We start from the raw sequence: 143,153 nt of genomic DNA, 5'->3' as shown, positions 1-143,153 counted from the left end.
GGAGCAGTGAAGGTGACCCGGGGTGATGGAGCGCTGTGGTGGAGGAGGATGAGGAGGGTGTGCTAAATGATGCTGCCTCAGTGTATCCGCTGTATTGTTTTTTACGAGCCTGTAAAAAGGTGGCTGGCACATCTGGAAACAGCCGGGCTTTAAGAGGGCAGAGGAGGAGGTGATGCTGACAGGTACTAATTTTTTTACAGGGCGAGGAGCGATGAAAGAAAAACTCCCCCCCCCCACTACTGCTCCTTTTCCCTTTTAACCATCGGACAGTGCAATTTTAAAAACCGTTTTTAAAGGGAAGGATGAGACTCAGGCAGAGCCTTGTCCCTTTGTAAGTATGCTATCATGTCAAGAGCGAAGTGGAAACAGGTGGTGGAGGAGCAACCTGCCACGCGGTTGATATATGAACATCACCCGGCTCCGTTAGAGCACCAGATGATGACGTATTGTACATGAAGTGCGTTTGAATTACAACCACTCGTAGCAAGGACAGCGATGAGTGGGTCCATGTCCATGAACTGGTGAATGGCAGAGAAACCCTCAGCGCCGCAACTAATCCCTAGCCTTGACAAACGAGACCTTGAGATGTAGCTTGTGACGCTACAAAATGTATTCGTAGAGGGCTTCAAAGACGCAGGGTAACGGTGAGGTTCGAGGGGCAGATGGAGGAAGCGAATACGGACCATAACACGAATTAGGATACGCGTAAATGTTGAGAGAATAATTCTGTGGATGAAGAGACAGAAAAGTATGAGGGTGCGCATATTTGAAAGACAAATGCTATCTGCTAAAACCAGTTGTGGAGAGTAACCAAGTCTGCTCCGCCACTTTTCCATACTAATGTCTGGCAATGCTCTTGTACTTTTACTGAAATAAGATTCTGGATGGTGTGAAATTACCGTGTGTTGGTGTTTTCCAAATTCACAGTCACGCTCCTTTTTTCTACTTTTTTTTTTTTTTTTTTCTTTACGGGGTTGTGTGTATCCAGAAAAATGATGCGGTTCACTCATGAAGCTCATCACTCAGTCCCTACAAAAACACAGTACCTCATCATTAGGGGATTTTATCAAGTTTCGGCCACGCTGTCTTGAAGGAAAAGCTCTGACTTATGACCATTTGAATGTGAAAATGACTGCAGTGTCATGTGATATCATGAAAAAAGTAACAGCTGACATTTTTCATCAATGCATCTCTGTAATAATCAGGGCTTGGATGAGTCACACTTGGCCGAAGCACAGATTTATTCTCCATAAATTCGGTATAATGATGAGGAAAACCTGAGCAGACGCTTTTCTCTTTTACGTTCATTCGGGAAGTGAGAAATGTTAGCGACCACTTGGTTTTTCGCTTTTCCTTTTTAGTTTAACCGTCAGTCATGATTATGAGTGGTGGGAAAGTAACTAAGTAGTTCTACTCAAGTGCTGTACATAAGTACAAATTTGAGATACTTGAACTTTAGTATTTCCATTTCATGCCATTTCATACCTCTATTCCACTACATTTTCTGAGAGAAGTATTATGACTGAAAAATCCTTTACATGATGCGAAGAAAAATGTAAAACCATCCTCTGGTTCCGGCTTCACCAGTATGAAATTTCACTGTTCATATCTGTTTTTATGTGATTTTAAACCAAATATTTATGGGTTTGGACTCTCTGATGGGCATCTTAGAGTATTTTCTGTCATTTTATAGACTAGATGCTTAGTCACTTAATTGAAAAAAAATGGTTGCAGCCCTACATTAAACTCTCCAACTGTGTATAAAATACTTAAAATTAGCTTTAAATTTCAGTGATATTACTTACATGCCCCTAATTGAGAAGCATTTTCAACACAAGATCTTTACTTGTATTAAAGTATATTTACAGTGGCGCAGCTACTTTGATTTCAGTGAAGGATCTGAATACTTCTTTCACTGCTGGCGACTACATACGTTTCAGTTTAGACATTTTTAGTTACCATGACAGCCATGTATAAGCAGTAGATATCGAAGTATCCGTCTAGACGGATATTTGGCCTACTGCCCTTAGTTCTGTGATACGGTATGTAATGTCGGATCCCCACTGTGTACTCACCAGGCAGCAGCATCACAGCCAGCGCAGCGGTGATGAACACACCGGAGAAACCGGTTCTCCTTCCTCCAGCCATGACTTCTCACACCTCCTCCCGTCCTGCTAACACCAAAGGCACAAGATGGTGCTTTACTCCCAAAAATACTTCCCCATCAGTCGCTTGTGTGCATAAAAATCTTAGCTACAAATACCTGTTGTATAGTTGTTTTTTTAAAGTGAATATCATCCAAATCGCCAGTGTATTATCCGAAGAAAATTAGCACAGTTTCGACTATACGTACACACCTTCTTTGATATTGTTGCCAGGGTAGCAAGCTGACATTTTTATCCACCTATTTGACTGATTTTCTCCTTTTAAAGCTGCATTTTTAGAGCTGGATCTCAGAACAGGAGCTCAAAAAGACATCTGATTACCTGCAAGAGCTGTCAGTAGCGCAGCCAAACCTAAAGAACCTTATGAATCACCGTTGGAAGGTGTTAATTTTCCATATCCAATCCCAACCTGGGACCCCAGACCTGTGCTAGTTTTCACGTGGCGAGCCGCTGAAGAGCCTCCGGCAGCTTGGAAGTGAACTCTAAATTTGGAGGCTCTGAATAAGCGTGTTGCGGCGCAGCTCCTTTGCCGTTGTGAAACAGAACCAGGTGTTGTTCAGCAACCCAAACCTGACTTCAACCTGAACTTGAATCCCTGGGTAAGTACCTAACAAATAAAATCGACCAAAGCGAACACAGAAGTACAGAACTGTTTGTGTTTTGGTGTCTCACCTCCGGTTATCTTAGCGACGTGTCTGTAGGCAGATCCAGATGTGGACTCCAAAGAAGCGAACAGGCCAGATGATCCACCTGGGCTCAAACACAAAGTGTGTGTGTGTTTGTGTGGGTGTTATGGAGATTCCTGGTGCACCCTGTCCCCGTGGCCTTTCTGACTGACTGCCCCGACTAAGGGATCCCGCAAGGTTTTAAACCGAGCCCGTCATCTCTGACACACACAAACACACACGCAACAAGTATTCATTAACACTCGCACAGAAAAAAGCACGCAGGGACCACCTGAGGGGGTCAAGGGCTACCTCAACAAAACACCTGATTGGCTGCAACTTTCTGAGGTTTTGGACCAATCGCAGGCACCGTAATTAAGGGCAGGAAAGGAGAGAGGGTAGGAGGGCTTGAAGTAGAGACGGAGACGTGGAAAAATAGGGTACGAGAAGTTGCCTCAGGTGAAGTTGTTTTTAATTCATCAAACATGGTTTTAATTTGTAGTCACATTTAAGGTTAGAAATCAGACTCTGGATCTGGTTTGGGGATGCAGCAATGACTCTGGAGCAGGTAAGACAGAGATAGTGGGAGGCACGGAAGAAAGAAAACATGAGGAAATAATGAAGGGGGGCTGAGGTGCCACATAGGCACTTCTCAGGAGACCTCAGTCAGGGCCAAAACCGCAGCTTCTGTCTAAACCTGAAGGCACACACACACACACACACACACACACACACACATACAGGGACAGCTGGTCTACACGAGGAATTTGATAATCTACAGTTTGCTTCCCGCTTTAACTGTGTTCAGGCATGTCAGCCTTGTAAGACACACACGTACTCAGGGGCAGCGATTAGTATTTTTTATTTATTTTTTTTTTTAGTGCGTCTCTTAAAAGGCCATACAGCTGTGATGTGTGACGCAACATCAGTGCATCTGACTGGAAAACGCCTGTAAGTCAATTGTAACAATCGATGGTTCGATAAAGACTAAATCTCTTTATGTCCCTGTTTTATGTACACTGCAGCACATTTTTTTAAAAGTATAGTCAATGTACTTCTGTACTTTTGGGACTGTTTATTTTAGTTTGGGCTGTGTCCATTAGTTCTAACCAAAGGAAATTTGAAAACCCCTGAAAACACAGTTTCAATTGTTATGTCTCTCTATTTAAAAATTAAATGACTAAAGAAACTTATTTAGTCACGAATGCAAAATAACATTGCCAGGAAGTCACCGGAGACTCCAGGGAGTCGGGTTCTGCTACCCTGTTTACAGCCTTTATGCTAGGCTAACCTAAGCTAAGCAGCTACCGACCGTAGCTTGGTAGTTCCGCTACAGACATGAGTGGTAACGATTTTCTCATCTGTCGACAAAAAAAGCGTATTTTCTAAGTTTAACGATCAAAACCTCAGCTAATCTGCTTTAATCAGGACCATGCGGTTGTGGTTTGATCAGATTTGGCTGACAATGGCCTGACAGCAAACAACCCGCCAACTGTGATCGGTTACAGCCTGATTGGTGCACGGGAGGACATGACATCAATGTTCTCCCACTGAGCCCTGACCCCCTGGGGTGCACAGTATGAGGAGCACAGACAAAAACAGAAATTTCTCGTGAAAAAATCAACATTGTTGTAAACTGACACATTACTGTGTTCCTGCAGGACAGCACACAACAGTTTCTGACAACGGACTTCACACCCGCGCGGCAGCAGTTTGGGGAAGTCTTTTTCATGCTTCAACATGGTTGACGCCCCCGTGCACAAGGTGAGGTCCATGTAGAAATTGTGTTCAGTTTGATGAGTGTCTGGCCTTCGCAGAGCTCTGACCTCAAGCCCATCTATCTTTACACCTCTGGGATGAAACCAGAAGGGCCTTTTTATAGCTGCAAATTAAAGCACGTTTTGAATAAAATGTTCAACGAACACGTGGGTGTAATTTTCGGGTGCCCACATACTTTTGGACTGTTAACTTTTTTTTTTTTAAATCGTCCTGCTTTGTCTGTGTTAAATTCTGCAATGTGTACACAACTCTAATGTGCATCTGTGGTGTAAATACGTTACTGAAAATTTGTATCCAATCCAATCTGAGCTTTTCCATTATCCCTATCTCTGACTCCCTATTGATGCCCTATTACTGACCTTAGCATTTCAACATTTTTTTGCAGCCCCTTTCCTGTCCCATCGTGCCCCAGCCGAACATTTGGTGGTCATGTTAACACTGTACCTTGTATGTAATTACATTTGCTAACAGGTGTTTCGCGGAGCCCACAAACCTGCAATCCAGCCGGTGGCAGATGCAAACACGACGACGCCAAAACCATACTCATAATTTTCTTAAAAGCTGGAATGTAAGGGATTCTCAGAATTCAAAGACACCTGGTTCACCATGACAGCTTCTTTTTTATTATTTTATTTTTTTGTAAAAACAAAAAAGGCTTTATTTCACAGTGGTGGTGAGTGACATGTAGGAGGGGGGGCTGTACAAATAAGAGAGAACTTGTAGTCAGAATAAGCCCATTTTCACGATTCCTTCTTTTTTTTTCTTTATGTACACGATCACGCACAGGTGTTCAGGTTCAGTTGTTGTCGTCACTGCAGGTCATCGTCATCGAAAAGATCCTCAAAGTCTGTGGATAGAAAAGAGAGCGAGAATATGAGATGGAAAGAAAAGAGAGACAAAGAAAAGGAAGAGAACGGGGTCGGAATTAGTCCAGCTGTTTCCCCCAAACTCCTACATTCCAGGCTAATTATGCTATATACAATGACTTTTTTGACTCTAGCTGCTGAGTAGCTTTAGGGTGGGCACTTTTAAGCTGTCTTCTACTTTTGTTTGTTTGTACTTTACATTTGGCCGAACGCACGGGAGCTGCAGACATGCCGTCCACATTCGTCCTTGAGGACTCCACCTGAGAAAATGATGATGATAATGCTAATTAAAAACAAAAGATTAAAAAACAATAGATAGCCTGTAGGCTTTCTATTAAAATTTCAGATTTGCTTTTCTGCCCCTCTTCTCTGCATGTTCACTCACTACATCCTGAAGCTCCCGTGATTAGACCTGAAACGTTTAATCGGTTACTTAGTCAATTATCAGAAAATTCATCAAACTATTACTTATCAATTATGTATTGACTATCGAATGATCGTTCAAGTCATTTCTTTTGCATTCACTGTTAGCAGATTTCCAAATGGCTGGTTTTACTTGTTTTCTTTGATAGTTTTCTAATATCTTTGGGTTTTGGAATCTGTCAAATCAGTCTTGGTAAGGGGCACCGTTTTTACTTCATACTGACACTTTATTGGCCGAAGGACCGATCCATTAATCGAGAAAATAATGGACAGATGAATCGATAAGGAAAATAACTGGTTACCTGCAGCCCTACAGGTGATCACGTCTGGTATCTATTCAAGCCTGTGGGAACCACCAGTATGAACGGCCAGTTAAAACCTGACTTTCCCCTTCAGTCACTACAGATGTCAACAAAGCCAGCAATGGCTTTATTAGAAGACTTTGCGAGTCCTTGGCTCTTCCTGCCCTTTAATGTGCCTTGACACAAAAGCACGTCCTCTAAACGTCTCGAACGAGCCAGAGGGGGGCTGATTGGCCGCAGTGGGCCGATCAGCGTTCCCTCCCAATGGATCTCCTAAATGCCTCGTTTTAATTTCCCTTTTCTTTGAAATCTGCCACAACTTTGGAGGATCTGACCGGCTGGGACAGATCGCGGTTGCAAGGGCTAAAGTAGCATACAAGAGGTCTCTAGTCTGAATACCACTTTTGGCTCCCCACCACCAGGTGTTGTGATGATGGTCGCTTAAACAGGATGTTGGGAAGGAGAGGATGCGGTGTGATGTAGCTTTGTTGCAGATAACCACTATTGGCCAGTGGGAGGGAGTCACTGAAAACCTTGCAAGATAACATGGCTGCTGTCAATTTAATGTAGAATGTTTGTGTCTGGATGTCATCTTCCAAAACGTCCAGAGGAAAGATGACTGCTTAAACCCTAACCCTAACATTTACATAATGTATGTGGAAATGTGTTTGACATAACTAGAAAGAGTAGAGTCTAGACCTGCTCTATATGAAAAGTGCCCCGAGATAATCCTCTGTTATGATTTGGCGCCATTTAAATTAAAACTGGATTGAATTGAATATCAAATGCAAGCGAAAAATCTACGACTGGTCGGTCCGGACTGTTGCGGTGATGAGACCAGAATCATCTCGTTCATTTGCTTTTTTTGGTTTGACACTAATTGTGATGTCCTTTTCTTACCCTGAGTGACCTGTGGTTTGTGGTGACCAGGTAAGTAATCCATGCCTGACTGAACTCTAGACTCTCCCTTAAGTCATGGTATTTTAAGCATTGTCATCCTTGTATCAAATATTGCGGGTGTTGTAAAATGGAAACTGACCTTTTGAGCCGTCTGTGAGGGATATGTCTTGTGACAAATGCTTCCAAAAAACTTTCAGCAAAGTAATTGTTGTAAAATATGCCGGAAAATGCCGAAAGTTTCTTTTGCAGCCGTTTTCATAGGCTATATGGATGTTATTTATGTCGGCAATATTCATATAAATTACATAAAATTGAGAGAATGTCCAGAAAGGTAAACTGATGTTGCCACACAAGACTTGAAATTACCTACTCTCGTGTTTCTGCGGCTTCCTGGAACGGGACATTCCTACCTACATTTTGTCTAATAAACGGCAGCCTATGAGTCAAACAGCCCGCCCTTTGGCTACCCATAACCCTTCGCGACTCTTAACACAGTACACAAGCCACTCTAGCACCAGGGAATGGGAGTCTCCTTTTACATACCCTATTTTCTCAACATGGTTCAAAAATTTGCCCATGATTCCCACTGTTGAGCTGACCTTTTTAACATCACTTAACATTATACTGTCATATCCCTGTCAAGCTAAAATCTCTTTGAAATCAAATAATGGTTTTACATTATCACCCTAGTTCTATAAACGCAGACAGAACACTTTATCATCTAAGAGGCTGGTGAGTAGTCGTAAAGAGCAAAGCCATTTATAAGCTTTTGTAAGACAGAGCCCCATAAAGTTAAATGGCCTCATCCTGATTAGCAGGGCATGTACTGTACTGGACCAAATATAATTATAATTAGGTTTGAAAAAGTTGGGGTCATCTTGCATTCACGGACTAGACACTTACGTGCTCACGACGTCAGATATTCTTTCTGAATGGAGACAGTACCAGTGTGACAAGATACACAAAGGTAGATGTAAATGTTTACATATTACCCTCCTTCACGTTTCATTCACACAAGAGGGAAGGCTTCAATGAGGAGGGCTTTCTTTTCCTTAGATTAATGACACCGCAGGGAAACTTTCCCAACAGGGCTAGTGTACAAGTGTTTCAGCTGAATGTTTCAGATACACTGAATCAGCATTTCATGTTTTCTGCTGCTGGTCTCATTTTCAGGCTGTAGGTACAGTGTGAACATTAATAAAGCTGCCTTCTAAGGGCACTAAGCCAAAAAAAGGTGACTGGATGGGGGGTTTGTGTTTATTTTAGCCTGTAGCCACTTGCAAAACAATTGAAAGGTAAAACTTAATTAGATTGGATAAAGGATTCTGATTTGATAACTTGATTTGATACTTGGTATGAATTCAATCAAACGCTATTGTACCGCATCCCTAGATCCAAACAATTAACTTTTATCGTTTTGGGAACATACTGTATGTCTTTCTGATCATGTATACCAGCTGCATCTATTTCCAAACGAAGCGTGGCATTACTATACTTTGAGCGCCCACGTTGTTAGCATGAAGAGCCCTTTTGGGACTCAATTCCCGGTTGGGGCGCATATGAATCCACTGAAGGTCAGTTTTAGCAGTGTTAACAACCCAACTGATTTAAAGGAGTGTGTGTGTGTGTTTAAAGCAGCTGACTGGCGAGGTGTCCTGCTGAGTTTCAGTCTTACAGCAGCTATAAACTCATTTTACCATCCTCCTCTTCTCCACTCTTCCCCTCCCTCTTTTTTTCTCTCACTCCCCTCTTTTTAACAATCAGCTCTTTTCTTTCTAGGTCATGTACTGGTGAGCCAAAATTGTTTTTCCAGCAGCCGACGCTGCAAGACTGAAAACAGATTACCTTTGTGCCAGAACACGTAAAACACATACAGAGAGGATGCAGAGAAGAACTAACTGCTGTTTACAGGGGAATGACTTGATTTTCGAGGGTTCACTTCGGAAGACAATATGGTTCAAGGAAGAAACTGCATAATGTATTTGCGTTAACACTCCAGTTTCCATGCAGTTTGTCAGTAATTTGATTTCTCACCATTTAACCATTCATATTACTGGAACAATATGGGAATACCTTGGATGTATTTAAGTTAATATGTTCCATAAGAAACCTTAGTAGTGATGTGATGCTGCTGCTTTAAAAGATTTTTTTAATGTTGGAGTTTTTTCCTTACTTCATACATGTGTTTGAATTCTTCAGCTTTATATTTAAACATACAGCTCTGTTTAGTTTGACTTTAAGTTTAAGCTTTATAATCGGGTTTCTCTAACAGAAATCTATGCGTGTGCTAACCAGGTTTTGATTAAAGGTGTTAACTAAAGGGAAGCTCATTGGAAGGAACTTGGTTTTTCCAATTTACATGAGTTCACGTTCCTGCAAAAAAACAGGAATGTTAAGATACCGTAAAAGCATGTAAACACAACCAGTCATGTCTAAAATCCCTAGTGTGTTAGTTAGTAAGTGTGGGTAACAAAGCAAGTGGACAGATGGAAGCAAATCATAATGATTTGCTTGCTGTAGCTGGTTGCCCGCACTCGGGGGCATTTATTTCTTCACTTCATATTTCTCCATCAGATACGGTCAATATAAAGAAAAAGGAATATTTTGTTGCTTCTGTTGCTGTGTCAAGCCATGTGGCTTTGATCACATTAGTTTCAGTCATGAAACAAATCAAGGAATTCATGCTCGTTCGTGAGACTGGTTGTCACGCTGGATTATGATAAGATTATAACATGTATGTTTATGTACTTCTGCTGAACTCTGCAACCCTCGCTACACAAAGTTGTGTTTAAATAATTGAAGAACAGGCGACTGAAGTGCTAACTATATTCTATAAAAGTGTGTCCACATTAGAAGAAAAAACAGAGGGTGATTATGTGGAAAATGCCCTTTTGGGCAGGTACAGAAAAACGTTACCATTAAAGAAATCAGAGTGGACTGCTTTTTCATTGGCTGCCAGGTCCATTAGCAGGCCGCTGCTGCCTCCTGCCTGTTAACAAAGAGCAGTACAACCAGTTGTACAGCATGAGCCAAGCACATACGCACAATACATTACACTGAGTATAAGTAATAAGGGATAAATAATCTAGCGCTGCAACGATAAACTGATTAAAAGAAAATTAATCGACAACTATTCTGATAATCAATTAATCCCTGAGGTCATTTTTTGAGCAAAAACACCAAACTTCTGTTTACACTTTTTTTTGTCTTATAGGATAGTGAACTTTCTGAAGTGTGGGTTGGTCAAAACAAACACTTCGAAGATGTCACCCGGCTTCTGGGAAATTGTGAGGGGCTTTTTTCACAATTTTTTTTTTTTTTTTTAACATTTCCTAGACTAAACGATAGATTCATTGATCAAGAAAATAATCAGCCGATTAATCGATAATGTAAACAGTTATTAGTTGCAGCCCTAAAATAATCAATTACGGTACAGAATGCTAACATAAATGGGCAGTTATTTCTCATTTGAGCGATCAGAGTCAACATAATAACTCTGAAGTAAAGACTTTTTTTTTTTTTTTAAAGGTAGAAAGAATAGTACACAATGTAAAATTTTGAATTAAATAAGACAGGTCCTCTGTATTTGGCATTAAATGTAACCATATCGCTGTTAACTGTAACACTAAGAATTGTTTAAGTGCATAGTGGAGCTGTCAGTTAATGGTGCAGCTTTTTTATCTATTTAAGACTAATGTCATCAAACTGTCCTGGGGGACACAAATGCTCTGATAGGGTTGACATTAAAGCAGGTAGTTCGTGCGTTACGATAAAGCTAATTCTTCAAACGATCTTTCCTCATAGGGAAACACGAACATTTAATAACGTTTAACAATAATGTGAACCGTCTGGTAAACTCCTGCATCCACTTCATAGTAGCTGCACATCTGGTATATTAGAGAGTATTTTAACCGGTTTTTTGTTGTTTTTTGTTTTTGTTTTTTGTAGTTTAACCAAAATTCTCTGAATGTTAACGTTGCCGCGCTAGCTAGCATCAGCCAGTGTTTTTAATCGATTGTGTTGTTATTTCAACCCGACTAACCTCGTCCAAATCCACGTACGGACCAGCTCCTTCAGGAAACATCTCGTCCACCGCAGGTTTCATTTTGTTTCAGTGGCAATTCAGCAACAGTTAGTTCGACAATACGTTGCAGCTTTGAGTTTGTGTCTAGCTAGCACAGCTAGCTTCTCGGCGTTCGTAAACAAAACAAATGTGTGCAACACTGAATTGTGTCCGGCTGTCGCCACTAGCGTGTTGCGATTGGTCCGCTCTACGCATTCAGTAACACTGTACACAGTAGTAATGTTAACAAATAAGGAGATTACATTAATAATATCGACATTAACTATATCGTAATTTTACCTTATGAATTCTTCTTGTTGAAATACCCTCTATCAGTTGCACGGGATTTCTGTCATCTAATAAAGCTTGGTGTTGAGATGCAAACAATGGAATAATACTTCAACAATTAAAGTGATCACTATAATATTATAATATTTGTGGGGCTTCGGGTTACAGCATAGAGTTTAGCTAAGTTTAGATTTCTTTCAAGTAGTTACCAGTTCAGAAAGTCAAGAAAAAAAATAGGAAAAAAGTAGAAAAGGCCGAGGGAAAGAAAGAAAAGATGAAGATAATTGAGAAGTTTTTCAAAGAAATTTGAATAAACGAAAATTACATGATTTTATAGACATAATTAGATATTTGAAACATGTTTATTTGTGGCATATTACATGAAGATATTATTCAATCCTACAGAAGTTCTACTTCCTCTACCTCTGAATTCTACATATGGGCTATAATAACACACACAGTGTTATAATTAGACAAAAGAAAGTAAGTTTTGTGTATGCTACCCTTTTCCTTCACCTTATTTAAATTCCTGCGCATGTTTTTTTATCGTTTATTTTCCATCTCTCCTCATAATCTGTCCTTTCAGTCGAAGCAAGAAATGCATTCCTTTTATAATGACTTAGGATGTTCTAGTTCCCTCTCTACCCTTTCTCCCCCTCCTGGCTCCTTCGACCCCTCTCAGTGTTCGTGCCCCGCATTGGTCTCATATCCCAGGGTGTCTCCGAGGGGCTGGTGGGCAAAGAAGGCCCGGGCCATCTCGTTGATGTGGCTGTAGGCACCGATCGATTTGAAGTATTCGATGTAGTTCCAGAAGTCAGAGGTGGAGTAGGGCCAGTAGGGAACTGCTGGCGGTTCATCGTAGGGCACTAAAACACACACACACACACACACACAAATAACAGGTCAGGGAAGGACAGCAGACAAGTTAAGGGATAAATCCACACTCAGACACTAATACGCTCACTGTTATATAACCTATCGCATTCCACTAGTTATTTAATGATGATGTGTTGCTAGTGAGACAGGTCCCGGGTTCTCCAAAGCTGCCAAATGTTCAGGTTCAGTTGGTTCAGTCAGCCTGTTGTACTTTCCCCATGGCTGTGAACTTGTAGATTACAGAGCAGGTTTTTTCCTCCCAGGACGAAGAGAGCCACAATTCAAAAATATAAAACATGTTATGGCTGTGGCTTCTGTTGTTGGAGTATTTGTGATCGGTTTCACAATATTGTTCCAAATTCCAAATTGCTTAAAAAAACCCCAAACATTCTTGGGTCCCTCGGGTCCCGCATATACAGATAAAATACCTAACATCTACAACTGCTCTTTCAGATCAGTAAAAGTTTTTTTTTTTTTTTTTTTTTTTTCAGGTGTAGCTGCAGTAAAATCTTAATTTTGCCATTTAAACACAACAGTGTTTAAATGGCAATAGTGTAAAACCAATATAAAAACAAAGAGTCAGCAAAAATGAGCATAGAACAGGCGCCCTGGTATAATGGCTAAAAAAATAACCTTTTAAATCAGTTCTGGAAAAAGTTTTGACTTTGTACCATCATTTCAAAAAAGGGGCAAATGTTTCCTGAATTTCCAAAAAAAAAATGCAGACACTTGCAACTTTCATTTTGGTGGGTGCATTTTTTTATTTAGGTATTTATTGCTGATTGAGGTCATTGTCAAAATGTTTACTGTACGTACCCAGTAAATGTTGTGTGAGAACAAAAATAAAGGTTACTGCATCCAGTTTTTGAAGGTTTTTTTATTGGCTGGCTATTTTGCATAAAATTTAGACTGTTTGCATAATTTTATTTTTATTTTTTTAAATGAAAACAGTTTCCAAATAAACATTAGACTGAGTAAGCAAATGATTAAAATTATATAAAAGCAAAACTATTTGTGAAACATCTTTGGTTTTGTTGTACAAAATGATGTGTATAGAAAAATAAGTTATTTATATACGGTACCTCCTTCTGGGATGACTCTGGCCTCTGTGAAGAAGAGGAGAGAGAAAAAAAAGTAACATTCCCAAGCATTCCATGGCGTTCCATTCACAAAGAGAGGATTCAGGTCCGGAAAACTGAAAACTGAGCTTTCTCCCAGGGGACTGCAGGATACCTGCTCCCTCCTCAAATATTATTGCTGAGCACACACACACACATACTGAAGCCTGAGGAATTTAGCATCGGACAGAGTCCCCTTTGTACACACGTAGTCACCAAAAACAAATGCAGCACTGTCACATCTGGGAGAATCACACATGATTCACAGCTATTTTGATAAACATTAGTACATACGCATATCAAACTTGGTCATGTGTCTTAACCCCAACGCGTTTCCACTTAACGAATAAACTAAACTGCGGTTACGACCCTATCGAGACAGTACTTAAAACTAAAGTAAGATTAACAGACTTTAAAAAGAGGAACTCACCTATGAAGTGACAGGCAAAGAGGCAGAGGAGAATGCTGAGCCAGACCAACAGCTTCATCTTGCCCTCCTAAGTGAACAAAAATGCCCATCATGCTCTAGTTTATTAGTTTATACAGCCAAATAACAATCCCTATACATATCAAGGCCAACAGACTATAGCAGCCTTTGCTCTTGTAGGTTTTTTTATGTTATTCATTGTTATTTTTAGTTTTTTAGTTTTTCATAATCTCTGAGAATAAAATCAAATTCTGCAGATGTTTACCTGTAAATGGTTTGTGAAGCCGTGCAGAGAGGTGCTGCTGTTCATCTGCTGGTGCTGTGGTATGTGGGGTTCAGCAGAGGAAGAGCCAGAGGACCTCCACACACACACACACACACACACACACACACACACACACATGCACACACATATATGCAAACACTAACACACACACACACACACACTTGTACAAACACACACACAGCCAAGCCAAGCCTTGCCCTGATTGTATTGTATACATATAGAGAAGTCTTTCCTTGATTTTCCAGGTGATATAAAATCTGGATCGCGCTGTGTACATGTGAATATATATGCATGAGTGCATATATTGCACATCACTGTGTATTTTGTAAAGCTGCAACAATTAGTTGTTTAAAACATCTGAAGACATCATCTAGGGATGTGAGAAATTATAAAATTACAAAACGATTACTTGACTTATTGGGAAAATAATCTAAGCCATAACCAGAGTCATGCATTTTCATCTTTGATGCTGCCTAAGGAAAAACCTTTTAACATATCACCTGTGTAGACTGTATGATATGCATGTACATACATTTTTGTGCACTGTGCCTTTAAAGAATGTCCTATTTGTTTACTATGTCAGCAAATACAATTAACTGCCTTTGCTTTCTATTGGCTTTCAATCTACACTTTCTTGATTTTCATTTAGCCCTTTCTTCAGTTTAGTAAACAGGGAACCATGTCTTTGAAGTGAAAATACTGAAATTCTTTTCTATCTCTGTAGTGAGAGTCAGGACAATTTTCATCATATAAATGACTTAAAAAAATGAAGAACAACTGCTTAATGAAAACATCTGTAATACACAGTTTTTTTTGTAAAGAACATGCTCATTTCATTGTTTGATTCATTAAGGAATATATTATTGTAAATAATAAAAGAGGCACCACTAGAGTATGAAAGAACAATAAATTCATAGTTGCAATGTGTCAACATTGCTACATTTACTTAATAATGAGTAATAGGCACTGGTGTTGGTGTGAGTTTTACAAAATCAGTTTCCACATCTTTTTAAGTACTGAGCAGGTAATACAGAATTAAAATATAAAAATATATTTTAAAAAGAGAAACACTGCAGATGGAACTAGTTTTTGCGGATATACTCTTCTGTCAGAAATATGATGAGCAGTTACAACATGAAAAGGATATATGGATGTTGCTGGAAAAATTATAGAAATTAAAATAAATCATACTGAGAATTACAATACTGGTTGAATACAAATGAGTTGCAATAAACATGGATAACTTTTATTATTACATTTTATTTTTTCTTTCTATAATTTCTGTGTCAGTATCTCTCAAATGCAAAAAAATACAAAAAAATGGCTCTCCAACCAAAAACTGCACCCTTTTGTAACAGTATAATGAGCCAATATGCTCATAAGACACTGCACAGCCCTGATATTCAAGCCTCAAGCCCTGCCACGCCCACTATGCGTGGTTAAGGTGCAATGACTCGGAGTCTCCATCAGTCCCTAGTTATCCTTGCAGCCCGTCTGATCTGTGGCCTTCATCCTGAAGAGGTCGATTCCTTCGGTGGCCAGCAGGTTTTTGGCATACCGCACTGTCTCCGGAGGCAGGAAGCGTGACCGGCCGAGGATCCAGGCGTAGTCGACGTGGAACAGGCGGAGGATGTCCGTGCAGGAGTACACGACGGACAAACTAGTGTAGTCAGTGGTCAGAACCCAGTATGGGCTGTAGGGAGTAACTGGGAGCAAAGGTCACAGAGACAGGGAGAAAAAGAAAACGATGAGGATTAGAATCTTTAACTGTACATCACATTTCTAAAGCCGAGTTTATGAACTGATTTACAAAATAAATCGATGCAACACAATATAAAAGTACTAAGTACTAAGAAGCATCGGAGCAAAATTAAAATTAAATGTGGAACAAAAAATTGAAATAGAGAATTACAGAAGAAGTCTAGCCCGCAGTTAAAATCTGGAACACCTAGTTCGATCTTGATCCTTTTTATCTAAAGCAAAAAAATTCAAAATGCTCCTTGAATGCGTAATGATCACACTTGGATTTAAAAGAATTTACAGCAAATGTAACGAGGAGCAATGCCAATGTGTGATAAAAAAATAAGACTTTATTAATCAAGGTAAGAGTACACAAATTTGTATCAATCCAAATTCAACATTAAAATATGATTCCAGGTTTTTTATGTGGAGAGAAAAGCTTTAAGGCTTGAGAAGAAATCTTAAGATTTGACAACCGCAGTGAAAGAGAAAGAGATTTCCCTGTCAGGACAAAGCTAAAATAAATGCAAGTATCGTCTGCATACAGACGGAACACTGAGTCCTGATGGACAATCCATCATAGTTTTAAAATCCCAAAATCTACAGTCACAGAGAAACCTGAACCTTGCCACCTTAAGAGCTATGCCAGTGATGTCGGCTACGAAGGACACAAACATCTGCTGAGATCTACGAGGAACGGAATAAATACTGATGCAAGGCTTTCACAGACAGACTGGCCCATTGTCATTGACATTACAAATGCAGTGAGGCTGCTGTGTCATGTATCAGCCGATAATATTGTCATTCATGAGGTATGCGTCCTTTCTAACTCAATAATCTCAATGATGAGTGGAAAGGCTGCTGTGTGCAAAAAAAGAAGAAAAATCTTAAGCTACTTTTCTGTCTTATTGTTCAGTTTTGTAGGGAACTATGTAATAATCTTTGTACTATAATCATTGGAAACATTATTGGAAACTCTTCAAAGCAGTAAAAAAAAACAAGACAAGATTACAAAAGGTGTCAAAGCAGAACGAGAAGAAGCGACAGTCATTCGCAGAAGGCAACGGCAGTGATGACAAAAACAAAGAAGATGAAGGGGATAAGAGTGAAGAAGAGTACTTACAATACGAGAAGCCTACTCCGAGTCTGGCAGGTTCCCTCAGGTCATGAACCACTGCTGTGCCTTCTGCTACCCTCACCTTTTCCTTACTGAGACACACAAAGAAGGACAGAGGGAGAGAAATAACTGAACACTAATTTCAGTGAACTAATATACGGGATCAAAGCACATCCTACATTTTCAGGCGAGGAAACAAACAAGGTTTGTAAAACTGACAATAATAATTAAATCCACACAATCAGGAAGACAGAATCAATTATTTTCAACCTGAACAGAGGCCGAGGTCCTCCATTCTTTCCTCCTGGTGGTGTAACACCACCACTAGGGCCTTCAAGCATCTGCCCAGGGTCCACACAATCCACATCATGTACTCTGCTCTTTCTGGGCATGCAGGTGACCAGTTTAACCAGTTTAACCAGCCCCTTATACACAGTTAACGTGTAACAGCTCAAAAGAAACGTGTTTGGAAATGCAGCTGTTTGACGCCAGAAGGGCAAAGAGTTTTTGTCCAACTTGGCGCCAAACTTAGATGGTGGTCCTATAAGTCGTGTTTGGTTTTTCGTACTTGGAAATGGACTATACTCGTGTTGATGCACTGTGGAAACAGACTATTATTGTGCAACTACCGCAGTGTTGGAAATTTGTTTGGCCACTTTGGAGGTAACTGCCGGGAGCTGTTTGTTTTTATTCGGCCTGCTGGAGGACGCGTGCAGCCCCCCATCTGTGTGAAAGACGAAGGGGAGCCACGGTGCTGACGCCGGTATCTGTATCGCCCTACCACCGCCCCCGCGCCCGACGCACAGAGGTATGTGCTGGGCTACGCCACGTTCTTTAAATAAGAATAAGAATAACACTGTAAATTTGTGTGCGTACATAAGTGCAATGCTCCAGTTGCCGAAGAAAGCCGAATACAGACTTATGCTAAGCTAAGCTTTTGACTGTTTAGTTGCGGTGAACCACAGATTGATGTGGTGTCGCATGTTTTTGTATGACTACCGGTGTTCCGCTTTAACCGGTGGTCATGTTGTCTAGTGATTTTGGTTTGCAGTTTAGCCTGTCAGAACAAACTCTAGACGTTTAGAGTCGCAGATTCCTCACATCCATGAAAATTGGGGTAGCCAAAAATGACAACGCTAAAACATATAAACTTTTAAAACTTTAAAAACAATATATATTGTAGCAAAATTAAAATAGACAAAAAAACAAAAAACTAAACGGGATTGTAACCCCGCCCCCGGTTAAAACGACGAGGGCGCCTGTTCTATGCTACAAGCGCTGCGAGCTACGAAAGTTATTTTGCCACAGATATTTCCGGTGTTTAAAACACGTAAATGATCCCATTGCCATGACAACGATATGTAGCCCAAAGTGGATTAAGAGAATGTCATGTTAGAGCTCGAAATCCCGTCTAAACAAATGGAAATGGGCTGTGGTACTCACCAAATTATCAAATTAATTTGAGATTTCAAATTTCAATTGCACAATCACTGAATAAACACATCAAAGAATGGGCATGGTTTCACAGGGAATTTATTTATTTATTTTTCCTTCAAATGCTAAGCACATGCAGAAAAATAAAAGCCTCCGTCAACAACTCAGCTCCAGTGGAACCAGCTCCCTCAAAGCCTGCACTGAATCTGGCAGAAAAGAGAAATTTAAAAAAATGAAATGCATCGCAGTTTCATAATTAAGACATTAATCAATCTGCAAGTGCTCCAAACTTGCCTTTACCGACTGCACATGAGTGTCAAGTTGACCAAACACACACACACAACCGATGCAGTTAAGACAAATCATCAGATAGTCAAGGTATTTCCTGAAACGAATAGCACATTAGTGTCTGCTGTGAACAAATAATAAACCAACCCATTATTTCCATTCTCAGATGACTGATCCGGATCAAAATTTTTAACAAGAAAAACGAGCTGAGGATACACTGAAAGCTTTACAAATCCGGCAATGTGTTTTACTCTGAACTGATGGCAGATGAGAAGCGCGTTCGCTTACTTTACACACAATAACGCCGCATGAGGCTCCATTTTGTTGATGTGGGTGAGAGATGATGCTTTCACGTGACCAGCGGGGGAGCGGCTGAGGCCTCGCTGCCTCATGAAGGCGCTGTTTGGTAGGGAGCCCGTGATTTACTAAACAAAACCCCTCGCTCAAAATCAACGGACCCTCCCCTGCCTGGTCACAGCTCTGCATTTCTTCAATGCCTCGGTCTGAGCCCCGAACGGATCCAGATAGAGGGAGCGTTTCTCTTGTGGACAGACTAGCAACGCCATCATTAACATCAACGTTGAGGAAAAAGTCCATAATTACCAGTTTCCAAAGTGTCCGGTTGCACTGTAGCGCCCAGTAGTGTAGCTGAAGACGCGTTCGGCTCCACGTTGGAAAATGCAAACACTTCAGGTGCAGGTTTGTGTGGTGGAGATTCAGGGGTGGGCTGCGGAGAGGCGAGCAGGTGACTGAGGTCATCTTGGGAAAGTGAAATGGTGGACGGGGAGCCAGTTTGCTACTGAGCTTTACATCAGAGATCGAATCCTATCGGGGGGCTTGGTAAAAATTCAGCCTTGGTCACCGACTCTTAAATAGGACAGTTGTTTGCCTAAAAACTGTCACTCACATATGGTTTTAGTTACAAAGCGCTACCTTCCTTTGGGAACTGCAAGACCCCTTCTGAGGACCTTCGACCTATGGCCTCTGAGCCATACTTCTATTTTCACACATGGTTTATATTCTACACATATGACAATACACCTCAACAGCAATTCAGTTTTTTTTTTTTTTCCGGCAAGTCGTCAACATCCTGTCCCGCTTCACAGACACACGGGTAGGCCTACTATTCGTGAAAATGACGAATCCGCCTAGGACACCATCTGGAGCACTAGGGGTTGGAATATGTAAACAAACAACACCAGACAACATGACCACGGGCTAAACTGGAACACAAAAAAGTCAGTCCAAGGTTTAATGGAAAAGGATGAAAACCCACAGGTCCAAAAATGCCCTTGATTGATGTGTGCCATAAAGCAAAATGCGCGCATGGATCTCTGCTGGGTTTTCTTGCCATGTGATGAATGGGGATTTCATGCAATGAAGGTCATGCGCTTGAAAATGATTGTGGTGATGATGACGATGACTTCCATCCGAAATGACAGTGTTCCCATTGTTGGTAATAAATGCTCAAATCAAAGGAGTATTAATAGAAGAGAAAAATTTATACCACTTTAGCTACCAGTTAGCTTAGCTTAACACAAAGATTGGAAATCGGGGGGGGGGGGGTGCTAGCCTTTTTTTGTCGAAAGGTGAAAAAAAATCTTGCTAGCAGCACTTCTAAAGCTCACTTAATAAACACAACATATCTCATTTGCTTTTGCATGAACTAAACAAAAGGTTAAGATAGGCTAACCCCCTGCCTGGCCTTAGCCTCACAACTAACGGACAGGGTTGAGGGCGGTATCGATCTTCTCATCTAAATCTCTGCACGAAAACGAATAAGCCGACCAAAGGTAACAAAATCTGCCAACTGGCACCTTCTTGAAGCTCACTTATTAACACGCAGCCCCTCGTAAAATGGTGAATTGTAGTTTAACACTTCAGGCTTTGTACCAATTAAACAACCGAGATGAAATGTGGGATTTCTGTTCCCTTTTGGACTGAGCCAGGCTAGCTGTCCCCCCGTTTCTAGTCTTTATGCTAAGCTAAGCTAAGCTTAGCTGAGCGAAACTGGCTGTTGGCTGCAGCTGCATATTTACCATACAAACATGAGAGCTCGTATCAATCTTCTTGTCTGAATCTTGGCAAGAAAGTCTCTTAAGCATGCTTCTAAAAATGCCGGGCACTTTCCTTCATTAGACCACCGACAGGGAGAGGTAGAAACGCACAGGGCTCAAATGTACCTTCAAGTCAGAATCAATGCTAAAAATCTGTCAGTACTCACTAGAACTGAGAGTTCAGCACCTGGATGGTACCGTCTTTCCTTATGGCGTAGTTTGCCTCGATGCACTTTCCTCTTTCGAAGGAAGCCGGGAGCTTCTCGATCTCGTACCATCTACCCAGATACTGTCAGCACGGAGAAGTTATTAGTCCCGTGCACTTCAGGGCGTAGCACGTGCAGCACCTAGACTGTGTGTGTGTGTGTGTGTGTGTGTGTTACCTGTTGAAGGTTGAAGTTGGGCTGCACTTTCGGTGTGGGACAGGGACCCCAGTGATAGGTCTGCGCCGACACCAGAGGGAGCAGCGGGAGGAGGAGGTAGATGGCAAACATTGTTCCTGTCAGGAGCAGAAGGGCAGATTTATGAAATACATAAATAAAGTTTATTATCAAAAGGGACAGGCAAATAGCATGGACCGGTACCACATATGTACAGTAGTACCACAGCATAACGGAAGCTTAAATCTACATTTAAATATTGTAGCTGCAACCTGTGAGAACGTTTTGTAGCAGGATCCTTTTAAAAGGCTGAAATACTTTTATTTTAACCACTAATAACCACGTAAAACGTTTTACACCTGCTTACAACTACATTATACTGTGTTATAAACCATGTATTGACTGTTTACAGACTTATCTATGGCAATTTTCCAATTGAGGATGGCAAAATATTAACTGTAGATCCCAAACCAAGCGAAGTCAAAGAGCGACAATGATTTTAAGTCGCAGTGTCGTCGAGTCAGTTAAGGTGTACCTGTGTGTAAGCGGGCCCCGAATGTAGCGTGTGTGTGATGTCTCTGTGGGCAGGCGACCCATTCTAGTCGAACTTGTGTTGGGGTGTGACGTTTGCATACCTGAAATCCTTGACATTTTAGCTCCCATTGTTCCGCACAGAGATGTACGATGGCTGACCAGGAGTTCATTGTTTTGTAAAGGTAAGATCGCAGCGGAAAAACAAGCCACCCCCCCCCACCCACCCCACCCCACACAACATCGCGTGTCTCCGCACCTGTTCTTCTGGTTTCATGCAACACCTGTACCTTCATGCAGCCCCAGTCAGCTACCTGTTTTGCGGTACTGCGTAACAATACCGAGAAAAATCTCATAGGGATTCTTAGCCTTTAAACACAATACTACAACAATAACACCAAGTATAATAATAAAATACTCATTTAGGACCACGGAGGATAAAAAACCAAGTGGGGAAACAAGTTAAACTTGGTATGATGCAGAAAATAATCAGCGTTTAAAAGGACTATTCATTAAAAACTTTATCAAACTGTAAACAATCATTCACCTCCTCCTGTGCTCCAGTCGAGGGGTAGTTCCCACAAGCCATAAGTAAAACCCTCTTACCTCAGGTGTGTGTGTGTGTGTGTCTGTGGTTGGGGGGGGGCGCGTTTCCGAGGGGTCAGGTGGAGCTCTCCGCGGCCGCAGCTCGCCGTGTCTGGGGAGCTCGAGGCGGGCCGGCAGTTTTTACCGGCGGCCGGGGACTCGCGAACGCGGACTCGCGAGGGCGTCCGGCTCACGTCACCGCGAGGGCACGAGGCAGCCCATTAGGTGGTTGTCGTCACGCGCGCTCGCACGCTCACACACACACACACACACACACACACACACAATAGTGAGAATGCGGACAATTGTGTGAGGGGTCCAGTGTCTCGTTCATGCGGGTCCCACAGTATTACTACTGTGCTCCTTTCAGCGATGCACGCGCTCCCTCGTTAACTTCCTCGCCCGCACGGTATTGTAGTTCTCCAGGAAGTTACCGTAGCTCGTTGGGTTTTCTTTACAATGTCGGGTAACTGGGCAAGGGTTTTGTGAGCTGTATTTGCTATTTTAGCAAATTAGAGCGAATTAAAGCCGCGTTCAAAACGATATAATGATGAAAATATAATTATGTTTTATAAAAAAAAAAAAAAGTAATTCCTTGGTTTTACCATCAGGTGGCGCCCAAGTACAACAAAAAGAAAATCCATTTCTAATCATACAGTAGCGACAGCAGCTGTCTGCGGACTGTATAATGATGAGATGACATTTTAAAATATTTAGTAATCTACAGTTTTTTTATCAACCATAACTTCCCCCATGAAGACATTTTTATATAATTACAACCGTGTTTTACCATATTGTGATTTTATCTGTTTATACAGCAGGCTCTGCTTAGGTATAAACCAGTCCTCACATTTTTATACACTGTCTTTATGAACGATGAGTAGGGAGACTTAAAAGTATGGTGTAACCAGTTTTTTTTTGAACAAGCTGGAAAATCATGTAACCAAAGTTTAAAAAAAAAAAAATAAATAAAATCCTGTTCTTCAACCTTTTTGATCACAGTTATAACCCTGGTCTGCTTTGAAAGGTCGCGCTTTAAATGTCACAACCTAAAAGTCAGAACGCGTGTACAAGATACCGGATCAGTGTCGTTTCCGTGTCTGAAATCAGTCAAAGATGCAAATATTGAATCAAAAAAATAAAAGCCTCCTGTAGACTGTAAAGTCCTTCTCAGGTAAATCCCTGAAACCATACCAAGGACATGACCCCTAAGAGTCCCCAGCTCTGCTGACACGAAGGCTCAGTCATACCTTCGTCCACTCTTCTTCCGTAATCCAAGTCTTTTTTTTCCAATCCAAGTTGAACCAAAATCTACGTAATATTTTGAGGTGGATGCAAAATTCTGTCAACAGGCTCTTGAATAGCCCAGAGAAATAGGGTTATATTCCAACCATTGTAGCCTCACATGCTGATAAGAAACAGAGACTGAATCTCAAGTCTCCTGTGCTGTTTGTCAAAAATCATCTACGTGTGGCGAATGAATGACCTCAATTCATTTTGTTTAAAACTCACCTGCGGCTGCTATTAGATTATACTTGGTTACGTTTTTATATTACTTCTAATCATAATTATGCTATTTGCTGATATAGAGGCTATTCTGTAGACCGGTAATTTATTTTAAAGAAAGCAAAATCCCATTTATCAAGTCATTAATACTTTCACTAGTTCCAGCTCAGGTCAACTGAACATCTTCTTCAAACTAACTGGGGGACTTTTATTTTAAATGTCCCAAAACCTTAATAGTCGATATGAATTCTGTTCTTCTTCTTGGATCCATATCAGGTGTTTTCTGACCCATTTCCATTCAGTATGAAGGAAAAATTAACAATACTATAGCATAAAAATAGTTTAAGAAAAGGGCCTCTGCATTAGAGCTCATAACTGTTGTGTAAAATTGAGTTTAATCTGCATTTCCACATCATTATTTACATATTTATATTACTTTAGGAAACTGAGGAAAAATTACCTGTGTGTATTTCAGCAAAGATTATGAACAAAAAACAAGTCTGTTATGATTCCCAGATGTTGCTAGCGTATAAAATAATGAGACGAGACAGACATGAGTCTAATAAAGATTATTTATTTCCAGTGTTTGTTGAGGGAGGGCATTGCACCAATGTTCTGCTGTACACAGGCAGGATGTTCAGGAAAACATTGTCTCATGCAGTTTCAAAGATAAGTTGTTTTTTTTTTTTTTCTTTTTTCTTCTTTTTTTCTCCCAGGTTTTAAGCGCTCATGCATTTTACTGCATTTGAAAAAGACGGTGGAAAAAAAAAAAAAAAAAAGACGCAAAACTATAATGAAACAAACACTGACATAAATTTGAATTGAGTTTAACAGGAAAAAAAAAAAAAAAAAATCTATGGAATGCCTGTGAAATTATTTTCTCAAAACTCTCGTCTTGAGAACTGTTGGTAAAAACAGTAAAAAGAAAAAAAACAAACAAACGAATGAGGCACTTTTTCTTTGAGATTAAAAACGCATGTAAAAACGTACTTTTTGAACTATAACGGGACAAAGTTTGGAGATAAAACCACTGTACCAAGTATTACATACTGTAGGAACAGCATCTCATTACTGTTTTTCAGTTTTTTATTCGATAAAACTATAACAACCCTCCAGTCCCTTAAGCTAATATCTGGCTGTTGTGACTGTACTGTGAAAAAACAAACTTCCCACAGCACCCAGCTCAGAAAGCAGCCCTCGATTATGTCCACATACTTCAAGTACAGGCAAAAAAAAAAAACAAAACAAAAACAAAACACTATACATATTGTTTCGAAAATGACAATATTGTCACAAGCAACTACTGTTAGTCGAAAAAAAAAAAAAAAAAGGAGCGAGTAATACATTCTTCATACCGCTTATAAGGAAGAACTGAACCATGATTCCTTAATAAAAAGGTTTCCACCTGCATTCTTCAGTAATAGTCAAGTTGACCACTTTTACTCTTCATTAGTGCTGTGTAACATTCCTCGGAGTCCATATCTGTCCTATTAACATCACATATCAACAGCAAAGTCACATTCTTGCATTAGATGGGTTCAATCTTTGCAGGAGGAAGTCTGTGTTTTTTTTTTCTCTTTTCTCTTTTTCCCCCATGTCTGTTCCAGTATGGCCAACAAGTCAGTGGAATTACACACATAAACATCTCTTCAGCATTATTCCAGTAACAATCATGTCAGCCTATACACAGTATGTACAGTAGATACATAAAGTATACTTTGTAGAAAAAATATTGTGCAGTAACTTTAGCTAAAATACCCACATTCGTACATTGAAGCATTCATTCTGTTTTCGTTTTCCTTCCTCACAGACACACAAGACACGACCGCCCTTGCCCTTTCACAGATACTGGTAGAACCGCGAGCGGACAACTTGTGCTCCGGAGAGTTTGTGTGGGTGAGCGTCAGCGCCGAGGGAGGCTTTGTTTTTGCCCTGCAGCCCACTACCGTTGACGTGCTCCGCTGCCAGCGACTGCGCGCCCGGGGACGCGGGAGGCGGAGGTCTTTCGGGAGCAACATCCTGAGCTTCTGCCCGATCATCCTCAGGGACGGCCTTCGGTGCGACCTCCACGCTCAATTCGGGGCCTCTGCAGCGCTCTCTGGGGATCCAGTTCCGGATGGAGAAGTCCTCGGAGGAGCACCTGGGCTTGAGGCGGTCCAGAGCTGACAGTTCAGCCGCCTGGTCCACCCCACCCTGCTCCTTCCAGTCGTTGATGACCGCCAGCTCCGCGAAGTCTCGCTGCCCACCCATGGTGTGCCTCCGCCGGATGCCCTTCCTCTTCCCGCGGGCGTCTGGAGCTCGGTTCTTCTGGGCGAACATGTCATCAGCAGATGTTCGTAACCTGAACTTTAGCCGCTCAGTGATCTTAAGGTGCCAGGCGGGTTCGGGACGCTCCGATTCGCTGCGTGAGGACGAGCTGAGGCTGCTTGTGGATCGCCCTTTCTTCATCACCTCCAGGACTCGGGACAACCGCGTGGAAGACTCCGCCCTGCCTTCGCTGTGCTCCCCGCTCCCAGCTACACCCTCCACCGATGATTCGCTGTCTGTTTTCTGTCTTAGGGACCACCTTCTGGAGAGGGTGTCGCACTCAATCATCCTGTGTGACGGAAAAAGGCGCCGCGCTTCCAGTTTCGGTGTGGTGCTCCCCTCCCTTGTTGCAGCACCAACTTTTGCCTCGGCCTTTTCCTGACTCTGCTCGGGGCAGGGGGTGGACTGGCTGCTGCCACCGCCCGGGGCAAAAACCGGGAAGTCACTTTCACTGTCCGTCTCCATGGGTCGTCCCTCGCTGATGAGCTCGCTGCGTTCGTCATCTGCTTCCTCCCCACCCTGCAGCTCCGGACTGAGCGCACTGGACTCTGCTCCGGTCAAGAACGTGATGGAGGAGGTGGTGGAGTAGTCCGAGGTGATGGAGCTCACTTCTGCGCCGGCGGACGCCCCTGCACCCGCTCCCAGTCCGGTGCATGTTCCCGCAGGCAGGTCGGGGGACGCTCCTGCAGTCCACTTTCTCGGTCTTGACTGTGGCACCGATGCTCCGGAGCTCATGGTCCCGAGGTCTGAGGTGTTTTCATCCAGCTGAGATTGCGGATCCGACAGGGAGGACTTCCCTTGAGGAGCTTTTTGGTAGCTGATGTGCGGAGAGCCAGAGACATTAGGCGATGGGGAGGGGGAAGGTGAGAAGTGCCTGGGTGGAGTCTTCTCCTTCAGGAATAAGGAGTTTCTATGCTCTCTCTTGGCTTTAGGGGTCAGCTCCGCAGTTCTCCCGTTCTCCTTCCTCTCCTCTGCCCGTACTTGTTGCTTTGCGTTGGGTTTTGGGTTGGGGCTAGGGCGAGTCTCGCTCTGCGCCTCAGTCTGGAGGCCGTGGTGGTTTGGCTTCTGGCCAGGGATTTCCTTCTTGGGGAACACAGCATCCAGATCGTCATCCGAGCTGCTAGGCTGCGGCTTCTCCTTTGACTTCTTTCTTTTGCGGCTGGCTGCAGCAAAGATGGAGGACACCAGGAGCTCTCGGCTGCACTGGTCCTTCCCTGAACCCCAGGAACCCTGTAAAAAAAGTAAAGACGGAGGGGGGGAAAGGGAAACCAGGAGGAAGCCAAGATGAGAATTTCCGACGCTGGGAATCATGAGGGAGCATGTCAAAGATAACAAAACGCCTGCCTCAAAACTTAAATCTGTACTCCACCTGCTCCCATGAAGCACCACAAACCAGAGAAGTGGACAGAGAGAGAGGAACATTAACAGGCGTCATTGACAGGGAGCACATTGCTGTTTCCATGCCAGCCTTAAAGCAGAAGCAGCAGTAGCGCAGGATGGACTCAAGCATCCCTGCACGAGTCCTGAGCTCTGGCAGGATGTGTGGCGATAAAGCTGAAGAGAAGCAGCCACGTAACGGCAGTGCGGTGATGAAAGGCGGCTGCTTATGCTGATGGTGCATTCCGATTAATTTTTCTGTTTATGTCAAATAACTACCTGAGCTTTTCAGACACACGTATTAAGTTTGATGTCACTAAGCAGGAATGGTTGTTTTTTTTTTAACTTTTAATGGCAGCTGTGATTTCTGGCATGAGAGGCCGTGGCTCGCTGGGTGTACAGTAGGGGCTTTGTCTGGTCAGTACAAAGTGGACTAATTGTTGCATACACCTAAAGGGTTGTTTCACCCTAATTACAGAAAACATATTTTCTTCCTTAGCCCTTAGCCATGCAGATAGGTTAGATTTGCCCAAGTTTTTAACATTTCTGCTCCACTCCTGGAGGTTCTGTGTGCCTTACAGCATTTAAAAATCCCATTTTGTCTCAATGTCTCCTTGTTACCATGGATACAGTTCCCTCACAGCTACTTTCATTTGGACTTAAAAATATTATTACAAAATGGCCCTTAAAAAGGTCGTGTCGGCGAGCGTATCCTGCATCGTTTCACGCCTCAGTTCCACGAAGACGTGAGTCGTCACAGGATTCACTCGGAGACTTTGGTCCATTATGCTGTCTTTGGTGGTCAAGGCCTTACATAGGGACCTTATCTGTTTTTAAAAGCACCGAGTACCGCAGTAAACCTCGATCCACACCTTAGAGAGGCATACATCTCAAACCCTAGACACATACAAGCAAAACCATCTGCATGGCCGGATTCAACCAGAGATGAGTGAGGACATTTTTTGCTCTCGTGATTTGGCTGAAACAACCTTTTAACTGTGTGCTGTGGTAAGCTTGTCCGATGCTGATCGTGACTGGGAGTGGAGGCTCATCACCTGCGGCCCCTTCATCCTACACTAGCAGTGGCGTGAGAGGGTTGTCACGGGACTCACACACTCACCTTCGATTTAGCTGAGTCACTAGTCGGTGAATCTGTAGGTGAGAGAGAGAGAGAAGTGAGGGACATGTTAGGTGACTTCACAACGAGGATAAACGCATGAAGTGCAACACATGAAAGTGAATCGGGGAGGAAAGAAGCAGAAGAGGACCATGTTGAGGAGAGTGGAGAATGCACAACAGACAGGACTGACGACAAGGGAGCACGTACGGGAGCAGACAAGCAGTCCATGCTGCACACGGGGACAGATGAGCTCTATGTTACACTCAGGTCCACATCTACATGGCAGGTGACCCTCTTTCCCAACTCAGACACACACACCTGAACATAGAGTCCAGGTAACAGTGTAGACAGTTCTAATCTTTCTCGAAGTTTTCTTAGTGATACTGAGTGCAACTTCAGCAACGGACACAACAAATACACGGAGCGTGAGCAGAACAGCGGAGCAGGTGAGGTGCCATGCAGTGCGGGGATATGCAGTCGCAAGCCCTGTCCTAACATTTACTGATGAGAGCATCTGAAACCACAGACAGATAAGGCTGGGTATTACTTTGTTTTTTCCAATGCCTAACTTTGAGAAATGGAAACATGTTTTACGCATAACTTTTTTTTTTTTTTTTTTTTCCACCCTCATAACAAAAGCCAGATTTCTAAGATGTTAAATGTGGTCTAAACCAGTGGTTCCCAGTGGTTCCCTAATTTCAACCTATTGTCATCGCTGTCTTGTGAAAACCATCTCTTTCCAAAATGGAAACTTTGCCTGAGCTACGAAAAACAGCTGTTTTGAGCTTTGTGCATTTTTTTTCCTCCCAATTTTTTTTTTTTTTTAAAGGTTTATTTTGGCTATGATGTGAGTGAATTTTCTCAACCTATAAAGGACACTTAATCCCTGAGTTTATTGTTTTCATTGGACAGCAACAGGGAGTGACATTCCCTTCTCCGATTGTTTTATTTGAATATTTCTTAGAGGCATGGAGAGGTGAAACTATTCACTTTTCTCTAAAAAGCAAAGCAAAGATTGGAGAAGAGTCTAAAAATAAACATAACTTTGTGTTGAAAGAAGTTCTTTTTTTCCTTGTTTCCTACCCTGGTAATCATCTCATGACCTCTTCGATTTGTCTTGCAGCCCCTCAAGTTGGGAACCACTGGTTTAAAACACGAGCAGCCACATAAGAACTTTGCCTGAATTAAAAAAAAAAGGCTAAAACTGACAAAATTGTGACTGAAGCCAGGAACTATTTATCAAAGAATTATTAAACTAGTTAAAATATTTGTCTGGACATTCAACGCCAGCTGTCAGTACTACAGACGCATTTCTATCGCCCCTAAAATGTATTGGAGTTTGACTGCCATGACAACAGTGACACGGTGATGACAGAGACGGCTATGGAAGAAACCATAAAAATAAAAAAGTGACGTGACAGGGGGGGGTCACAGAGGGGCTAGCTATATGAAAAAAGTGGACACTACATGAGAAAGAGAGTGTCAGCAAGGAAAACCTATAATCAGTCCTCCCCTGCTCTGTAATCGTATCTCCTTGTAACTTCCTTAATTTCTAACTAAAATTTTTTTTTTTAATTTTTTTTTTTTTTATTGTGTGTGAGACATAGCCAAGCCCCCCTATACACCCCTTACAATACAGATGATGGCACAATATGCAGGTGCACACTGACTGGTGACGTAGAAAAACCATACCATGCTATCTCTCCTGTTGGCAAGCTTGCAGGACAGTGAGGAGAGACAGCGGAGAGCCTTTCAGACAGTAGCACCGGCCCGTGTTAGGTATACTCTGATAGAAAAACCCACGACACCGGACGCTGTACAGTACCGTGTAGCCGCTTCGCTTCCCCTTTTCGTCGCGGTTTCTTTGTTTAACGCTTTTCTTTCTCTCTCTCTCTCTCTCTTTGGCATTTCTTGCGCCTAAAAGAACTGTGGGTTCCTGCAGACTAGGCAGCTACACTGGGGGCAACAATCCTCCTTCTTCCTACAGTTCCAGCTGTCCATCACGGACATTATAGAGTCCATCAGTGACATCATGGTGTGATAGACTCCTCCCACTTGGCCTGTGTCAAGATCAGTATGTTTGAATGCTGGAAAAGCCTTTAGGACACCCGACAGAGCCTCACTAGAGACAGAGGAATCAGAGGTCGCCTTTCACTGTAAAAACATCTATTTTCTGATGTGGGAAAGAACATGCCGTATTAGTGCAACAGTGGGCAGTATAAGGGGGGGGTTTCATAGTACTGGAATTTAACCAAAACAAGGTAATGAGAGGCAGAGGGATGATTTAAAAAAGGAAAAGGACATCTAAGTCTAATAACTGTTTAAAAGACGAAGAAATACCGAGGAGTGGGGGTAGATCTCTTAAAGCAAATGAAAGACCTGACAATTTATTGCCTCCTTTCAGTGACGCAAATAAATTGTCCACTGGAACCCACTCAAGCATTTGGACTCATGGTTAGCCATAGACATTTCTATCTAGTGGCAACAGCCATGAAGCAAAGGGGAAGCTTGGCCTAGGAAAGAAGCAGCGTTATCATCAGCATCTGTCACTAGCTTAAACACCACCGGTTTTCTCTTTGACCACAGCGCTCAGCAGCGAAAGGGCAGAGAAAGGTTAACCCACCACAGAGTTGGTCCTGCCAAGGGCAGCGCGTTACCTGATACTTCACCCTGCGATGTGGCCGTGCGGCCGATGTTGGTGAGGAGGTGGTCGATGTTGGGGACGGGCTGGGACTCCACCGCGCTCTCCTCATGGGACACAGTCTGCAGGTAGCAAAATATGACACATTGGGAACCGCATTCACTGGGATGTAGAAAAAGTTGGAAATGTCCGCAAATTTATCTAAAGCTGCAAATGTATTTAGAGTTTCTCCACAAAAGCTGTCCTGAAAGCTAAAACTGTACATTAAAATAAGTTTTCCAGTCGATTGCTAGTCCATTTGACACTTTTAAAAGAAACAACAATTGTGTATTTCAACTCTTGTCATATTTTTTTAAAATGTTTTTTATGTGTGTGAGGGATGAATTAAGTATTTTGAATTGAACTGGAGACGCTAAAAGTCAAACCTGCGAGAGGACGGAGCGGAAAGAAAAGAATTTAACGGCAGTGATGCCTGTACCCACCACTGGATCTCCGTTTCCATCTTCAGTGAAAAACCAGTCATACTAGGATGGGGGGAAAAAAAAGCATGAGAAATTATATTTCTGTTTATATGTAAAGATCAGGATCAGTGAAGAGAATACTGAAAGATCTTATTCTCACATTCTGAATGAGGGTCTCCACAATCTTGTACTGGTCTGGCATGTGTGTAACCATATGAGTCATGTTGTCCTCGGTGGTGCGCACCAGCGTGGGACCAAACACGATGGCCAGGTTCCTCGGCTCCATCTAAAACACAGGGACGTTTATTCTAAATCTGCGATTCTCTAATCGAAACGAACGTCGCCTTAAAAGAAAAAACATTCAGTTACAAACCTTGTTCTTCTCCGAGTTTTCCGCCACAGTTTTCAGATGAGCTGAGAGGAACTTGAGGGTCTCGTAATGATGATCTGGCAACTCATGAAGCTATAAGGAAGCAGTGGAGACGCAGGGGTTAACCAACAGAAAAATGAATTGCGGTTCGTTCAGGAAATTTTTTTGTGGAGCTGTCGACGAGTCGACGGGAATCTGGAATCTTTGCAAACCGGGTACAAGACTGAGTGTGAAAGCGAAATGAGGAGGGCAAAGGGCTTGACAGCGACTGAAGACACAGCACAGAGGCAGCAGAGACTCTGCTGTTGGCTGCTGGCGCTTAGAGCTATGACCGCCAACTTTTTTTCCTCCCTCTGTCTCTGTCTCTCTCTGTTTTTTTTTTTTACAAAACGGGAGATAGGGCGTGGGGCAGCTGACCTGACACTACATCAGCAGGGGAGTGAATTATATATTTCTCCTATTTGTAAATTATTTTTTTTATTAGTTTGCATTGAAAAAGCAAGTGAACCGACAAAATGCGAGCACCTGACCAATTAATATTTCATGGGTTTAGAGCGCTCCAGGTACAAGGTGTGAAAGGGTGGTTAAAAAAATAAGAAGAAAACAAAGAAATGCCTTAGAAATAAATAAGCATGTAAACTAAAATTAATATATATCAAAAGACAGGGTAATACACTGTACAAAACTGAATTGTCAAAGCTACTCACCAGCCTCTTGAGCACTTTGAGTCTCTCTACTGGGTCCTCTATTCTGTTGGCCTCTATGAAGTCTGTGTATCTATCTGTGGGTAGAAAACAATGTCTTGTTTTGTTTTTTTCCCCCCCAAAACTTTCAGGTAAAAAGAGTAATTTTTTTATAGGTTGTAGTTATCACTTTTGGCCACTAGATGGCACACAGGCTCTTTTGAAAAACAACGTACCGTTGGTAAACAATGGCTCCGGAAGTTTACGGAAGAAGGACTTGAGTAAACTGCTGATCACATTGAGGTCCCTCCATTTCTGTAAAACAGGAACAGGAATAGGGTATGATGCTAAACAAAAAAAACAAAAAAAACAAAATTCATCAACCTCCCCAATAGTTCTGGGCTCAGGAGAATATTCTGCCACATCCACTGTCAGAATGCGGTAGCTCTGACCACTGAACTCATATTTGTTGCTTGTAATGTTGGTGATCTAGAAATACGAGTGAAAGTATTTAATATGCTTCGGCATTTACTGATTATCGTCTACATAAATACAGATATGTGTCTTTAAATAGTGCTAAATGACACATCAGTGGCGAGTGTAGAGTGCGGAGAATGTCTAAACACGTAGCTTGCTGTTGCTCTGTTTACCCACACCTGGATACAGCTGCGGCTGTCGAAATGTTTTTCACTCTTGCATACGGTTAATTCTGTCCCAAGCCCGTTAAAGACAGCACTTAAAAAATGTGAGACTTCAAGGAGAGTTTAATTAAAGCAACAGTGGATCGACCAAGTGACACTCACGTCGTCCTGGATATCGATGTCGTTCATGCCCTTGTTATTGAGCTCCTCCTGCATGTTGGAGATCGCAGCGTTGTTTCCGGGGACTCTGTAGATGCCCGTGTACTCCAGCCCCCTCTCCTCCACCAGCTTGCAACAGACCTCCACAATCAGAGGCACAAACTAGGGGAACACATAAAAGGACGGATGGGGAGAAGACTGATGAGAACGGAGCAAAGAACACATGAAATACATGCAGCAATGCACATGAACATCACTGCAAATTTTAAGAAGATAATTTTTATGAACATAATGATTTTGTTTTTTTCAAGACCAACGTTTTTGTTCTTGTGTTTTTATTGCAAACTAAATCGGTACAGACCTTGTTGGTCTGTGCAGGAGGACAGTCGTCCAGTCTCACTCCGAACGTGACTCCAGGAGACGGCTTCTTCTCGAAAGGTTTCCTCATCAGCCCTGGGATGCCCTTCCTCCATGTCCCTTTATCCTTGGGAGGGCTGGTGTCATCTGCGTGCGGAGTGCAAAATGAAGAACAATGAGAATGCAGAAGTTGGATTTACCAGTTACACTTTACTTTAACCCCCACATTTATCATTTACATGATGCATAAGAAAGTGATTATATCACATTATAATGTAGCTAAAAGCAGCTTTTTGTATTGTGCAGTATTTTCAAAACTTCTGTGAAGAGATTTTATGTAATTACAACTGTGTTATGATACATTGTCATTCATTATCTGTTAGGTACCAGCATCCAGGTAAAGATGCTTCACAGCAGATGTCGACATCGTTGACAACTACACCAATAAACACTTTATCTTCTCTTATGTGTGTGTACAACTATATTATAGTATGTTGCCTATAGATGATAAATATGGGGGAATGTTACCAGTTTATTTACCGTAATTAAAGATTTAATACAATAGTTTAGGCTCCGAATTTTTTTTCCTTGGCAAGAGAAACTGTATCACACATAAAATGTTTTTCTTTCGCTTTGCCTACCTTTGTGCATGTTCTTCCTCTCCTGCTCGGGTTTGGGTGAGTGCGGACTCGTTGCTTTGGTCTCTCCTTTGCCTCCCAGCAGCGTCTGTCTGATGCTCAGCGACTGGCGAGGCGGTTTGGGCGAAGGCTCTGTCTTGCTGCCTGTCGGGCTGGGTAAGGCAAGGACATGAACGCTGAATGACTTTTTTATTTCCAGTCAGAGCTTGCAGCACAGCACCGTGTGAAGTTCTCCAACGTGTGAGGACCTCCCTCCTCTTTCCAACTATGTTCTCTTGTCCCCCCCTCCCCTTGCCCTTACCTCATCAAGGTGTTGTACTCCTTGATCTTCCTGCTGATGAGGTCATGGCTGGTGAAGGCCGCGTTCTAAAAAAAAAAAAACCAGAAAGCAGGAAGGAAGGAAAGGGGAGCAGAACAGAACGGACATGAGACACAAAAGATGATGGCCCTTCAGCCCCACTTAACAGGCAATAACAGATCTTTACATAACCTGCTGCTATCGGGTGACACAGGTAAGACCACTGGAATGCCACGGTATGGAAAGTGTGGTTAGGTCCCTCAAAAGAGGGGAAAGATGGGTTTAAATTTCTATTGAGGGGGCGACCCGGCTATTTTAAGACACAGTGGAGGGAGCGTATAGCAAGAAATATCCAACGTGTATTTTCAGTGTTTGCTAAATAATGTCACAATTGGGACAGGTCTTACTGTGAATGTCTTACTATGAATTCATCCAAACTCTCTTTACTGCACTAACTCATAAATTGCTCTTTTCAACATGATGAACTGCATCTGTTCATGAGGAGTTCCGCGTTCCTGAGATTTTGATCATCTTCTGCAACTAACAGTAGTTATCGATTCATTATCGATTAATCCGCTGATTACTTTCTACATCAATCGATTAATCGTTAGGTCTATAGAATGTCAAAAAATAGTGAAAAATGCTGCCCGAGTTGATTTATTCAGTTGTCCTCCAACCAGCAATCCAAAGATTTTCAGATTAATCTCCTTTAAGACCAGAAAACTCAGCAAATATTCACATTTGAGAAGCTGAATTTAGAGGCATTTATGCTTGAAAAATTACTTACACGACTGATCGATTATCAAAATAGTTGCATATTAATGTTCTATCAATCCGAGAAGCTCTAATTATTTGCATAATCGACACCCGTAAAATTTCTAAACAGGGCCACCTGGTTCTTGTCCGTTTGTGGGCAAGTTTCATTCATCAAAATGTTACGAAAGAGGAAATTCACACCGCGGATCTTCAAGTTCTGCTGTCGGAGATCAGCAGATGATCACAAAACAAATTTAGCAGTGTCAGTAGCAGTATTAGAGGTCCTGAAATAATTAGAAATTATTTAGTAGTGCAGGTGTAAACTATGTGTCCTCACAGCAGAAATAAGGCAGGAATGGCTGAACAAGAAGTTCTCTGCTAAAATGATCTCTCTGAAGAAAAACAGGCCATGACTTAGAAGGGAAGAGGCCAAAAAGGCATGACAGTCGTTGGAATGGACAATGGAATATTATGCAGCACCGTAGGTAGTGTTACACTAACAGGTGTTATAACAGAGGATGTTCCCCTGGACAGTGACCTGCATAAAAAGCCTGAGGCAGCTGTCCTAGTGAGAACTAATGAACTGTAGAAGTTGCCATGCCCAAGTATGCCAATAAAATCATTAAACACATAGCACAGCACTCAGTAACTCAGTGACTTATACAAAAGGCCCGAACCACTCTCAAATTATGTTTGTCGGTACTTACATTCTTAAATCAGGCGTACAGGCCACTTGGGAACAAATCTGTCCATCTGAGTCATTCTGGCATGAGGCCCCGTGTCTTGTGTCAGTGTTTTTGCACAATAACTGATCACCGCCTCAACGGTCCGAATGCACGGCTCTTACCTCCTCATCCAGGTTGCTGTTCTCCTGTATGACTCTGATCCAGGCCAGCATGTCCTCTCGGTCCTCAGCCTGGAACAGGTACTCGCAGTCCGACGTGGTCAGCCGCAGCACGTTCTTGCGCTTCGTGTCGCTGTAGGAGATGTCAATCAGACAGGCCTTGATGCTGATCGGCAGGGGTTCGTCTACCGCTTGGCAGTTGGCATGGGCGTGCCCCTCCTTTTTGTCTTTATATAGGCAGAGGTAATTGCCCCTCAACACAGCGTACATCTGTTTCCACGGGCGCATACCCCCTCCGACGCGCTGCAGGAACACAGTTTTACAAAGCGAAAATGGAAGGAATTAAACTTTAAACTTTTTTTCCCCCCAGTCACGTCAAACACACTGCGTTCGTTGGAATCATAGCACATAATCACTAGCCTGAGGCCCATATGAGACCTCGTACAACAGGGTCAAACAGGTGAATCATACAGCAGAGAAAAAAAAGTCAGACAAAAGTAAGTAGATATAGTCAAGAAGGGTCAGACCTGTTACTGTTTATAAAGCAAGTTATAGGTCACGTAATGCTTATATGTGTGTGTGTGTGTGTGTGTGTATGGATCTGTAGGTGTATATTAGGTTTTCCGTGCCAGTCTGTGAGTTACAAGACATTCAGGCCATGTCGAGACAGTGCACACCTTGCCCTTGTCAGTGTTAAGCTGCTTGAAATGCAGCAAACCCTCCTTGGTGGCGTCGCAGAAGACATCCGATGAAGAATCCCTCCGGGACCCTGAATCTTCCGATGACCTGTCCACCGCCTGCGATGGATCGGAAAATGACGGGAAGCGTTAAGGACCGAAGGATTTATTCAAGGAATGGAAATATTGAGAGAAATTGGGATGAAACTTCCCACGCCCAGACCAGTTGTGAAAATCTAGGAGTGTACATTAATCATTAGTATAAAACAAGGGGCTCAATGTCACATTATCTAGGATATACTGTGTAAAGGTTGACATAAATACATAGAAATATACTCCTACACCCAATGAATCAATTATTGACCAACTTTAGTGGGTGATGTTTTTTCGTCTTTTGGGTGTGAACTAATGAGCTGATAAACTGCTAATGTGGCAGGTGTGCACAGCTGGCCCTGAGCTGGCAAACAAGCTTATGATTGATAAAAATGCAGACTAGACTCACCTTCCTAAGACTTTTCAGACCAGGTATTATGGACCTCCTAAATGGAAGAGAGAGAGAGAGAAAAAAACAGTTATACTGAAAGAGCTGAAACACAATTGAATTTTTTTGCTTTGATAACTAGCCTTTTTAGTTTGGGTCAAACTCTGGTGTTTGCCTGTTTGGTTTGGTTCCTTTGTCCAAGGGTGAAAGCCGGACATCGAATTCTGGTGCGGACTAAAACAAGTTCGCTTCAAAGCGAACCCTGGTGCAGTTATTTTTCTGCGTGAAAGGAAAACAAACCAACTGCGGGAATTGTTTGGATAGCAGATGTGTGTTTTTAGCGTGAATTCAAAAGATAAGCTGCAAATGAATCAATTTACTGGCCGTCAACTGTCATGGAACCAATCTTGTAAGTGAGTCAGTTCAACCGGAGATATGTCGTAAAAGTTGGTGAAACGCAATGCCCAAACGGCGACTACCCCACTCATCATTACTCATGGAACGAGATGGAGTTGCAGTGACTCTTCACTGATAATGTTCACAATCAGCTATTTTTCAATGAGCCCTTTGTGACATGGGAAAAGATAAATATACTCATAAGTCGGAGTTTAGCGCAGCATGACTCACTATCCGTCACCAGAATCTGATTTCCCCATTTAGTGGACCCATGTGGTGCTGTTGAAGGATTACGGGAGGCAGAACTGTCCAGTCAATGAGTTACCTGTGAGTCCATATGACTCTAATAAGCTACAGCCCCTTCGTTTGTTCGATGAAAACGCAAAAAATGTATAATTTCTGTCCATGGTCCAGTCCACGTGAACTGAACTGTGTGTGTGAGAGTGAGCTCAGGTGCTTGGTTTGGTAAATGACACTGCTGTGGGCACGACTTACCCTCTGCTTTCTTCCCGGTAGTTATCCAGACCTTCATCGTACGACTTGGACCGCTCTGTTTTAGTACCAGAATCTGACTCAATAATTGTGAGACGGAGAGAATCTATTAAGAGAGGGTCAAACAATTACTTGAAAGTGTCCATAAGGTGTACTGTCAAATTCAGTTACTGTCATAGGCCCACATTGCTGCTCTGACATAAAAATAAATAAATAAATAACTGTTTATTAAAAAAAAAAAAAAAAAACCTTGGTCATGTGACAGCTGTCGTCGAATGAGAGGGGATGGAGAGGTGGGGCTGGGCGGGATGGTGGTGATGATGATGGGTGCTCCAGATATCACAGCGGAGGCAGGAATGTGGGTGCTGTCCTGGTCAATACTGGGACTAGATGGTTCATCTAAGGACAGAAAAGGAGGAATTTAGCTACAAGGCACAAAAATACTAAGCTAAACCCCTCACCCCCGACTGCCATCGTCCAGTCATAAGATTCTTCTACCCACGTGGATGAAAAAAAAAAAAAAATTCCATTTGCTGAATGATAAAAAACATTTTTAACTAATTTAAAATTCTGAACCTGTTTCTGATTCAAAAGATGGCAGCCCGCCTGAGTTCCAACATGGGAAACGGTTTAAAAACATTTTTTTAATCGTCCAGTAAACCAAACGTTTTCTTCATTCAGAAAAACACAGGTAAGTATTTTTAAATGACCTTCTGGGTTTTTTCAAACGTCATTGAACAATTATCTTTTAGAGAGACCAAAGCTCTGCTAAAACATGAGGGACACAAACTGTTGCCAACGTCAGACCCACTTCACAAGGTTCTCATTTTTAAAACGAATCCGCTGGAGACAGCGTTTTCATCACCTCCTGGAGCTTAAGGCTGGTTTAATGACAGCTCAGTCTTCAAGCCACGGTCGCCGGCTGGAAATAAGAAGCCTGCTTTTGTCTGCCTCTGTCGGAAATCAAGGACCCATTGTTTCAAAAATGACTAAAGTATTTCAAGTGTTGAGTCTGCCATCTTTATTATTGTAAAACTGCCCACTTTGCCACGCGAGGACAGAAAGCTTGACAGCCTTGAACTAAGGGTGGCGGGGCTTAGCAAACAGTAAATTACTATTAAATGACAGGATGAGCAGAATTCAACCCCCGTTAAACTCATATACACGTTTGGTATAAAGTCAGATGTAAAATGCAACAGGAAACATCATATTGCAAAGTAAATCGTCAGAAAGCAATGTCTCATTCATCTCTGCTACCTCGTATTGAATAATCATATCAGCAGACAGCTATAAAGCGAAGAGCAAAGCGAAAGCATCAACCATCAGACAGGGGTTCCTGTTCAAATAAGATGGTACAGCTTACCTTTTAAAACACACACATGCAAAGTGGTCAGCTAACATTACATCATCCGAGACAGCAATGTGTCATAAAATCAAATATGCAATATCGGCGGGATGGCAAGCCCTAAAAGCAAATTAAGAGACATGATGAACGTGTACTTCGGGAAATGAATCATATCTGCAACTGTGGTGATGCAGGCAGGTGGGACTAAATTAGCACAAGTAACATTATGTTCCTAAACAGTATTTTTAGAATCAAGTAGAAGGAAAACTGTTAAACATAGCACTTCGTATTTGTTACCTTGCGATGACAGGAGGAGAGAATACCTTTTTGGTAATGTGGTTTCAAGTCATAATTGTTCTGAATTCATCTCATGAAATGCAACTGTCACCATTATTTAACGTTTATTATTTAACTTCATGAATGGAGGCCGTGTGCTGTGCTTTCACTCAGCCTTCGTTTAAAAAAAAAACCCCCATTACAAGTCAAAAAGAACTCAAGCGAAAAAAGATCTAAATGATTAAATTCCCCAAGATGCCGGTGCACTGATGCAAAACTTTAACTTTCAATGGCACAATTTAATATGAAACATCTGATGTGCTTGTTAGTTGTATACAGAACAGTGGTGCTGTGAAATCTCTCTCCCCTCAAACCGCAAAGACATATCCCATGACACCACAAACCCCATTGTGCCAAGCTATGCAGATGCCTATTTAATTTAATCACTTGTTTGTATACCCCTAATTCTGTTTCTGGGAAGACGTCGGCAGCCAGTGATGTCTGACACGTACAATTACAATTTACTTTTACGGGATGTCAGTCTTAGACATCAAGCCTGATCTAGCTTTACGCAGAAAACGCCGAACAATGCAGAGCCATAAATCTTTAAGGGAATTGTTTTTTGGGAGACATGCTTATTCGATCGTTTGCCTAGATCAATAGGAAAAGATGGACACCCCTTTTGCATCTTTTTCTGGTAAATATAAAGCTACAGTCGGGATGGTTAGCCTAGCATAGCATATAGACTGGGAACAGGGAAACAGCTAGCCTTGTTCTGTCCAAAGATAACAAAATCCAAACTATGTTATGTTCTTGTTGCTGGGACTTTGCCTGGCCAAGAAAAAGTCTGATTCAAAACTACTACTAAAACAACAACTTCTTGTTTTCACACTTCAGTTTTGTATGAATTAAACAAACGTGTTAATTTGACCTTTGGAGGTGCTGGAAGGTGGATATTTTAAACCTTTGGATAGAGCCAGGCTAGCTCTATATCCCTGTTTCAAGTTTTTATGCTAAGCTTAGCTAACCCGGCTTCTGGCTGTAGCTTATGAGTGACACTGATTTAATTCAAGACAATAGGCATATTTCCCAAAATGTCAAACAACAACCATTGCACATGACCAATATGAAAAAAACAAAAACAAACAAAAAACCACTAATGTTTTCCCTTCAAATTTCAGAAAAGGCACAGCACATCACCGGTGTTAAAACAAAGAACACTGAGAAGTGCCATGACAAAATCTAATCTAGATCTAAATGCACCAAACTAAAAAGCGACAGCTGAGATGTGTTTGTGTGTACAGAGGGAAATGGTGCTAGGGGGTGGTTATGATTAACCCCCGCAGGTTCTGGGACAGTGAGAAATAAAAGAGACGCTCTACCGGCTGCTTATGAGTCACAAATGAAGACCCAACCGAGGATGCAAGGTTGAGTTCAAGCTTGTTAGGTTCTGTCTGCCAATTAGTTGGCACACATGTGAAAAAAAGACAGAAGAAACCGCTTCAAGCAATACTAAAGCACTTAATTTTAAACACCCCAAGTAAATACAGTTCTCCGCGCCGCTCTGAAGCATTTTGTGTCTCAAACAAAACCCACAACCCAAAGACACAAAAAACAAGAAATTTCTGCTCCACATGAACAAGACAGGGGTGTGGCATTTTGCATGTACTTTAGCAGTACCTTCTCTGCTCTGTTCCCAGTACAAAGTTTTTGGCAGACACCTAACATGCAGCAGTTTTTCCACTTATTGCTTGAACTTCACTGTGAAATCTAATTGAGGCAGATTGCTGCAGGAATGCCCTTATTTCTCTGTTATGTCACAGTCCATTAGGACGATGTTCTTAGGTTTCTCTTGCTGTACAACACTGAGGGATATACGAGACATTTCCGGGAGAGAGAGGGAGTGTGTGTGTGTGTGTGTGTGTGTGCGTCCGTGTGTACCTAGTGACTGCCATATGAGTAGAGCAGCGCATACAACGGGTGGTTTGAATATGTCATGGTTGCTTGCAGAACAATGTCATGCTTTTACATAATCACACACCTGACACAATGTCATCCTGAGTTTAAAATGTACCTAATTTCTTTTAGCATTTAAATACCTATATTACATGTTCTGGTGTGACTGTAGCTTAAGTACTGCAGAGTGTGCCTTTAACTACACTCCTAGTGGTAGTTTTTTTTTTTATTCAATCCAACTCTGTTCTAAGAAACTCTTTAACAAAATGTCCGGGGAATTTCCCTGTTCTTTACCTATGAGGATCCACAGTACATTGATTATGACATTTGGACAGAATTGATTTCCTTGTATTACGACAAGTAAGGCAACAATGAGCAGGCTTACACAATTGTTAATGCATTTTTGTGACTGAATGCACCAGCTCCTGACGGAAAGGAAGGAAGACGGAAACTTAAGGTTGTTTTTTTGTAATTTGCTTCTCATGGACAGAGGTAAATCCAGAGTATTTACCGTAGTTTCTTGTACAGCGTCCACAGCACAGGGAGACAATTCAAGGGTACCCATATACAGTTGCTAAGAATGGGTAAAAAATACCAGCTGGTCGCCCTTAAAATGTGGATTTTTTACATAGGAGTTCAATGCGGCTAATCTCATACACTGTACTGTGAACTCATCAGTCCAGTCGCAACATGAAAATCCCACCTTGCATGCAGAAAATGGTATCCAGCATGACTTTTAACTGCCTGCAACATGCTAGACAGACAGTATAAAGAGATACACTCCATGTCAATTGCGGTTCAAGTCTTATCTCATGTGAAAGCTAGATCTCTAAGGTCCTGTTCATACCAGGTTTTAACATGCCTCTTGGATGACGTACGTCAGTTCACACCTGGAATCAGCATCTCCACAGGTGTCTTGAGTGGCCACTTGTGATCGGCTCTCACCTCCCTGCTCTATATGCAAATAAACATGTACATCATTTCCGTTTGCAGAGACCAAATGTGTTCTATTTTTTTAAACCGGCAGCAGAGAGCAATGCACTTCCCGTGCGTAGTCTGCCAGTAATTTAAAAGAAGAAAAAGAAATCCAAACAATACAGACTGGGTCTATTCCTTGTCGTGTTCCAGGCAAACCAAATCGACCAAGATCTTTGACGCACTCGTAAGTATATCTCTATTGGCCTCACGAAATTTGAGATTTTGTGGAGAAGGCCAGATTACGCAATTTGAGAACACGGATGAGTACGTACTTCTGCGTAGGTAGAGGACGTCAGCTAAAAGAATCTGGCCATATGTGGTCTAGACCACCTCAAAACGTGGTATGAGCGATCGGGTATCACTGCATCCTCTCATTGTGTCTTGGGTGCATTCACACGTGTCCTCGGAGCTGCTCACTTGTGATAAGATCACCCAAAATGCATGTTAATGCCAGGTGTGAACAGGGCCTAAGAACATTTAAAACCCCTGGCCGAATTGTATGACAGAAATACCATCTAGCCTATGAAAACAATGCCCACTAGTCATGTACAGTACATCTACAATATATATGTAGAGGTACGCGTCATTTTTAATTTTTAATACTAGTACTTATGTGATACCTAAGTTTCCATATACACACTTTCTCCAAATTAAGGGGGGGAGAAAACACTTCTTAATTCATCGAGATTAATTGTTGTTTTAGGAAAAGCAGCTTTACAAGGAATTTCCCTTATCAAAATACAGTGTAAAACTGGCAACATTTCCTGATTTAGATAAGGAACTATTAGATCAATATGTAAACAAGATAAAGAATCTGGCTGAGAGTTTGATAATAATTTTTCAATACTTGATGCAACAAACAAAATTTGGTTTGTGCTCATAAAATATACCCATAATATCAAGGTTGAAAGCTCAGCTCTAACTGTATATGCCTGAATATTCATATATTATGCTATTGGCTAGATTTCATGGTGGAAATTTGTATCAAATTTACATGACGGATCAGGAGTCAGCCATGCTTTCATGCATAAACAAACTTTCTCACTGATACGAACACATGCTGTGACATTTCTACAGGACTCCCTTGTCACTGCTGTTGCTATAGAAACAGGGTTCTAGAGAGGTTCAAAAGAGAGTGGTTTTAGAGATTAGGGCAGTCTTACCTATAAAAGGGATTGAATCCAGGGAGTCATCCAGGTGATTGGAGCCTGACTTTTGCCGTGTGTCTCCGAGCCTCCTTAGATGCATCTCCCTACAGCTGTCATTAGACATCCAGCACATTGCTCCATCTGCAGAGCCTGCCTTCACCAATTGTGGTGACTTATGAATCACTCCTCCATGGCTGTCATTAACAGCTAGTACATAGGACGGAGGACGAATGTGAGGGGGGCCGGAGTTTCTGTCCCTTCTTAGGACCACTACTGTCGCATCAGGTCCTTCTACACCCTCTGCGAGGCCGCCATTAGTCCGTACAGGTGTGTTGGTAGAACTGGAGGTTTCTCTGACCTTTGGCTTTTGGGTCACAGCTCCATTAGTGGTGGAGGCACCAGAGGAAGTGGGGACAACTCCGCTTTGCAGTTGTCTCTGCGTGGGCAGTTTAGTAGATGGACCAGAGCAAGAGGAGGACCTGGCTGCCAACCCAGCCTCCGACCTGCTCTCCATCTTCAGACTGTCAGCCCTGCCCCTGAGCTGCATGTGCAGAGGTGAAGGGTAGCCTAGATGGTTGCCCATGATGGCAGCTCTTTGGTCTTTAAGAGGGTCTGTGGTTTTATTGGAGGGTAAGGCAGGTGAAGGGTCTGAGATGGAGTTTTTGACAGGCAGACGTGAGGGTCTCATTATGAGACCGTCTGTCCTTGATGGTAGTAAAGAATCCGTCGTACCTTTAGTAAACACAGGAGCAGCTAAAGGTGAGTTAGATAATCCACTTCCTCGCCCTTCATCCTCCTCTCCAGTGAGATTCCTGTTTAGATGAGGTAAAACACTCAGGCCTGCTCCTTGCCTGCTGGCTCTGGCTTCCTCTTGCCGGCACAGCAGCAGCCTTTCCTCAAACTCTGCCCTGTCAACCCCACTTGGGTCTGCAGGCTGCTGGCCCAGATAGTCACATGACCGTGCCCGAGGTTTGGTAACTCCTGTCGGGGTGGAGAAGGGTAGAGCATCCTGGGAAGCGCTCCTAGGCCAGTTCCTGGTTAGTATTGTTCTCTCTGTTCCACCTCCAAGCCTCTCTTGGGAGGCGCTACGTAATGGAGTTACCACTGCAGTGCCCTGGCTACTTGCATCCACCTCGCGGTCACTGGATGTGCTCCTCTGTCTGACCTGGGAGCCCAGCGACCCTCTCTGACTGGTGCTAGGAGGAGGCGTTGTACGTTGTTGGGCATAGGCGGAACTAGAACTGGTAGCTGCACGCAGGCTGTCCAAGCGCTCCTGGATGGTGCGGCAGCCATATGTGTGCAGCCTTTTAGCGTCAATGTAGTCCTTATAGGTGGTGTAGTTTCTCCAGTCAATGTTCTGGTGTGGGGAGGTGGAAGGGGTTGTGGGAGAGGGTGAGTAGTGGTTGGTGTTGGGTGAGATGGCAGTGGAGAATGTGTCCGGTGAGGCAGCAGTGAGAGGTGCCCGTACAGGTGGGGACAAAGGGTCAGGATAGATTGCACCAGGTCTAGAACTTGAGGAAGGGGAATAGACTGGGGTTTCTATGGGGCGTGAAGAGGGGTATTGCAATTGTGCACCCCCAGGCAATGAAGGAATAAGGGGTCTGGGTCTAGCTGAGCCTGAATCCGTTGGAGGACCGTACCGGTTTTCCTCTGTCCTGTGGCTAGGGCCAGCCCGAGCCAACCGGGAACCCCTGTCAACTGGATCAGGAGGCATGGCTACTGTCCTCACATTCTCATTACAGACACAAACCACAGTCTGAGACTTTGAGGTCTGTTGGGGTGGGGGGGACGGCGGAACAGGGATTTCCACCCGATAGCTCTTTTCAGTGGTCCCTCCTCGTCTTCCTGGTCCCTGAGCTGGCCCCCGGGGGGTCTCACTGACTGTGGCAGGCTCTGATGACTGGGCCATGCCAGCAGCCTTAACTTCTATCCGAGGGTAGCATATGGGAGGGGGCTCGGGGATGTTCTGGGCATTTCCGCTGTACGCTTCATTTCCTTTGAGGTATGCATCCTGGGAATATGCCTGCAAGAGATTATAGGACATTATGTCACTTTGGTTGCTGAGAGGTTTGAGTGCTAAAATAGATCACATTAAACCCCAGGAGAACATCAAACCCAACCAGTGACAGCATACATTAGACTTTCCAAAAAGACATGTACAGAATGGAGAGTGCTGTAGAGCCCTTTGTGAAGCTATCAGACTTCTGCAATAAAATCAACTGCTGCAAATGCAAATCCAAAAATAGCCCAGAATACAAAGACTGTTCTATTTAGGTCTAACACTATAACTTAATTTCCTCATTACAGCTGAACTTTAGGGAAACAGTTTCTATCAGTAGATGATGCATTCACTGCCACATCTCACATATGACTTCATCTTTATCGGCCGTTACAGCTACAGTATCAATCTTTTGTTTGCAAAATAAATCAACTGCTTCACGGCAATGTGGCTGCTCACATTTTGAGAGTAGAGAAAGAATGGTTATCCAAGAGTGTCATTTACTGACAAGAGTCTTTGTGTAAAATGATGAGATTATCAGCAAGACAAACACTGTCACTGCATTCCCTCAGAGAACTGTAAGTGACAGACAACTGGATTCTGCCTTTCTGTATTAATAAAACAACAGCATGCAAAAGAGACACAGCGCTCTAGTACTAGTTATCCAAACCAAACACAACTATTGTTCTTAACAGTTTCTCAATATTTTCCTAGGAGAAGGCAAACAAATGTTACAGTATGCCATGATACAAATTAACTTCCATGATAAGCAACAGACGTGGATAAGTGGGAACAGCCAGAAAAGGCAAATAAGTAGAGAATAAAGGCTGGAAAGTCCAGAATAAACCCCTGGAGCCAGGAGTAAGGATTAGGCTGGCAGGGGCTTACCCACCTTTGGTACTGGAGAGTGTGCCCTGAGGCATGAGGAGAGGGTAAACGGGGGACGCCTCTGCCTACGTCTGGCAACTAATGCTATTTCTGTCAGCATGGCTCCACAATTTTACTGTCACTGTCGAAACTAAGGTACTTTTCCTTGATTTAAAAAAAAAAAAAAAAAAAATCGGAGAAAAACACTTAAGCTTTGTTAGTGATAACCCTGCTCACTCTCCAGTGAAGTATCATCATGGACTGCTTCAGCAATAACTCCTGGTTGCATACTTAACACGTTATATTCCCTCATCCTTTCAGCGCAAAAGCTCTTGAGAAATAAAGAGGGAGAGTGTTATGGTGCTGGACTTTAATCTATGGCACTCTACCTGAGGTGTCAAGTTACAGCAGTACGGCTGTAGCTTGGTGCCTCCCTCTGAATTTGCATAAGCCATACAAAAAAATAGAGACCAATTTTTCGAATTGAGAAAGTCCACAGCAAAATGTTGACAAATGATATCAGAGCATTTCTTTTTCTATTACACACATCTTTCTCTCAACCTGCTATTCAGGAAAATACAACAACAACAACAACAAAAAAAAAACCTGCTTATACTAATCCAAAGTAGACACACTGCAAAGGAGGGGAAATACACATGGGGTTTTAGGAATTTGGCACCTTCTACATGTGTAACTACAAGCTCTAAAAATGGTGCAACATGTCATAAAAGCTGTGAATCATCTGGAAAGAGTACTTAAATGAAAGAAATTAGTTAGTACAGTTCCCCCCTCTTACCAGAGCAGTGATATCCCTGGAAAACTGTAGTCCAGAGAAGGGCAAGCAGAGAGAAAAAAGGGAATAAAGAGAAGTAAACAGGTGAACACAAGGAATTGAGAGGTACAGCGCCAGCCATGGAGGTGAGAGAGGTCACTCCTCTGACTTCAGCACAGGCTAAAAATACAGCCCGCTGTGGGAACGCTGAGCAGAGAGATATCAAAGTTGTAGAATCAAAGTGGAAGAATAAGAAAGAAGAAGAGCATAACTTCAGCAGTTTTGGTGTCCTTCACAGACCTGAATATCTTCTGAGTTTCTGCTCATCCCCATTATTTCCTCTTCTTACCCCACTTCTTACTCCACCCACAACACAGCTGCTGTCAGAATACACTGGCAAATGTATTCTGCTGGCTTCCTCTCTCCCAACATAGCATTTCTGTCCTTTGCTCTGTCACTCTTGCCTGCCCACTGTGGTACATCCCTCCCCCCTCCCCCCTCGGTTTCTGAAGCATTTCATTTGCACTTGTGCTACACACACTCTCCACGAGCCTGTTTCGGCCTCTCTGTCAGCATCCTGCTCATTCGCTCGACGCTGCTCTATCATATGTTCACTTTTGGGTGAGCATAAACACACGCTCCTCCCTCACCTCGCTCCTGCAAACGCTGTACTGAGAGGAGTCAACTGACTGCAGCCGCACTCCCTCTGGTAGTGAGTGGGCTCAGTGTCTCCCAAAAACACAACTAGGTCGTACTAGGTCAAAACCTAGTATATGGCTGGACAAGCCTATATCTGTTTGCTTCTGAACTACTGTCTGTGCTCACATATACAGTAATTTAATACAGCCAAACTCCCAATAAAGCTTTTCCCATTTACATGTTTTTCTGTTTCCGTTGTCAGACAACGGAACAACTATGATCCGTTGTCTATTATCCGGATTTTATAACCACGACGTCATCTGACAAAACCACCGTACACATAAGGTAAAGACAACGACTGTGCTTTGATTTCAGCTATATTTACCTGTAAAATGATCACTCAGAGAGAAAGTTAGAAGCTCATTCATCTGCTGTGCAGTCAACTGAATGAGACACATAGAGAGGTGTGCCTGGGGATGGAGAGCCAGACCTCACGCCTGCAGGGCAATACTGGCGGCTCTCATCTAAAGAAAGTAGCTCAACTTTCCAACTTTCCAATCCTCACTCAGTCAGTCAGTCAGTCAGCGACATTCGCGTTTACACGGCTAGCCCTGCTGTTGTGATTCAGCCCAAAACAGAAACACATTTAAAAGCAGACACAGGCACATTTAAGCATATGCCGCTGCATGCCCTCATCCATCTCATCAGACCAATATTATTTCATTTACCTGTATTTCATTTACCCTTTATGTTTTCGCAGAATAGATTTTTTAACAACAGTGGCTGAAACAGTCTAAAAGTGTATGTTCTTCTTATATCGAGGGGATTAAAAGGTGACACAAAACCGGCATGAGGATTTTTACTGTTGAGGAATAAATATGGATTCAGTCAATGAGAACTAAATCTCCAGACAAATCACATCCTGCATTCTACTCGTAGCACAGTTTGAACCCATAAATCAGTCTCATGACAGTCAGATTGTAGAGACCTGCAAAATAAAAATAAAAATCCCTAGCTGGCACATCAGACTCTGACTTTAATTTTAACTTTTGTGTTCCTCAGTGGGGAGATATGGCTAATTGCTTCTTTTCAATCCCTCAGTCTCGTTAGTGCTCGGAGTCATTCATAAATGCCAAAAGCTAGTTTTTTTGGCTTCTGCTAAGCTGCGGCCAAGCTAACAAGCTATGTGTGGAATTTAGCATCACACTGGGATCTGAATCATTTCTCTGCTCCTAGAGAGAATTTCCCAAACAGAGGCGAATAACGTGTGGCAACTGGTTTGACGTGGCCTGGCGCTGTTTATCGTCTGTTGGGCTCTGGACCCTGACTGATGGCGTGGCCTGGCTCTTTGCATCAGTGAGCTCATCAGCGTGATGGGAAGAGGGGGGTGTGGAGCCGTGGCGTGAAGTCTGGGTCTGTGCCTCACTTTTCTCAGGGAAAACTGAAGTTAACAGTTTTCGAAAACCCAGCCCACCCATATCCACATCAACCTGACATGAGAGAAGAAATACCAGTCTTTGTGGTCAAGATAAGAAACAGACTGGCAGCATGAGTGAATGCTTAGCAAAACTAACCCTGCTCCCTCACGGGTGTGATTAATACAATAGCAAGATCAGCCATGTTCTTGCATTGATGAAACCTGTGATCTTCAACGCTGGGCCACATATTTTGACTGACTTTAAAAATTTTATTATCAAATAATTGCCCACTTAATCCCGTCTGGAAAGTCCAATGAGATGTTTATGAATCATTCAAGCTTGTATCCAGCAGAGGCAAAGGATTCGATAGATAGCTTGTCAAGACTTTCTCTCTATCTTTGTTTGGGAGTCAAACAGTGGGTATTGCTTCATAGAATTTTTTTCTGAGCTTAATGAAATAGTTTCACATTTTGGGAAATATGCTTATGCGATTTCTTTCTGAGCGAGAGATGCAAAGACAAACACCAATCTCATGTCTGTGCATCAAGTACAGAGCTGGAGTGAGGACTTGTTTGGCTTAGCTTAGCACAACGCCTGTAAACAAAGGGAAACAGTTAGCCTGCTCCAGTCCATGTTCAAAAATACACCTGCCCACACCATTGAAGCTGACCGATTAACATGTTGTATCTGGATTGTTTAACCTGTACATAAACAAGTGACAATTCACTATATTAGGGGGCGTTACATGTTGGAACAATTCTTTGTTGAACAACACCTGAGTATAGTGACTGTATGCAGCATCCTTAAGTCTTGTCATCACAGTGATGCTGTCAGCTTTGTTAACTTTGCTAGTGCACAGAGACGAAGACCAAAACCTGCGCTCACCAACCATATCTGGCAACCTGCGCTTAAGTTGAAGACACTGTACAGCAGTAATGGGTGGATGAGAATTAGCTGCACCGGGATAAGTGATATTCTGTGTTTTTTTTTCCCATGAAAAGACCAAGACTAAAAATGTGTTGGTCAGTGTGTAGTGGTCGAATACATGCTTTCATTTCTTAAAAAAAGGTTGAACAATTTCCTCAAGGAGCTGGTCAACGTAGTTTTTAGCAAACATTACTCAAACAGGACTAAATAGTTCATTTATCAGGGACTATTTTCGGCCACGGATCAATACACATTTGGTGCTTTAGTGAGTATTTACAGCAGCAAGGGGGGGGGTCTATGCTGGATCAGACATGTCCCCCTGTGCACACTGTGGCTCACTGATGTGTTTTTTAGTTTTTGGACAGTTTTTTAATAGTTTTGGGAGCACTGTGGCACAGAGGAATAAGATCTATCAGGCCTTGGATACTCAGACAATACCCGCTAGTCGGATCAATTCATTGTCGGGTTTTGAAGTACAATATTTACTCATGACCAAATGCTTACCAGTTGCAAAATGTCCTCATCCTTTGGCATCACACAGAGCTCCAGTGAGGCATCACTGAGAGAGGTAAGGAGGTGGGGGATGAGAGCATGAGAGTTAAAGTGAGAAAAAAGAGAATGGGAGACTGTTATAACACAGGGCTCAAACAGAGGAAATTCACAACCCTTCTCAATGACCATCAAAAGCAGCAGTTTAATGTGGTGTGAATGAATGTTACACGTATACTTGGTGATATGATAAGGAACCAATTCTCTCTGCAACACTGGGTGAATTTCCCCAGAATGCTTCACAATGGCTCCGTCTTATTTTCTGTTATTTTCATATTTTCTGTTATCAGGCCACAAACATGCAGTGGGGTGATGGTAGTGAAGAGATTTGATCTTGGGAACCAGGATCTGAGTCATTTACGCGCTTTCACTTTGCATATTTCTTGTAAAATCAGGGACAGATTAAGCTCCTAGGAGGCCCCGGGGCAAAAATATGTTGTTGGTTCCCAACTGACTCTCTCTATATACATGGCAGCGTTATTATTTCCCCAAGCACCCAGAAACCAACCTCTAGTCTACAAATTAAACGGTTGATTAGTTTATTGACAAAAAAAATTAACTTGCAACAATTTTGGTAACTAATCAAGCCCTTGCGCCAATTTTTAAGCGAAAAAAATATAATAAAATTCACTGGTACCAGCTTCTGTGAATATTTCCTAATTTCCCAGTTTTCTATGACAGTGATCAACATTTAGGGGTTTTTCACAGTTGGTCAGACAAAACAAGACATCTGAAAATGTGGGAATAATGATGGGCATTTTTCATTACTTTCTCGCATTTTATTCACTGAACAACCGACTTCATATTAAAGAAAATAACTAAGATGTATTGATAATGAAAACAATTCTTGGTTGCAGTCTTCCAGCTCTCCTGTGATGGAATAGTACTACCTTGCTCGAGGTTTTCTTTGTGTAAATTGCATGACCAACAAACAAAATTAAAGCAATTTGATTAAACGCAACTTTCCAACAAATCAGAGCAATATGAACTAAACACATGATAAACAATATAAACCTAAACAACAAAGGTTTTCAGGCTAGATTTTGCCACAGGTTGGGGTCACAAGTTGGAGGATGGAGAGTCCATCGCAGCTGATACTGTATTTTACCGGTGCAAATTTCTAAGAAATTTTCAATTCCTCAAATTACGTAGACCCAAATGATGTGGCGTAAACCAGAGGCTTTGGGGGCCCCTGTGCATTTGCCTGTTTTGCCCGGTTGGTAATCCAGCCTTGCTTAAAGTGAACCACGAAATTAAGCGAAGAGTAATGGCGACCTTACCTGTTCTGGATCAAGGCTATGACTTGCGAGTAGGTCTTTCCAATGATGCTCTCTCCGTTCACCTTCACAATACGGTCCCCTGGACAGAATTAGAGAGTAAATTACAAGCCCTCTCTTTACCGCTAACAGCAACATGGCAAACTCTGCATCACTGGGTCTGTGAACTCATGTGTTCAGGACAATAATCTGGAGTGCAGTCAATACGGTTATTGACCAAGTAAACCACTCTGGAGTTGCTTACTTCCAGCACAAACACACATCTGATTTTAGATCAAAGCAGAATACCAATACTTGTTTATTTGGAGGACCTCATGTTAGGATCCATGTCCATTCAAGTTTTTTTGAAGATGGCCATCTTACAAGAAGTGAGACGAGGTGGGTTTAGAAGAGAAACGAAATAATTGTGGGAAAACACTCCACTCCCCCGTCCCAGGAGAGGAGAAGGAAGGAGAGGAGAGCAAACAGATAAAAGCACACAGCTCAAAGGGTTTGTCCAGGCCAAATGACATTTCCTGTAATACAGAGTGCTAACTTGGCAATAATGCTTATAGGAGAGCTTCAGCTGTCGCCTCCAATTCAGGCAAATTAACAGGAGCTGGTTATTTTTTTCCACCAGAAGGGAGTTAATTTGAGTATTTTTATCCGTTAAAATTAGAAAACGATTCACGGATTAGTAAGAGACATAAAGTGGGAGATGTAGAAAAACAGGCTCAAGGTAAGGTTGGAATAACAGTGTGCATATTACACTTTGTTCAACCTCCCACAAAGGATCCATCTGTTATTTTGTAACTCATCTCTGTTTTTCCTGGCAGGTTACAAGGAAGTGGAATTACCTACAGTACAGACGTGAAGAAATCTTGGCATCAGACGGGCTTTTGAGGTCAGATGCGAGACAGTCAGAGTTAATCTTAAAATCTGCTATTTGTCAGATGGAGTGCAATGATCTTCGTAGAGACTGCGTGCATGTGTTATATGTGTTATATGTGTGTGTGTGTGTCTGTGTTTGTGTGTACCTGTACAGAGTCCAGCTCCGTGGGCGGGGCCTCCCTCCTTCACTTGCTTGACGAAAATCGTGTCCATTGGCTCCAGACGGTTTCGCTGTCTCCCTGGTAACGAGAGAGAGCGCACGCACCGAGGCGACCGGTCAACACAGTGAGGGAGAGCAGCAGCGGAAGCCAGAAGTAGGCCATATTTCACTGGAACTGGAAATTCAACTGAAGCAACACTGTGGCATCGGTGCACATTTTTCCTGCGGGTTTTTCAGATTTTTTTTACTTGTGCTATTAATTGCAAGTTACTGATTGAGGACGTCTCACTCTGCTGTGGTCGCCTTGGAGCGATGCAAATGCCAAATCTGGTTCAGAATTACAAAAAAAAATAGGCACCTTGTTGCCAAAATGTTACATCATATCGATAGGCTTTACCTAAGGAAAAACTGTTGGTTGTCAATATTAAGAGAAACACATTATATAGAGCTGAAAACAATCAATCAGTCATTTAATCCATTAGTCCACGGACAGAAAATTAAGAAAACCAACAACTATTTTTGAAAATCAATTAATAATTCAAGTCATTTTACAAGCAAAAAGCCAAAAATCTAAGGGCTTGCTGATTTTATTTGTCCTATGTGACTATCTGAGTTTTGCTGTACAGCAAAAACTTGTGTCTTTCACACTGTGCCCGAGTTTGACCAGCACTCAGCTGAACTACACTACTGTCAGGCTGCAAGTAGCAGTTCTTTCATCATCAATTAATTAATCCGCCTGTTATTTCTCAATTAATCATTCGGATAATGAAAAAATAAATCCTCGGCGGCTTCTCGCTGATCTGCTTTGGCTTCGATTGTACCCTGTTTTTTATGTCCCTTTAGACAAAAGCGTGAGCCAAATGAATAAATGCAAATGTCAGAAAACGGTAAAAAATTACAATTATAATTTCCTAAAGCCAGAGATGACATCTTCAACCGTGTGGTTTTGTCTGACTAGCGGTCCAGAACCAAATGATATTCAATTAACTATACAATGAAACAAAGAAAAGAAGTAAATCCTCATAAGTGGAACAAGCTGGAACTTGGGAATGTTCTTAAATGATTGAAAAATTATCACAATGGGTGACTTTTCATTTTTGAGCGACTAATTGTTTTAGCTCTATACGACTGCTTCTCACGATTATTTATACTTAAGACAGCTCTGCAAAATGCCTTATTCTCAATTCTGCATTAGCATCAGCATTAGTGTTGGCTTTTCTAAGTAAAATATACATGCTTTTCCCGGTGGGATTGGTAGTCTGAGACAAATGAGCTCCAAGCTTTTATGAACCAAGACAAAGGAAAACCTATTCATCCTCTTCCCAAAATAATTAACATCTCAAATACTCTATATCCGTCTTCCCCTTTTACATTACATCCTCTGTCTCTTGATTCATCCTTTCTTTGACTCCACTCTGCTGTCAGATGTGTCCTGAGCTACACAACGCGACAGTGAGGGGAGGTCAGCGTGTGCGGGCAGGGCTGCATGCAGGCGAGCCACAAGGGACTTTGGTTTCATATGGCACACAAATAGTCGGCACGCCATGTTGGGTGAAGTGCATGAGGGAACCTAGGGGAAATTAATTAAAGACTTTTTTGTAAGCTCACTAATATTATCTTTAAAATGCTTGTATGGTATGTGTAATACAAAAAAAAAAGAAAAAGAAAAAGTGTGATTAGGAAAACAAAATCGTCTTTCCCTGAGCCATAAGCCACAATCTCAGTAGGCCTCGGCTGCCTTTTATAGCCCACAACATCATTGCATCCCACTGTTCTTTACTCAGGGGACGCGGAGCGCAAATGTTATTTACATCAATGCCCAGCTTTATGTTCACACAGCGGCGGATATAATTCATAAATGACCCATGAAGAGCAACTTGTAACCTGTAACATTATAGGTTCAAGCCCCTTTTTTCCTAAAAACCATGACTATTGCCTGTCTGCATCTATATATTTTTGATTTCCTGTTCCTTTCTGGTACAGAAAGAGGTTTGTAGCATAAACATGTCACTTTAGATGTCCTTCTCCTGTAGCTGATGATGGTACGTCAGTGTGTCTGCTACCTCCATCATGTGGCTGAAAACGTTACTGCAGAGGATTAACAATCTTGGCATGCAGTGTTTTCATTTACATATCATCCATATGATAATCATCTACCGGCAACAACATCAGCAAAGAGAGATTAGAAGATGACTGACCGATAGGTCTTTAGCACTCCAACAATTCTGCAACCTGAAAGGCCTCCATGGTCAGGCTATACTTTGTTAGTGTCGCTGTATCCTAACATGCTCATTCAGCTTGAAGTCAGTTCACTGCAGAGGCTGACTGAGATGTTGACAACAGTTGTAACCTTCTATTTAACCCAGTAGACGGCAGCAGAGCACATAAAATTGGCTCAACCCCTCCCTTACTGAGTGACAATGTAATATTGTGAAGGGCAACACTGTATTTCCATCCAAGTTCATGCTGCTTTACTGGATGACCTGGACGCAGATCACGGGACAAATCCCTCACAATTTAAATTTTAAAGCACAGCAACGTGGTTCTTCTGCAGCGCATTGTGACACAACGTTGGATATGACTGACCCATGCGGTAGGTACAGATGTCAACCAATACTCCCTCTACCTCCCCTCCCGCCTGCCTGTGCGTGCGTGCGTGCACCGGGCAGATTCCCAGTCCAGAGCCAATCTCACCGAGCTCCAGCTCTGCAGCACAAATTGGACGCTGGAAGTTTCCATACCCCACAGCTGGATGAACAGGATTAAAAGTGGAAATCTAAAGCTTCGGATATTTTTAATGCTCCCAACTGTTAAACCAAAGCATAAACTACTGTGTGGATTAATGAAATACATCGGCCTGCCTCAAAATTACTCTGGCTGTTCCAAAACACAGAATGAGTTGAATAACCCCAGCTTTTCTTGGGCGGTACTCAGGACAAATTTTACATTAATGGACGAGGCACGCAATAACACATGTTTATAAGAGTTCACACTTCAGTGCGCCATTTCACATTACATTACGCAGGTGCCTGTTTGAACCAGAATTTGACCTGAAGGTATATTTAAATAACTGCGTGTATTTCATTCAAACTAGATGGCACATACTGTCGATGAAGTTTACCACATCAACACCAATCAGTACAGCTGACCCTTACCAAAGTTGTTGACTGAAACAGCACTGACTATAAGTATGGCTGCCACAAACTATTTTGTTTATCTATTAATAAGCTGATTATTTATTGTTGTCGTATTGTTTTGGCTATAACAAAAAGATCAGATAATATATCATTTCCCAGAGCCCAAGGTGATGTTCTCAAATAGCTTGTTTTATCCAATTATTAGTCTAAAACCCAAAGATACTCAGTTCACTAACATAAATAAGTAAGAAAAATCTCACATTTGAAAGGCTTGAACCCTTCAGTGTTTGGCATTTTTCCTTGAAAAATGACTGAGAAAAACCTATTTATTTTCCTTCCTGTAAATTTTGTACAACTCTTTCTGGTCCTGTCTTGCATTGCACAGTCATTTGCCTTCCACTGGCTGAGTGTCAGCGCTGCTCTTTGGCCTCAACAAGCTCTGGTTTGGCTCTCGTCCCCGGCTGCACAGCTGGGCCTGGTTGTGTGGGCCAGCTCCCCCGCTCCCCCGTTGTTTTGGGTTAGATAATGTTATTCTACAGAGGGCTGGGCCCTCTGCCCACTCACTGCATTAACCCCGGCGTAGTACCTCTCCGTCCGACTCGCTGTTCTTTACCGTTTGTGTCACTTCATACCCAAATACAAATGTACTGGTATACAAAAACACAAACAAACACCTATGCAGTTGTGTTGCTCTGATGCTGAGAGGAAGAGGTGTTTTCAACTTGCCCAACACTTCAAACACAGTCGAGGAGGACGACCGCGTGTGTGTTTAGATGGCTATCTATGTCTGGTCTCTTCAAGCAGAGAAATATGAAAATGTGAGGCACATGATCCCGGGACGAGGAGGTCCCCCCATAGTGTGGGAAGGTCAAAGCACAAGTACACTTTCCATAAACTCCACCTTCCTTCAAAAGCAAAGCATGTTTTATTGTCAAACTTCTGCTCAAAGAAACTGAATTGCTTAAAGGCGGCAGATGAATCCATCATGGAAAAAAATACTATAAATCTGTCTTTGCTTCTTCCATTCCCATGAATTCTGTGTACAGTTCACACACAAAGTAGTCCAAACACAACTCTGCTTTGAAAGCTTAAACGCTGCTAAAACACCTGTGTACCCGAATCCTCACCTCCTTGAAATACTTAAACAAAACCACATCCTCCCACATTGTGTCAGTAGACTTTGTCAGATGGTGAAATGGCTTTTAGGTGCCAGGCTGAGATTGACAGGTCTCATTTCACTCATCGCTGCACTCTGGAAACAGCCACGGCTTTATGACAGAAACCCCAACACATACTGGAGGAAGGTAGGTCAATACGCCTTAAAGCCCCTGTCATCGCCATTAGTGTGGAGTCAGGAGTTTGTCCTTGCATTTAAGTAAATAAGTGAGTAAACTTTATGTGTATAGCACATTTCTTTTACGCAAAGAAAAAACGGTATGGAGCCCTACTGATACTATTTTTCAGACCAGTAACGAAATTGATATTTGAGAGCCTAGTGCAAAAAATCTGGTAACACTACCTATCGATATTTGTTTTTTAACATAAAGAGGTAACGTAAATGAGCATTTCTAGTAAGGATCTCTTATATTTGGTTATTCAATAGTTGCCACCAAGATACGTACCGAGTGTGACATTTCACAGTTATGAAGATAACACACAACACTAAAAGCAAATTTAATAGTCAGCTTTAAATGGTAAACACCAGTTATTATCAATAACAACTATAGGATCACAAATACAAATAAACTATGTATTCTAAAGTTGGGACACTGAAAATAAGACTCAAACATATTAAAAAATGCAGTCTAAATACTAAATACTTCACAATACTTAACAATAAAAAAAATCTAAAATATTAATATTAATATTAATGTTAATTCTTGGTCTTGCAACAGTAGTCTGACACAAGCATCTTAACAGGTCTGCTTACTAGCTTTTTCTAGAGCTTTAAACCACATCGCCTGTTCCCAAGCATGGAACTTCGGTCACTTCATAACAGGTAGTTGTACACGGAGGGGCTTCTGTAACCCCTGTGTCTGTTAAAACACCGTCTGTGGTGCCAGATATGAAAGGAAATTACGTGATAGCAACTGAACAAACCGGATCGGCTGAGGAAGAAATGTGGTTGAAAGCTAAGGAAAAAGGGTAGTAAGTGGACACTGTGGTAAGACTGTTTTTTTTGTCAAACTGATTCCATAGTACCTCAAACATAACTTCAGAATACCTGTACTGCAATTTCTTATTATCACTTGGCTGACACGCCAGTACCAATATATCTGTGATAAGGTATCGCTTGGGCCCTAAAGAGGAAATAAAAGACAGACAATATATGAAAAAAGCATGGAAACACGAAGTCCGGACCACTCACTGTTTTCGGGAGGTGTCGATTCAACTAGTAATTGTATTGCCTTATACCGACTGGTGTTTCTATTATTTTGTCCACCTCATTTATAGTACTGAGGGTAGGCTGTATAATGCAATAAAACTCATCAGCACCACAAACTGCAGCCTCAAAAATGATCATAAAGTTGAATCAACATCTCTCTCAAACAGTTTCAACAAAAAATGAACTTTATAACCTTCATGAAGGAGGTTTTTTTTTTGCAGGACTGTTGGACTTTACTTCATTAGAGTTACCTAGGTGTACCTGATACTAGCAATTGAGTGTATATTTACATTTAACACCCCTGCAGGGTAAATTCCTGCAGGGCTGGGATCATTTCAAAATAAGTTACCTCCACGACTGTAACATTCCTAACCCGGGAGAGACATACCGATGTAGTAACCTATGCCTGAGACCACTGCTACATCTGTCCACTGATCCACTCATCAGCAACACACAGAGAGACACACGCACACACACCTGGTGTTTTTTTCCGCCACAGACAAGAAGGTGGTCGGAGTACTTTCCATCATTTTTTTTCTAGGAATTCCAAATACCAAAATCCACCCAGGGGAAAGAGGATATGTACTGACATTAGTCTGACCGCAGTGCAAAAAAAAAAAAAAAAAAAAAAAAAAGTTGATTCAGTGTTTTGTTTTCTTTCTGTAAAACAAGCCAAACTATCTACCAAGGGAGTTCAAGTTCAACTGAGGGAATAAGTGACAAACATCTGGAGACAGATGGGGTGATTTTAGCCTAAAATACTGTCTCTTGCTTCAAGGAATGCTGGCCATGATACTCTTTAAAGAGTGTTGGGTTGGTGTCTGTTTCTTTCTGATGTTTACAAAATGAAAAACAAAAGAGCAAAAGTATAAAAAATGGATTAAATTGGTGCGAGTGCGTTTATCTGCTCCAACGTCAGCTGCAGTCCTTAGCATATTTGGCTAACTAGTAGTAACCAAGCACGTCATTAACGAAGTACATTAGTTTGTGAGCTTACAGGTTGAAAAGCTCCTCTGACGACAGCACGGTTACTCTGCAGTACTTCCTGGATCCTGGATGCTACTATATTAGATAAGTGGGTCTGTCTTGCTCTCTATTGGATTTGGGGGAGTAGGCAAGCCCGGCAAACATGACCCAAGATGGCGTTACGTTTGCTAAACACATTGGTTAAGTCCTCGTCCGAAAAGCCGTTTCTCTTGTAATGTTAAAAGTGAAAAAATACGGTAAAAAAAAAAAAAAAGTACGCATGCTAAGCAACCACAAGAATGACATAACCCATCTCACATTTTTTCGTGTCCCCCCTACACTGCAATACAAGAACAATGGTGTTTTTTAACTTCTCTGTTTTCCACATGGGACATGCAGTTTTAGACTTTTTAGCGCAATATCGTGTATCTAGCCATCAAGTGCATATTTAAGATCCTTTTTACAAGATTCTCACTTCAAAACAAGTCGGGCAGAAACATTTATAAAGGTAGTCGGACACAGCAAATTCAACCAACTCATTATCAGAATTAGGTAGTTGTAATTCTTGTAAAATGAAAAGCCTGCATTTGTCTACCTCTGTCTAAAATCCAAGACCAGTCGTTTCAAAACAACTAACTAACTTGACTAAGAATTCGAGTGGTAAATCTGCCGTCATTATCACTGAAACCTGCATATGAGCCTTGCTAGAACAGAACGTTTGACAGGCGTTGCAATAGTACAGTAACTAAGTGGAGTACACAGTCAGCTGTATTTGGATATTTCCCTAAAAAAAAGAGCCTTAATGACACATCTTCTAAGTGGGTGGGTGTATGTCAAACCAAATTAACAAGCTGTTAGATTTACAATTACTCAAACTCAACTTAAAAACATCTGACTGTAAAACACCATTTAGGAACTCTACTTGTAGCCAGAATGAACTAAAAGAAAAACAGTTTGCTATTAAAAGAGCTAGGTCTCAGGATTATAAAGTAGGTACTAGTGCCAAGGAAATCTTGGAAACTTAGAGGACTAGTTCAACATATTGGGAAATAGGATTGTTTGTTTCCAGGCCAAGGGTTAGATTAGACTGTCTATACTAAGTCACACCTTATAACTTGTTTCTTAAACATGTATAAAATCTGAAGTTGCAGTTTCTGAGGTTATTATGTGCCGCACAGTTTCTCGGGAGTCTTCCTGCGTACCTTTGAACCGAGCCAGGCTAGCTGCCCCCCCCCCATTTCCAGACTTTGTGCTACGCTAAGCTAACCATGGCTTTAGCCCTATACTTGATGGACAGACACATGAGTGGTATCGATCCTCTCATCTTACTCTAAGAAAGCGAACTACTGCTTTACGAGGGCACAAAGTCATCATACACAGTGAGAAAGCAGATACAGAAAGAAACAAAATAAGAAAGAAAAGATCTAGTCAGGGAGGGAAAGACCAGAACAAGGGCAGATTGAGAAGCAGAGAGAGGGAGAAAAGAAGAGAAAGACAAAAACTTTGGACGAAGCTTTGTTAAAGAAGGTGGGGCATTAAAAAGCCCACTGGAGAATACTGGGGAATTCTGTTTGCTTGTGCTGCACTACGTTCCCTCTGCAGACTTTATGGGAACAAACCAAAACCTGCCTTAAAAAAAAAAAAGGGAAATAAAGCTGGTATCTATGGAGAAAAGTGTTTCATGTTGAACGAAAAACAAATATTTGAACAGATGGTGATGGTGAATTTTTATGTTGCTTCTCTTGCTGTGCTGAGGCACCACGGCTTCATAAGCATAGCACAAAACGCCTTATTCGGATTTTGCCCTTTGACAACTTGCTAAAATACACAGCTGAGGAGAAAGAGATACAGGAAAGGAAGGGACAGACAGAAGAGGGAGGGAAGAGCAGAGGAAGTGAGATAGAGAGGACGATTTGGGATAACAACCGTTTGGTATGTACACAACCGCTGTGAAAGGAAATAAACACATCCATACTTGGGGCAGACACACAACGTAAGGCATATCTTTCCTGTTTCAATATTTCCACTATGCACCAACATACTGTATATCAATGTTTATGTTTGTTTATCTGTGTCTTTACGTCAGCGTGTGTGAATCTCTGTGTGTTTTTTTGTTTTTTTTCTGGAGGTTTTGAAGTATATCCAGCGGCAACACCCAGCTAGTCAACATGTGGTCAGCAGCCCCCCCCCCCAAAAAACACCAACAGCCTCATCACACACTGGCCCGGAGTCAAGCAAATAAACTGCACTGCAGCACGCCGGGGAGGCTGAGGAGGCTGCAGCGAACATCTCAGATCTGACTTGGGCCGAATGCAGATTTTTTTTTAATTTTTTTTAATTTTTTTAATAAACATTAATATAACCAAGCACATGGGACGCATTATCTGTCTGGGTCTGTGTGAGACTGTGTGTGTTCACGTGGTTTTTCGATGATGTTATGGGTGTTTCGGGGCGTATGCCGTTTGCTATGATTGTGAGCAGCAGTGTGCTTGGTTGTCACATAGCAGCAATAACAATCTGTAGGCATCAGTAAGAAATGACAGCAAAGCCAAATGTCTAGAAGCAAAAAAAAAGAAAAAAAAATTACTGCAGTGGTTGGCAGTTCCCGCAGTCTCTGGCCACATGTTGTTTCATAGCAGATGACTAATGAAGTTGAGACGTAAGAAGGTCAACAATGAACTTTCAATATCAATCTTTAAGCCAACATGGACAAGAAGCCCTTGAAGTGCCCGGGAAAATGGAAACTTGAAGTCTACAATTCAATTACAGCAAATAAACTATGGCAAACTCAATCTGCCTAGGAAGACTGCATAATACAATCCAATCAAAAGCTCCAGAACAGCTACTTAAATGGATCCTGTGGTGAGACTCTTATTATTGTTGAGATTATTGAATCCAAGTTCAGCTGAATCAAATTCCTTCTGAACTTTAATTTCAACAACCTTAAGGAAAGAAGGTTATAATTAACCCAATATTGAATAACTAAAACTTTACTTTGAAAAGACTATCTATTGTCAAGCTAAGTATAATATTTAAAGGCACTGTAGAAACCACACAGCATGTTGCAACCAGTCATAGATACTGTGATAGGGGGGGGTTGAGAGTAAGAGTGCTGTTTAGAGGAGACAATCATTACAGTATATTTTGGGTACTTTTCTACACAGTGACTTAACTTTCCCCCAAACAACTCAGGAGCAGTTTGGTGTTCAGTGTTTTGCTTAAGGACACTGAACTGGTGTTTGAAAACTTAGATGACCAACCTGCTCCACCACCTGAGCTACAGATGCCTGTCCAGAAACCATGTTCTAGTAATCATGAGAACGTTACTCCTGCTGATATATCCACTTCAATTTTTTATCTATCTAATATTTTATGAAGGCTATGCTGCTCTGTCTGTGCGTGGGGGTGCGTTCACATGCTGGCACGAAGCTCTGAACTCGCCGAACTTGAGTGTTGACTGGTCTGTTTTCAGCTTCGCGGCAACAAATTTTTTCTGATAATTCAACTGGTTTTCGAATGGTTTATACGGCTTAAGACACAGGAAAAGTTTCTCAAACCATAATGGAACACTCCAATCAGAATCTCAAACTCAAAATTACCAAATTTAGAGATAAACTGTTTTCATTGGAGAGAGCCAATGTTACAACAATCATTATATTGGTATCATTCGGTACTTTTTCCTATTGACAAAGGTTTATTTTTGATTCATTTTTTGGCCCCTATTAGCTGTGGCCTTGCAGAAAAATTGCTGTTGTTCCCCGACATCCGTTTCTGACGCCCTGCTACCTGTCGGCATCATCACCTCCGCTTAGTCTCAGAGCCTGCTGAGAGGCAAAGAAGGATTTATGAGAGACTGGAAGCAAGCCAAGTGACTTCCTGAAGCAGCAGGGAGGCTCTCCAGGAGAGGATAATTACTTACAACGCATTAGGCTTTGCAATGAATGGTTCTCATGCACTAACTACGTAAGATTTAATGACGTAGGCGCGCGCACACACAGTCACACAGGTTTTACACGACTTCTTTCAGGTTTAGTCACATAAAGGAATCCAAGTTCATTAAAAGGGTAGTAACGCGTATCCACACATATTCCCTGGAGGGCTTCCTCTTGCCACAGCAGGGCACCACGTGTGTGTGTGTGTGTGTGTCTGTCTGTTCAATATTTTGAAGTCTGTGCGGATTGAAGTGCGTGGATATGGAGGGGTTAAAATGGGTGGGGAGGGGTGGAAGCGTGAGGAATGTGACACCAAGGGCCAAGAGGGATGATGAGGGACACTTACAGGAATCTCTCAATTTCCTGTTGAGATGCGTTTAAGAGTCAGATTTATCACAAAAGGTCTCCGCTCACCTTCCTTGAACCCTGAATCCTCCACTTTCACTGTCCATTCATGCCATAACAATTCACTGAACCACACCTGGTAGGAGCCTGGATGCTTTCCAAGCTAAACAGACAGCCAATGAGGGGGATCTTCTCCCTTTTCCCCCCTTTTATTTCAGACAAAAAAAATAATTAAAAAAAGCTGGTGCTTCTGCCAGGAATGTGTCATGTTATTTTCAAAGCAGAAACCCCAGAAACACTGACCTTAGATGAGAAAAAAGAAAAAACATATATAAAGTTGGGTACAGGAAACATCCCTTTAGTCATGCATCACTAGAAAACACATAAAGTGTATATTTAAATAAAAAATGCAATAGATTATTTTTCTATTGTGTATGTATACGAGTGCCAATGTACGTGTGGCTTTGGGTTTCTATATGCTATACCGACATGAAATGTGTTACAGGGCTGTTCAAGAAGGCTTTCTGATGAAGAGCAGCAGCGCGATCCTCCTGCATTCATGCTGGCCTGCGGACGTGAGCGGAATACTGAAGGACTGGAATGACGAGCCGGATGCTCCGAGGAATGCCGAGGACTTGCCAAGCTAACAGCACAGCTCTGACTGCCACTCTGAAGAGCAAGGACTAAAGATTCAAACACCAAAGTGCAGCACAATGCACAGTGCCTGACAGACTGGAGAAAATACAACTTCACCTGCGACATGTTGTTTATACTGGCTTTAGTGCCGTTCCCTGGCCTAAAACACTGCAGGTATAAAGCTATCAATGGGACTGAATTCCCAATGCTGATGCTGAGATGTTTAGGCAAAGACACAGAGTCATCAAAATGCATATATTTCAATGTATAAGGGGTGAGAATACATTAAGAGTAACGGAGTGTCAATCCTAATTCGATCCCTATTCTGCAGAGTTACTAAAGAATAGCTGAGAGTAAATGGTTTCTGTGCTGTTCATATTGCAACACCTGAGGTCCCAGCTCACAGTGCACATCTCTAATGAATGCAGCAATTTCAATAAAAATAAAATATTTACACACTTACCTCGGCTGCCATTCTCTTCATCCTAGAAGAAAAAAAGAGAGACTTTTCATTTTATTGTTTTTTTTTTAAGTTTAATTCAAGTTACCTTGAATATGCCATCTAAACGTATGTTGAAATTCTATATGATGTAATGTAAGTACAAATACAGATCATTTTTCTTACCCCATCCCCAAGCCATCATACTCCCATCCCTCATCTACCCATCCCAATATCCAGTTAAAAAAATCCACCCCTTAATGACTATCAACCGAGCAGTGTTGAAACATCTAGTCAATTAATCAATTAGTCGCTCAACAGAAAATTAATGGCCACCAAGTTACATAACGTATTGATCAAGCAATAATGCCAAACATTTGCTGGTTCAAGCTTTTCTTTTTTCTATTATCGGAAACTGAGTATGGATTTTGACTACTGTTAAGACTTAGAGATACAAAACTTTGGAATAACAACAGCTATTATTATTATTTATATCTTCACTATCATTTATAAGAAAAAAAATTTAAGTAATAACAACAAACATTTTGCAAAAAATAAAAGGAAGAGGGACCACCTCCACTATACCATGAGGCAAAGATCTGTTTACAGTAAGGATCATCATAAAAAACGAACAAATAACTTTGGAAAATTGGTATTTTAATAATCTAACTTACTCCATTTTCAACTATTTTCTGGCAATTAAAAGCCTAAACAGTTGATCAATTTATTAAAACAATAATTAACAGATTACTGGATAATCAAAATAATTAGTTGCAGCCCTAGTCTCTTAGCACTGAAGGAAGGGTAAGAGACAAGAGTGTTCATTATCATTAAACACAGCTGCATAATTGGAAAAGTTGTGGCAAAAGGACTAATGGGGGCAAGACTCATGATGGTCCAGAGCAACTCCTGTGACAGTTTATAGAAAAAAGCCACTTCATAGCCATGTTTGAGTTTGCTTTTTTTTCCCCCCCATTTCCTCAACACATAAAACCTTAATTTCCCTCGGAGCCCCAGTTAAAATCCACACACTCCTGCTTTAATCCACCCCCCCCCCTCAGTGACACATATGTTCTCCATGGATCCTTTACGATTCCCCTCTCTCCCAAAGCTTTCCTTAAGACAGTTGGACGCTCTTCAGGCTAACCCCAATATCCTCAAACTGTGATTAGTCAAGAGCTCCCATCCAAGACCCTAGAAGTGATTACAATGCAATGTGACTAACGTACAAGGATGAGTTTTTCGTTTTTTAATCCCTTTGTTGGTTGAGGTTACGTAATGGGAGAACCAGTTATGAGTTTACAGTGGGTTTGACTTGATGGATTGAAATTTAAGGTTTCAGTTTGAATATTTCCCATAATAACATCTTATGGTAAGAAGACTAAAAGACAGCTGACTTAAAGTCAGACAAAATTTGCTAGGAAACGGGTTGTTTTATTTGTAGAATTCCATGTATCAATGACATTTAATGAATGAAATGAATGACTCAACTGCTTACGCTAAATTCTGCTTCTCGCCAGATTTTTAAGATGAGTTTACGGCCTTAATTTTTGTCTTGTATGCATCTTGGACCTAATCTAATGTCTGCCCAATGCAAATCCACAAGTTCTAGCAAGATAACAGAAGCACATTCTGGCCCAGATTGGATTTAAAAAGTGGCCAGAACAACACTGTGATACCCAAGAAGGCCTCTGGGAGAAACTGTCTATCCCTCTGGTTACACAAATGTCTGAAAATCCTAACTGTTTCAACATGCAGAACCGAAGCCAAAAGCTATAAACTCAACGTACTATGCTAACTTTGTAGGAAATCCTTCTGTGCAAACACGAGAGGTTGTCAAAATACACTTCAGAGAAAAGTAAACCAAACTTATCCTGAATTATCACTAACAAAAACTAATACGAGGGAGGCTGTGATAAGCTTTGAGAAAGCTGACTGGAATCACCAGTCTGCTTTCCCATTAAAGAAGCCCTGTCGTATTCACCTAAAGCCCTTTACTCTGTGTTAGTCTGTGCCCATTAGGAGCCCGGAAGTGCTGTAACGTCAGGCTTAATACCAAAGGGCAGATTGGTAGTGATGTTATCCAGGGGACGGTTGGCAGAGTTCCCAGGTGGGATGGTACCAGTCTTTGGAAAACAAACCCTGCTGTACAACTAACACCACACGTGTGTGTTACCATTACAGTTTAATTAAAATGTTGCACTCCTATGTATTTGTGGCGTCAGTAGGGGCCAGACACAACAGCATGGCAATCTGAGAGGGGATTCCAATTTTTAAACTCAAATTCAAATTTAATATCTCTTCAAAGAGATTTGAGCAGATCAAATACCGATGCTATTTCCACTACATTTACAGTAGTGTTGTCAAATTGCCATGTAAATACCCCAATGTGCGTTTTAATACCATACTACAGACTAATTCAAACAGATTTTGAGTATGTACTGTGTCTACATCGGAAAAGTGACAAAATTAGGGCTGCAATTGAGGATTATTTCATTCACTGTGTAACACACATACAAAACTGTAGGGTGGTGTGTTCAACTGCACCAGACGTCTTAATGATTGTAGGCAGCACAGACTTTTTTTGTGTACGCCAGAACGTTTGCTGCTTGTTTGTTGCCTATTTTCATTATTCATTAATCTGCAGATTCTTTGCTCAAATAACTGCTTAACTGTTTGGTCTATAAAATGTCAGAAAATAATGCAAAATGACCATCACAATTTATCACAAGGCCAATGCGACGTCTTCAAATTACTTGTTTTGTGTGACTAACATCGAAAAAAAGCCATAAATCTTCACTTTTATTTTCACAGAGTAAAAAGAAAAAAAAACGGCAAACATTCACACTTGAGAACCAACAACCAGGGAATTTTTGGCATTTTCAATTAATAAAATGATTTATAATCAAAACAGCTGCAGACTAATGTTCCGTCAGGCTCTAGAAAAAATTAGGCAAAGCAGCTGAGTCCACTTAATTTCTGAGTGTGCTGTTGACAGAAACTATTGTCCAAAATGCACAGAAGAAGCTGCTCGCAGCTTGAGAAATTGACAAGTGGTGGATGGCGGTGAAACTGATCTCAGATCAGATCTCAACACTGCTTTTTCTTTTTGAAGCCACATATTGCATCTTTTCTTTTTACTACGAAACTGTACGTGCACTGACTTCTTGTACACTAACTGCAAAGCAGTATACTATGAAAATTAGTATGTATGAGATTACTAAGTAATATGGAACTGGGACACAACTCCACTGCCCCAGCAGCAATAAATACACTGCAACAGGGACCAGCAGATATAAATTTGGGGCCCTTGACAGCGGGGCCGGAGTTAGAAGAGGACAAAAAGCAACAATGGAAAGAAAGTAAAGTAACCAAAGTGACAGGTATTTGGAGAGAAGCCTTCAGTCAAAACTCCAAAGCAAAAGCTGAATTCAAAATTTGAATATCAAAAAGGTACTGAAAAGCTTTTTGTTTTTTTTTTGCTTTTTTTTATAAACAGGTCCTCTGCCCAAGAGATTTTTTTTTTGTCCAATGAAATGCAGTTGCAGTGTTACAGAGGTATGGATCAGCTAATCCATTTCAGTTCAAAGTAAATCAACGTTATATAAAGCCACAAAAACCTGCCAGCGATCTGAGATCAGTTCATCTTTTTCTAACGTAATGTCCCTTTTTGCTTAGATTTGTGTGACAGTGTTTTAAATTAAGTCAAATCCTCCGACATCGAGCTTACATCAACAAAACTTTTGTTTAATCGAGTGATGTAAGCTCGATGTCATTAGGAGGATCTGACTTAATTTAAGACGCTGAAAACATGAGTATATTTTTTACCCCAACTGTCAGAATGTTTTGCTTGTTTAAAACATGACAAAGCTCATGATTGCAAAAGATGTTACGCTGATCGTTTTGTTTTTAGGTCCTAGGGTCATCAGAGGGGTAAGAAACAATGTCCCTTCACCTTCAGAGAGTTGTGGACGGCAGACTCAGGCGGGTAGACGATGAAGTGCCGCAGTGTGAAGCCGAAACCCTGGGAGGTTCGGCGCAGGTGAAGCGTCTTTGGCCCCGGCCAGGAGAAGGGCTCCTCCTCGGCCCCGGGAGAAGTGGTGGCTGACACCTCGCTCTGATCGCGCCCATCCTTCTGCTTGGCCTGAAAGGAGCACAAATAAACAGGAATATCAGTGTTAATCTTCAGAACATATATGTGTTCGGAACGTCGTGATCTTGACAAAGATTTAACTTCGAAAGAGGAACATTTTTTGAAAAGGGCAAGTTCAATTTGGGGAAACGTCTTTATTCGTTTTCTTGGTCAGAGCTAGATGAGAAGATTGATTCTACTCTAATGCGTGTACAGTAATTTTAAGCTATCGGCTACATAATCTTGTTTAACAGGAACATTTTTCTCTTTCTGTCCCCTTAAATCATCATCACCACCCTAAAAATGTATAATTTATCATGGAATACCTTGGGGGTGGGGAGCTACCAACCCCCAGGTTAAGAATCACTGCTACGGATAATGCACTGCTCTGTATCAAAGAAATCAAAAACAATTGTGAAAATAATGACACACTGATTGTGAAACTGCTATTTCCAGGTGTTCACTGTTGAGAACAAACTCACGGCCACATGAGAGAATAATCACTCCATTGACTTCATCCCTGGTAACTGTCTAAGGCAAAATAATTTTGCAAAAACAAAGAAAAGTGCGTTTTCACAGATGACACAGCCTGTGGCTGAGCGTAGGGGTCTTATTAATCATCTTGGTTTAAAAATACAAGAAATCCCCTGTTGGTGATTCTTCACAACTATGAAGAGAATGGTAGGTTGTTTGTGCTGAAATATAAGATGTCATTTTGTAGTCAAGGTTTGTGCTGTTGGAAAAGAGGAGGGTTCGTTTGTTAAAAGATACAGACGGGTGACAAAGTAAAGTAAAAACCCGAAAAATGAGTGGAGAGACGGGATGACCGTGCCCCCATCCCTAGGACACGGGGAGGCAACGAATGGTTTGATGAGTGTGAAAATGATGTGAATCATATGCTGCGGCCTCCGCAGTCACCAGATCTCAACCCAGTTGAACACTTAAGGTAGATTCTGGACCGAGGTGTTAGACAGCGCTCTCCAACACCGTCATCAAAACACCAAATGAGGGAATATCTTTTGGAAGAATGGCGCTCCACCCCTCCAGTACAGATCCAGAGACTTGCAGGATCACTGCCAAGGCAAACTGAAGCTGTTCTGGCAGCACATGGTGGCACCGTGACACTTTATGTTGTTTTTGCCTTTAAATTGTCACTCATCTGTAGGTTGTAGGGTATTTCTGTGTTATGTAATACTGCAGAAATAAATGATAAGACAATGATTGTCAACAATAACCCGCAGGAAAAAAAAAGAAGCTGTTTTTGCGTCGGTGGAACATGTCTGACTTGCAGTCTTTTTGCTGTCTGTCATTACAAACACTGTGAAAGATTCAAGCAGAAATGCCAAAAAGTTTGATGGTTCCAGCCTCTAAACTGTAAGTGATCTCAATCACTCTCAGTTTCAAGGTAAAATCCAGATTTTCCATCACAACATCATTAGTCCATCATGGGAATATACCACTAATTAACCGTGAACTTGGTCTGTAATTTCAGTTCACATACATTTTGTGTCAGAGTTCAAATGTTCTCTGACTTTTAATGCCATAAAACTGTCTCAAATACCAGCCAAATCCAGCTGTGATTTGTCTAAACTTTGAGAAATATATTGCATTCACTAGAAGCTGTTGACTGAGAAATCCAATGAGGCTCAGCTTACAGTGTGCTTTTGTATGTATTTATCAAGCTTGTCAGCAAACACGGTAAGAAAAAAAAAACAGTTCACTCAGCACACCTGGTATTCTAAGATGACAACTGTTAAAATGCTGGTGACTGAGGCCAAAAATGCAGTCTAATAATTTAGTTCCTGCACTTTAGTTAACATTAAGTGATCTGTCAATTAATCAGGATTGTAATTTAAGCTTCATTTGCCCCAAGCACCACACAACCATACATATGGCTTGAGTTAATGCACGTTTGCTATTCGGCTATTTGCCGTGTTTGCATGATGACAGACTTATCTTCTACATTCCTACAGTTACTTTTACAGGGTAAAAACAACTCTTACATGCTGGCTGCTCTCAGCTTGCGTAACATTGCATTTATGCCTACATAACAACACCACACATGCTCCTCATCATCTGCAAAACTCTGATTTAAAATTTTCTAAAACAAGAAGCTGAAGAAAGTCTCTACAGCTGAAAATACAGTGATTCACAACAGGCTATGTTCATGACCCTCAATTTCTGAAGATGATGTTAAGAAAACGAAGAAAAACAGACACAAACATACACACAGCAAAGATGGTCATGTCTGAGATCTAACAGGGAGGTTGGATTATGATTAAAGGATCCGTAACATGACGTGATTTTTGTTTTTTTCAAAATATTTTGCAGCGTTTCTGCAGGGTTCACTCGGTTAAACTTTTTTAAGACCTTATGAATACCACAGAATCAAATTTAATACCTGTTTCACAGTCATACCGACCAAGTTATATACCACGTCCCAGATGTATATAATTCCTAATAATATCATTAATTAATATTTAAACATGACCTGCACCTGCATGAGCAAAAGAAAATGGAAGAATATTTATTTAATGTCCACCTATAAATTATACAAAAGACGCCTGATGTGCGTAAAGCTACTGCGGATACTTTGCAACTTCCTGCAGGTGCTTCACAATAAATGCATTTTTAAGGTGAATGCAGTGATTGGCCTTTATTGTGAAACTGTAAGTGTTAACAGTGACTTTTGCAGTTAGCTAATGTTAGCTAGGATTTACCTCACACAGTTTTCTAACATTAGATTTGGGAATTTTCTGCAGCTTTGCTTGAAACTTTGCATGGACATTCATCCAAGTGTCAATCTCAATCAACTACACATAAAGACGTTGTCAGATTTTACATTTTTGAAAGAAAGGGCCCCGGTATCCGATCTGTAATCAGTCCTTGCCAATATCCTGAGTTTGGATGTCGGAATTGAGACTGAAGAAGAAAGGTCGGATTGGTGCATTTCTAATATTGCTGTTACATTTTTTTCATTTCAATGCCTTTCCAAAGCTGTCTAAAACCCAGATTGATCATAACCCTGAACATGCAACAGGAAATATTCTGTAACTCTTAATCACATTGACTCCGTATTGCGCCAGCACTGAGAAAGCTACTATGATCACTCCTGATGCTGTGAGCTGTCTGAGCAGCGAGACTTCTGTCACATCCATCATCAAAGTAACGATGAATCTGAACCACTGCACCGCAGGGCGTACGTTTGTGGTTATTGCTAACACAACCATAGTGACTCTGGGCTATGAGGGCCTGCCAAGAGGCTCTTCTCCTACCAAAATATATTTTAGGTATGGATCCAAAACAAAGACATTCTCCCCACCGCCCCTCTAGCTTCTCCATCCACACTTCTCCTGTGCCTGTCTGGGAGCAGCAGATGTAGAGGCCTCCAGAGAGAGGGATGGGTGTGGGACTGGTGAAATCACTGCCAATACCCCAGCTGGAAGTAAGCCACAGTCCATAATGCAACTGAGGAGAGAGGAGACAAGTGGAGAGGAGAGGAGGGAGCCGACACAGTCCAACTCAGCTGTTTGTTTTGATTTCATGCTTAAAATTTAATGTCGTATTATGCAATGGCTAAGCCATTTGGCTCCAAAGCCCCATGGCTTAGGTACACACACACAAACACACACACACACACACACACACACACACACACACACACACACACAAACACACACACTTTAACCCTCTCTCTCTATATATCTATATATATATATATCATGTTGAATTATACAGCAAGAGCCGCAGCAGCATAGCACAGTGTGAAGGGAAACTACAGCTACATTAGTGCTGCTGTAGGGTCCCACAATGCCTCAGTAAAAGATGGTCGTATTCAAAACATACGACACTGTATTTCCAATCAAAACAAGCTCCCACAATTACCTTATAAATACTACTCAATTATGCATGCAATCTGTTCATCAAAACAGTCACCACTGAGGGTTTGATCTGTATGCTGCCATATGGTGCCTTAGGCTGCAGGATGGTGCATTTGCATGCCTACTCCTGTTTCTTTATGTATATGAGTGAATTTGAATGGCATTACTTGTGGACTCAGCTTTTCTCCAAACAATTTTTTTTTTTTCCTTTTTCTTAATCTGTGAGTCACCCCTGGGTTGTCAGACCTCATGGATCTACTTCTTTCCCTCCCTCTCGTTTTGGCTTTTTCTTTCCAAACATCTCTCCCTCTCTGACCACATTAGTCATCCTTGTTCAATATATCATAGGAAAATATGCCTTCATTACCCCACTTTGGTCCCTCACCGAACAATGACTTAATTCCATTAAGTCTCAGTCCATACTACAAGAAAAGTAATGGCTGCTGGGATTTTTTTGTTTTAGAAGAAATTCTGAAAATGGGGCTGCCACATACACACAGCTGGAAAATAAACTATACCTTCCTCTGACAGCATACGGCCAAGTGTCACTCTGAATCCAGCACGGGGACCAATAACAATAAACGAAATCCAAAACCCAAAACACACACACACAGTCCCATTTCAAAAGATATTGGTCAGTGAAACAGGACTACCCTGCCGCGTTAGAGCAGGATGACGCACAATAAATTCCTCAGATGGCACAACAAAGTGTAGACGCCCCTCACCTCTCCTCCCCTCTCAAATGCTTCCTATGTAAACCTATATGCCTCTGCCAGACACTGATAGCCATTAAACGCATTTTTCAAGTGAGTAAAGGTATTCCTAAATGTCTCAAAACTGTAACACAAATTGCATCAGACATTCTCAAACTGTCAAATGACAAGGATGCTCTCCATCTCTTGTAACATACCCGAGATCGGACACAGTTCTTCCTGGAGGCTTCTCGCAGCCGAGCCCAAGATACACTGCGGTTGTGACTGGTGAGACCCAGTTCCACTTCACCCCAGTAGGCTCTGGCCAAAAGCTGGAACCAAAGACAGTACGGCTCTGACAAGCAGCCGTCCACCCCGGCCAGCCGAGCCCATGGACAACCCCCAGATGATGGGGAAGGAGAGAGGGAGCAGCACCCTTCGGCATTCACATCCACATCCCGCAGGTCCGGGTGGTCCATCAGTGGAACCGGCTTACGGCCCGGAGGTAGCCCATTCCTCTGTGTCAGCATGGCATAGCCAAGTCTGAGGTGGTAGGACCAGATGGCAGAATGGATGAAAACTATCCTCAAAAATGCTCTGCGTCTTTTACTTCCTTTTTTCCCTCTGGATAGCCTACTCCAAGTTTCGGGTTGAGTTCATTTTGCTCCCTCTCTCCTCCTCAGCTCGTCTCTGACTGTCCGTTCTGGTCTCAGTTTGGAGAAACGGGGTTTTTTCTGCTGGGCGTCCCACAGACACATGATGTTTCCACTCAGCCGAGAGGAGAGCACAGCGGCTGAATGCACAGCGGAGAGCCCGGGCCGACTGAGTGACGCACCCACCCACTCAACACACAAAGCTCTCTCTGAAGTATGCACACACACACACACACACACACACACACACACCAGGCGGCCTGAAGTGAATTCTCTTCCTTTCCTGTCTCCTTCATCTCTCTCTCTCTCTAACTCATGTGTTCCGCTGCCAGCCTTTAAAAGTTTTAGCTGTTTTGCGTTGGCCACCACACGTGCACACTAACAGACTCACATGTCGAGGCTAATCAATAAATCATAGGAACAAGCGAGACGCGGAGACAAGATACACACAACAAGACAAAGATGAGTTGAGTGTGAAGAACATTCAAAAAGTTTCTAAAGCGGGAAACACGGGCACCACAAAGTTGCTATCTGCCAGGAGACAGGAATAACATGGGATTGTTTTCACAGCTAGTGGAAGAAGTCAAGTGGGGCTAATGCAGATAAGGAAGCATATGGGTTCTGTGAAATCTAGAAGGCGCAAAAATGTGCAGCCAACCCACCCACCTTTGCATGCCTGCAGCTCATCTAGCAACTACAAAGACCTAATGCCTGTGTGGCACACATGGTGGTCAGACACACTACCACGAGGTGCATAAACATACATTAACTCCTGTATATTTTGTATTTATTTATAAGAACCATACAGATAAACACGGTTACATATGGATAAGCAAAGCGACAGATTTAATATACAGTATATAGGGTGTCTAGTTAAAGCTATTTTGCAGACCCTCCGCTGGTTAGGTTGTTAACTGTTTTTACAATATTTAGTGTACAATCTAGCTTAGTTAACAGTACGCCAATGCAGCAAAGACATGCTGAATAAAAAGATAGATGTTAGAATAAAGTTGATAAAGTGTTGGATTTTCAGGGATTACTTCAGGGACCCTTTTTTCGTTTGTGTGTCCTTTGACTGTGGATAAAACAAAGCGTAACATAATGCATACTCTAGAATGAAAGCAGTCTTAGGCAGGGTTGGGCAATATGATGAAATAATATACAATCAAATGACAGAGAGATGTGAACCAGTTGAGATGTTGCTATACCATTCATGCCGAGGTTTCTATCCCTTTAATATTTAAAGGAAATATATATTATTCATTATACATGTTATACATTAATATATCTTCAAGTCTGTCTTAAAGCACTACTCACATGCCCCTATGTACATCGGAAGCGCTGATGGATGCTTTATTTGTTTGTCATCTCCACACTGGCAAAAAGCAATTTCAGTGTAAGTGACAGGGGATAAAATCCACAGTATCCCTATCCATCTGCCATATTTCGGCAAGGAAACAATGTCTAGGGAAGCACGAAGACGAAATCTGGTACAAAAAAAAGACTAAAAGAAGTTTATAAGATTCCCCATTTAATTTGACTGACTCAGACAAGTGAGGGCTCATAATGTCTTCAGCTGAACTTTGATTTGCATTGTTACACAGAACTATGACCGTGGATTTTGTCCCCCATTATTTACATGGAAATAGCTTTAGAAAAGGGATCACTTTGTGCAGGATCAATGAGGATCGATTAAAAGAGGAGGATCAATTAAAATGACCAACCCTGCTTCCAGTTTACATATAGACATGGAAGTATTGTTTTAACACAGTCTTAAAATAAATCATGAATGTGTCACAGTGGATTGTCTACCTTCACCAACAAGTTTTGTGGACGTTATTTTATACCAACGGGAACAATGGGAACAAACTGTCAGTGTGTCCAATAAAAGGTAAAACATGTTGAGTGCGACAGTGATACTCTACCTCTTCACTCAGAACAATTTGCTCTGCATTACAGCCTAATCAAACATGTAAATCTAAACCTTGGGACCTCCTATTCTCCCATCAGACGTGCCTTGTAGTATGACATAAGTGGCTCGCCATGTACACAAGGGAATACCTCCTCACTCCTTCGAGGTAAACGTACTCCACAGAGGCCTGGAAACTGCCTTTATTTTAGGAGCAGTGAGAGGTTTAGCAGCAGGATGGACTCAGGCCTGATACCTTTTAGTAAATCTCTCCGGTAGAGAGCAGGGCCACAACATCCATTTAATATTTAATCACATTTTCATCTCAAGGCTCTCTGGAGCATTTGTGCTGCTCCAATAGCTACATCAGCACTCCATGCTGTTGGATGTCCTGTTACTAAATATTGAATACTTCGTCTTTAGTTCATTTTCAATTTAAACACCTCTCCACCGTCCCCAGGGTGAGTTATTGGTTGGGCAGATAATTTTAAGTTTGCTGGTTCACTTCCAACAACAGCTAATGCACGTCTGTCAGCAGCAGGTGTGGTTTGTAAAGTCACTCTGGATTAGAACGCTCTGCTAAATGGCGAAAATGTAAATACCAGTCTATTTTGATTCTGAGGAATATTTGCCATCCGAGACAGCCGACCATGAAAACAACATCAGGAACGCAGTCGTGGAATGTTCCCTCTCAGCGTTTGGTTATGAGCATCTTGTTACCACATTCACTCAGCTCAATATAGCATGTGGTATTCTGTACAGAAAAGACGGCAGAAATAGAAGTCGGTAAACAAAGCCAGTTGAGAAGTTTGACTTGTAGAAGCCAAAAAAAGGATTAAGTCTCACAAGAATAGTCATATATGAAAACCATACAGTCTACTGCATTTATGAGTGAATTGGAGAAAAGGTCATATGTGTTGTTTCCATTTTTACAAAGCATTATGAGCCCACCATTAGAGGTACAATTTCTAGCCAAACATTACTTCTTACCTCCATTAATACATTTCAGACTGTTATATGGTTTCAAACCACTTCATATATGTTTCTAAATTCCTGCAAATCTAAAACACATGATAAGAAAAAAAAAGATCCTTGAATGGAATTATTGTTGGCTAAGAAGTGGATTTGGTGCCATGCAGACACAAAAACTAGACATGCCGCCCAGAAATATTATGCCGTCGCCGTGGCAACAAACCAGACCACAACAATGTCAGCCACTGGACTTGGGTGCTCATGTGATTTCAGTGTTTGTGTCTCCGTGTATGTGTTTATGTATAGATCAGTGCGTCTACAGGCATCATGAAGGCCAGGGAATAGCGCTGAGTTGATCTAAGGCTTGAAACTGGCCATCCATCTCACTTCGTTTGACTTCCTTTGATGTGAACGAACACCGGGGTCGACAATTATCCTGCGGACTTGCGGATGGACATGCTTGCTACGGCTCGATGTGCAAATACAGAGGCAAAGCGAAAGGAAGGATTTATGTGTATGTTCTGCGTCTGGCTGTGCTCAGTTTGTTTTACTAGTGGGGAAACTGGGTCACATTTTAATGTGAACTGCTACAGGTTTTAGGATAGTGCAGGTCATCTCAGGTAGTGTTGATGCAGAGTAAAGTAAGCAGAAGAGTCCTGTTCTGACAATTCAATTACTATAAATACAGACGGTAAGGGTTTTTGTCTTTTTACAGAAATGTTTCATGGTAGTGTTCATCAGAAAGCCTACCTGAACGTAAATAATTGAATGGGAATAATTGTTCAGTATAGTGTTTACTCTTGATGCTTTTACATTCTCATGTAGGACTGCAACTACCAACTATAAACCAATTTATACTTAGTCACTTCATACACTCAGTTCCCAGTTTGTTAGGTACACCTAGCTAAAACTGATGCAGTCTAATACAACAGTCTTGCAGTAAATGATGTAGATGTTTAAGAGGTGTAAACGCACCTGTCTCTCCATACACATATAATCTCTACTCTTCCAAAGTGTAACTACTGTACGTCAGTAAGCAGTCTGTAGAAATAGCCACTTACAGGATCTGTCCCTGTGACAGTAGATGCTGAAGTTGCACTGAAATTAGCTGTCGCTGGAGCAGCTTTTAGACGTTTAAAAACATACGGCAATACAGAAACGTTTATCTAATCCCTGATTAGCTTGACAATTGAATGATATTTGGGAGTGGGTCGGCACGGATTTGCATGGATGATGGAAAGGCATGAATAAAAGCCTGTGAAGATGATAAAACTTCTGCACTGCTCGTTGGCAATAGAACTGATTCAGCCATGTGTTTTTGTTAGTTTAGTTTGTATTAGTTTAGGATAGTTGAACAAAGACATATGTATGTTGCTAAATGTAAAAAAAATAAAAGGGTATTAAACTGCATGTGGATTTTCCCTTAAGTTTAAGTGGGGCCTATTTTCCATTAATGATAGTTGATTATTTTTAGATTAACTGATTCATTGTTAATATTTCAGAGAACAGCAAAAATTACCCTACACAATTTCCACAGCCCCAGGTGAAATCCCAGAATTGTTTCTTTTGGCTGTCCAACACTGAAAAAACCCAAACGTTTTAAATTTACTTTGATATAAACACATAAAAGCAGCAACAGGTTAATGGGATGAAGGGCATGTTCAAACACACAATAAACTGGCCTGCTGCTCTTTAACACCCGCCAGGAAAAATGCTTTGAAGAACTTTATGAGATTACACAGAGGTGTAAATTGTGAGCATTGCTGTCTATCCAAGAAAAGCAGCAATAAGAAGGAATACCACTGTGGTCCAGTTGATAAAATCAACTTAAGCGTGGCCATAGACGCTTGTGAAATTCTAACAGCAGATGTGGAAGATGGCACTATGAATAACTGACCATCAGACAGAGGCTGTACTGATGTATGTGTTGTGACATTTAGGTTGTCTATGTCGCTCCCCTTCTTGTTGCACCGTAACCACTAATGGCTGGACCCAACATAGTGCAATTTGGTCTTGGAGTCCCCCTGCTGATAATTCTGTAAATGGCTTTGTGGCTTCACAAAACATCACATGCGGGGCGCCAAAGACAACATCCAGACTGTGGCTGCGGTGAAATTGACAGGCTTTTTTTTAGGTATTGGTGTGGGGTTTTTAAGACCACTCATGACTCTTTACGCTGAAATCAGATTAGTGGTGTGAAACACCAAAAGACAGGAGTCCAGTTTGTGGATTTGGAAAGGATAAAGTAGCAAGACTGATTAGAGGAAAAGTTACAGTTCTGTCTTTTACATTTAAAGCCGTACGCCAACACTAACCACAGAAATATCCCCAAAATCCAAAAACTTACAGCCAAAATTGTGTTCCCTGAGTTGTGAAACTTGTTTCAGATGTTTACATTTATGGAGAACACAACACAATGAAAACCAGGCTTTTTCATGGTGCCATTTCTTTTTAATCCACTCAAATCTTGGAGTCTAGGACTTATTAGATGATTATCTGCAGCTCTAATTTGTGTAACAAAGGAAAAAAAGGGCCTATGGTCGGTAAGCAGCTGACAGGATCTCTGGATGGGGATTAAAGACAAGCCACCGACGGGGCTCTGAAAACTACAATAAGTAATTCTGAACTCTCCAATTGGTCCTTGTGTGTGACCAACTTTATGTATCTGCGGCTGTGAATGTATGTGACTGTGTGTGTGTGTGTGTGTGTGTATGTATGTGACTGTGTGTGGTACAGAGAGCCAGAAGAAAAGAGAAAGTCTTGCAGGAGGATTAGGCTCAATTCAGGGGTGGCTTTTCAGGACTCCTGGCGGGTGTAAGATCTAATCTGGACATGCTGCATCTGGGCTCCGCGAGGTATGGCTTACTGTAACAAAGGACTGGCTAATGAGGGCCAGGGAACAGACTGCTCCGACTATGCGCCCACACCACTGCACACCCATAAAGCCCTTCTTCATACAGCCCTCGGGGGGTACTGAGGGGTATGAGCCCCACAATCGACTACCCTGAAGAGGTGGCAAACTGCCCAGGGCTGATCAGGCAGATACTGGAGCAGACAGATCTTGTTTCAGGCAGATAATCTGGGTGCAGGAGGCAATGGCGGAGTCAGGTACTGTATATGAGGGCCTATAATACAATTTTACTGCACTCTCCTCTGCCAGCACATTGGGAGGAGAGAGGGAGGCTTTCTTTCCTGGAGGGAAGGGAAGAAACTGAGACAGTAAAAGCAGAAAAAGAGTGAGTGAGAGAAGCTGTTTGCAGTTGGGAATATTATAAACAGTTTGTTTAAAGCACTGAAATAAATAAAATCTGAAATAGGCTGCCTGGCAAGCTTTTGCTTTTGGTCGGTTAAAAGAGAAAATAAACTTGTAGCCACTTGCACAAATCATATCGTGACAAGGTTTCACAGGGTTTGTTTTTATGTAGTGCTGAAACGACTAGTAGATAATTCAGTTAGTTGTCTGACAGAACATTGACTGACAATTACCACTGGAGCTAGACCATACTGCAGATATGTCAGAATTGTTGTTTATGTTGGCTGAAACTTTGCCTACATTCAAAATCTGTCCACCAGAGAGCACTGACAAGATGATTTCTCAACTGTAAAAGGTCCCGCTCAGTATGTATCTTGGTCACAGTTCAATCAAGATTGATTATTTATAATATGTATTTATGTTTAAAAACAACGGACGATATGTTATTTGATATTTTATATCAATATCAGCCTCAAAACTCCAGTATTTGCCAGGCTGCAATTGTCCCTATCATTTGTTTATTATGCTGTCATTATGCAGTTCTACCGAGGGTAACCCCATATGATAACTACATAATATTGTGTATATAACAAGCCGAGCAGAGCTATTTCTTATACTGTACCTCTTGAAAAAAACTGCAAATGTTCATCATCAGCTCGTTACAAATACAGCAAAGATATAGGACTTGGTATGACTGTACACATATTCACATACAATTCCGATATCAAGGAAGAACAAATAGTTTCCTTCGTTAACAAAAGAATAGGTCGTGTTACAACAAATGTCAAAGCTACCACTAAAAATCCTCAAGGGCAAGATCCACTAACACCACAATAACTGCCTTTTCCCATGCATGGTTTGGTTGTGAGGAGGAAGTTGGCACCAGCTTTCTTTTCATTTTAAGGGGTGTCCAAATCAAATATAAGTCATGGCGAAACAATTGCAAAAGCTACCAGTTTAACTCCCAGTGAGTCATGCCCACAACCTATTTATGACCCAGTGCATCACTTCTATTCCACTGGCAAAAACAACTATGAAAATTCACAGTTTGCTATGGAGACCATCTGTGTAGCACAAGAGAGAAAAGCACAACAGTTTCACATGTCTAGGAGAAAAAAGAAAAAAAAAATAGGGGATTTCCTTCAAGACGAAGCTGAGGCTGCAGCAAGGAGAGGTTATGGGCTGGACAGTCTCCCAAAAAACTAACAGGGGAAGACAAAAGCCCTGAGCCCAAGGGGGGGGTTGTTGAGTGAGCTGGGTGTATTAGCAAGCACCCCAGTGAAGGTGCCCTGCTTGATCTGGACAATTGTCTCCAGAGGTCCCTAGACACCTTCGGACAAATGCCTCTGCCAATCAAGCATTCAGTAGCCTCCTCATTCACTTCTCAGCAGCTGCTCTCAGACCGCGAAAAAGGGAGCAAATATGTTTCTGATGACAGACCTACTCCACCCCATCTCAAACACCTTTTGAAATTAAAAAAAAAAAAAAAAACACTGTCTGTCGATGCTTAATTATTGCATCTCTCCTCCTCGCTCAGACAGTTTCCCTCAGGGAGAAACGACATGGTTAAGCAGAGGTGAGACGAGAAAGAGCTTCAGTTCATCAGAAAGCACTAATGAAGACACAGTTATACTCCTGTTAGACTGACGCAATGACATGGGATAAGCCTGTATCTGAATGGGTCAACATGTATTATCTTACCTGGGGTTTGCAACCCTGCTTCCATGCAGTGCTTACCTTGCTTTGCTTAAGGACGGAAGCGTGAACATGAATGTTTAACAACTATAACTACTACACTGTTACTGTTGTAGCGTAGGATTATCTAAATGTGCAGCATAGCAGTTTGCCGCCAGACAGGAGAAAAGCCATAACTTTTTGCATTTGCACTGCTTGCAGGAACACTGAAGTGACATAAGCTGGCCGGTGGTTCGTAAAGGAACGTCACCCTCTGTGCAACATACAAAAACAAGATGGAGGACGCTGAGTCAAAATTGCGTTGCGTTCCCCCCATGTATACATTCAATAAAGCCTAGACTCCAACAGCAATCCATTAGTTCGTGTTTTGTTCCATTTTCTTAAGAGCCATTACCAAACCATCGTTTACACAGCTAATGTTTTACACGTTTTTGTTTTTTGTTTTTTTTTTTTATAAATGGCAGTTGCCGGTACACTTACGTCAGGACCAGTCACCATACACTTGCATTCTATGGTGCTGGGAGAGTACCTACTCTTCAGTAGGAACGAAAAATGTCCCTTAAAACTGCATTCTAAGAACTACGATCATTCCCAGTTCTTGCAGTGTGGACACAATTGAAAAAAATTGAAATTTTTTTTTAAAAACGACGCCATACGATAAAACATAAGACACAACTATTCTATCCTGTACCCTCCCAACACTCTACACCACCATGTCTGGAAACTCCTCATAGGCATCATTATTCAGACACATGGACAAACACCTGATTCAAGAAGCGAGGCTACCAAGACTTGAGAATGGGACGTATAGACTAACCTGTCTACACTGAATGTAAACTAAGTCACTCAGCCTTTCCAGACGTCTGAAAGGTTCCTTTAACAAACTGTGACACTGCCGTTAGCCCACTGCCGTGTGTCTCATAAAGAGCCCATATAGCAGCAGTGAAAGCTGATCTTGGAATTCCTTTGGCTGAGGTTTGAGGTTGGACTGCTGTAGACTCAGAGGAAGGCTGAGGGTGGAGGGTCCGCTCATCGCGGACACATGCCCAACAGATGCGTAATTACAGTGTAATGGGCGACGGCACACATGGAGGGAGAGCAGAGTCCAGTCAAATGAGTACCCATAGCCCGGCGGTGCTCAGCATAATTAAATCTCATTCATTAAGTTGTTGATTCATTAAAATAGGGAGAAAACAGTCCAGGTCATCACTGCGTCTTAACTGGTTGAGCAGGTGTTAATATAATCAACGCAAAAAGAACCAGTATGATGCATTGTAAAACAGGGTGGTTTAATGCAGGGCTTACATGTGTAAACTATGTATAATAAGCAATGCTAATACTGAGTAGGGTCCTCTACTGTGTTCACATTCTTTTAAATCTGGATTAATGTTTGGGTGAGATTAAAATGATTTTGTGGGACAGTTGTACATGTGAGAATATTATCACACACCTTAAAATTTAGTCTACAAGATTTAATTTTGCATCAAAACCAGATGGCCAAAGTTTCATAATTCAAAATTACCTCTAGAAATGATTTAACTAACAATGATGTAAGCACCTAAACCCTTAGCCCCTGATAGCTGAAAAATAAATCCTCCTTCTCTGACTGAGTCATATCTAAGCACGCAAACATGATATGAATATAATAATAAATATATATGAAAAATACACTCATTTTTAGATTCAGTGTGATTTATGCTTTCTGAGATTATCATTATCTCTGAAGTCCAATCCAAAAACGCTAATTTCAGCATTTAACTGTAGTTCCAAACAGAGCATGATTATACCCCAAATAGAAGTATGAGGAAGAAAAATAATAATAGGAGTGACACAATCCATTAACATGTAATTTTCTGGGTAGAGGTGATGATATGCTACTACGCTCACCGGCCATTAACCAAACCTGGAACGTTACAGTTACATGATATGTATCTTAGACCACTCACCCTCTAGGACACCACCATTTCTTGGTATATCATTTTAAACTGAATAAAATCTGGGTGTTGGACAGCTAAAACAAGCAAGAGGAAGATGATACGATCTCTCTGGGGGCTTACGCAGTACATTCTTAACTAGTTTTTAACATTTTATAAAGGTAAATAAGGTAATAAATTAATTGATAAATAATCTACCAATTAATCAGTCATGAAACTCATGAGCCCTACAGACATATAAGAAGTACACAATGAACTATGACTGCATCCACCGAGGAAATACCAAACATGTCATCTCTTGCATCCAGCCGGCTATTCTGGTTGACTGGTGAAATATTCACAACTGCCATTTAAAATTCATATGCGACTACAGAGATGCTCCCAAACTCTAAAAATAGTCTTTACAGCGTAATGGAATATGAAATATTCAAGTTGATATGAACCCTTTTGCCACATCTGGTAATCTCGTGTTTACCTCTCTCACATGCAGCAGCTGTAAGCATGTGCTCTAGCTACAGTATGCTGCTGAAGACTGCAGCCAAAACAGCAGCTGCTATTCTCTTGATTGCAATTATTACTGTTGAGAGTCATCCCAAATGACAGAGATTGAACACGCAGCTCTGCACAGGAAGGACGGGTCTGCATGAAGGATTGTCACAACACTTTCCAGGCTTTTGGCTCTTTAATGTGACTTTTTCATGTTTTCTCTAGTGCTAAAACAATGAGATGATTTGGCAATCAACAGAAAATTAATCGAAAACCGTTTTGATAATCAATGTTTCGCAGTTTATCAAGGAAAAAATGCCAATATTCCTTTATTTCAGTTTCTAACATGTAAGGATTTGCTGCTTTTCTCTCTTTTATATCATAAAATTAGTTCTGACTGTTGGTTGGATAAAACAGGCAACTGAAAGACGTCACTTTTTGTTCTGGGAAATTGTGATATTTTATACACTACACAATTAATTGTTCACTTATTAATGAAGATACTTCTGAGTTGCAGTGCTCCCTTTTCTCCTATATAAAAGGGTTTTGATGCTCTAGCTGTTATTTAACTTCATGTAAAGATAAACATTCCTACATAGATACTAAAAGACATTTCAATTTACAATGCAATTGCGTTATTGTGAAGGCATTCAGTGGACTGTAACAGATTTGGTATGGGACAGATCTGGTATTGGTTATGAATAGAGGCGCTCTGCACTGGAGCCAACCCTGATGAGGGCTGTGGAACACACCCTTTACCCAACACACACACACACACACACACACACACACACACACACACACACACACACACACACACACACACACACACACACACACACACACACACACACACACACACACACACAGCCCCAGGCTGACCAAGAGCTGTAAATTACACTGCTATTATGAGCCAGCAAGAGGGAGAGAGTAAGGGCGAATGGTGAGAGAAAATGAGAGAAACAGACAGAAGAAAAGAGGGGACGAGTTCAAGAAAATGTACACTCTGGGTCACTGTGGATCTTAGTGTCTGACAAAGGAATGATGATCCATGGAAAACACCATGGTGCTTTCCCCTGTGTAAACAAGGCCTGAGTTGGAGCACATACAGTACTGTAGATCTGCCCTCCCATCCTTTCTTGATCCATTTCCTTTCATCCCTCACTTTCCTGCCAATGGGTGTGTATTCTCAACTTCCCCCTTTTCCAGGCAGCCTTTGCTGCCCTTCATCAGGCCTCCGAGTTTAGCTGCAACGGCTTTATCAATTAAGACGTTGACATGCCCGCCCAGAAACTCACTCAGTGTAATCATGTGGCATCTCATCAAAAGAAACACGCTGGTGTTTGGTAATGTAAGGACTCTCGAACCTCTGCATACCGCAGTTGCTATATCTCATTCTGCAGATAAGTCGATGTGTCACCAAAACAACCAGTTGTGATGTGGCAAGTTAAAAAAACCCAAGAAAACCCAACAAGATTCCTGAGCACTAGGAGGGAAAAAACTATCGACATGTCAGTCGACTGCTTTCGTGCTGCAGGAAAAGACGGGAGGGAAAGACTCCTGAGTGCATTTGGCAGCATCTCAGAGAGGATGCAGGTCTGATTTACAGCCCAAGTAATTCTGTGAATCGGCTCAACCGTAATAAGATTTTTTTCAACATCACATCTGAGCTGCTGTCTGATGTCAGCTTGTGCTTCTCACTTGAGTCACTGCAGGGACTGAGCTTGGGGTAACAGGTTTGGGTCTACGGGTGGGAACAAGGATGGGGATAAGAACATGATGTAAGCAGCTGGGAATACAGGAGAAAATGGAGAAGAAATTGGATACCAAGGGTCATGAGTGAGATGAGGCCATGAATTCAGGGTGAAATAAGGGAATGCAGATAAACATAGCCCCAAGAGATGATGGACTCTGTCGAAAAATGGTTTGGACAGTGCATAGCTGTTGCTAAGGTCAGCCAGGACTGCTTTTCAGGGTGGGGTTCAAGAGAGTTCATGTGACCTGCTCCAGACATACAGACAGACATGGGATTTATACAGGGCGGGGCAGGTGTGACTGAACAGTAATGTCCTGTATTAGCTGAGGAGAGAAGAATGTCGTCTTTCAGCTGAGCGCTAGCGTCACTAGCGGTGGGGAATAGTTCTGGAGCTGATGCTGTTTGATGTCTGTCTGTGTGTGTTAACAACGAGCCAGGCACATGTGATGTATTGACATACATCTTACATTCTCCTTAATGAAAAGTCTGTCTTGTTTCATTCAAAAGAGCCCATCACAATAATGGATCGAAGTATTCTTTCGGTGCTGACTGTTTACCCAGGAGGCATCTCCTTTAACAGCTGACATCAGAGGTTGTTTGCAGCTACAACAGTCCCTGCTTGTCTTAGGCCTTTTCCATTCTGCTCTTTGTGCGTCTGTCCAACAAAACCCAGTTATGTAATGAAGACCTTGGCCAGATGAACTGAAGAAAAGACTATTTAGCTCTCCACCTCTCGCAGCGTGGAGCAGCTCAGCCATTCTTCATTGGAATGTTTTCCTCCCATGTTTGTCCAGGGGGGCTGAGACCCCGAGGCTGCAGGGCTGACAAATCAGTGCTCTATGTGAGTGTGTGCGTTTATCTGCCTGTTTGTCTGTATTTTCTTAATCTGAGGTAAATGAGTCCAAGTTGACTGATGAGTAACCCTTGAGTGGAACCACTTAACAAGGGATCTTATGTGTTCTTAAATTTTCCCGTGACACACACCCTTCACTTAACTGCTAGTGTGTCAAAAAAATCTTGCCTTGCTTGTCATTAGGAGGCAGCCAGATGTAGTTATTTTCATCAAAGTAAAGATCAATTGTGCTACTGTCACAAGTGTAAAAACCCCATAAAAATTGCTGTTTACCATCAAACACGCTGAAAAAAAAAATAAACAAAAGCAGCACGCATGGATTACCACTACAAAAGAAGCCACAAGTTTCCTCAAGTTAAATCATTAGCGTGTCCATAAAATGTCATGTCTCTTGCCTTAAACATGACACTTAACTTAGTCATTTTAGATTAACACAACAATTTAACTCCCAAAACATCACTGTAAAGGCTTTAAAACTACATCTTATCCTTCCCAAGAGGACATACTGTAAAGATGCAGCTTAACATTAATGGATGTTATTCGAAACATCGCGTTCTTTATGATATATACACTGTGCCTAAGTGTATATGAACATTTAAAACGAAGACTATAAGATTACCTTTACTTGGCCACTGCTACTACACATGGTTTATCTCTGCTCAGCTCTCCCGTCACCAAGTTATTGACATCTCTCCAATTGACGTTGCTCTGACGTCTGATGCAACTTGTCTTCCAGAACTCATTTGAAATGAATGAGTGTTGCATGATGCTGTCGTGCTGGTGTGAACACATGGTAAGAGTGGATTTGAGACTCTCGGGAAGAAGGGGAGAAAAAAAAAAAAAAAAAAAAAAAGGTCCAATATTAACACTTTATGAAGCTGTTTCAACTAATCACATCGACGCTTGAAGTTAGAGGAGGGGCTTGATAGCAGAAGGTGAAGGTGAATGCAGTCGCTTCTCTTTGTGGACTTGGGGTTCTGTGGAAACTGACTGAGCTAAGCTACTTCCTGCAGGCATGGTGTTAAACATGCACCAGACAGTCCTCGTGACTGTGGCGCATCTTTTAGAGACGAGCAGCTAAAGCCCTTTATATGCACAACTGTATCCAAAGACAGACAGTTTCTTCAGGAGCATTGTTATTACCATAGTGTTGGAGACAATTTTTTTTTATATAAACATCCTGAATATTTTCAATCACTGCAGGCATGAAAGTGGAATTCTCAACGGTTATTAATCATCTCGCTTTATTTTCTTTTCCCTTGAAGGGAAACTTACCTTGCAGCAGCCATTAAAAATAGCTGTATACATGTAACAGTATACATGTAGTACATACATAAATATGTACAAATATATACAAATAAACAAAATCTACCACCTAAAGAAAAATCTACTATCAAACAAAAACAAGCCGACCTAGAGGCAGAAAAAAAGTAACTACAACTAATCTTAACAAGATTCTGAAATAACTTAATTTCTAAAAATGCAGACCAATCACATGTATCAGTTGAACATCCAAAACTGTGACTCAGCACCCATTGTTTGCGCTTAGATGTGGCACATGTGTGATCTTATGTGTTACTGTAAGAGAGGGAGAGAAAAGGCTGCTGGTGATACTGCAAGTCCAGATTGGGGACCAGATGGCTTCACCAGCAAACTCCACCTACTGTCAATGGCTCATGTGGGTGGGAGGAGGTGCAGGAGTGTGTATGTATGAGTGTGTGTGTGTGTGTGTGTGTGTCTTGTAGGAGAAGAAGTCAGTGATGGTGCTGAGCTAGAGCAACTGATTAAGCATTAAATCTGTTTCTAATCTGTTGGCAGGAGAGTGGATAATTTCTACTGGGGACAGAGAGGACTCTAGTATGATACCTACACAGAATAATACTACACAAAAAAGAAACACACACACACACACACACACCTTTCACTGGCAAGTAAAATGAAATTAGGTTTCAAGGATGTGGCTAAAGGTCAAGGGTTATGTGTGAGTAGCACCAGACAAGACACTTAACCTTAATGGAGACTTGGACAAATGAAGCCACTGGTCGGTGTCTCTGAGTCTGCTAACACCCATTGTATTTCAAAAACTTTCTGTATATCTGCTTCTACTTGGGAAAATTGGCAAAAGAAAAAAATACTGCATATGTCATAAATCTGCAACAAATTCAAACCACAAATGTGTTTTTTATATTATGCACTTCTTTCTGCAACTGTGAAGACTCATCAGGTCTATCCTGAACATCAAACAGACAGGCCTTGTATTCCTTCTGACTATAAATGTATCCTCCCATAAAAAGTGGTATTATGTCAGGGGAAAGAGCTTGATGTCTTTAACCTGCCTGATTCTCCATTCAAAGAATGGCAATGATAGCAGAGAGTAAAGTAGTTGGATTAATCAAACAAGTTGTTCATATCTTATCAATGGTATGTGGACCACTGTCTTTGAAGTGGCCATCAACCTGCCAAGTGGCACCAGTGAGAGGGCTTGGGATTGTTGACAGGGCAACAAGTCATGACTAAATGGCTAGCAAGGAGAAAGTGTAAGGAGACACAGAGAAAAAGTAGCAGGGGGTTAGCTAAATCCAGAGCTCATTAGTTTAGCTTGCCATTCTAAATTGGCAAGGACAAATCGAGTATGTGGACAACAGTGCAGGACAGCTTGGCACATGTAAAGTCAGAGACAGCTAACAACCGTCAAGGAATGCTCAATGTCTACCCTATAGGTGCAACCACTCTAATCCTTTTAAGAGAGCTGAGATCAGCTGCTAAACTGAGCAAACCTCACTCAGTCAATCCCATTGACAGGAATGTTCCACCATGGCATCAGGAATAGTGGCAGGAGTCACACTATATCCCTGCTCTACTGCCTGAGGCCTTCACAGCAGTGAACTTGCTGCAAAACATGTCAGTGATAAGCTTGCAACCATAAGGCCATCCAAATTAAACAACAAATATGTTCTTTGTAACTGCCCATACTGGCAGGACAATATCATTTGTGAATGCCCTCCTAAATCTGTTTCATGATGTAACAACACTGTGGTTAAGGTTTAGTTAGGTTTAGGCGCAAAAATGACTTGGTTGGGTTTAGAGAAAGCTCATGGTTACCTTGTGGTAAGGTAAGGGAAGGATCGTGCACATGGTTTAAAAACTGTTGACTCGTGGTTGGAAACGGGACACAAACAGGATTCTCCTATGAAATAGTCTGATGTTTTGTTGACCAATCCACCCACCAACCTCAACATCCTTTCTCTGTGGACCTTGTTGCTCAAAAGTAACATCACCGGATTTCCTCCTATACTCAGAGGATGGCTTTGTCACGTCAACATAAACATATCTTGTTTTGGTGCACTTGCTGAGATGACTGATTCTGTTGTGTTTCTTAGGAGGAAAATCTCCAAAAAGGGGTACTAATAAGGACCTAAGATCTGACCTAACTTTGCTCTTTGCACATAAAACTACCAAGTCCCTCCCTTGTTCTTGTATCCACTTCTTTATCTCTTACTTTGCCTTTTTAAGTGGGCATCATGGGGCACCTACTGAGCTCAAGGTCTTGCCAAATTCAGAAAAATCAAAACCACATTCTCAGTATGAGGACAGGAACCATTCTGTGTGGGATGAGCTTTGGGGAACAACCCACCACTAGATAGGTACCATTGAGGGACATACCATTCCGGTTCAAAATATTTGAGACTATCCCAGACGTTTCCTGTAGCGCGGATGTGTTGTGACCTTCATCCAGGGCGTGCGCCATGCGAGTATTAACCCAACAGGCCTGTGCTGAGAATGAGGCGCATCAGCCCCTGTAACGTGAGACCTCAGCAGTGTGGGGGAGAGGTGACGAGGGGATAGAGGAAAGGGGAGATTAGTACTACGGTATCCTGGTAACAGCCATAAACACTGTCAAAGCAAGACTGAACACGGAGCGAATCAAAGCACAAGACAGTATAATGACATGCTGACAAAGACCAGCTATTATGGTAGTTAAACAACTGTAGGGATGAAATTACTCTGCGTGTTCATGAGCATGCTGTTTGTTGTTTTGCTATCATAGTCTAGCTTCGGACTGCTGATCTTTTGAAATGGATGCGCTTTCACATTCAGGACTCCTTTATAATATCTCCCTCGTCTCTGCCAACTTCCTCCTCTTTTTCCAATGTTAACTAAATAGGATGTGTGGGATGCTGACAAAAAATTATGCTGGTACATCCATGAGGTCTCACTCCTATCCTGTTTAGGTAGATACTTAGTGAGCTTTGAGATTCCATGTACATTCTGCACATATTTTGTTGTATGGCCCACATATTTAGATCAAGACATTCTGTACTCAGTGAACTCAATATTACAGACATCTGAGGAAAAAAAAGAAAAAAAATTACTAAATTGCAGTGTACACCTACATCTTTCCCCAGACTTTAAAAGCACATCCTGTAATGACGCTCTCCAAAAAGCACACAGTGCTCTTTTCAAAACACTCGGAGCATGCAGTCTGACGTTGGAAAATGTTAGCTAGTAAAATACTGGAAAAGTGGGAACCTTAGAAATGCATGCGCTGATTACAGCAGGGCCAGTGTAGCACAAGCTGTCCAGCACGGGTCTCTGAGGAGGGTGACGCAATACAGGATGGGAGGGGATATAGAGGAGTGAGGAGAGGGGGCACAAATATGTTGACTATTACGAGCTCAAGCCCCCTCCTCCTCAACCACGTTCGCGGCAGCCCCACCCAACACTGAGGCCCATCTGGAGCGCCTCGTGACCCAACTGATTAAAAGCAGTTGGGGCCTTCGGTGAGATACGGACAGTGGAATGTAGAGACTGTGGAGAAGCCCAGAATAAGTGTGTCTAAGAGGTGTGTGAATTAATGCAATGTGTATGTGATACTCTGCGTGCTGATGTGTGTATGTGTGTGTTGTATCATATGTGTGTATGCAGCCACATGACCCTGTCAGTCTTCAGCAATCAATCAAATCAGACAGGAAAAACCCTTGAGCTGAGTTGATGGATGCCCCCACTGGGACTGATGGGATGGCTTGATGGGAGCATCTCCGCACCTGAATCAGAGCTTTGGATCCTACGGTTTCTTGATCCCATTAGCTTAAAACACAAACACATACAAACTCAAAGGCTAATACAGATCGAGAGTTTAGGATTATAGCCATCAACCTCTACCGTAACCACAACCAGTAGAAACCAAATGTCTCCTCCACTTAAGAGTAATATTTCTCGTCCTGGCTCTGGGTTTCTTTTTCAAACCATTTGCACCTCATCCACCCCAGACTTGGCAACCTGTCTCTCTACAGTCACACCATCCAAACCAAAAGGTATTTACTAGGTGCACCCGTCGAGTGGCATCAGCCTCGTCCACCGGCGGTCTAAATGGAAACCAGGTTGAGAGTCTCATCTCTCCTGATGGAGCATGATACAAGAGCCTAAGGTTGATCTTTACTGCTCTTGTCCCAACAGGGGATCCTGCGTGCGGTTCATGTTAAGCTTAACATGTGTTTTACTGCTTAATTGAATAATGAAGCGATGAGAGAAGAGGAAAAACCACACGACCAAGGACTGCACCAAAAGGCTGCCAGAGGAGGATTGTGCGGTAAGGGCTGCATACTTTGGTTTTAAAGCTGCGTTTTTATAAGCGCTGTGGATACATGCCTGTCAGTGACACTTTCATTATCGTTCATACATGCTGAAACTAAATCCTGCGAAGAGTAACAAAACTGACCAACCCCCCTCTCTTTGTCGGACTCTATCCATCAAAGTAATCACAAAAGCAAGTGTTTCAAGTGTAGCATCATGTTATGTAATCGAATCCATGCTTTAGGATTTAGTTTGGCTGAAATAAGCCAATTCAAGTCATGTTAACTGGCATTTTCACTAATGGAGCCTTTTCACAGTCCATCTGGCTGCCTGTTTTCTTCCCGTAACTGTTAGGATGTTTGGCTGCTCATCTACATCTTTGTTGCTTTTTCCATCCTATTTGTACACTGTATTGAATTATTTTCAAAAATGTGGCAAAACACAGTAACAGTGAATGTCTCCGAACAACTGAACCTTGAAGTATTCATTAATTTGCAATTGTTTGAAAAACAAGGCTTTTATTTCATGTAAGGAAACTTTTAAACTTTGATATGGAAGTAACAGGTAATTATTAGCAATTTGTCTCCGAGTCACAGAAAGAGACAAAACTGATGATGATGTGGATATATGCTAGCCTGGACAGAGAGTGCTGACAAAGTTAAACCCCTGTCACTCTACCTCACCTGACCCTCAACAGTCAATAAAACATATCAAAAACTGCTGGTAGTCACAGCAAACAATAAAAAACTGAGGAAGTGTCCAATTGGATTTACAGCCTGGAAAGACATATTCCACTTTCTGGGTTTTCTAATATTTCAATAGATCATCCTGTTACGGAAATGGCACCAGTTTGATTCATGCAGCAGCTGATTCATATCTTGCAGCCAGACACTGCAGCTACCTGCTGATAATCTGCACATAAATCCCAAAATGTAAATCTTTTATTGTGAAATAATAATATCTCACAACAATGCAATTAAATCACCATTAAGCAAGACACGTGCAGGACCATATGCGGAAACAAAACAACACACAGAGAAGCCATTTGGCAGATGGGTCCGAGACTGTGAAGGAGGACTCGGAGCAGAACTGAACACAGCAGGTCTCCAGGCCATGATGACCACACCCGGGCCCAGCTGGAAACAATAAAAACCTCATACTCCTCATATCTTCCTCTTTCCCTCCATCTCCTGTCTCTTATTGTTGCCTCTTCTCACTGCACCTCACAGCACTTTAGGCCGTCAACTTTATCTTTCTCAGTATCTCTTTCCGTCTGGCATCCTTTCACACACCATCTTCCCTTTGTGTGCATCTAACAGACTGTTTTCTAATCATGCTTGGGCCCCATATTACTGAGAGGGAGTGTCCACTGCATTCTCTATTACCACAGTAAACAGTCAGTCAACTAGTGAGCCATTCTCTCTGGCATGCATGCACAGGCGCTTTTAAAAAATAAAACCCAAAGGAAAACAGCGAGGGAGAAACAGATGGATGTCATTTGTGTTATAAAGGCAGACAATGGTAGCGAGATAGATTTCCAGGGGCCGGCGGAGAGGTATACAGTTTTACAAAAAAAGTAAATGTGGCACCATGACCTCTCCTGTGACACTGTCAGATTGGTTTTGCTTGCAATTCATCACTGCTGATTAGTAAATAAGGGCTCAGCCTATCTTTGTCACGGTGTCAGAGGACCGTAGGTGTGGAGGTGCTCTGAATGCTAATGTAGTGGCGTTTCATCAGTGTCAGAACAAAGCGGAGCACACACACACTGACTGATACAGAACAGAGGGCATCATTATCACCGTCTGTATCGCTATACAGCCTGTACTGCCCAGCCAATCACATGCTCTGGGACTGAACAAGCAGCCAATTAAGGTCCCTTTTACTGTGATGCCTCCTGGCTGTGTGAGGAAAACAGGAAAATATGCTGGGCTCACCATTTTATGAAAGAGCTGGAAGGACAGGAGAAGGACAATGACAGTTTCTGAATTCAGATTTTTAAAACCAAGCTGCGAGCAAACTATTCTCCCCCCTAAAGTTATTCATCCATCTATTTCAGCTAAATGAGAACTGAGATAGTGAAGGACAAGTGTTTTGTTCTGATGGCTCTGACAGCAGTTAACAGAGTTAGTAAACGGGGTGACCGACACACACCAGTAATCTATGGATCGTCGGTCATGGCTCTGCAGAGGGATTCTCCCTCCCCCCGCTCCACCCTCAGGCTGTATTGCATGACGTAACTGCTCTTAGTACGTTGATCGAGTTTAGATGTACCACACACACCACAAGGGCGAGTCTGGCATTCGAACAATGAGAAAACAAACACATGCAAAAAAATTTTTATTTTAAATAAATCACCATAGCAACCGTTTTCTCCTCCAGTGTGCCAGTGATATTTACAACCTCAACTCGAGAGACCACGCCGGGGAGGGGGTTGGACAAAAGACCCAATGTCTAAACACTTATAGATGAAAAGAAAACAACACCTCACACCGCCTCCCATGCACACACACATGCATGCACATATTGCTCCACCCCCTGGCGAGGCTCCTCCCAGCCCTGTCTGCATTGCACCAAAGAGAGCTGCATCTTTTCCAAGCCAGTTTTTCATCAACTGGCCCAAGGAGACTCAGCAGCATCCAGCTACTTCTTATTCACATCCTCTGCTGTCTTCTCTGCCACTCTCTCCTTTTTCTTTCTTTGGCTTAGAAGAATAGAGTACTTGAAAAATTATAGAAAAAAGGCCTTTTTATGTGCCCTCCTTTTCTGTGTTACCAAGGTTACACTCCAAGGGCAAGGTGTTCCTTGGTTTTGTTGGGCGAAGCCTCTGGAGACACAGTCTTTACAACTTGTTCTCTGCAGTTTTGCCGTATACAGAGTAACCTCGACATCACTGTATGTTAAATGCAGCACTGTGCACATATGCCGTAAGGATTGACTCTCTGTGTGGATGGTTGGGGAGGGGGAGCCAGGGGTTAATGTGGCAGTGTGAGGTGAATCAGCATTCTGTTCCCGAGGACAACAGTACGGCTCAATTTTTACAGCCACAAGCAGATGTGTCCAGAGTCCACACTAAAGAAAAACCCCATAGTCTGCAGCTGCATGGAGTGACAATGACACAGCAAATAGCAGCCACAGGAGGGATTATCTTACATTTATTGGTGTATCAAATCAGACCTATTTTTTCTGGCAAGTAAAAACTACAAGCTGATTCATCAAAGCTGCTCGGCACGATCTTTGGCATTCTGACAATTTTACCATTTTTTATAATAATTTTAACCATAATTTAGTTTTCTTTCTAGATTAACAAGGTTTAGGTAAGTCCCCTTGGTGGATGGTTGACACACTCTTGTAGTTTTAGTTGTCTTCTGATCAGATGCTTCAGATGCTATAAATCATTATACAATATAAATTAACTAAACCAAAACTTGTGCCTCCAGTAAGTGCTGAGTGCTGCATGTAACAAGATCCTGGTAAAATGCTTAGAGGTGCAAGTCAGAGGTTCGTGTATCTTAAGATAACATATGTCATGGAGCTTAAAACTGACCTCTGTGTGTAAACATTAACCCGTCTCAGTATGAGGTATTACTTCATGGTTTAATGCCTCAGTACATCCGAATTCGCTGAGACAACAAATGCTTTACACTTAGTCCAACAGTAAGATAAATTCATTTAAAACATTTAAAAAACAAAAACGTGTCTGAATCACAACTCCTAAGTAATATGCTCCGCTACAGTGAAGTACAACGGTGATTATGCAGAATAGGAGGATGTACACAAAATGTTCTGATTTATCCACCTCACAATGCCATGTGGACATGGCCTCAGTCTGGACCACATTAAGTTCTCAAGACAGTGAAGCATATCCTTTAGATTAATTGATTTTACGCCTGAGAGGGGCAACGATACCTCCATCAAGGTTTGGACATCTTGAGTCGAAGACAACTCGTGAATGAAAAGATAAGCTTGTCGGTTTTCACTGACATGCTGAAATTGTCAGATGCAACAATTCGACACATAACAGTGTCCATGAATAAAACCCCAGGGATGAAACAGACAGAACAGACTAACTCTGTTCCTTTTGCATTAGAGTGTAAAAGTCTTCCCCAAGGCAATTATGTGCCACATAGGCACATGTGCTAGCATGAGGCTGATTAAAGTTCGGATGTCTGCTTGGGACTGATTTGGAAGTTTTATTACTCTCTCTTTCCCTCCCTTTTTCCCGCCTCACTTGCTGCCCTTCGGCTGCTTTCATATGCTAATGGCCGAGCAATTGTGTGGGCCAACAGCCTGGAATTCCTCTGCACAAAGGAGAAATGGAGATGGAAGGAGAGAGGAGAGAAAAGGGACAGACAGAAAGACAGACAGACAGACAGAGAGACAGAGAGAGAGAGAGAGAGACCAGACGATGGTGGGCTGATGCACATCAGAGGCCAAAATCACTGTCTAAAGAAGGGTTTGCTACAAGAGCACAGAAAGGCCAACGGTGGCTTTCTGCTCTAGTCTATGCTAGTGTGGTTTTTTTTCAGTCAATCAGCAGTCCAAAACCCAAAGATAATCAGGCTAAAAAGCAGCAAATATTCACCTTTGAGAACCTGGAACGAGTGATTTTTTGGGCATTTTTGCTTAAAAATGATTAACAGATTAACAGAATTGTTGCAGATTTATCTTCTGCACATTAATCTGCAGGTTGATCAATTATGAAAATGATCGTTAGTTGAAGCTTAGTGCAGTGTATCAATTCAATATCTGAATACCTTTACTTTTTGGACTGTTGGTACAAATGTTTTCTGTCATTTTATAGATCAATTAATGTATTAGTCAAAAAACAAAATTCTGAATTACATGATATTGGAAATAATTCTTGGTTACTACATTCTCTTCTCTGCTGTTATATCAGTTTCATTTCTGTCATTTCTTGCTTGCCTTGAAATTGTCTCTCCGTCCAACAAAGCACTGAAGGGCACATGGGAAGCCATTCCTGCTGTGTTGGGTGTGGTCCATCACTACAGGGATGTCACCGGAGGTGGCTTCCAGGGCACCAGTGAGCAAGCCATCCCCCACATTAAAAGCTCAGAGCCAGAGGCTTCCAAACAAAGACAGAGAGGACATACACACCACCCTTCCATCCAGCCAGCCACCTCAGCCAGCCCCCCCAGAGACAGAGAGCAGGTGGGCCAATTAAGAGTCTCAAGGGTCCCCCCCACCCAGATGCAAGCAACGCCCTGGATAATTGGTTTCCTCATCTATGAATTATTAATCCTGGTTGCTCTTTGAGGTTTTTGACAGAACAGGGTTGTGACAGCCCGACCCCCGACATTCAGACTTTCCAGTTTAACCCCCCAGTGCCACGTTAAAACTACACTTCAGAACAAAGTAGAGAGAGTCAGATATTAGAGTGCACACAACAATCAGGGGTGGATTGATCCCATCGATGATTGTTTTAGTTATAATGACCATCCTCCATCGTGGGCACTTTGAAAGGATGCTTGAATATGCTACCCTTTAAAAGTCTACCGAAACATTATCTTTTCTTTTACGCCCATAATATTTTCTGCTAAAATTAATGATGGGGAGCGAAGTGGAGCGAAGCATAATTTCAAAGCCTGATCCAATGGTGTATCAACTGGTTTGTTTTTTTTTAAAAGACACAGAATGACACAACCTCTGTTGCCCAGGGAGTAATAATTTTAGGGCTGCAACTAACAATTACTTCCACTATCAATTAATCTGATGATAATTTCTCAATTAACTGTTTCGAGCCAGAAATTGGCAATTTTCCACCATTTCTGCTTAAAAAACAACTGCAACAATTAAGCGATAATCAAAATGGTTGAAAATTATTTTGTGTCAATCGATTAATCCATTCATCGACTAATCCTTTCAGGAAATAGTTTTATGATTGTTTTTCATTCTTTGTAGCGTCGAGACTTGAAAGATTACTGTCGTTCATGAGAATTCTAAACATCAAACCAAATATTTTTGGGAAGCCTACATATTAACAGTGCTTGGGCCTCGTAGTTATTGGTGGCAGTGTTGTTGATTCCCTGGCTCCTCTCTCTCTGTCTCACACCAGGTGTTGGCCCGTAAATATTTCATGAGGCCTCCGTGCTGTGCTACTGGTGCACAAAGGCCGTTTTGAGCGTCCAGGACAGCAGAGGCTCTCTGGAAACAGAGGTCTATCAGTTCAGCTTGGGACACAAACAATTTTCAGCACTGCTAAAATTAAATTAGGGGAAGGGGCAGGCCAGAGAGCAGCGCTGCTGCACTGCTCGACACGGCAAGACTTCTTTACTCCTAACATCAGACATTCCACGGCAATATGAAAAAGGGGAGGAGGGGTGGGGGCGGGGGGGTAGACGAAACAATGAGCTGCCTGTGTCAGTATCCAGTGAAAAAGCCAAAAGGCATGTCAGAGATATGAAGTTTTAGTAAGGGTGCCAAGTTGACTTCTGCGCATATAGAGACAAATGGATACATACAAGACGGCACCACAGAGAGCACTGTATGATAGAGACAATATATTCATATGCTCAAACGCAAGCTCACATACGTCACCATAGAAAGGCTTCGACCTTCGCACCCTCGTACTTAACACATCATCCCATTAAAAGTGCCAAGATTCCACTTTATTTTACCAACCGGGCTTTGATCTAAGTCTGAAAACTCATATGGATAATGATATGGATGAATATTTTCACTAGTTCAAGGCACAGTTACATTTACTGACAATATCTCGGCGACTTCGAAAAAAATTCTTCAAGAAAGTTTATTTGTACTGGAGCCAAGACAAAGAGTTTTCAGTCCAAGAATCACTTGTTAAATCACTTGATAAGATTTGTTTTCTAAAATCAAGTTTAGTGTTGAGCCACCTGAGGCTGCATGAGGGACTGTGTGCAAGAGCAGGGACACTCAGAGGTCAGCATGCCTAGCACTCCACAGTCTCCAGTTCCAAATCGCACGACCAAATGAATGCCGGCCATTAATACCCGAGATGTCAGGGATGCTTTTCCTGAAGAACTCCAAGGAGCAACAGGGGACAGAGGTGAGGGCGACCTCACAAAAAGGGTGAGGAGAGGTGACCAAAATCTACAGGTAGAAGAAAGTGTAGAAAAATATGCTGCACATCCAGCCACAACAAGAACACCTCTTTTTTTTTATTATTGATAAAATGCTGAGGAAAAAAAAAAAAAGCCAAAAAAATAAAAAGGAGGGAGAATTTCCTACCTTGCTCACCCATGTCTTGTAAATCAAAAGCTAAAAAAATAAAGGGAAAACTGACCTGATTGTTCCAGGCGCAGTACAGATTGCAGATCAGCCTCCAGTTGTTGTTAATCATACAGTCGAGAACTTTAAGATGAGCCATTTTACGTTTCACTGAAGAAATCTAAGGTACCCAGACACCCGCCCCACAGCTGTGTGTGCTAAACCCTGCTGTGCCCAGTGACACCCTGCTGGCAGCGACGCTCCTCAATGCCACCTTGACATAGAGGAGAGCACATGGAAGCAAGAGGGAGTCATCAGCAGGAGGCAAAGGGTGCATCTCTGTGCCCATCTGCGAGCCCAGCAGGCCTCCTGTCAGCTGTGGCCATCGCCCCAGCCACGCTTCATTAACAATATGTTAATGATTCGTGTTGCACAATAAACTCAGGGGATTATTTTAGACATAAGATTAACAACAACAACAAAAAAAAAAAAAAAAAACCCCGTCCTGAGAGAGGAGAGCAGCAGAAAAGAGATATCAGCAGTCCGGTGCAAATAAGTCCACCTGGGTATCGAAGAGCAGGATAGGCATCACCATGGTCATGCAGCAAAATGCAAACTGGCCGGTGGAAGAGAAGCCTAAGAGATGATGGAGCAGACTGTACTTTTTCTTGTCATCTGCCTTGGCATTTTGGGACCGATTCCTCTTTTTAATTCTTTCTGTCTCTCTTCCTGTGATGTAGTCTCGTCCCGGCTGTCTGTGCCTCCCTGTGCTCGTCTCTGCAGTGGTACCAGGCAGAGGCAGCCTGAGCGTCAGAGCAGCAAATGCTCACTCTTAATCAACATGCATCAGGCCGCAATGCAGGACCTCAGAGGGACAGAATGATTTCCCGCTCCTCTCTCTATGACACTTAAGGACACAGCCAGAGGTCTCTCTCATTGACTCTATGCGCATTGATGAACTATGTGTACTTAAACATTCAAGTTTAAATACACCTAAGGCTTGTAACAACTCAAGACCTTTCAAGTTGTCTATGGGGCCCTGTGAGAAGCCTCAAAGAAGAGGACTGTGCAGGCTGCCTCAAACTCCAAACCTGACTGATTCTGCATTTTGTAGGTGACACACTGTGCAGCACAAGTTATTTATTTCATTACTATGCAAAAAAAAACTGCAGTGTACTTTGCAGGAGGAAGACTCCCTGACAAAAGGCAAGAGGAGTGCTGCAGCCCCCACCACCACAGAGCAAAAACCCACGTTGGAAGTCAGCTCTCTTGAGTAAATGAACGTCCAGCTAAAGACTTCCCCTCGCCGTGGGATTTCAAACAAATCAAGCTTCTGAGAGAGGAAAATATGCCGGAAATGCATGAAGAGAGAATTAAGAAACTACTGGATGCCAGTAAATAGTTGTCTGGGATTGTTTATGTTCCTTCCACCCTTTGATGCTGTATGATGTCCAGATGGTTGTGATTGTGTCATTAGCTGTAAGGCAGCATCAACAGTGAGATGCTCTGAGCTCACTTCATATGAGAAACGCCGTAACCAATTAGCAGCGAGGAGTAGCCTGAGGCAGGGTTTAAGATATTCATAAATCCTTAATAACCCCTTAGTACTACATGTCACCCCAGTATTTGCCTTTTTTTTTTGTTTGTTTCTCACAGGGATCCACGAGATGTCAACTGACCACGAAAGCTAAATATCCACTGAAGCTCTCTAAAACCCACACACCACCGCGACAACTGGCAATTTCACATGCGCAGCAACATGTGGTCATATGCTTTGAATCTGTCACATCTAGCGTTCATTTGAAAATGCTGAATTCCAGAGAGGCACCGAACCTTTGCAGCGACTGGAAAGACATATCAGAGATACATACATCAAAAAAAGAAGGGTAAAGACACGAGTAATCTCTCAGACACAAGACTCTGCGTTAGGTCAGGAGGCTACACACACAGTCTGGTAAGAAAGGTCAGCCAAGTCCCACAGGCCACACTCAGTGACCAGACATGGCAACCCTGGGCCCCACAACACACTATCAGCAGACCAGTTGGGGAGGTGATCACTAACTGCTCTCCTCAGCTTGTCCCGCATAGCTCTTAAAACTGCCTAGTGTTCCCCCATTATCAACACACAACCTCTGTGCTTTCCATAACTTGGGGGGCCAGGCCCCCAGCTGGTATGATTTACTGGAAAAGTTGCTTATTCTCATACTTTAAAAAAAAAACAAAACAAAACAAAAAAAAAATGGCATTTCGGACAATCTCAGCAAGACAGAGATCTATCTATAAAATATTCATGATGCAATGACTAATGAGGACTTGCATCACTTGCTAAATCTTTATTAAAAAAAGTAGCGCAAATTGTTCTCGGTTTGTGGAGCGATTTGGAAATTAAAGGCATCACTTTAGTTCAAATTGTCACATGTTGGAATAATTTACAACATAAAATGCTGCATTAATGGGATACAAATGTCTGACTAACATGTACACAGTAAACGGCTGTGACATCCTGCAGCGACATGTGCGCAGGCTGCAGCTACAAGACATCCCCCATCAAAAGCCAGGAGCTGTAAGCCAGTATAGAGCAAAAGCATGCGCCCTACCCCCGCGCTGAAGCCAATATAACCCAATCAATTCTGAGTTATGGATGTCGTGGCCCTCAATAGGTTATTAAATTCAGTGAGGAAGAGAGGAAGTTATTACACATTGTAGTCAGCGGCCTGATCCATCGCAGTTCAATAAGACCGCAGGAATTTAGTAGCACTCAGCTGTTGGTGGGTATCTGTGATTTGAAGGGCTTCAGCTAAAGATTATCACTATTAATTATTGTTCTGGGGGATTTCTTATTTGATTATTGTTTAAAAAGAAAGAGAAAAAATGTCTGTATTGTCAAATTCCTTGCTTTGTCCAACCAACAGTCCAAAACTTAAAAGATACTCAATCTGAGCAATCATATAAAAACAGACAAAACCAGCAAATTGCCACATTCGAATCATGGGAAGTAGTGAAGTATTGGTATTTTTATTTGAGAAGTTATTGACTAATTAACAAAACAGTACTAGTGATCCTCCGCTCGATGTCAGGGGAAAAAAATACTCCAGCAGACATGACAAAGGCCACGGAGGCCACGTGCCGAAATGTGTTGGTTTGCTGTTGTTGGAGTACAACTTTGTTGCTGGTGTTTCTGAGATGACTTTTTTCACACTCTTAGCTGTCGAATACTTTTTTTTAACTCTCTCGTTAGATCTGAAAATAATCCTAATTTACATTTCTAAGATCTCAAATCTGTGTAAAATTATGTTTTAGGACTCCTGGATCCAAATAACCCTAAATTCACCCATTGTATTTTACAGCATGTTGGCTTTTTCGTAGATGACATATATCCTGTGGTTCTTGAAACAGTAACTGCTAGGCCACAATTAAGCAGTTGTGGTCAATTTAGGGAGATTATATTTACTTCCAGAGAAAACTTGCTATAAATTCAGTCTTGAACTTGAGAAGTTTCCACGACCAGTCAGAGAGGACCGGAGCTTCCAAAACAGAGTGGCTCTGCCATTTGGTGGCTTCTCTGCCATCCATTCATGAAATCATTCCTTCATCAGTGTGCCCTTGTTCATTTCCACTGCTGATGCTGACAGGAAATAATGTGGTTTCCTGCCAAGACCTCAAAGCCCGCACTAACACTCCGGGTTAAGATATATCCCGATAACACCCTGTTACATAAGCCTCGGTTGAAAACAAATACTGCTCTTGCATACATGGTTGTATGCAGTTTTACATACAGAATAATAAAGTAAAAATAACTCCAGGAGTCACAGGGAGAACTTTCCTCTCTGTCTGTTTGCGCTGTCATCTGAAATGTTTGCCCTTTCAGATGTGAAAATTCTACATAGCTGCAGTCCATATATACATTATCTACCAGCCACGATACAGCACATTACATAATCTGTGGAGTATAAAGCCTGAGGGTCTAAAATATGACTGAACGGAGGAGTGTGAATATCACCTTAAGAAATGAGCTATGCAGATAAACTGAGCGCTTTATGCATCTCTCTCTCACACACACACACACACACACACACACACACACACACACACACACACACACACACACACACACACACACACACACACACACACACTCCTGACTAGTGTATGTCATGCCTTGGAGCCAGAGATAGAACCAGATAGGGGGCAAGTGTTGACGGAGATGCCTTGGGCATGTGTAATGATAGCGTCTCAGCCTCACTGAGCATTAGACTGGTTCTGTTCTGCCTGTCTGCCTGCATGTACAACCCTTCCCCCTAAAATCCTGCCTCTCACCATCTTCTTACTGCCCTCCCTTTCTCTTACGAAGGGTGGGGGAATCCAGGCAGAAGAGACAGCGACTATCAGCCATTGGCAGAAGAGAAAACAAAAAAAATAATAAGAAAAAGAAAGATGGCATCATTTTTTCCCCCAAAGGTTAAAGTCTCATCTGCCTTGACACCCCCTGCCCTCTTCCTGCTCCCTCCCTTCCTCCCTCTATGCATCCATACATCAATCATCCACCCATGCTTGTGGCCAGTGGAATAATGGCGTCTAGTGTGACTCTGTCCAGTCTGGGCTTTTAGCAGACTGAGGGATGACATGCAAAGGAGCTATGCCGAGCATGAATATGACCCCCCCCATAAGAGGAAAAGATAAGGGGGCCCGCCCGACAGACATATGCACACACATTTTGGGTGTCGTTGAGTCTGATGCAGATTGCATACTGATTTCCTTTTTTGTCTTTTCCAGGAAGAAATAGCGACAATAGCTGGGAAATTTGATTCCATTAAGAGTTGCCAAAACACACACTCTGGTTTCAGTTTGACGGTAATAACGATAAACTGTGAGGCAGATCTGGTGTTTCCAAAAACTGGGGAAACCCTTCAGAGAGTGCACTCCTGAATATTCCCAAGACACCCACTCTCTATGAGCGTATGTGCTAAAACAGAAGCCAGGTCGTGTCCAGGTCAGTGGTTAGTTTGATGAATATGAAAGAACCCTGATGGGCTGCACGAGACACATTTGCTTTTCAAATGTATGCAAATCAGAATCATTTCGTCGCTGCTCTGATTGATGAACTGCCACGGCTCTGAACACTGATAAATGTGTAGGTCATTTCCTTTTGGAGACATTTTAGTGTGTTTTGTAGGGATTTTTTTTTCTTGCAATGACTAAAATAAACCATCAGACTTCTAAAAAAGTGAGATCATAGTGAGCTTAATTAGAGCTGGGAGGTGACACTGGAAAATTCAGTTTTCTTTTGACGCTAAATGTGTCCAGCTGGGTATGTATGTGGAAAGAGACTAAGATTGAGTCTTTCTAGTTTCCATTAAAAAAAAAAAAAAGCTCTCACATGGCACAAACTGACCACTGTTGCATTCCCCAACCCCTATAATGATACTGTCCTGACCAACATTCAGATATTCATCCAGGGTTTTCAGGAGAAAATGGACAGCGATTCCAGTACAGTGATTCCTTTTTTCCCACTCCGACACACACAGCATTCATCTTTCCATGGGTTAAATATAGCACCAGTAAAAACATGCGGGAATAGAGGACGGGTGAAAGACAAGTATGTTGCTTGGTGGGGGTGGGGGGTTTTTGATTTGGGAGGGGTTATATTTAGAGCAGCAGGAGAGAGCATCACGAGAACTCAGAGCACTGCCATTGGTCTTGTACTCCCCAACATGAATGACGGTGGTGATCAATAGATGCTGGATAGAGTTTCAGCATTGTGTTTTTTTGTGTGTTTGTTTTTCTCTATTGCTCCCTTTTCTTGTATCCATTATTATTCTATTCCATATGGTTTGGCAACACTGATTTTTATTCCAGCTTGTGCCAAAAAATCTACTTGAAACTGAAAATCTGAAACTGAAATTGAGTGAGGAAGGGAAAATGACAGCCAGCGAACGAGAAGTATCAAGTGCTTACATGGGCATAAACTAACTCCCATTCAGAGCAGTTATTTTCATCATTGATTCATCTGCTGATATTTGTGATTAAATGATGAAATGTTTTGACCACCGAATGTCTGCTGAGAGATCACAAAAAAAAAAAAAAAGCAGGCGTTTTATGACATTTAAAAGAACACTTATCAACTATGGCAGTCATAAAAACTACCAGTATGCTAACTAGAGCTGAAACAATTAGTCAATTAATAATGGGATCGGCAATTACTTTGATGATCGATTAATTGTCATTTTTCAAGCAAAAGTGCCAAAAATTCCCCAGTTTCAGCTTTTCAATTGTGCAGCTTTGCTGATTTTCTCTGTTTTATATGATAACAAACAGGATATCTTTAGGTCAAGTTCTGCTGGTTGGTAAAAGCAAAACATGTGATATCACCTTAGAGTTCACATAAAATTTTCACTGTTTTTCGACATTTTATGGACGTTGAGAAAATACTTTTCAGATTAAATCGATAATGTAATTCTAACAAAATAAAAGTCACTTTGTTTATTTATCTTTTTTCAATAGTCTTTCCCTAAGATGTAAAGAACCAAGGGTCTCAGCTGCTTCATAACTACCCTGCCCAGTGTTAGTGTGACAGCAGGTCGAGTGAGGTAGGGAATGTGAATGAGGCCAAGAGAGAGAGAAAGGCAGGCGCCATACACGTGGGGTGTTTTTCTCTTAATGACTGGGGCAGCTGTGCCTAAATTACCCCAGCGTTGCTACCGTTGCTTTGACAGTAGCAGGGTGGGTGGGTGGGGGGGGGGGGTAATCTTTGAGAAGACACTCCCTGCAAACTCCCTCATTAACAAGCCGAGACGATGCAGGGGAGCGGGAGGAGGAGAGGGGAGCGGGGAGCCTCATCCCGCCTAGGGTCTCCAACTCTCATCAGACCCCAGGGGGGGGACAGCAGTTCGTAAGCAGTGAAGCCTGAAAGTTGGGCCAGATTTGTGTTGTAGGAGGCACCAGGTGGAAAAAAAAGACCTGCCTCCCTCTTGGGCCAAGCCTTGGGCTGCAAACTGTCAGGCTAAACAGTCACACTGACTCACAGGTCACTCACATCTTCTCCAGCGATGTAGAGACGTGCGGCAAAATTGTTGTGTTCCACCGATTGTTAAGAAACAGACAAAATCAAATCCCGTTTTTAACGGGGCCATTAGCTGATTCAGAGGGCAACCGTGCACCTGCAAAGCCCAGTTTTTTTTTTTTTAATCTGCTGTCTTTCTGCACATTGCATCCTATTTTCAACCAGTTAAGCTTCGATGCGAGCATCAGATTCCGAGAAGTTAGTGAAGGAGATCCCGTTGAGATGTAACTGATGGATTTCTGAGGCTTCTGCTCAACAGCTGGGAGTTCTTTAGGCTGCGGCGGTTAGAGTTTTACTCAGTGGGGGAAAGCTGAGTGATCTTACGGGAAACATTTATTAGATTGCAGAAACGGATGCGAGGAAAACCTCAGTGCACTGACACTTCAGCGTTTCATGATAATCTCCTTTATCTCAGTGATTCGGTCTCATTTTCTCAGATATCTCGATCGGACAGTACATAAAACACAGCAAGGAAACAGCAGCCAGAAAACAACCACTTTCAATGATGCAGATGGTCTGCTCGCCGGCTCTGACAAACATGATTCCTGCTTTAATTTGTAATTATGATTTATTTTTTAACAAATAACGTTAGCAGACACCTGTGCCTTGAGCTCCTCCTTGCTCCCATCAACCACTTCATAAACTCCGGGGCTGTTAGCGCGTTGCCTTACCCCATTCCCAAAGATTTACGTCGTCAATCCTCAGCTAGTTCTGACATAATAAGAGGATTACAGCACACAAACAGCACTGTTGCCATTTTCTGATGATGGATTAATCCAAAACATGCCACCGTTGGAATGCTGTTATGACACGCATCAAGCCTAGCTGGACGCCGATGATGATTGTGATGATGTAACGGCCGAAGCTACCATGCATAAGAGGAAAAGGATGAGCTCTACAATGTGCCATTTATCAGTGCTTGGCATGCAGACCTGCAAAAGATCCAGCGAGATTAGCACTGGAAGTACAAAACTCTCTTTGTGCCCTTAACCAGTTGTCAGAGTGGGAAAAAAATGAACCCTATCACCCCGAACACTGGCAGCTTGCTGCAACACTTAGCTCACTCCCGCTCTGTTCCTCTCTCTGAGTGCATGACACACTTTGTAACTCGGGCGGCATGTCATGAGTTTCCTTAAAGCGAGAATACCTTCGGAACACCGCTGACGAAGTTACAGCTGCTAAGTAGTCTGATGGTAGTCATGGATGGATCTTCGCATCCATCCAGCTGTCAGCTATTACGAGTGAGTCCACGTGCAAGCAATTTGCACACCAGTTAAATGGCAAAAAAAAAAAGCCTGCACCGTGTCAAAAATAGAAGCTCCAAAAAAATGCACATAATATGTCAACAGATACCTGTGAAGACACCGTCTCAGCTAAAGAATCAAGGGCCACCATGCCAGACCTGCATCGGCATGCAAACTCATAAACAAGTGCTTTAACGGACTGTACAGTGAGCTGGGACAGCCTGGGGTGCAGGCGCATCTATGTCCAAAGTCTTACCTCACAAGACGGAGTTATGGCTCTGTGTTTACTCTCTTCATTGTCCTGTAGTGAATCACTCCAACGTGCTGCCATCATTTCATTTCAAAATGCAGAGGTGGAAGAAGTCCTTTAAAAGCCCACATTGAGGCGAGGAGGATGAAGCCAAAAAAAAAAAAAAAAAAAAGAAAAGGGATCCTAATCCACACCGTCTTCCTTCTTCATGTCCGCCAGTGGCTGAAATCTGGACATAAAATAAACAAGTTAGTGAAATAACAGCAGAACAGCAGAGGGAAGAACCATTTGTACACTGCCCCTGTCCCATGCCGGTCACAGAGCCAACGTCTAGAGGCTGAGTACATTCAAACCAAGCTTTGTTTTCAGGTTTGTACCCGGACCAGCAACGTTTCGCACCTCAGCACAGCCCCGGGTCTGCGCAAGGGGGGACGAGAGCTACAGGAAAGGTACGCCGAAATGCACTCCTGGAAAAATACTGTACTATAGCCCTTAAACGTCACATCAACGCCCCGAGTCCTTCAATTCACGACGAGCCTGGTCACCCAATGCCAGCCCAACATCTGGACTGTCCCATCTGTAAATGAAGAATACTATTCAGATAATACTGCAAAAATCATAACCCTGCAAAGGTCCTCACAATTCCTTAAATCCCCCTTGATTTAGAAATAAAGCAGTGATATCACGGGGGCAATGAAAATAAAGTACAATAAGGTCAACAAGGAGAACACAGAGTGATACTTTAGCTATTTTCCAAAGGTGCAGCATGAGTTTAATCTACTTCTGAAATGAAATTAAGGGTGAACATTCAAACCAACAGTCCCAGTTCAGTCAATGGAGAGTGCGTGTGGCTTAAAAGTGAGTAACGGCAGGTGCATGTGTGGTCGTCGTTTACCTTCTTTTGTTATTTTTCTAACCCGCTTGGTCAATAACGCCCTGACGGGCGACACCTCCGTAAACGTGCTATTTGGTTGGAAACGAGATGGGCACGTCGAATAAAAAGGCGGAATTCGTGGCTCTGTACCGGAGGCGGCGGGGGGGGTGGGGGGGTAAAAAAAAAAAAAAAAAGAGCCCGACGGGACGCGACCGGACCGCGCCGCTAAAAGCGCCACGCCAGCCGTCACGAATCGAGCCCTTTGCTAAATATAAACAGCCGGGGTAGGTTACTAGCTGCTTTTTTTTTTCTCCCAGTCGCTTTAAGCAAGAAAAATCTACCCCCCCCCCCTGAGGCTGTTACTACGGGTTTGCTGTTGACAAACACCAGCCAGCTTTAGGCGGACGACAGGTTGTTGCCGCGGCCGCAATCGCGAACAACGCCAAAATAAAAAAAAATTAAAAAAAAAAAAATACCTACCTGTTACAAATTCAGAAAATGACTTCCAAATGTCAAAACGAACGCACTGTCCATGTTTCTGGGAAGAGTGTGGAGGGGGGGGGGCGTTCGTTAAAAGCCTCGGGTCGATCCAGAGATGGGTAAAAAAAAAAGAGAGAGAGAAAAAGGGCTGTCAAAGAGATTACAAAGCGGGATACTCAGTCTCCCTTCAGAGCTACGCTGGCTGACCGCTGAAGCTCACTACCTGTTCGGAAAAACCCACTGGAAAATGCACGGCAAACGCCACGCAGCGTCCATTTCTCCGTCGGGGAGACCCGGCGAGAATCCAGCCTCCCGTGTTCATTCATGTCCGAGCTTCGGTTCCGACGCCGAAACAGTCGACATAGAAACATCAACAACAACAACAACCCGAAGGAAGGAAAAAAAAAAAAAAAAAAAAAAAAAAAAAAAGTAACGAGTACTCCTACGTGGTCCCCCCGGTTGGCGGCGCGACAAAGCTGCACGGAGACCGACGAATCTGCGGAGGCCCCGCCCTTTCGCTTGTCCCCAGGACGTCGTCCAATCAGGTGGCCAGTTTAAATTTGGAATTTTGAAGCGGGCCAATGGGAGGTGTTGTTACATAACAGTTCCAATAAAGAGGGGGAGGCTGGTCCAGTCTGGTCACTGGCTGAAAAGCAGTAGTGTGTAGTGCTCCTGCCTTATTCCTCCAGGAATCCGGTCTTTTATTTCATTTTTAGTTGACAGCAATCGTGGAAAGTAACTTAGTACATTTAGTCAGGTGCTGAACTTGAATGAAATCTTGAGGAACATGTTATTTACTTAAGTATTTCCATTTTTTTCCTACTCTGCTACGCCTGAGAGAGAAATATTGCACTTCTTACTCCACTACATGTATGTGACAGCTGTAGTAAATAACTAGTAACTTTACAGATAAAAAATGTGTCACACAAAGCATATCACCATTTCATAAAATAAATGAGACAACACTATATATAAAGTAGTGAAAATTACAGCTGGACCAGATGCACCAATAAAATGCTGCTTGCTTAATGATCCAATAATATAATATTTATGACGACACAAACCCCTGAAAGGGACCATTCTGCCAGATGAGTACCTTTACTTGTATATTTCAGTGCTGAAATCTGTATCTCTTACTGAAGTTCAATTTTGATTGCAAGGACTTTTACTTGTAAAGGAGCATTTTCAAATTCTGGCATTGCTATTTTTACTAAAGTAAAAGATCTGAGTACTTTTTATTCACCGTTTTATTTCAGTTACTTTATATGTCTACTCCACTACATTTGAGAGAGAAATACTGTACTTTTTCTCTTCTATATGATAATATAACTCCCTATAAGGGGCCATTCTGCTCAATTTGTACTTTAACTGTTGATACTATAAAATTTTGTTTTTGATACTTCTGTACTTTACTTCAGTAAGATTTGGACTACGGGACTTTTACTTGTAGGAGAGTATTTCTACATGGTGGTATTCCTAAACGATCTGAGTACTTCTACCACTAATGGAACATGATCGGTATTCACAGAACTTCAGCTGATACATTTCAATAAACAGCTAGCCATTAGCTCATAAACACTCTATTCCCACGCTCGGCCATTAAGCCCTTCAGACCTTTAAAGCGAGCAAATGAAATCACAGGGACATTGTTGTAAACCGCCAGGAAAATCCCCGAGGCCCACACATATGCTGAGCTCTCCAATTTCCTAACGTTCAACTGGTGAAGCATAGTATTTGAATATCCATTATCAACTGTAACAGCAGTGTCCTTAACTTTATTATGGTGACATGTAGGGCATGGCGGCCACATGGGACTCCACAGAGCATGAAAAAAAAAGGGCTGCACAGCTGATCCGGACAAAGACAAAGGCTGACAGTGTTCTGTTTGCAGGCTACTCCAGCGGCACAATAGAGGATGGGACAATAGGACTCTTTTGACCCATACTGTGGCGAGGTTTCCCTGGTTTCACTGAAGAGCTATTGTCTAAAGATCTGGTGCACTCTCATCCAGACAATGGACAACTTAAACTGATGTAAGTGGGAGTCTGCATTATGTGACGGTAAACATGAGGTTCATATCATTTAATGCAATTTGTTTATTAAACCCGTATCGCATTATTAATGCAGCAGGACGAGTGTACTGATTTGACATAAAGTGCAACTGCGCATCGGAGACAAAACTCGGCAGTGATGGCAATGAAGTATTGCTGTTTTCCCACACAAAAAAACGCACCATCTGTATCTCTATGGGTTTTTTACATATAGAGAAAAATCACACAAAAAAAAAACTATAAAAGAGTTTAACTGGTTTCTGTTTCTGTGGTAGTTTACCAAAAAAAAACACTTGGCCCTCTTGAGTTACTACATCAGTACGCTCTCCTGTGAGCACAGCAAGGTCAGGGCTTGAGGCATGCATGCAGTGCAGTCATGCTTTTATGAATGGCAAAGTGAGTACAGAGGAGCCCAGATCAATGAATGTTGAACACAGCTCATTGAGGGGTTGTTGTTGTTGTCAGTTTGTAGTCTGCTGTAATGACGGTATGTTTGTCTGTTGTGTGGTCTTAAGTGTTGTTGTGTTTCCTTGTATGGTTCATTGTTCACTGAAGCATGACTGCAACTTGAAATTCACCCTTTTCCTCGCACTTCTAAAAATGGTGACTGCCAATTCCTTGATACCAAATGTGTAGCTACAGAATCAGAGTGACTCAAACATTCAGCAGATGAGAGATTACGAACTTTCCTGTGGCAGAAAAATGTTTGGCTGGATTAGGACATCACATGAAGCCCAAATTCAAAGCCCAGCAGCGTTAGGATTAGGACAGGTGGAAATGACTCTGCAGCACAGCATGCTGAGTGTGTGAAACCAGTTTCCAACAGTCCTTCATGCACAAAAAAATCTGGCAAAAATACATCCACGAAACACAACATTTTTAATTTTAATCATTAAGGATTTCTTTAAGCTGTAGTTTAGTTTGAGAATTTAAGAGGATGAGGATCACTCCCAACTCTAGGTTGTGTAAGTGCACCTGGCACTGAGTTTGATGACTGGATGAAACCCAGCAGCAGTCAATCTATCAAGCCCTCTGGCCAGCCAGCTCCTAATTGGAACACAATGAACACTGGAGAGGATGTTCTTTCTATTTGTGAACCAAGATGCGTCAGTGTAGCGCTATTCATTAACTTCCAAACTGGGAATGAAGACTGAAATCTTTTAGTGTCTGGTAGCTACATTTTTTAGCTGTTGAATTAAGGCTGGTTTATTCATCTTACAAATGCAACAGAAGCACACATACAAGATGTAAAAATTGCATAGCTTTGACACTGAAAATGTCTAACTTCAAAGTAATAGTTCGACATTTTGGGAAATACACGCATTTGCTTTATTGTTCAGAGTACGTGTCTGGCTGTTAAATATGAGGCTACAGCCGGGAGATGGTTAGCTACGCCTACCACAAACACTGGAAGCAGGAGGAAACAGTTAGCTTGGCTGTGTCTAAAGGTGGGAAATTCTACCTATCAGCACCTCTGAAGCTCAGTTTCCCCCGTTTTCCAGTCTTTGTGCTAAGGTACGCTAAATAGCTGCTGGCTCCAGCTACATATTTAACATAAGGACATGAGAGTGGTATAAATCTTCTCATCTAACTTTCGGCAAGAAAGCAAATAACTGTATTTCCCAAAATGTCAAACTATTCCTTTAAATATTAAAATACAGCTGGGAGATAGTTAGCCTAGCCTAGCATAAAGGCTGAAACAGCTAGCCAGTTTTTTCTCTGGATTAAACAAACAAGATATAATCAACTAATGGATGAATTAGTGCGCTTTAGAGGTGCTGGTAGGCCTGTTTTTTTTAAGATTTGGACAGAGCCAGGCTAGCCATTTCCCCCTGCTTCTAATCTTTATGTGAAACAAAGTTAAGCTAACCAACTGCTGGCTGTAGCTTCACATTTAATCGACAGATATGAGAGTGGTATCGATCTTCTCATTTAACTTTAAGACGTATTTCTGTAAGCGTCTTTCCCACAACGTCTCCTTTAAAGATAGAACAACAAAATAATTGTTAGTAACTTCAGGAATACATATGCTCTGTCTGCTGAGCTGGTGATGTGAAATCAAATCCTACAGCTCCGTCTCTAACCACAGGCTTCATATGTCAAATGCATGGATGTGTGGCCTTTCAAACGTACAATTCCCGTTTTGTTCCTCTTGTACCGAGCGCAGTTTACCTGTAGCCTACTTTCCGCGGTTGGCCTAATCATCCGTTCCCTTGACGGAGCAATACAAAGCCATAGCATGTGAAAACTGCAAGGCTTTTTGTCCCCTCTCGCTTTCAATACACCCTGCATCAAGGTGAAAGACAATGGCCTCCGGGTTCTCAGGGCAGTGCGGGTGGTATAAGTGCTGGGATATGTTAACCACTACTGCCAAGTGCTGATGTTTTATGATAAGGACACACGTGGTTGCAGCCGGAGGTACGACGGGGGTCTACGTGGCTTAAGATGTACGGATAGCACACAACCAAAAAGCCATGTAATTTGTTTTTGTTGAGCTTCTTTTTGTCTTTCTTATCTCAGTCCCCTGCAACTTAGGGGTCAAGGACAAGTGATAAAACCTGACTAAATTTAGGGTTCCCCTAAATGTATTAGTGACGGTGTTGTTTACCACTACAGATGTGAAACCTGAGAGCATTTAGAAAGCACAACATGCTCTAAAACCTCCTAGAACTCTCTTTTGTTTGCAGTCACTCGTATTATCCACATAGCAACTCATTTATCGGGTCATTTAACTTGGAGAGGCCTTGTAGCTAGAGCTGGACCATTACCTTTGGCTTAGAAACGTGTTTGTAAAAGATGAGGGGGGAAAAAAAAACAGTATAGTTTGTATTTTGAATCACACAAAAATGTCAGGAACAACCAGCATGATAATCTTTAACTTAGCCTTTAGTTTCTGTATACCTTGGTGGTCCTTACATGGAGCGTTGAAGAGTGTACGGGTTAAGTGACAAACACTTCTCTCCAGAGAGAAGAAAGAACCTTATTATTTCATCATCTTTAATTTGAGATGTTGTATCCCATGGTAATCACAAATCACCTAAATTCTTTACGCTATCAGAATAATGCCTCTGTGTCTACATGAATGCCTGTTATGTGACGTGACGGCTGTTTGGAGTTTCAGGTGATCAAGAGTAAAGAGTGCGTAGCCACATGAAAACACTCCCCGACGGCACACTGTGTGAAGTGAAGCATGTTCCGGTCTGTCTGTCGACATGCACAATTGACTTTGTAAGTCACCCCAACGATGGCAACAGAACATAGAAAATACCTCAGTGTGGGTGTGTGTGTGTGTGTGTGTGTGTGTGTGTGTCACATGCATTTTTGTAGTTCAGAGCACTTAGTGTGCAGGTATTTTGATTTCTAGCCTTTACACTAAGCACTCTCCCCCAGAGATGAACGTCTCAGAATTTAAATACAGACCCGTAAACATTGTAAAAATACAACAGTCCTAATGTTTGTTTATTTGCAATTCAGTGGAATGAAGAGGGGGTTTTTTTCAACAGGAATTGTAATTGAGGAATTTTTGATGAAAGAACTGCTGGCTTCAAAATAAATTTGTCATTTCAAAAGTTTTTCTTCAGTGACAGATTCCCTCCAGAAATGTTTTAAGACATAAAAATACTCTGTTTGGAATAATATTTTCTCTCATATGGTTTTTACACAAAAGAAGTTCAATGATCTAGTTAAAAATACTGAGAAAAATTACATCTACTCATTCACCCTTATGAAAAATCCAGAATCTACGGATAAAAGTTGTTGTTAAATATCTGTTTTAGTGACTGAATGCTGTATAAACCATGAGATTGGATTTCAGAATATACTGTAAGTATAACAAATAACACATAACAAATTATGGTTTCGCCATAACAATGGGTGAATCCTCATGTATTTATTTCTAATCTCCAGTAAGGTCTGTTTAAAGTCGGAAACAAACAGATACAGCGCGGCGTGGAGACGCTGTTCGGCCTGCCTGCTGCACCCACTGTGTGTTTTCCATGAGTCAGAGTGGGCGTCATCCGGGCACGAGGATGCCAGAGTCCATAAGCTCACTCCATCTGTCACCAACGTCCTTTCCTAGTGCGCAGCGCTTCTTTCTTTCATTTATCCATTTCTTTGTTCGTGTCCATCTTGCCGCCATACAAAAAGAAAAAAGCGTGTGTGTTAATTAATTTAGACATTTCACCAAGTCCTTCCAGAAAATTGGATTAGCTGCTTTGAGATACGAAATTTTCTCTCACTTTTAGCACTTAAAAATATACAAATTACATAGAAATATACCTACTAAAACTTTTCTGAAACACATTTAAACTCTCTTAAACAAAGTCGTGCAAAGACCGACTGTGAAAGTGGAAAGAAAACTGAAGCTTTTGCTTACTGCTGAGGATGGCACACAGACAGTTTTATGCCACTCATGTAAAACTGGACATAACTTAGGGTTTTAATTCCTCTCGTACCTTGTACTTCATCTTTCCAGTCTTGCTGATGACGCAGATATGCTGAAAGAATAAGAGGTGGGAGAACGAAAAATTATCTTGTGTTATTCAGTGTTAAAATCGATAGTACAGTATGTTCCACTCTTGTCTAAAAATGTTGCATGTGATGATGGCAAAATACAGTATGTGTTTAAGGTCACACTGTCCAATGGGAAATTTCGGCATGTTCGGAGAGCCTTAATATGCCATTTACAATATGCAAAGACGAAGCTTGCAATAATTTGGAAGCAGGGAAGGTAATCTACAAAGATACGACACATTCATTAATCTAATTTAGGGTGTTCCAGGGGTTCAACTCATATTTCTTCTGTAGGATAAGAACAGATAAGAGGGGAAGCTTTAACTCTGCCTGATAATGAGATCCTAACCTCTGCGTTCCACAGGTTACCCTCCTACAAACTTTCGTAACGAATACCACCCCCGTCAAACACGTATGATCACACAAGACATAAAGTACGTGCAGCCAACACATCCATATGAATACACACACAGAGAAAGCAGTGGGGGTCAGCGTAGGCTTAGTGTTTCACATGAGTCAGAGGTAAATTTGAAGCCGTGTCTTTGCAGATATAAAAATGAAAGAGTTCATATGGGTTTGCACTTTCTAATTTCAGACTGAGAAAACTGGGAGTATGATTTCTTTGCACAGTGGTAAAAATGTAAAAATGACCGAAAAGAAAAAGAAAAGAAAAAGTGAGACAGTCTGTAGCAGTGGCAGTTGTTTTATTTATGCTGGATTCAGACATTATTTAATCACTATGTCGGATTAGGTAATAATGATGCCTAAAATCCCTACGGTGACTTACCCAAGAAAATATTAGAAATGCTCACTACACCTTGAACTCCGACATTCATAGCTTGTAGGTTTTCACCAACTAATTAATGTGCAAAGGTGATAAGGACATAAGGGCCAGAGAGAGACTTCTGGGAATGTAAACCTTAACATTAACATTAACAACATGAACAACCGTGGCATCACAAGAGTCATGATTTTGTTGCAGATATCGCCAAACTAGGTAGGAGAAGGCAAAACAGGACTTGAGTCTACATCCATGCTAGTGGCTCTGTGATACCATACTTAGGAAAAGAAGTGCTTTGAGCTAAATGCTAACGTAAGCATGCTACCATGTTCACAATGATAACGCCAACATGCTGATCTTTAGCGGGTATAATGTTAACCACCTTCACCATCTTAATTTATCACGTTAGCATGCTAAAATTTGCTAATTAGCAGTAAACGCAAACTACAACTGAGGCTGATGGGATGTCACTAGTTTGGCAGTTATCGGTCATAAAACAAAGTATTGGACAAATTAAAATTTTGACCTAATGACGATGCTAAATGAAACTATAAGGCATTACCAAAGTTAGCACAGTTCATCCTAAGGGATACAAAAGTGTGTATCAAATTTCATGACAATCCATCCACTTGCTGAAACATTTCATTAAAAAAAAAAAAAAAAAAAAAAAAACCCTAATGGCAGCAGTGAAGGAAAAGTCAAGTTATCACCAAAGTCATTAGGTTTCATACTCTGGAGACCGTGAATGCCTCTACAAAATTTCATGTCTATCCATATAGGAGTTCATGAGGTATTACAGAGCGGTGGCATCCACAGAGCCATGCTGCGAGCAGGGCTAAAAATCCTGATGTGAAACGCGCTTGTCTGCCACTATTACACTCTACAAAATGACAAATTGTCAAGCCCAGTGTAGGTCACACGGTGATTATTGGGCTGATATTGTGTGGCCTGACCTTTCACGGAAAAAATGACAAGCACTTATGAAGTCCTTGACAGGAGGCAACACAACAAAGAGTACTGTTCTGAATGACAGTTTGATGGGTGGACACCTTACACACACTACACACATTTCCCCCTTCACACAAACACACACACACTGTACCACCTGCACGGATATAGGTGATTTCAGCTGCTTTGCCTACAGGTAAAGTCTCCTCAGGCAGGGAGGATACCTATTGGGTGAGTTTAGGTTTCAGGGCTGAAGAGGGCATCTCTTTGATTTGCTGTGTTTACCCCCCCATCTCTCTTTCATCCGTTTCTCTTAGCTTTACAAAAGGTCATGTGCGGTGTGCAGCGGTGTCAGTAGACTCACTCACTTACATTCAGGTCACGGAAGTATTCATTGTAGTCCAGGGCATATCCAACAACAAAGTGGTTGGGGATTTCAAATCCAACATCTATCAGAAAAAACACAGACAAGAATGTTAATTAGTAACATGACGTGCATAAATTCAATATAAATTAAGGCTTATATATAAACACCTTTTCCCTATGGGTTATGGGTGTCTTGGTCAAGCTCAGTTAATTTATAGATTTTCTGTTGGTTCTGATCTACTTGGCCCCAGACGCCTTAATTAGGTGGCTACCTGCAACAACTTAACTTCAAGACTATATAGCTGCTTCAGCAATGTTGAACCTGTAGTAGTTACACTGATGGAACTACCTTTGTAATTACACTCCAGCCTTGAGCAATAGTTCATGAGTCTAGCCAGTTCCTAGACCTTTCTAATGTCAGGACCACGGTGGCAACAGGGCAAACATAGCAGCCCAGGCCTCTTTCTCTCTAGCAACTTCCTCGAACTCATCCCGGGACATCCACCGATGTTTGTAAATTTTAGAATGTAACTGTCAAAAAACATGGTTGTAGCACCTGTGGCATCACCGATGGGCATCAGAAAGGTCATTTGAATGTTGAATTTGGACTATCACCTGCCAAATCTTTGGCATTTATTGGTAACAAAATATCGCTGTTTGGTCAGATTGTGCCCGAGCTGAGGTGGAACAAGTAAACAGCAACCACCATGATATGACTGTGACAGGCTGACACACCTGCTAATCAAACAAACCCACCTCAAAACATACATGTTCGTAGCGGAACAAGAATGATACACATTGGAAGTGAATATCTATGGATCTTGTTTCAAGAGAGAAGCTTCAATGAGGATTGAGACTTTTTGTAAACACAGTAGCCTCTAGCAGCCTTTAGAACCGGAGCTTAAGGCTCTTCATCACTCAGCCTAGAGGCTGCCACTTGTTCTTGGGCAAACCTTGATTTGTCTCCCTATTGCTTCTGCTGGTCTCTTACCCTTCTTAACACAGTGCAAAGTCAGAAACTTTGCAGAAAAACCTTATTTCTGCTGTTTATATCCACATTTTTTATTTTTTAAAGGTAAGAAAAAAATCATCCTTAACAATGAAACACTAAGTATTAAAAAATGTTAAGAAACCACTTGAGCTTTGAGTAACGCCACAAAAATATACATGATTCACTATTACTGACATAGCAATCACAGTTCAGTGAAAGACAATTATACTAAGGAATTCTAAGGAATACTATAAGGAATACATGTTATTAAAAGCAGGAGCACTTACAGTCTGTCAGATTTTCAGCCATGTTAGGGACCCTCTTCACCAGCAGACTAAAACACATGTTAATTGAAAAGTTAATTTCCAATGTCTTACAGCACAGTACGATGGTAACTAACCCCTCATCTCTAGTATTTTTTAAGCAACTTTCTGTTTATTTTAATTTTAAAAACTTCACAGTAACAAATATGCATCCCAATCCAAAGATGAAACTTTCATTGATGCAATATGCTAACAAACAGCGTTACACATACAGTGAGAGAGGAAATAACTTTCAACACAAGCCATGTGTGAGGAAAGATGTTTATCTCGTTTCTGTGATCTTAGGAGTGCATAGGAACTGCCCACGGACATGAGATATTGACTGTGGACTGGTGATATCTTCTTCTAGTGTTCGTCACACGCTTGGCATTTCCATTGGTGGGGAAAACACAGATGACTGAATAACTGGCTCACCCTGCGACCTTGACCATCTTGGGTTCAAAGGTCTCCACATGCTTCAGAAGGGCCTTCATGGTCTTTCCTGTGTCGACTATGGCCTTAGGGAAGGGAAGAGCAAAGGAAAAGAGGAGAGATGAAGAGGGAGGGACGTGGGACATTTGAGTGCAGAATGCTTTCAAAGAGGAAGGATATTTAGGTATTTTTTTTAAGTTTTCTATTACATATTTTTCCCCTAGAGTAAATTTGTTTAATGTATTAATGAGACATTGATGAGTGCGTGCAGTGCATCTTCTGCACACCCTCATGCTTCTGCTATATCATTTCTGTTTCATGACTAGTGCTGCGCTTCTATGCACAGAGAAAATGACCAGTTTTTACAACAAGTAACTTTGAAATTTTTCACTGACAGGACTTTGAGAGGATTAGAGTGTTCTTTGTTCACTCACAGAGATGATATGGCAGCGGAGCAGTTATTCCTAAATATCTACAAGTGTTTCTTGCATTTTACGATTTTACAGCATGTTTGTAGGGTAAACACTCTTTGCGACAGTGTGTTATGTGTTTCTGACACGAGTCCAGCAACTTTTACAACGGAAACATGATCTCAAAGACAAAAAGAACAAAACACTTTGTTCTTTTTGTCCTTACAAGCACAATGGCTTCTTAATCAATAAAACACTAAAAGAAGTACAAACAAAGCATGTCAAAGAAGGACATACCTTGATAGAATTAATTTAGTTTAAAGCAAGAAACTACACTGCAAGTCAGAGCAGAGGGCGGGGAGATTATTTGCACCTGAAACTCACCTCAACAATGAGCACACACTTGGTAACATGTAAAGAGAAAAACAGAAACACATGATTAAAATGTCACCTTTGAATTTTAACACTGTTCAAGCAAGGTGAAAATAAAGGCCGGTCGTTTCTCTGAATTTTACATGTCTTAGAGATGGTATCTATAGCAACAATGTTGGCAGTATCTTCAGTGCCTTAACAAAAACACATACAACCCATTCTGTTCTCCACGGTAATGAACATCTGTGTCTACAGTGAGGAAAAGTCACTCCTGAGTGTCCGGGTGTTGCACACTTTCCCTGTTGCACGGTTTCAAATGACTCCTTGTTCCTTTTGGCTGGGTGTATGGAGCTCTTTGTGAGACCAGTGGAGAGTATCTATGGTTTGGGGAGAGCGATCGGAGAGAATGCAGGCATCCAGCCAATGTTCCTGGTCTACACCTGAACACTGTTACATAACACCCAGAGAACGTAGACGGGGACACGTAAAAGAAAGTGGAAACTCAAACATAACTAACCTGTCTTGCTGGATGCTACAAACTGCAAACATCTGTAAAGCCAGTTGGACAACTGTGCACTGGCAATTATTCTGTATCTGTATAGCATCATTGTTTGGGATTTTATTGTTCTCTGAGGATCCTTGAATCAATAGTTTTGTGTGTGATTTCTGTAGCCGAATCATCAATCCTGACAAACTATGTTTTATTAATCTTTCATGGGGCCTGTTAAAATAGTGTTTCAAGATTATGTCATTAGTTTAGAAGACTAAGAGGCTACAGCAACGTTTGCCGCTCTGTCAGGCTGCATTGAGGAAATGTCAGCAGGTTACCATGCTCAAAATGACAATGCTAACATGCTGATGTTTCACGGGTATAATGTTTACCAGTTCACCATCTTAGTTTAGTGTGCTAGCAATCTAACATTTGCTAATTAGTGCTAACACAAAGTACAGCTGAGGCTAATGTGAAGGTCACATTAGTGTTGCAAGTATTTAATCATAAATCGAAGTGCCGGAAAAAGAAAAAAGTTTGATCATGAATGTCTGTTCTAAATTTCCTGACAATCGATCCAACATTTGTCATAACATGTCACTCAAAACCAAAAGTGTCAACATCATGGTGGCACGACATGAAAAGTCTGAGGATCATCAAAATCAATAGGATACATCCTCTTGGGAAAATGAATGTCTCTACAAAATTTCACGGCGATCCATCCAATTGTTGTTGGACCGACAGACCAGCATTGCTAACCCATTTCCTCTGCAGTTCACACACTATTTTACGTTTATGGCTGTGCCAAATTTCAATTGAACTACTCAGATTACCATCATAACCCTTGGGATTAAGACATCTGAGTGCTGCCGAACTCAACTCATGGAAATCAGAGAGCCTGTTAATGCCACCTCAGTCTTTAAATGAACATTTACTTTTCTATGCTGTCATTACGTTGCCATTATTATGGTGCAGATTAATAGGTTTTAAAGGAAGTATCAATAGCACCACGGCTATGACTCAATAACAAGATTGATGACTCATAATTTGATCTTTGGATAATATATGAGACGTTGTGGGAGGTTTGTGTTTAGTATTTTCATCAAAGTGAGGGATTGTAACAAGAGCGTCAACCTTAGTGATGCAGACAAAGCGGAGTGATTCATGATTTCTGTGCAAGGTGCCTGCCAGCCGCTCTGCTTTTTTTTCCTCTGACCTTTGTACCCACAGCAAAAATGCATCTTAGCTAACAGCACAATCTGACAGCTCGCTTAAGAGAATTCAACATCAGCCTTTTTTAAGCAAACGCACGTGGGCACATTAGAGCACCCATTCAGCTGAGTAAGTGAAGTTTCTGTCTTATGCCTATCTCATAGAATAATGTGGTGAGGAGGCATAATTCCTCATGATGCCACAGCCATCGTCCTCTGCAGACTCCCTAGTCCTCCCTGCCAGAGCCCAACAGGGATGAACAGTCAGTAAATCTGCCTTGTGGGAACATTCGTTTGCCTGAAATGTCTGATTCATGGCCAGGCTGGTGAAGGGCAAACCACTTTAACAAAGTGACACTCATGAGATGCGCACAAAGAGGACGATTGTGAGGAGAAAGCTTCAAAAGTTGAAGTATAGGGGTGTGTTCTGGTCTAAGGGCAAGTTTGGGACAGTAAAAGCATATTTGCAACAGAGCTGCACATTTTATAAGTACGAAAAAATGTCACTGTCTGTAACTTGTAGTAGCTATAAAGACAATGTATTCTTAGATAAAAAGGTGTATTCTCTGTTCAAGCGTTCACCTCCTGACAGTTTAACTGACAGCTCCCTCTTGAGGGCAAGGTAGTTTCTCTTTAAAAAACTAAAATACCACACCTGACAATGACTGAATACTGCCCCGATAAGATAAGAGACAAACTTATTTGCACACACCTTTCCGTGCAGAAAAGACAGGTCTCTGCTTCCTATGATGTGCAGGTCCTCTGTTGACTGGTCATTCTGCGAAGAAGAAGAAGACGTGAATGTAAATATGAGTCATATTAAGTATGGTTGCTTTTTTTTTTGTTACATACAGTATGTTTTCTTAAGGACATACTGTATCTAACCCTAGGGTTTCTCAATAATTTGGCTTTACTGCACAATATTCAAGACAGAACCATCTGCAGCATCAGTGTACGACAAATGCATAAAGGGAGACTTATTTTGCCACAACAATGAATGTAAAATATTTTCCTTAACATAAAACAAAACGGGCACTGTCCCTGTTGGAAGCAACGCTTTGAGGAGTCTCAGCTTTGAAGTTAGATTCGGTTGGCTACAGATGCAACACTTGGATAAGAGGAACACTGACATGGACAAGATCCTTGCCCTGGGAGCAGGTCACATTACTCTATCATGACCTGTGAGATTTACTAACGGCGTCATCACACTGTCCTCAAGTGTAGTATTAGCAACTGCTACATGCTGCCGGGTTGTTTGTAGACATCAGAATGTAATTATGATGTTTTTATGATTGTTTATTGTTTTTATGCTTTTGTAAATCCTTGTTATTTTTACTATCTTTTAGAAATGTGTATCTTTTTAGACTGTTTTTTTTAACTTAATTATCAATGTACTTATTACCAGTTCCTAATATTGTTTACCCTTGATTGTTTTCAGTTTTGCAATTAACAGTGTTTTTATTTCCTTTTTTCTTCTTCCATCTATGTATTGTGTTTGTATCTGTTGATGTGGGTGGGAAAGCTGCTGCATACAATTGCCCTGACACAGATAAATAAAGTCGTATTGAATTGAATTTTATTCTGTGTTATTTGAATAACTCTCATTTAGCCTTGTCAGTGTCCTGTAGGTACATTTTGGTCATTATGACCAATTGGCAAGTAAGATCTCATGCTTTGCCTTTTAAGAAAACACATGACATTACAGTATGACTTCAGTATGATCCAGGAAGGCAGAAATCTATAATTCAATTTAGGCTGCTCTTCTAGCTACTTAAACCCATTAGAAAGCCGATTCTGAAAATAAAAATAGTGAATCCTCCCCTGTGCTGTAAAAGGAGAGCAGGAATGTGACCACATGCAGAGCAATGTAGATCAGATCCTTTTGGATGTGCTCTGTGCCAAAGCACACTACTGTCTAACAAGTGACGGGTGTAACAATTGCAAAAATGATATAATTGTAAACATTACTATATCATTCCCAAAGTGAATTCCTCAGTTTATGCATTACAGGTGTTAGACGGTGTCACAAGCTGTTTTTCTTGGCAGAAACAACAGCACCAGTTAGCATCCTGGTGTTTTCATGACCTGGGCTCTGCAGTCGCTTCACAATACATCGTCCTTGAGGTGTCCTGCCTGAGTGTGCTGTTTCCTCAGCAAGAAAAAAAAAAATAATAAAATAAAATCACAGTGACATCTGGTGGCCATGGCAAAAGTCAGCTACATCCCTGAGTTACATAAGGGATGTTAAAAAATGGCAAGGTGTCTTAGGTGCATGAATTTAGGGCTGTAACTAAGGACTATTTCAATTATTGATTACTCTGTCATCGTTTTGAGGTCTGATCTCGAATTGATGTCCTCAGATTACTTGTTTTGTCCATCCAGCAGTCCAAACACCAAAGATATTCAATTCATCCTAAAATCCTCACACTTGAGAAGCTAGAACCAGTAAAGTAAATTTATTTAAGGTCAACGAATAAGAGTTTTCCAAATTATTGATTTTAGTCAATTAATTTTCTGTTTTTTGATGTTAATAGACTGGTCATTTCAGCACTACACAATTGTATCATAGAAAGCAAATTTCGAAATCAATGCTTTTTCAAAAATATTTTTGGGGTCATATTTTGTTTTATCGGAGATCCGACCAGAAATGTTTGGAGAGAAAGATGGAGAAAGACTTGCAACAAAGACCCCTGCCTGGACTCGGACAGGAGACGTTGCAGATCATGATTACTGCCTTCAACACCTGGGACACCAGGGTGCCACTAAAATAAATGTTGATGTGATCAGTCATATTTCACTGCAGGTCATGTGCTTGATGTCTGATCTGCAGGAACATAAAATGTGTTATCAAAAAAGCCAGCTTTATGTAGCAGTGTTTAAGGATATAGGGTGCTGCTTCCTGTACAGATTGTAAAGCCATTTGAGGAAAATTTGTGATTTTTGACTATATCAAAAAACTGACTTAACTCGACTTGTTTTTCTGCATTACGCGCTTCACCTACCAGGTAGCTCTTCAGACGGATGAACTCCACCCGGGTCTCCAGGTACTTGGTGGAGTTGCGGCCAAGAACTTTAATGAACTCCACAAGATCTGCACAGAACTTGTAGCCTCCCTTCAGGACGCACAGCACCATTATGTTGTTGTCCCCAAAGTCATCCATGATATAGTGGGCCAGACGCTCTATCCTGCACAGAAATCACATCAGGACAAATACAAATGACTAGAAAATGCTTAAGAACTCACCCTGCAGGTATGTTTGTGTCTTTTTTACCTGTTCATGATTACCCCATGTGGAATGTAAACACTCTCTATGTCTCCGTGGTAGTGTTCTGGGTAGGTGAAGAGGTCCAGACTGTAACCTTGCCAGTCATCCTTTATCTAGGACAAACAACTAACTCTTAGGCATGGTGCAACTGTATGTTAAGACTAGTCATGTGATATCTGACAAGGAACATCCAAATATAAACAAGTCCTTTCTAAGTACTCAAAGGGCTGGTGAACTTCTATGGTCTAAGAGAAAAATAATTATGCTTCTTGCTGGTATTTTTTTGTAGAAATTTGGTTGTACGAAGGGTCTTATAGATGCACCCTAAAATCCGAAAACCTGGAAATCTAACATGTAAAGCAGTTGACTACTGAGCTTGGCAAATTGGAATTCCAGTTTAACTTAAAAAAGTTATTAACGGAAAGGATAATATGACAAGAGTAATAGCTGAACAAAAATACAAACTTTCTGTTGAAAATTGACTCTGGCAAAAAATATAAAGACATGACCTAAATATTTCTGACAGATTGGGCTTTTTGTTGAACGTACCACAATTCCTCTTTTCATCCCCGCGTTGTCCATCTGTGTTTGTGTTGACAAGGTGACAACGATGGTCGTCACCGGGGACAAGGATTAGGATAGGACACAGGTACTGGTGACCTTCAGTGGAAAACACGTAAAAATGATGGTACATAAAGGGCAGGACGAGAAGAGAGACGACATTAGGCTCCAGTTGGAATTTCTTTAAGGAGGAGCATGTCCTGTAACTCTGAAACACAATTTGTTCATTAAAATCACTGTCTCAATGTGAACTAAAACAGCCTGCTGCACAACATTTCTTATCATTTCTTACCGTTTTGATGCCGTCTTTTTTCAGCGATCACTCACAACACAAAAGAGGAACAAAAAGAAATTCATAAGATATCCAGAGAAGTCCTGGCCAACCACATGGCCTGTGGGATCACGCTCGAGTCATTTGCATAAAAGGACAGCGTTGTTTTTGTCGTGGAGAGCTACAGGGATAATCAGCTTCATGTGATGCTGTGCTGGCATGTGGCTGCATCACAAGCCACTGAGGGAGAATGAAACAGATTAACAACAAAATTTCAGTTTAGTTTCTATGCTATGAATTTTATTCAGTCAGAATGAAACTGATTTTAAGGGATTCTCTCTCAAGCATTTACTACCAACTTTTCGCAATAAGTTCTCTAACACAATTCATTTGTAAGGCAGGAAAGCAGAACGCAACAAAAAAAGGAAGTTTGTCATTATCTGATGCTCAATTTTTAATATTTCTAAAATTAAACTGCCGGTTTTCCTTAAAAATTCAGAAATATTTTTAGAGAAAGTTGGTTACATTGAAAACCTACAAGACTGGAAATGGTCCACAGTGAAATTTCAAAATTACTGGCCAGACTGCAATCACATTTGTTTTGGATTTACATGATCCAGAAGATAATTCTCAAAGATTTTGGTAACCCTGCAATATTTCATTTACGACTATAAATTTGAACATTTCTTTTTACTATCGTTTCTTTAGACTTTTAGTTTTGGTTCATTAATTCATAGGAAAACCTGCAAGAATATATATTCACAATTTTATTTTTCTCAGGGTGAAGAAATAGAGCACAGTAAATCTGATCAAGTCTAAGAGTTTTTAACGTCCTATTAATTGGGTACATAGATGGTTTTGAACCTCTCAAAGAGGTTGATGTCATTCTCCAGCTGCTTCATCGCCACTTCGAGCCACTCCTTGTGGGCTTTCTTTGACGGGATGTCGGTGACGAGCGAGAGGCCCTGGTACTCATGGTGAAGCTTATCCCAGTTTTTCTTCAGGCCCTGGATAACGGACCCAAAGAGGAAAGCCAATCGGTGTCACAATAAAGTCAGCTTGATAATGCATATATCAGGATTCATGGCGTTTATATTCTAAACAACTTTCCGAGAGGTAATTTAACACCTCTAATTTTTGCAAGACTCTTTTTAAATATGTACAAATAATGATCAACCACAACAGGCACACAAAAAAGTTTTTATCCTTACTTATTCGGGGTCAATAAGTATCATCATAAAAACTTTAAAGATATGAAATCATCAGATTCATTTCCTGTGCTCCCCCGTCGTTCCAGATGTCTCTATGATCCCCTGCTGTTTTAGGAAAAGAACTGCCACTGTGCAGCCATGTGTTCGAGTACCTCCAGGACAGCTCGTCGCTCCTCATCAGACAGGTGCTTCATGGCTCCCTGCTCCTTCTGTTCTTTTACAAAGTTGTCATACTGCTCCTGAGCCCTCTGCTCTTCTTCGTAGCGCTCCAGAAGGTACTCAGGTACTTCTCCATAATCCTGCAGATAGAAACTGGCAACTTTCAGTAATGTGTTCATAGTGGGCCTATCGAAATATGAAATCAGGCCCCAAAGGTGGATTATTTCATCAGTAAAGAGAGATATTTATTCTAGTTTTTGTATGAACTACTTATTATCTTTTCCTTGCATTCAAAGCTGTGAATTTGTGAACTTATTTTACTGTTGGAACTGACTTAAGCAGAAAATGTCTCTGAATTTGTGCTAAAAATGTGTTTGTCAAACTTTTCTTGTGTATTGTACTGTAGGAAAATGCCTTTTTCTTGATGTACTTGGGGACAAGTCCTGAATTTTCAAGGCGCTGCTTGGTTCCCTTGTTGGTGTCCACACAGGTCGGCTGTGGCTTCATTGGAACAACCGTAGTCGTCTTTATAAAGTCTCTCTTGGTATGAATGCCCATAGGTGGGTTGTCCGTCCTAGCAGGGACAGCTGGTTTCTTCACAGTGCAGATGTTACGAACCCCTTTCGAGCACTGTGTTTCTGAGTAAACATATAAATAAGAAGGTAAGAAATTCACATGAGTACGTAACACACTCGTTGCTCAAATGAGCACCCACACATTGGTCTTACTGTCTGTAGAAATACTCACGTTCAAGCAATTTGGCCTCTTTTGAATGCTTCTTGAGGTATTTGTCTGGGGATGGCACCTCTACTTTTGCCGGTCCCATCGTTCTCATCGCATCCTTGGATAACTTTTGCTCAAGAACAACTGTCGGTCTAAACTTGGACGTATACCTTCAGAGGCAGCAGAGGAGAATGTTCATTTTATTTCAAAATGCTTTCAGATATTTATAAATAAAATGAAACAGAAAATAAGATTAAAGCCACCTTAGTCTCCTCTTTTAGCCACGTGCCAATTACAATATCTTCCACCATAAGTGAGATTAATGTACAGTTTAGATTTAAGTTTAAGTAAGTACCAAGAGTAAACCTATTACTTGTCGAGGTGTAAGACTAAAGAGGACAGAGTATTTGCTGGACCTGCCCGGCAAACTCAGAATTGCAAAATTGATATCATCTTTTAAATTGCTTCTAAAAAGCATTGAAAAGCATTTCCATTGAAAGGCTTTTGAATAATCTCTTTTAAATTTCTTTTTCTCTTTCATATCATTTCTGAAAATATATTTTTATTGCAAGTCTTTTTTTATAACCTTATTTAATTTGGTTAAATGTGTCTGCATGTGTGTGTTTATATGCAGGTTGGTTTATGTATGTTTTATGTTTTTCTTTTTTATGTTTTTCCATTCATTTCCTTCTGGTTTTGTTTTCAAATAAATTTGATTATATCATTATAATTATTATTTTTTACTATTTCTGAAATAAGGTAGAGCTGCAAATAACAATTATTTTCATTATCGAATTAATCTGCTGATTATTTTTCTATTTAGTCCTATCAGTTTGTCAAAGACACTCGATTTACTTTATTAACTTTAAGGCAGGTGAATTGCCTTAAAATTTTGTAAGAATCAAATTTTGGACATTTCTGCTTGAAAACTGACTTAAACGATTATCAAAATAGTTGGCGATTGATTTTCTGTTGATCAACTAGTCGATCACTCGACTACCTGATCGTTGCAGTTCCAAAATGAGGCCAAATGTCAGACTATTAATGAAGGCTTGACAACACCTTTTTCGTAAATTATTTTAGCAACTTTAATAACATCTTAATTGCTTACTAACTAGCTTGTGGTTCAGATAACTAGTTTCTGCCTCCCAACTAACTAAACTAACTATTAATTTGACCAATAAAGCTAACGTTAATTTTTTAAGCTACTGCTCTAAACGTACCTCGGCGGTTTTTGCTTATCAACCTCTTCCTTTGGTATAAGGTTGTAGACGCTTTCTGGCGGATGCACAACTTCAGACATGTTGAATGACTTCAAGGAGGCGAAGGATTAAATATTCAAAAAGTCACGCTGGATTCGCTATTAATTACATTCAGAAAATAACTGAATGAGCGAACTTTACCGAGCTAACATTAGCTAGAATTTCTTGAGTCAGTGTGACTTGTTTGGCAACACGCTGTCGGGTAGTTGCTAGGTAACTGGGTAGCAAATGTTGCATTCCGGTGCACTTGTAAACTACTAAATTTGAGCCGAGACCGCGTTTCTCATACGGCTGATAAACGCTGGCTTGAGTTAGAGCACCATGTCTATATGTAAAAGATATATTCGATACCAGCTGAGTAGTTTCTCTATTTTCTTCTACTATGGCCCACAACTGCTCTGTGCCACCAGGTTTTTACAAATGATCAGGCGCTACCAAAGAAACTTTGTGTGAGAAGATAATATTTTGTTATTGATTCAGACTCTTGGCTCCATGTGTCGAATTTTCGGGGCTTGAATAGGTTTGTCTAAAGGCTATTTTCATATTAATGTGCGTCAAGTCGTACTTTGAAGTTTGCAGCACTGATTTACGAGGTTATAACGCGCACATGAATGCAGCGTAAGGTCACCCGTACTGGCAGCTCTCGCCATTTATGAAGGTGTTTTTATCCAAAATACCCCTATTATTGTAGCATTTGGTGGAAGAAAAGTTAATAAAACTTTCTTTTTTTTTTTTAAGATGTATAGTAATATTTGCAACGAAAAACATGTTGTTTCTTTGGCTTCCCACCATGCGTCCCATGAAAGATATATCAGTTTTGTCCCTCCGGGCTGACCGTAGTTGTATGTGGCGACTAGAGTTTGAGCTTGCTGTCAAGTACGTGGTGCACTGTGGTGCTTTACCCGTTAAAATAAACCATGTAGTTACCACAGACTCTACTCAAACATTCGGTTATCGGGTCGGAAGTCACCATTTAACGTGAGTGTCTTGCTCATTTGAACTGTCACTTGTGGTGACCGGTCGCTTGTACTGCTGTCCTGCCTGCAAAACACGTGCAAAGGTATTGCAGCCACTGTAGGCACTGTATTAAAACGCGAAGTGGCCGGTCTAAATGCTAGAAAGTGTGTCTGCAAATTTAAATGTCCTCTTTAACCCCATTTTCTTCTTTACAGAAGAAAGGGCTGTGCCATTTGACTCCTCCATGGGTTTCCTGAATGCAAGTCAGCTTGCTTTAAGAGCTGCCAGGTTCTACCTGAGTCCCTTTTCAGCATCAAAATCATGGATTTCCACCAGAACCATGCCTCTGGGGGGCAAGAACATCTTGCTCATGGGTCCTCCTGGAGCAGGGAAGACCACAGTGGGGAGGATCGTGGCCCACAGACTGGGAATGCCTGTCATTGATGTTGATGACGATGTCTTGGAGACGTCCTGGAAGATGCCCGTGGCTGCCAAGCTGGAATCAGTCGGCGGGGAGCGCTTCCTTGAGGAGGAAGGCCAGGCGCTGTGTAACTTCTCTGCCTCTGGCTGTGTTATTTCCCTGACAGGCTCTAACCCTCTTCATGCTGAGGCGATGCATCACGTCAGACAGACCGGGCTGGTCTTCTACCTGGACGTGGATGGTGAAGATATCATACAGAGGCTCACCAGGATGAAGGTGAACAGGATAGTGGGCCAGGAGGCAGGGGTATCCATGAGGGACATTCTGCATTACAGGAGGCAGTTTTATGAGAAATGGCTTGATATGCGCGTGCTGTGCGGAGCAGGAGACACGGTGGAGGAAGTAGCAGAGAAGGTGTTGAAGGCTATTGAGAGATATCAAAAGCATGCTGCTGAAACCTATGTGTCAACCAGGTGTGACAACGCAGGATCATCGAGTCAGAAAACATACTTCAGTGATGTGGTTGTAGAGGGCCTTGCCACAGATGGAGGCCTCTATGTCCCCAAAAATGGCTTCCCAAAGATTGATGCTCGCGAGTGGCTGAGGTTAGCTGACATGTCGTACCCGGAACGAGCGTTAGTTTTACTTGAAAAGTGCATACACCCGTTGGATGTTTGTGCTTTGGATCTCAGAACAATGGTGTTTAAGGCGTATGGGTTGAACTTTTCTAGTGAGGCAGTGGCACCCGTAAAACATCTCAACCACAATCAGTATGTTCTGGAGCTTTTTCATGGCCCCACCGCCTCATTTAAAGACCTCGCCTTGCAGTTGATGCCCCAGCTCTTCACCTACTGCCTCCCACCGATGTGCAACTTCCTCATCCTGGTAGCCACGTCTGGAGACACTGGAAGCGCAGTGCTCAGTGGCTTCAGTAGGCTCAGCCGGACAGACAGACACAGGACCGGCGTGCTGGTGTTCTTCCCGGAGGAAGGGGTGAGTGAGATTCAGAAGCTCCAGATGACGAGCTACAGGGAGGGCAACGCCAGGGCTGTCAGTGTCCTGTCAGACTTTGACTTCTGTCAGAGAAGCATCAAGAGGATGTTTCGAGAGTCCGGGCTGACGGGGCACCTCGCTGTTGAGTACGGCACAGTCCTCAGCACGGCCAACTCAATCAACTGGGCACGTCTGTTGCCACAGGTGGGTTGAAAATATCCCCAGAGAGCCGACATGAACAATACCAGGACCCTGAAACTGAAGAAGCTAAATGGAATCATTAAGCTTCACTCGAAAAGGCCTATTGATCAATCGGTTGATCACTTGGATCAGTCCATTAATGCTTAAGTCTCTGAAAGGGTAGAAAATAGGAATATGCACATCACAGTTTCCAGGAGGTACATGTTACAACTTCTCATTACGTGTTTTGTCAGATCAATAGTCAAAAAACCCAAAGATGTTTAATTTAAAAAGATTAAAAAAAATAGGGAAATTCATTTAAATATATAATTTATTAAATTTGTTGTTGATTAAATTTCTGTCAGTTATCTAATTAATTGATGAATTACTTTAGCTGTTTTACTCTTTCCAGTGCTATATTAAACCTTCAAAACCTATGTTAAAAAAAAAAAATTTCTTTCATTTGATAGATGAAACATATTTTATACCAGTGCAGTTCCACTTTAAAAGTTATGTCTCGGAGTAAGGCTTTTATCAGGCAGCAGCCCGCTTTTATTTTGCAGAGTGTTGTTAACTTTCCTCCTCTTGCAGGTGGTTTACCATTCCTCAGCCTATCTGGACTTGTGCAGAGACGGCGTTATCAAGTTTGGGGAGCCCATTGACGTTTGCATCCCCACTGGTAACTTTGGGAACGCCATGTCGGCTGTGTACGCCAAGCAAATGGGCGTCCCGATAAGAAAAGTCATCTGTGCATCCAACCACAACCACATCATCACAGACTTTATCACCACAGGCGAGTATGATCTCCGGGGACGGCCACTGATGCCCTCCCACTCCCCGGCTATAGATATCCTGAAATCCTCCAACCTCGAGAGGTTTATCTACCACGTCTCGGACAGAGACAGCCGTCTTGTCAAGGAGCTGTTCACACGCTTAGACAGACAGCAGCACTTTCAGGTTCCTGAACCTCTTCTTGGCAGGATACAGCAGGAAGTGCTGGCTGGCTGGTGCTCTGAAGACGACTGCTTGGCCGCCATCCAGAGCGTTCACGCACAGACCGGCTACGTCATGGACACACACACCGCCGTGGCTAAAGTCGTGGCTGATAGGCTGCAGGACGGATCGTGCCCTGTGGTGCTTTGTTCCACTGCTCACTATGGGAAATTTGCTCCTGCTATGTTCAAAGCTTTGCAAATCCAAAATATTCCAGAGGATGCTGTTGAGCAGCTGAAGAAGCTCGGATCGACTTCATCCGGACCAGAAATGCACAGAGACATGATGAAATGCCTGAAGGAGAGTGGCAAGAGGGGACACACTGCTTGTCGGGCAGAGTACAGTGTGCTGGTAGAAGAGGTGGAGAGCATGATACAGGACTCCTTTTTGAAAGTTATGTAGAATTATTTTAGCTTTTGCTAATTTCCACCTTAAATTAGCATGAATTAAATCAGAATGGACGATCATTTGCAAACGATATATAAATAACGTGTCCTGAATGTGTCGTGTAACTTTTTTAAGTAAGTGTAACAAATAAGACAAAAACAACATTGCAACATTTGCTGAACACTGTAAAATTGGCAAGAAATTCAAACAGAAAAAGAATAAATAAAATGAAAATACATTTTAAAAAATACCGGATATGAGCAGGCCTGGTCATAACATTGATTTTAAAGGCATAGTTTACTGCCTGAGCCTGCAGGATCGAGGAAACACTCACTTTTATTATACTGTAACATAGCTCTAAACTGTTTTTCCAGCTTTAACTTAAAGCCTGTTGACTGTGCAGCATTTCTTCACATCATTATCTGGAGCCCTGGCCCACTAGAGGGGGATGTCTACTTAGCCACTGCTGTGTGGGAACACTGGTGCCAGCATTTCAGTGACAGAATGTGTGTGTGTTGCTTAAAGGGGAAATCCATTCCTGAAGTTCAAGTGAACTAGTAAAGTGTGATTTAAAGTCAGTATCTGTCGTCAGGGAGATAATTGTGTTCTTTGCTCGCCAAGTCAATTGTATATTAAGCATTGAACTATGACGATCTATATTTCAGTTTATCTCCTCAGTATCTTTCCAACTCCAGTGGGTCCTTGATCGAGACACATATTTTTACTGTAACAGGTGCTGATTAGAATATTACTTTTAATTATAACTGTTATTATTCATCAAAATGTGCCATTTGTTTTCACTCTTATTACTTAATACTTTTCTCCACTAGTGTAAAAAAAAAAAAAAAAAGCTGAGGGGCTGATGAAGTGGTAACAGCGAAGGGTATCTCTTAGTATGGCGTTAACTTACAGCTAATGAACTGGTCGACAGTCCAGTAATTTCCAGGTGACACTCGAGCAGGTGTTCCAGTCCTCCTATCAATGTCCAGTGACGCCTTACTGAATGTAGAGATGGTTTATTTTTTCATTAAGAAAACCTTTTGAATCACCCTTCCAGTCTCTTAAAAAAAAGAGTCATTTAATCCCTGTCTCATCTTGTTCTCTGGAGAACAACAGTGTGAAATCAGTAGTTTGACATTTCGGGAGAGATGCTTATTCGCTTTCTCGCCGTGAGTTAGACGAGAGGATTGATACCACACGCAAGTCTTCATGCTGAATATGTAGCCTGACAGAAAAAGCTGGCCTGTGCAAAATGTCGCGCTGTCCCTCTAAATCGCAGTGTGAATGGCAGCATTAGGATTTTTCCTTTGCGTTGATTCTTTTGGGGCTCTAATGTGATAAAATGTCGCTGTATTCCGTCCTAGAGCTTTATTACAGCTGAAGCTGAGTAAAATGATCGAGTTGGCTGTTACTGTTGCACACTGTGCGGGGGAAGCGGCTCAGATTTCAGCCCGTGTTTCCCCCCTGTCTTCATCAACAAGGAGCGGCACTTTGACCCCAGGAAAACCTGAAACTGTCAACTGAGGGATTTCAGATTGTGGACACAGTAAAAGAAATGCCTCTGCTATTGCCTCTGCAGGGCAGAAACAAGGAAATCAACCTTCAGCCGTAACTGTTTTACTTTGTTCCATACTAGAGATGTTATGTTTTGACTGATGATTAACAGATGTCTTAATTACTTTCTAAACTATGTGAAGAGCCTTTTTTTCCCCAGTGCTGGTGCGCCTTTCCGTGATCTCGTTTCCCTCTCATTTGCATAGATAAGACAGTTTACAGTATAAGCTGGGTTATACCTACAACTGAGGACACCAAGGTCTTCGATGAAGAAAATTCATTTTCAGAGATGACTGAATGGTCAGATGTTTTCAAATTTGAGTCTATAGACATACGTAGAAGACTTATAGGTAGCCCAGTAATCAATCATTGTTTAAATGATAAAAACACTGCTTGTGACCTTGGCGTATTTTGGGATGGTTACTGTATATCCTATGGAAATTGGTAATATGATACGAACGATGGTGACAAAGACGCTGAAGTCCACACATTTAGGACATTGTTCTCTTTTTGCCAGACATCTGTCAGAACAAACATCATCCACAGTAAAACAGAACAGGAGCGGTGTCGGCCTGAGGTTAATTTTTCAATTTTTTTTCGCCGCCGCCCCATCCATAACAGGACAGTCCAGAAATGAGTCCTGTATCTGTGGCTATCAGCCGAGTCATTTAAATCCAGGTGCTGCCTCAGCAGCTGCAAGAAGAGGAGAGAGGAAGATAAGTTTCATAGATCTCCAGGATTGCTTATGACTGCAGTTGTGAAAATAGATGGAAAGTCGGGCTAGATTTGACAAAGCACTTTGCTAGCATGCCCTCTGATCTGGATAACTGTCTCTCTGTGCCTTTGTCGGAACTGAGGAGGAAAGAGTTTATCTTTACTAATGTGGACACTCAAAACCTTACACACCCATTTGAGATGGTTAAACACCTCATTCCAAGACCATGGGCATTGATATGCTGCAACAGCAGCCCACACTCTTCCGGGAAGGCTTTTCACACGATTTCTGGTTTTCGTTTAAATTGGAGGACTTGTTGATAAGACCAGTCAATTCAGAAAAATCACGTCTTTACAGACCTCACTTATTGCATCGGGGGCATTTCCAAGTTGAAACAGGAAAGGGGTCTCCCTTGAACCACAAAGTTGGAAGCACACTATTGTCTAAAACGGAGGTTCCCAACTTGGGGGTTGAGACTCCCGCAAGGAGCCGTAAATTCAGTCTGAGGGGGTTGTGAGATTGTTAACAGGATTTAAAATGGTATTGGTCTAAAGCCCAGGAGCGTCTGCAAACTTTTGTCCATACTGTATATATGCCATCCTTCATTTTATATCTTATCAGACTATACTGTAAGCAGCAATAATGTGGTAAACCCCTTCCATTTCAAAAAATACCTCCCTTACTTTCTTTTTTCTTCTTACACATATGATAAAAATGTAATTTCAAAAGAAAAGAAAATGTTAAGTTACACCATTAACATGTACAGACCACAAATATATATTATTGTGTAGCATAATAGTCTTTATATCCAAGGACTCACATTGGACAATCAAAGTGTCAAAGGTAGAAAACATTTTTCAGAAGTATGTGTGAGGGATGAGTGAACCATTCAGCCCCACTTTGGCCTGTTTTACCGGTCAGTGTTTGTGTGAAAATGGGGGAGCCTGCAGTGAGAATGCAGTCTCCGTGGTTTGAAGTGATCCATCGCTCTTGACAGAATCAAAGACCTGAGCTCTGGTGCTATCGGGCCTGTGGCAAACAGATAGAGAGAGAGGGAGAGAGAGAGAGAGAAAGGTGGTGAGGGACATCAAGATAAGTCATGACTTGGGTCTGCTTTTTGGAATCACTGCAATATTTTACAATCACCCATCAGACTGTAATTTGTTTGTGCACGTTTTTCCATGCTGACAGAATGACTGATCTTTTTTCTTTTTTTTTTTTTTTGCTATGTATGAATATATTACATAGCACATGGTCATATACTTTAGAGTTCTTTGTACCAACCCTGTGCTTTTTCTTTCCTTTTCTCCCTTCCTCCCCTCCATGTCTGTGGTCTGCTTCGCTGTGAGCATTGGCCTTATTAATCAAGCTGCTTGGCAGGTGAATGTGAGGAATGGGTAGGTAAGTGTCTGAAGGGGGGGAAGGAGGGTAGTGTGCAGGAGCATGCATGTGTGCGTGTGAGTGGTGAAGGGAGAGAGAGAGAGAGCCAGCTGTTGCTCAGCACCTATGGCCCACGGCTGGGTGAGCAAGGATAATTGCAGGTACCAGCCTGTTCCCATCTCTTTAATGTGAACCTGTAGCATAATGGAAAACTGCTCTTTCACAGCGGATGGAAATAGAAAGGAGAGAGGAGGAAATTAACGCATCCGAGGAGTTTGGAAAGAAGATCCGGTGAACTGGGTTGATTTGAGCTTCTGTTCCCAAGAACACCGACTCTATATTCTTTTCTTCTCTGTCTTTCTCTGTCTGTTGAGACTTTGGTATATTTCTTTGGTATACAAATGTGGCCTTTTCAGGGTTACACTGTAAAAAGGAAAACTTGAAATGGGATGTTTGAACTCCGGCTTTAACTTGGGCTCACTAAACGCAAGTGCATCAGTCAGACTCCAGGTGCGTCTTTGTCAACTACTTTGCACGTGCTCATTTTTGACATCTCGGTTTCAACAGGGTCTCCTGATGGATTTTTGCAGGGGTTTGTGCTCACCATGTTTTCTGCATTGGCTGAAAGGTGGAAACACATTTCACTATGACGCGATTTAAAGCATCTACAATGAATATTTTCATAACAACAACGTATGAAATGGCAGCGTGGAAGGAGTTGCTGCTCGCCTCGGCTTAATGGAGGTTTATAGCGGGCTTCAGCTCATTGTTTCGCTACGCGACCCACAGCTTTACTGTTTTGGTTCATTCTGACTGCTCTCACAGCGTCCTGTTTGGCGGCAGCAGGGAGCTGTGAAAAAGCTCTGAAAATCCATTGATCATTACCTGCTCAGCGCTAAAGAGCAGAAAGACACAATTAGCGACTAGCTGGTGAAGATAGCGGAGCATTTAGCAGCTAAAGAGGCAGATAAAGGTCCAGGGGCGTACCCAGGATTTTAGAAATGTTGAGGTCATCAGTCCTAGGTCCCCCCAGTCTTGCTACTTAAAAATTTCAGATCATATACCAAAAGAAATGATCTCAAATTCATTAAATATTAGGGTTTTTCACATTCTGTGTATTCAGTTGATCAGTTATTTTTTTCTTTAAACAAAATGTACCATCACAAAACTCTAAATGCTCTCTCAAAACACTCTCTGCAGGACTAAATTCTGGTGGGGAAATTGTGAATCAGAGGACATGATGTCAGTGCCGTTCAACTCTGATTAAGTTTACAGATAAAAAATATATTATCCTCTGCTACTTTATTGTAGTTACATAAAACTCTGTAAAACTCTGTAAAACAGCGTCAATAATCCTTAAAGAAAGTCATTTGAATTGGTTTCAGTGTAATTTTACTGTTCCTTGAGGGTTTAAACAAATTCTATTTCAGAGGCTTTTTCACCCTGCCAAGAATAAAACCCACAGGGGGAACACAGAATCCTTGTCCGTCTTGGCACAAAAAATAGTCACATTTGGAAATGTTAAAATGTTGGCATGCAATTCTGGCACAAAATATTGATTCTGAAGTAGAGGTAAAACACTCTCCCACCACTGCAAAGACCTGAGTTAAATTGTTGGCAGAAGCTCCTCTGCCTTTGCCGGCTGCTTTGACAAACACAATTGCCAGAGTTTGAGTGGGAAGCCAGTGAGGGATCTTTTGGTGGTTCAGCTCACCTGACAACAACCTCACAAAGTCACAGAGGGGTTAGCCATGGCAGCGACTGTGGCACGTTGGGGAACTGGCAATAACTTAGGTGGGAAGAGTATGAATAATAAAAAAAAAAAAGAAACTGACACTGAAGATACAGTATCTGTCACTGTATTATTAAAATCTCATATTCACTTCATAATGTAAAAGGGTTGAACATGGACATCGTGCATGTTCGGTGGTTTAGGTCTCTATTTTCATAATCATGACAAGGAGATATAATCAGTTAAATTTCCCTATGGGTAAACAGGGCAGTGGAAAAAAAAAACGCTTGGATAGTCAATGAGCAAGGTACTAATTAAACCACAAAGAGCATTGGGTTTGGTTTGGTTTGGTTTGGTTTATTAACAACATTCTAATATATTGTTAAAATACAGCATATCAGACTTTGTCAGGGATAGAACAACAGAGTCCTGGACTTATTTCCATCATTGTCCCTGGTGTTTTCACAGTCCACCAACCAAAATGGATATTTAAGATGGAGTCAGTTCAGTGTCTGACAAAGAGAAATAAAAAATGGAAACTAAACCAAAGTAGAGCAATGAATCATATCATAATTATATAAACAGTCAATTAATTTTTAACAGGTAGCAGTCAGGTAAACAGGTATTTATCCAAAAAGGATAAAATACATTGAATGTATGTCACAGATCAAGGTACATATATAAATCTTTCTATATATATATATATATATATATAGAGAGAGATATATGGAAAATATTTCTATACTCATCCTTACTCAGTTTGTTAAGATTAAAGGTGCTATGTGTAACTTTTTGCTATTGCTACACAGCAAAAGTTAGCATTAACAGTTGTTTAATTACTAGTCCAGAAGAAATGTTGCAGGTTCGGCACTGAACGTCATTCCTTTACTCGCCAAGAGCTGTCTTCAGCGGAGGAAAAGGGACGCCAATGAAACTCTTGTTTTAAATCTATTTCCTCTATTTCTATCACTTCTTGTCTTCCACTGGAGTTAGCATGCTGATCAGCCCGTCCTTGGCCCGTCCTGTCTTGTAATACCATTTTGCGATAATGAGGCACTGTAGTGTCCAGTCTGCCCTCAGTCCAGCATGAGAGAATGAAGAAGCAGCACTGCCTAGAGGGCATATTCCAACCATTTGTCTTGTAAAAGCAATGATAGCTGAAGCTCTTGGTAATTGAATAGCTGTTAAGGCTAATGTTGGCTATGTAGCAGTAGCAAAAATTTACATATAGCACCTTTAAGGTATACTAATATTACCTTATGTGCTGATAAAAAAAAAAAAAGATGTAATAATAGTTGACTGTAAAACTGCAGAACAACCCACTCATGGAGTTTACGACCTTCTTACCTTTCGTTATGAAATGAGCTTGACTGGAGGAAGCTGTCTCTTCTACACCGAAAACAAGTAATCTGATCTGATCTGACAACACAGTGAAAACAGTGTGTGTATGTCTGTATATGCAGGTTGGTGTGTAGTGTTTTTTTTAGCCTGTTGTCTTATCAAGAGTATTATTGCATAATGAAGTGTTTTTCTCCATGATCTATGGTTTCTTTTTGAAAAGCAAGTGCACAACAATCAGCCAACACATCTCAACACCGTGTTCACCCGAGGCTTCCCTGCTAATTACCCAAGACATTGATTTGCACCCCAACATACCTCTATGATGTGGGAGGAAGAGGAGGAGAGAAAAGGAGGGCTAATGAAGGTGTTAACAGGAGCTTGCCACCACAAGATGATTGTTATAGGAGTACAGATTTAGCTCATTTACATTTTGATGCAAACTCAGAGTAGAGCAATATGCATCTGTACCCATCTGCTGTTGACAGTTTTTGATAAGCTCACTGACAAAAGGCAATGATTCAGTTCAAGGTGAACAAAATAACTGAAGGGTCCTGAAAAAGATTACTTTTAACTGATGCCTCCATCTGGCTTCTGGCGACTGTCTGCAAGGATCTTCTCCTCTCTGTGATGAAGGAAAGAGAATCCATTTTTCACTCGGAGAGTGAGAAATCAATGACCCCGAGACAGATCTGTGTGAAATGAGATATGAGTTTTGTCTCGGAGGACTGGGCAGGGCTCAGATTGACAGCTGACTGACAGGGGTTAACTGCCGGAGATGGCCGACTGGCTTGGAGGTGTAAAACTGACCCTCTCAGACCCTCACTCCAAGTACATAGTGGAGCTAAAGGTTAAAATGCTAACTGTTGAGGGCGGGGTTTATACACAGAGACCAGCTGTAACTGAATTCCCAAGATATTCCTGTAATTGACCATTCACTAAGCCCCGGACCCTTAATGTTGCTACACCTGACATACATGATATCATGCTAAATAAAACTGAGGCTAAAGCTTACAGGTTGTATTGCAGTGGAGAGCGACTGATAATATGATAACAAAAAATGTTAAGATCAGACTGTTCATTGTAACATAACCCCGTCTGGTTGCCTAGTTTATACATTTTTGTATTTTCCCTTTTAACGTCACAAGAGAAAATAGGGTGGGACCTAAACCAATGTGTTTAGCAAGCATAACGCTATCTTGTTACATTCACTGTTGCCGGAGTGTAAATTTTCCCAAATCCCACAAAAAGCAGCTCAGGTTAGAGTAAACTCTGATGGCATCCAGGTCCAGCTTCCACACACTGGTGAAATACTCCATAGAGGGTGTGCTATCTGTAAACCAGCCTGCTTTAAATCGAACCTGTAGCCCGACAAACTGAATGTGCTCTCGGCCTCGGAAGTAACGCTGGGTTACTACTATATACATTTAGCCGGAAATGCTAACATTTGCCGCTTATGTTTGAGTCGATAACCACAGTTTGTTCCCTTCCTCACACTTTTGCGCTTGTGTTTTTGGCTTTGGAAAGGCTAGAAAAATACATATTGGCCCATACTCTTCATCCAGAACTAAACAGCCCTGCGCCTAGCCACGGCTGTTAAGCAGAAGGGTTTAGTGAATGGTCAGTTTCCAGAGTATTCCCATAATTCCTAATTCCAGGAATCTCCAGCACTTATTGTGGAGTTCTTGAATAAAAATAATTACATTAGATTTGCTGTAGTCACCGTTGGGCCACAGAGTAATTGCCATTTGCAAGGCACAGTAT

At 41.8% G+C, this 143,153-nt stretch overlaps 8 protein-coding genes across 12 annotated transcripts in view; 1 reads left to right on the top strand and 7 right to left on the bottom strand.

Annotated features, from left to right (window-relative positions):
• The window catches only part of and1 (actinodin1), a 6,260-nt gene extending 4,112 nt beyond the window's left edge, over positions 1 to 2,148 (bottom strand). The window contains exon 1 of the mRNA XM_040127565.1: positions 2,076 to 2,148. Within this exon, the coding sequence (XP_039983499.1) occupies positions 2,076 to 2,148 (73 nt within the window). The remainder of the gene's footprint in view (positions 1 to 2,075) is intronic.
• A 3,069-nt stretch (positions 2,149 to 5,217) lies between these two features.
• Positions 5,218 to 11,379, bottom strand: cops9 (COP9 signalosome subunit 9). Its single transcript, XM_040126376.1, has 3 exons — positions 11,143 to 11,379; positions 10,017 to 10,089; positions 5,218 to 5,456 (listed from the first exon to the last, which is right to left on the bottom strand). Exons 1-3 carry the CDS (start codon positions 11,203 to 11,205, stop codon positions 5,419 to 5,421), a joined length of 174 nt encoding a protein of 57 aa, XP_039982310.1. The 5' UTR covers positions 11,206 to 11,379; the 3' UTR covers positions 5,218 to 5,418.
• A 448-nt stretch (positions 11,380 to 11,827) lies between these two features.
• otos (otospiralin) lies at positions 11,828 to 14,189 on the bottom strand. Its single transcript, XM_040127344.1, has 4 exons — positions 14,138 to 14,189; positions 13,876 to 13,942; positions 13,410 to 13,433; positions 11,828 to 12,317 (listed from the first exon to the last, which is right to left on the bottom strand). The coding sequence occupies exons 1-4, from the start codon at positions 14,180 to 14,182 to the stop codon at positions 12,130 to 12,132; spliced, it is 324 nt and encodes a 107-aa protein (XP_039983278.1). The 5' UTR covers positions 14,183 to 14,189; the 3' UTR covers positions 11,828 to 12,129.
• A 1,366-nt stretch (positions 14,190 to 15,555) lies between these two features.
• apodb (apolipoprotein Db) lies at positions 15,556 to 21,288 on the bottom strand. The gene is made up of 4 exons (XM_040127305.1): positions 21,178 to 21,288; positions 20,962 to 21,083; positions 17,022 to 17,107; positions 15,556 to 15,864 (listed from the first exon to the last, which is right to left on the bottom strand). Exons 1-4 carry the CDS (start codon positions 21,286 to 21,288, stop codon positions 15,632 to 15,634), a joined length of 552 nt encoding a protein of 183 aa, XP_039983239.1. The 3' UTR covers positions 15,556 to 15,631.
• A 4,072-nt stretch (positions 21,289 to 25,360) lies between these two features.
• Positions 25,361 to 110,517, bottom strand: LOC120789724 (rho GTPase-activating protein 21-like). Of its 4 annotated transcripts, XM_040126662.1 has the most exons (25): positions 110,421 to 110,517; positions 109,073 to 109,295; positions 69,472 to 69,660; positions 65,541 to 65,562; positions 53,662 to 53,754; positions 52,649 to 52,727; positions 51,324 to 51,378; positions 44,213 to 46,220; positions 38,744 to 38,893; positions 38,498 to 38,600; positions 37,628 to 37,664; positions 37,126 to 37,245; positions 36,452 to 36,751; positions 34,852 to 34,916; positions 34,554 to 34,702; positions 33,917 to 34,059; positions 33,559 to 33,717; positions 32,992 to 33,070; positions 32,780 to 32,853; positions 32,076 to 32,165; positions 31,863 to 31,988; positions 31,724 to 31,765; positions 31,258 to 31,363; positions 28,601 to 28,632; positions 25,636 to 27,333 (listed from the first exon to the last, which is right to left on the bottom strand). In XM_040126662.1, the coding sequence occupies exons 2-25, from the start codon at positions 109,148 to 109,150 to the stop codon at positions 25,636 to 25,638; spliced, it is 5,997 nt and encodes a 1,998-aa protein (XP_039982596.1). In that variant the 5' UTR covers positions 109,151 to 109,295; positions 110,421 to 110,517. The 4 variants fall into 4 exon arrangements, with proteins under 4 accessions (XP_039982594.1, XP_039982596.1, XP_039982597.1 ...); XM_040126660.1 differs by lacking the exons at positions 109,073 to 109,295; positions 110,421 to 110,517 and adding an exon at positions 74,440 to 74,751 and having other exon boundaries at positions 25,361 to 27,333; XM_040126663.1 differs by lacking the exon at positions 110,421 to 110,517 and having other exon boundaries at positions 109,073 to 109,320.
• Positions 110,518 to 116,206: 5,689 nt separating this feature from the next.
• On the bottom strand, positions 116,207 to 127,495 carry prtfdc1a (phosphoribosyl transferase domain containing 1a). The gene is made up of 11 exons (XM_040126664.1): positions 127,406 to 127,495; positions 127,102 to 127,212; positions 126,559 to 126,665; positions 126,289 to 126,472; positions 123,999 to 124,064; positions 121,598 to 121,615; positions 120,807 to 120,889; positions 120,357 to 120,403; positions 119,085 to 119,161; positions 116,926 to 116,967; positions 116,207 to 116,598 (listed from the first exon to the last, which is right to left on the bottom strand). Exons 2-11 carry the CDS (start codon positions 127,132 to 127,134, stop codon positions 116,569 to 116,571), a joined length of 687 nt encoding a protein of 228 aa, XP_039982598.1. The 5' UTR covers positions 127,135 to 127,212; positions 127,406 to 127,495; the 3' UTR covers positions 116,207 to 116,568.
• A 224-nt stretch (positions 127,496 to 127,719) lies between these two features.
• enkur (enkurin, TRPC channel interacting protein) lies at positions 127,720 to 131,008 on the bottom strand. Its single transcript, XM_040127216.1, has 5 exons — positions 130,701 to 131,008; positions 129,502 to 129,647; positions 129,169 to 129,392; positions 128,748 to 128,894; positions 127,720 to 128,391 (listed from the first exon to the last, which is right to left on the bottom strand). Exons 1-5 carry the CDS (start codon positions 130,778 to 130,780, stop codon positions 128,221 to 128,223), a joined length of 768 nt encoding a protein of 255 aa, XP_039983150.1. The 5' UTR covers positions 130,781 to 131,008; the 3' UTR covers positions 127,720 to 128,220.
• A 474-nt stretch (positions 131,009 to 131,482) lies between these two features.
• On the top strand, positions 131,483 to 135,398 carry LOC120790250 (threonine synthase-like 1). Of its 2 annotated transcripts, none has more exons than XM_040127635.1 (3): positions 131,483 to 131,717; positions 131,912 to 133,314; positions 133,882 to 135,398. In XM_040127635.1, exons 2-3 carry the CDS (start codon positions 131,941 to 131,943, stop codon positions 134,683 to 134,685), a joined length of 2,178 nt encoding a protein of 725 aa, XP_039983569.1. In that variant the 5' UTR covers positions 131,483 to 131,717; positions 131,912 to 131,940; the 3' UTR covers positions 134,686 to 135,398. The 2 variants fall into 2 exon arrangements, with proteins under 2 accessions (XP_039983569.1, XP_039983568.1); XM_040127634.1 differs by having other exon boundaries at positions 131,483 to 131,799.
• Positions 135,399 to 143,153: the final 7,755 nt, after the last annotated feature.

Source organism: Xiphias gladius, chromosome 5 (assembly GCF_016859285.1).
Source record: "Xiphias gladius isolate SHS-SW01 ecotype Sanya breed wild chromosome 5, ASM1685928v1, whole genome shotgun sequence".
NCBI classification, from domain to species: Eukaryota; Metazoa; Chordata; class Actinopteri; order Istiophoriformes; family Xiphiidae; genus Xiphias; species Xiphias gladius.
This window is presented reverse-complemented; position numbering and strand designations above follow the sequence as displayed.

Excerpts from the sequence above, each read along its gene's own strand:
- prtfdc1a (XM_040126664.1), bottom strand. The coding sequence starts at position 127,134 with ATGGACAACGCGGGGATGAAAAGAGGAATTGTG. Across the intron at positions 119,162-120,356 it reads GGCTGAAAATCTGACAGACT|ATGTTGGATTTGAAATCCCC; the intron begins GTAAGTGCTCCT and ends TTTTTCTGATAG. Across the intron at positions 116,968-119,084 it reads AATACTTCCGTGACCTGAAT|CATATCTGCGTCATCAGCAA; the intron begins GTAAGTGAGTGA and ends TTATTCTTTCAG.
- apodb (XM_040127305.1), bottom strand. The coding sequence starts at position 21,288 with ATGTTTGCCATCTACCTCCTCCTCCCGCTGCTCCCTCTGGTGTCGGCG. Across the intron at positions 21,084-21,177 it reads CCAACTTCAACCTTCAACAG|TATCTGGGTAGATGGTACGA; the intron begins GTAACACACACA and ends CCGTGCTGACAG. Across the intron at positions 15,865-17,021 it reads CGGAGTAGGCTTCTCGTATT|TTACTCCCTACAGCCCATAC; the intron begins GTAAGTACTCTT and ends CTTTGCTCCCAG.
- cops9 (XM_040126376.1), bottom strand. The coding sequence starts at position 11,205 with ATGAAACCTGCGGTGGACGAGATGTTTCCTGAAGGAGCTGGTCCGTAC. Across the intron at positions 10,090-11,142 it reads CGTACGTGGATTTGGACGAG|GCAGGAGGCAGCAGCGGCCT; the intron begins GTTAGTCGGGTT and ends CTTTGTTAACAG. Across the intron at positions 5,457-10,016 it reads CCACTCTGATTTCTTTAATG|ACTTTGAGGATCTTTTCGAT; the intron begins GTAACGTTTTTC and ends TTCTATCCACAG.
- LOC120789724 (XM_040126660.1), bottom strand. The coding sequence starts at position 74,751 with ATGCTGACACAGAGGAATGGGCTACCTCCGGGCCGTAAGCCGGTTCCA. Across the intron at positions 37,246-37,627 it reads GTCTGAAAAGTCTTAGGAAG|GCGGTGGACAGGTCATCGGA; the intron begins GTGAGTCTAGTC and ends GATCCATCGCAG. Across the intron at positions 27,334-28,600 it reads GTGACTCAGCTAAATCGAAG|GGTTCCTGGGGTTCAGGGAA; the intron begins GTGAGTGTGTGA and ends CTTTTTTTACAG.
- otos (XM_040127344.1), bottom strand. The coding sequence starts at position 14,182 with ATGAACAGCAGCACCTCTCTGCACGGCTTCACAAACCATTTACAG. Across the intron at positions 13,434-13,875 it reads CTTTGCCTGTCACTTCATAG|AGGCCAGAGTCATCCCAGAA; the intron begins GTGAGTTCCTCT and ends TCTTCTTCACAG. Across the intron at positions 12,318-13,409 it reads CAGAGTCATCCCAGAAGGAG|TGCCCTACGATGAACCGCCA; the intron begins GTACCGTATATA and ends TGTGTGTTTTAG.
- enkur (XM_040127216.1), bottom strand. The coding sequence starts at position 130,780 with ATGTCTGAAGTTGTGCATCCGCCAGAAAGCGTCTACAACCTTATACCA. Across the intron at positions 128,895-129,168 it reads CCAAGTACATCAAGAAAAAG|GATTATGGAGAAGTACCTGA; the intron begins GCATTTTCCTAC and ends TTCTATCTGCAG. Across the intron at positions 128,392-128,747 it reads AGCGACGAGCTGTCCTGGAG|GGCCTGAAGAAAAACTGGGA; the intron begins GTACTCGAACAC and ends TCCGTTATCCAG.
- LOC120790250 (XM_040127635.1), top strand. The coding sequence starts at position 131,941 with ATGGGTTTCCTGAATGCAAGTCAGCTTGCTTTAAGAGCTGCCAGGTTC. Across the intron at positions 133,315-133,881 it reads GGGCACGTCTGTTGCCACAG|GTGGTTTACCATTCCTCAGC; the intron begins GTGGGTTGAAAA and ends CTCCTCTTGCAG.